Source organism: Empidonax traillii, unplaced genomic scaffold, assembly GCF_003031625.1.
Source record: "Empidonax traillii isolate 1590-97213 ecotype Southwest subspecies unplaced genomic scaffold, ASM303162v1 scaffold35:size4298261, whole genome shotgun sequence".
In the NCBI taxonomy this organism is placed as follows: Eukaryota; Metazoa; Chordata; class Aves; order Passeriformes; family Tyrannidae; genus Empidonax; species Empidonax traillii.
Genome location: NW_020955228.1, coordinates 260,917 through 405,095, shown reverse-complemented (window position 1 = coordinate 405,095; position 144,179 = coordinate 260,917). Strand labels below are relative to the sequence as shown.

At 39.7% G+C, this 144,179-nt stretch overlaps 2 protein-coding genes and 1 long non-coding RNA gene across 3 annotated transcripts; 1 reads left to right on the top strand and 2 right to left on the bottom strand.

The window, feature by feature from the left end:
* Positions 1-48,253: 48,253 nt before the first annotated feature.
* On the bottom strand, positions 48,254-49,381 carry ARL4A (ADP ribosylation factor like GTPase 4A). The gene is made up of 2 exons (XM_027877888.1): positions 49,333-49,381; positions 48,254-49,100 (listed from the first exon to the last, which is right to left on the bottom strand). Exon 2 carries the CDS (start codon positions 49,032-49,034, stop codon positions 48,432-48,434), a length of 603 nt encoding a protein of 200 aa, XP_027733689.1. The 5' UTR covers positions 49,035-49,100; positions 49,333-49,381; the 3' UTR covers positions 48,254-48,431.
* A 718-nt stretch (positions 49,382-50,099) lies between these two features.
* On the top strand, positions 50,100-56,908 carry LOC114054590. Its single transcript, XR_003570502.1, has 3 exons — positions 50,100-50,257; positions 51,354-51,448; positions 56,577-56,908. It is a non-coding gene; the product is annotated as an uncharacterized LOC114054590 (long non-coding RNA).
* Positions 56,909-66,024: 9,116 nt separating this feature from the next.
* Positions 66,025-116,324, bottom strand: SCIN (scinderin). Its single transcript, XM_027877887.1, has 16 exons — positions 116,104-116,324; positions 111,321-111,475; positions 109,624-109,785; positions 97,586-97,735; positions 83,646-83,738; positions 81,062-81,194; positions 79,679-79,767; positions 79,275-79,490; positions 77,987-78,108; positions 77,713-77,803; positions 75,130-75,300; positions 74,456-74,633; positions 73,487-73,608; positions 71,771-71,848; positions 70,387-70,447; positions 66,025-69,428 (listed from the first exon to the last, which is right to left on the bottom strand). The coding sequence occupies exons 1-16, from the start codon at positions 116,300-116,302 to the stop codon at positions 69,295-69,297; spliced, it is 2,154 nt and encodes a 717-aa protein (XP_027733688.1). The 5' UTR covers positions 116,303-116,324; the 3' UTR covers positions 66,025-69,294.
* Between the last annotated feature and the right edge of the window lie 27,855 nt (positions 116,325-144,179).

Below are 144,179 nucleotides of genomic sequence, written 5' to 3'. Positions count from 1 at the left end.
CAATAAAGCCTTCTACAAGTAAAAGACTGAAAATGGGTTTCAACAGGAACATGTACATGAGTAAGTCTCCATATACATTAACATCTGCTCTGCATCCAAAAGTTCTGGATAGATGTTTTCAATGCTAGATATAATGCCTCATTAACACTTTATTTCAAATCACTCAGCCTAATTTAATACTTCTTCTTCATTTGATATGCTGCATGTTATACATAACCAGGCTTCTGAAAGGCAAAAAAAGTAACACCTTGTCAATTAAGGAGATGAGGTACATACACCCTGAATGAACTAAAGTTCTTCAGAAAAACAACAATAGCAACAGATTATATCTTTGTGAAAATTAAAGCTACACTGGTATTTTTATTTGCGCAAATCATTCAATTTTTGTTCTGGCAAAGGGCTTTGAGTTAAAAGCTGAGTGTTATTTAACTGCAGGATCATTTGAACATTGATGGCAGAAATGCAAGTTTCTATGCAATTTCCTAAGTTGCTGTCTACTCTCTTTTGAAGAGACTGCCTCAGAAATCAGTTTTCCTTATTTCTAATTTGCTGCATGAGTTCATTTTAGAAATATCGTTACATTTTTTAATTAATATCACAGTTCCAAAATTCCTTTATTTAATCATCAAGAGGTATGACCAGTGAAAGCATGAGCTTCCTGTTGCTGGTCAGCAGTATCAGACCAGCCCTGTCAGCCTGGCACTGTTTTAGTTCCATCCTAGATGAAGTTGGCACATGCCAGTTTCTTTGAAGATCACCACTCCTTCTTTACTAGGGATAAATTGCACCCGCAGAATTCAAGCTTTCACTGCATAACCAAAACCCAAGAAACCTTAACATTATCATCTCCTATGATTATTAATCTCTGCAATCTTTTCATAGCATGTAAAATACTGAACGAAACAGGAACCACTTCCTCCAGTCACAAAGGAAGGCTGTGCTTTCTCCCAGAAGAAATCCTGTGTTGCACTGTCCCCTGCGTGTCTCTCAGCAGTCATACCCATCTCTTTTGGAAGAAACCACAGAGTCCTAGGAAGATCCTTGCACACAGCAGGTCTTTCCAATGAAAGAAAAAATGGTTATTCACCAGAGAAATGCAAAGCCTGAAATGTTCTGACTAGAATTAACTTTATTCAGCAATTTGGGTAGGTTTTGACAACTTAGGTAATGAAAAGGACCTGAATACTTTCAAAAACATACATCTGGTCTTGGACTATAAAATGGATGCACCAATTTTACCATAAACCCGAGGAATAGAAACCTCTAAAAAAGATTCGAGGTACGACCTACAGAGAAAAATCAGCGCCTACAAAATACCCACCACTCAATTTAGTTCCTTTAGGCTGTATAATTGAACCAGTAGATCTTTTTTTTCTTGTAGTCTTTGAGGATATAAACACCATTTTTTTCCACCAGGAAATAAATTAAATAATAATTAATAATTTTAAAAATCCATTAAGTTTTACCTTATTTTGTTAAAGTTCAGGAAAAAAACCATTCTCAAAGCAGAAAATCAAAAAGGTCCTTCATACTTTCCTATTGCCTTTTCATATCACCTAGGCATTATCTTCTAGATCGACATTAGACGATAAGAAGTAGAATATACACGAAACAGAAAAATTCTTCTTTTATTTATTCTTTTTAAATATCCTCATTTAAAAAGACAAACTATAGCAGGGTAAATTTTCAGTATTTTTAGAACAATATTGTCTTCTTTAAAGATGACCTGAAGAAAATGACTTATTGACTGTTAAAGAATATCAAGTTTTTACCATTCATTGCTTACTCCTTCTGTCTTGGACTGGTTTTTTTGTTTGTTTTTTTTTCCTTTTTACTACAAAATTTACAGTAAAAGAACTGTTTGATTGTTTACAAAATTATAAAGAATACGTCTACTCTCCCATTATTTTTCTCCATAAATATAAATCCTCAGAAGAATTTCAATAAGAATACTTCAAGGATTGAGTCCTGATTGTTGGAATACATTGTAAATTAATTCTAATTTTTATCAGCTACTTCTAGAATAAATAATTCTACACTTTGCTGTTCCCTGTTGGCTAAAAAAATATCTTCTAAGAATACAAACAAAGCGCACGCCTGAATTTGAGACATGAAGTTTACTGTTCTGAACATAGGGAAAGGGATGCTAATAGACAGAAGCTAACACCAGCATGTCTTCCTGTCCCCAGTAAGACAGAGCACATGTAGCCTAACCAGCACCCAGTTCTTTCATTTCCAAAAAGACTGTGGGGCTGAGCAGCAGGAAACGTGGAAGAGGATGGTGAAGTTGAAAATTTGTAGCATTCTTGAAATACATTGATTAGTGAAATCTGTTTGTTATTTCTTATGTGAATAGCAAGAGGGACTAACATCACTACAAACAACCTAAGTATAGGACAGTTTTAGTGTAGTTCACCCAAGAAAGATGTGGAATTTGTATCTTCCAAGAATTCAAAGAACAGCAACAATAACTATGCTTCTGCAAAGACTTGAAGAGATTTAAAGACTTAAAGATAGTAACAACCTGTGAAAGTTATTATCTTTGAAGTAAATGAGAATATTTGTAGGTGAAAGTTTTAAGGATCCTTAAGCCAATAGTTTCTATTCTCCCAAGCCATGCCCAGAGCAAGAAAAACAGAAAATCAGCAGCACAAACAATTTATTTAAACCATAGAAAAAACTCCTAAATTGTTACCACTTACTTACATGTGTGTGTTGTTATTTATTTTAGAGGGAAAAAAAAAAAAGGAGAGGTTAAAGAATCAGCAACTTTATTACTAATTCAATATTTTCCAATTATTTTACTTTACTTTTCACAAGTCCGACTTTTAGAAGAGCTGAACAGTTAGCCTCACATCTCAGTCACAATGGCAAAACAAACAAAAAAAAACCACAAACAAACAAAAAACAACACACAGGAAAAGAGTATTCTTTTACAAAAAAATTACAAGGCTTTTTTGTTGAAACCAAAGACATCAGTTAAACTTTTAAAAGAACACTTACAGAGACTAAGGTGGCACAATTAAGTTACCAAACGTCTCTCAAGTCACAGAAGCAAACTGTCTCTCTACAAGCAGGACAAGAACTCTAGAAAAGTCCATTTTGTTCCTAATAAGGTTAAAATTCTCTAAAAATGTTTTACACTAGATAGGTGAGCTAGGAGAAGAAGAGAAAAAAAGAAGAACAAAGAAAAAAACCACCAATTATATCAGTAGATAGATCTGACCAAAATTGTGTTATGAAAAAAAAAAAAAAAAAACCTCAGGAAAACTGAGCAGAAAAGAAGGCATCAGAAGAAAGAGGTCAACATCCAGAACAACTTTGTATCAGAAGCTGTAGTGAATGATATTAGGCTTCATAACCTCAAAGTTCAGAAGTCTGCCTTTTTCCCCCCCACCGTTCCGTAACTGTAAAGGTTCCTCCATGAGGAGATCAAGAGTACATATTTGTAGAAAAAAGTAAAACTGATCATTCAATCCCTCGTCTTTATGCATTGCATTATCATTGCACCCAGAAAACAGTGCTCTGGAACATCCTCTCACGATACTTCAAACAACACCAAGGATATACTCATGTGAACACTTTGAAAAATAATCTTTGTTGACTTTCACTGTGCATCTGGAAAACGACCAGGAGAACCTTACACTGACTAAGACTTCAAAGAACTCATGAACCCTATAATGATAATTGAAAAAAAATACAATTGTACAATTGCTACTGCTCCTAACTTATTATGTTATGTATTGGGTTGCATTGTACAATGTCTAGAAAGTTTGATTAGGGCAGTATATAAAACTATCAGCTCATACTTAGCTTCTTTGTTCCACGGGATGGAGCTGTCCTGCTGAGATAACATTACCCAATAAGCTTATATTTATGATATAACCACACATAAATGCTTCATCACAAGGAGAATAATAATTATTATTGCATGTTAATGAATCTGGAAACACTTTTCCAAACAGTATTTCCTACAACTGCTTTTTATGTTTCCCCACTCTTTATGTGAATGCCATTTTGCCTAACCTAGTGCCAAGCCATTCTAGTTGCCAGCAACAGCTGCACTCACAGCACCATCCTCTAAGCAAAAACAGCTTTACAAATGCCACGGTCCTGCTTTCCCATTGCTATCTGTGATGAAATGGTTACAACAGACTGAATGAAACTCCACTTCTGCAGAAATAAGAGCTTCAAATCCTTGACAGGTTTAGGATGACACTGCCTGATGCTACCCTTCCGAAACAAGAACCTTCCACACTACAATATGCTGTGCTTCTGACCTTCACAATAGATTTCTGCAGACAAACTTTAGCTTAGCTCTCAGGTGCTGTTATCCAATATCCCAGACTTAATAACACATCTAACTTAGTGGGAAGAGTGGACTCCATTAACCATTTGTGAATGCCAGCAGAGATACATGTTTGAAAGCAGGGTAATGCAGAGAAGTCTCCAGGGGAATAGACACTACGGACCCTTTCCTAACACAATTAATCCAGTCAATACCTTGAGTGCTTTAGTGGATGGTGTCTGCATGCCAGGAAGCTGGGACCAGTTTCATAGTTTTGTGTGATCTGCTCTGCACCAATGTGCTTATCTGAGCAGTTAACCCGGAAAATGAAGCCTCATCTGCCCTTTCCTTCAGTGTGCAGGTCATTTTCTTGCAGGCAGGCAAGATTATTTAGCTATTATGTGTGGCAAGATGATTGAAAGCCTAGGAGACCTACTTTTGGCAGGAAAGCCCCAGTGTTGCAAGAGGTGCCCATAGGAATTCACATGCAAATAACTTTAGAAATGACTGATGGGGATAAAGGGGGGAAGGGTGGAATTGCTGTTGACATGGCAAAGTCCCACATATCCATGAGAATAAAGACAGCATAAGAATTACACACATTTAGACCTTAGCATTATTCATACCCATCACCTCTCACTGTTGTAGGAAAGCAAACCACAATCAGTGATTCAGCAGCACTGGCCGTCCACGAACAGGCACTCCTGCTGAATGCAAATGCAACAAACAATGAGTAATTTCAGTTCAGCTTTGTGCTTATTCTCCTTGGGAGAGAAACTGGTTGTTCCACTCGCACAGCATAAGCAAAATCTTTTCTTCAGTTCAACACTTAATAGTGCAGCCAAAATTCTTAAATGAATCTGCTCTTGCTATGGCCACTGTTCACAGCTACAGGGACACAGGAGTGAACTAGTAAGGGATGCTGTTTTGAAGAGACAGACACTTAAGGAGCATAATTTCAATTAATTTCCTCTCCTTACAACAGACACTCCTTGGAATGTGTTGAGGTGTATTGTTCATTAAAAAATGTTAAGACTATTATGAACCTTGATCACTGATGTGGTAGGGGATTTCCTGGCCTTTGGGCTGATTTAAAAAATACCTGGGGTGGGAAAAAAACATGTTTGCTGCTGGATGTTCATAAAGAGCACAGTATGCTGGATTGAAAGAAGGTGCAAAGTAACTAAACAAAAGGCAAGGACTGATGGGGAATCCATCATTTACACTTTTTTCCACAGTAATATTGATCAAATAATCTACACAGATTACATGATGTTATCAATCATTTGAAGTCTTCAGAAAGAGACATCTGGCAAATATCTGGTAAAATATTCCTGCCCTATCTCAGCCAAGAGAACCAAGACGTCTATAGGAAACGCAGAGAGAAATTTTATAGACAATCATAATGGTCTGACTGGTGTTCACACTTCTGCCCCCGTCCTGCATCCCACCCGGAAATTCAGTGTACTTTTGTTAGTTTACCTTCATGCAAGAGTCAAAAAGCTGCTAAGGAATTTAGTTTCCCTTTAGCATTTAACAGACTCTCCCTCTGCCTCCTTCATTGAGTAGCTGTTCATGTTAAACCAGAGGCCTACTAAAGTAAAATTCACCCTTGAGAGGCACACAGGAAAACCAAGTGAGAAGTATGCAAGAGGGCTCTGGAAAGGAAAGAGTGTAATGAAACAGCACTTGGAAAAGTAAAATGGAAGGTGTAATTATACTATAATTATAAGTGTGTATGTCCAGTTTGCAAGTCTAATAAAACTTCAGCAAAGTCGACTTGATCTGTTAGACTACATTTCTACTACAACAAAATTTCAGGTAAGAAATCCAGAAGTCAGTGACAGAAATAGTAGAAAAATCAAACTACCACATTTGATTAGGAAAAAAAATCATGCCAGAGGCAGATATAATATCAGTTTTCAAATTAAAATAAGGCAGCAAGCTATTGTTTTGCATGGCCACTAGGAGCAGGGAAACAAGAACTTAAGCTTAATTTGTGATAACTAACACTTGCTTAAATACTAGAGTGAATTCTGAAGGCACTGAGGAAGTGACGAAACACTAAGTTAAGACTATTTAGGGAGACCGGAAAATCATCCCTGAAGGTTTTCAAGAGCAGACAGTAGTAGAACATGTATTAGGGAGGGCTGGGTCCACCCAACCTCACACCAGCACAGAGGCACAAATTAATTGGTCCCTGGCATTCCCCTCAGCACACAACTCTCCAGACTTTGTAGAAAAGACAGAGAACAGAAACTGTCTTATCTAAAGAACAAAGCAAGTTTCTGTTCTTCCTTTTTCTTCAAGGGAACACAATATGCCTGTCTCTGCTATCAAGATATCTTTTAAAGCAGTCAGCAAACTCCGACTACTTTCAACATTGTTGCTGAGGAAGAGAACGGAAACTTCTGCTATGATTTCAAGTCATTTTCTACCACACACTCCTCCTCATTAATCAAGAATGAGCTCCAGTGCACACTTATACCATAGATTTCAAATCTTTTGTGCAGGGAAATATTGCAAAACCATCAAGGAGTTTGTCTTAAATAAAGTCTGTCTCATTTACAAGTTCTGAAAAAAAAATCAATAAAATAAGAATCAGTAAATTTCAGTCTTTCTCCATTGTATACTAGCATTGGCACAAAAGATACTGCAGCTGCCCCAGGACTGGAGTTTTTCTCTGAGAATATATATATAAAAGCTAAACTGGGGGGGGGGGGGGGGGGGGGACCATACACACAAAAAATTAAGTCATTTCAGATTTTTTTCATGAAGTTAATCACAAACCTAAAGTTTGAAAAAAAAAGAAAAAACCCAACAACAATGTTTGTCTTGCCAACAGCAAGGAAGGAGAAACAGAAATAGTTTATACTATCTTGACTAACTGTAATTTGGAGGGAAGTGCTCAGGCCCACACTGAAGATAAACAGCTCTATTCTGAGTTCATTATTTGTAATCAGAAAAAGGTATTTAAGTCAGTCCCTTTCTGTCTCTTTTGCACACTTTACTTTGAAGTTACGTGCACCCTTTGGCCTATGTAGAGGTATCCTGTGGATCTCTTAGTACTTGCATAGCATTCCAAACCACTACTGCATTACAAAATTCATTTTCTATCTCATCCAGGCCAGACCTTTCAAGTTATTCTTCCAACAGGACTTAAGATCAAATATTCCTAAAGTAATTCAGCAGAACTTGCACATTCCTTGCCACTTATATCAGGATCACCAAGAACATTTGCTTTCCCTTTTTTCACTTTTGCTTCAAGCAGAGTTCCCAGCACTTTGCTGTGTTACCTGATGGTTTCATGCCTTTTCCTGCAGTTTTCCCTTTGCCCTGACCTCCTGCCCTGTCACCCACAACTAACATGCTTTTGGAGTTCTTTTGGAGTTTCAGCTCTGGGTCACCTCCTTTGCCCATGTCAGGAGCCAGCCCTTCCAAAAAGTTCTCCTGCCTTGCAGCTTCAGTTCAGCCCCACGCCTTTCCCACCACTGGCGCATAGCGTACGAAACGTGCAAGTACAAAAACCACAGCAACCCTCTTGCGCCTACACCTCTATAATAAATATGTGCTTTACATATATTACATAGGCAAGCGTTTATAATTTAACTTGTTTTTCTCGGTTTCTAGTAATTTTAAAAGTCCTAGAGTAATAGTTTTGTAGGATCTTCTTTGCAATGAGAAAGAAAATGCACATGAAAAAAACCACCTAACTCCAAGATTCCTAAATTCTAGTCTGTGTGTTTTAAGAACTTTATTAACACTGTAGATTTTTCATAGTTGAGTTAAATCACCTAAGCTTACTATAACACTAAAAAAATTGAGGTTTAGGTTTATATGGTAAAACACCTTCAAACCAGGCTTCTATTCTTATGTAAACATGGACCTGATAGGCAGAAGATCCACTCTGTGATTTGTTTTCAGTTCAGTAAGCATCAGGGAACAGCTCTATTCTGATCCAAATGGCATCAATCTGTTCTAGCCTTAAAAAGCAGAGAGGTCAGTGAACTGGTAGAAAGAGTGCTAAAACAAATGTCATGAATAATTAACTGATCAAGAAATTTACAGCAGGGTAATGAAGAATGTTGGCTATCCACTCAAATTATCCAATTTCCATGTGAAGGAGGACATGTAATATCTTAATTACAACCCTCCTTTTATAAAGGCAAGTTTTAGCATGAAGCATTCATATTTCTCACAAGTATTCTCAAACATTTGGTAGCTCAGTAAAATACAGAGGTATGGGCATTAAATTTATCCATTAGAAATAGAGAAAGAATTGCTTTATTTCTGCACACCTGTCTCTAGCCCATCTCTGTTTTCAACACACAGGATATGTAAGGTTTATATTTTTAACCATAAGCCTCAGGTGGCAAGTGATGGCTTTCAGAGTGATGGGCAAACAGCATTCCATTCCTAGGGGAGGGGCCACTTCTCCTAACAGGGCTCTGGATAATTCAGAACCTGGCCCTGTAATTAATGGGGGAAAGAGGTGAAAGAGTATCCCTTCCATTTGAGCCAGTCTAGGAACAGGTAACTCATGATGCCTGCACTGAGCAAGGGTTTCTGTTGACGGATATTAGCCAAGAACTCCTTGGCATGCAGGCATGACTGCCAGGAGCATGCCTGAACTTGAACAGAGGGTTGCCAACAGTAATTCAGGACTAATTTATTTACATCTACACCTCTCTGGAAACAAATAAAAGATTATCACTTCAGTGAATATTGCTTCATTGGAAATCAGCAGACCTTGTTTGTGCAAAGAGGCTTGCAAGGCTACACAGCAAAAATAAGGAAAAGAATGCACATTCCTTTACTCTGCCAGCAATGATTACAAATAAAGGCAAAAGCCCACCCCAAAACAGAATAACAGTTGGATGGCCTTCTGAGTTTGAACTACTGCCAGTTACTACATCTTGAATTAAATTGGCAGAGTTTCACCTCTGAAGAGTTTTGCTATGCAAACTATACACAATTTCACACATAGGTCTTATGGGAGTCCTCAGCTCCCTTCATGTTTAACACTTCTAGCAGTGACCCAGATGCGTGAACCAGCTAGTATGGCAAAAATATCACTCCTGATCATTTAAAAGAAATACCTTTTTAATGGAGCTGCCACCAAGAGCAAGGCTTGAACCTTGTTTCTAAAATGAAGCTCTATTGCCTTTCCAGCATGGGGTACAGCAAGAAGCTGTGGGCTTCTACTTTGGTCCCAGCTGGGCATTGCCGTGAGGCTGAGTGTGTGAGGCCACCGGCCCCCAGCACAACCTGCTGCACTTTGTGCAGGGCGTTTACACCCAGCACGCCAGCTCTGATAATTTTTCAGCAAGCTGAGGAACGTACAGTATTTTCCTTCAAGCCCCAGCTACCACATGTGGTGGGAGAAAAAAAAACCTACCAACCCTCTGACACTGTATTTCAGGTTTACTGCATCTTTCAAGTTAGGGAGGTGCACTGAAACAATGCAAAGCTCCCAGGTTTCCAACAGTACAATTACAAGACAAAGGCCAAGCCTTGTGCTAATTACATGTTCACCTGACTCAGGAAGTCAGAGCTCTAAGGACAAAACCCTAGCAGTCAGTGAGTCAGCAGGACAAGCATCTGCCTCCTACCCAGTGCTTCACTGATCAGACCACGAGAGCAGGTCTTCCTTAGCACCCTGTGCTTTAATTGGTCCTGTCCCTTCATATTAAACTGAAATGTTCTGCTCAGGGGAAAGCTTAACCTAAGCCAATGACTTACAAATGAAAAGGCATGTATGTTTGCCAGGTAAATGGTGTTTGTCCACTGCTAGGCTGTTCATTCATGGGCTTTACAGTATCTCATTCTTCACCTTGAAAAACATTATTCCTGTTAGCAGAGAACAGCATCTAGCCAGATTGATAACACTTCATGCAGGAGATAGTAGATCTTCTGACAGGCCAACTAACATGAAAACAAGTAATAAATTAGCTGCAAAATGAAGTCCCCCTGGATGCAGTGCCTTAGCACATTTGCTTTGTAATTTATTCTGCTAATACATGCAGAATTATTCAACCTTCGAGACTAAGAAGTGAGGTTATTTGTTTGCAACTCTCTTTTCATTATACCTGTCTTGACTTTCTTTTCATGAAACAAAATTCCTGAGGTCTTAATTCATTAATTCTTATTCAAGTATCTCATGGTAGCAATGTGGAGAGCGTGGTCAAGTACAGAATCAGTGTATCACATATCAGTGCTTAGGAAGAAAGAACAGGGCAGCTCAGACTTCACATTTTCATGAAATCCATAACTCGGTTTCTTTGGACACAAGGCAAAGGAAATTTATTTCTTTGGCCACAGTTCCTATATATATTCTCCCCTGTGTTCCTGAGCTGCAGAGAAGAAAGAAGGGGAATAAAATAAAAAAAAAAATGCTCCAAGCTACCACCCCAGCACCTTAATAAAATGGAATAAACCAATATAAGGCAAATAGAAAGTAAACACAATTCAATGAAGTCTGCAAAAACTTTTCAGTTTGAACCTTGGGGGTTTGTTTGTTTGCATTCATATTTTAAAAATAGTTGGCAGAGTAAGTTTGCCAAGGTGGACATTCGGAGTAAATTAAAAGCAAACATTGAAGATCAGTTATAAGAATCCAATTTTGACCCAGTAAACCCAATATGTATAGGATTTCTCATAGTTATCTAATCCAAAACTGAAGTCACAAACTACGTGAACAGCCCTGCTGAAAAGAACAATGAAAGCAAGTGATTTTGAGAAGTTTTATCTGTCTATACTGAACACTTTTGCCCAGCTACCCATGTGATTTATGTACCCGTTCATAACATCTCAGCTTTCAAATATCAAAGGTTTTCCGCTCAGTCCTAGTGAAGCAGCAGCAGCAGCAGACCAAGGCCTCTTCTATAAAGTCAGAGAAAAGATCTTTGGGAATAAATTACATTTCTCTGGAAAGCTGCTCAGGGAGCCATCCCAAATGGGGAGCCCCATACTGTGAGGCTTGCAGCCCAGGCTCCATGCAGCCAGAAGCAGATCAAAACCAGTAACACCAAAAGGACTCTCACAGCAAAGGTTACTGTTGTCTGGGATAAGACCACCCAAGGGAGAATTTTTAAGGACTAAGAGGGAAACATGAGAGACAGAAGTGGAAACACAGTGCTGCAGCACAGCCCTGCTCACGTGCCCCTGCCAGGATTTTCGTCTGTGTATTCCTTTCTACACCCTGTTCTCTTTCCCTGGGAAAGAAAGGAACAGGAGGATTAGGCAGGTGAACTCTCTCCTCACTGCAGGGATGGCTACCAGAAGTAGCATGCCATCAGACAGCTCCAGCACAGGGCAGAAAGAGGATGGGACACTGAGGCCCCATCAGGAAACTCATACAACTGCCTCATCCAAAAGTGTCATACATAAAGCCCGTCAGTCACACCAGCCCTTCTTACCACCACCAATTCACCATTAGGATGTTTGCCAAAACACAGGGAAAGACTTTCAGGAAAACCCTGCTGGAGTGGCACCATCAGCAGTGGCCTCACAAGGGTAGCATGTTGACCTCCAAACTTGAAGTACTGTCACCCTGACCCTAAGGTTAACAAACCACCGTCTTGACGTGGCTATGGAAAAAAAAAAAAAAAAAGTATTACTTGTGTGTGACTTTTTAAAAAATAAACAGCTTCCTATCAGTATTAAATTGAAAACAAGTTTCTATGGCAAGGGCTGCTCTGAAAAAAAAAAAAAAAAAACCACCACACCACAAATTCTTTATCAAAAGAAAACATTTTTCAGGCACACCCGAAGACATTGCAGAAACAACCCTACTTACCTCCACAAATATAGCAGGAGACCAGGCTCAGAAATAGGAAACACAGCTCTATGAAGAGAAAACTGTGGACTAGAGATACCCATAGCCCTTATAAATTGCAAGTAGGTAAGAATATTATTCAGCCTCTTGAGGTTTCCAGGTAGCAGAAAACAACTGAAGCTATGCAAATCATTTCGGTATAAATTAATCCTCATTGTAGCACTGCTATGTTTCAGCTTCTAATTCCATTCAGCTTTAATAATAAATTATTTTCAGAGACCTTGACTTTCGGTAGAAAACTAGCCAAAAATACCATATATTCAGATGCTTGGTGGCATGTGAAATAATGCAAAAAATGAGAACCAGTTTGGAAATAGACAGAAGGATCTCTATGGGTCTGTGCTGCAGTCAGTTTGAGACAAACTTAGAAGAAGGATAAAGAATTTGCTACAATATAATTTTATATACCCACTGAATTTGTGTGTTTGTTCATTTTACTCATAGAAATAGCCCCTAAATTTGATCTTTCAGAGGCTGTCAGCACTATCATTGACACTTATTGGGGAAAAAAAAAAAAAGGGGGGGGGAATAGCTCCCCCTCAAAAAAATAAAAAGCCAGAATCCTCCTCTACACCCCCCAGTCAGGCATGGTTTAACTACAGCTGGCAACTAAGCACCACACAGTTGCTCACTCACTCACCCACCCAGTGGAATGGAGGGAAGAGAATTGGAAGGCTCCAAATTAGAAAGCTCTCACTTTTAAGAACAGATTAATAACTGAAATAATAAAAATAAATTATTATAAATGGAAAATAACAAAAAGAGATAAACAACCCCCCCAAAATAAAAGAGATGCAAATAAAAACAAGCATTCACTACCAACCCACCAGTGTCTAGCCAGTCCCTGAACAGCAGCTCCCCAGCGAACCTTTCCCTAGTTTTATTGCCAAGCATGATGCCATATGGTGTGGGATATCCCTGTGGTCAGCTGGGGTCAGCTACCTTGGCTGTTCCCCCTCCTAGCTCCTTGTGCACCCCTAGCCTGTTCACTGTTGGGATGGGAATCAGAAGGAGCCTTGACTCAATGTAAGCACTGCATAGCAATAACTAAAAAGATCCCTGAATTATCGACGTTGTTTCCAGCACAAATAGCTCCATTCTAACCACCCCAGCCAAAGCCAGAACCAGCTATCCATATTAACAGCTGAGTCTCAAGGACAGTCTCTACACATCTCACCTCACAGACTCATTTTGGCATTTTTTCCTGAAACTGCCTTCCTCTACACACATATAAAGCTACAGAAGGGTAGTCAACATTCAAATTATATCAACTGACAAGAATTCAGCTATCTACACTTCCCTCAATTTTACTTTTCTAGTTACTATACCAAGGATACAGACACATAACCAAAAACAATCACAAAATCCCCTTTGACCTTCAAGCCATCCTTTGAACTTGACATTAAAGAACACATTCTAAAAGCAGGTGGGGAGTTTGGTTGACTCATGTTTACCCCAAATAGACCATCTTCAGTCATAAGGAACACCTGCCTCACACCTGCATTAAAGCGGGAGGCAGTGCCCTTAGCAAACCGGGCAACAGGGAAAGCAGAGGAAAGTGAAAATGAACCCATGAGCAGAGGTTTATACTAAAACAGTGATTTTTTTTTTTCCCCTCCAGAGCTACAAGAAGTATTAGCATAGTTTTTGTATTTTTCATGTGGTATCTACCATTGGCTAATGTCCATCTGGAAAATACATAGGAAAAAAGCAAGCAGATATATCCTAATAATAAATCCTCACCAAAACCAGAGAGTCATCTCAGGAGCAGGGTTCAAACAGAGAACAACAGATGGTGAGTGGGATGGAAAGGCTGCAAGTCACAGCTTCCAGAGAAGATAACTTGAAAAAAAGAAAGAAAATTGGAAGAAAGAAGAAAATACCTGATTGTTATTCAGCAGCACTAACAGCAGCCAACAGCTTGTGAAGGCATCCAAGTGATCAGGAGCTCTTCCCAAGGGAGCCATACTGCCCCAAAGCAGTAGACATGAAAGCAGATCAGGTACTTGCCACACTGATGGAGAAGCCTGGAGCCCCCTCCCTGCTTCCAAGCAATTAACAAAACAAAAGGGCTCAATGGCAACAGTCTGAATCTGGAATGCTTTGCCTAATCACCACCCTCAGCCTGTGGCACTGGGCCATACAGCACAGTCTGGGAGGCAAGCACGGATCACTCTCTTTATAAACACTCTGTCTGCTTCATGGAGGTAGACAACCATTTTCTTGGGTTCTATGCTTGCCTCTACTCTTTACTCCAGTGAAACTGATACAACTTTTATTATACCCATAACTCTATAGAAAACTTCTTTTGTAATACTCTAACCTGCCTTTTAGGTAGATTTCCCATCACTGGGCACCTATTACCCATTGCTATCAAAGAGTATGTTGTCACAATTGACAGATACCAAGTTTAACCCACCCTTCTTATCCACTAATTACTTCATTCTTTGGAATTAATCTCTTTTTTTAAAAAAGATGGATACCACACTCCTGTTGTTGCTTGATGCACTGTAAGTATAGTATAGTACAGTAAGTACAATACAGTATACAAGAAACTCATGTTGAATTAATGACAGTACAAAAAGCTGAAGCTACAATTTTGTAAGGATAAGTAACATAGCTATAACATCATAACAGCTGCAGGAGAGCAGGGTTACACTGACTAGGAACCATCCTTCTCAAATGAAATCCTGCTCATAGCCAACTGACTGCAAATAACTCTCTCTTGATACTGCTTTTAATGAAAAAAATGAAAGCTGCAAATACATAGAGTAAATCTCCACAATTTCATCTTTCAAAGACATAAGATTTTGCCAAGAGTGAATCCCACAGTCCTTCCTACCCACCTCCATTCTCCACATCTCCTCCTGGTAGGGATGGGTTTGAGTATCCATCTGCACAACTTCCCTGCATAATAGCTGGCAGGGCTGGGTCCAAGACAGAGCACGTGTGTGACCAAAGAGCCAAAACAGGGGGATATACTTCATTTTCTATGCCTACACCTCCCACAGATGCATTTTGCTATCATTGCAAGTCAGATGTATTCTTATTTTATTCAACATTATGAGATAACAGAAAGATCCTTTGTTGGTCATAAGCGATGCAGTTCTAAAGATAATCTTGAGTGCACTAACTGTCAGGCTAAGGCTGCTAAAAAAAAAACAAACAAACAAACAAACAAAAAAACCACCATAAAATAAGAGTAGATGCCTGGTCCAACCCCTCTTAAAGTCGGAGAATGTCCTTTGCTCATATCAGTAATTTTAGAAATAGCTCCTGCTGTGAAGACAGTAAGGAGACTAACCAGAGTATAGAGAGGGTTCAATTTTAGGATCTAAGTTCAAGCGATTTTGAACACAAGTTTAAATAAGTTTTCTTGTCATAAACACCACACATCAAAACAATTGTTAAAGAACATCTGCCTAGATTTGCAGTTCCATGATCCTGGAGCCCTGCTATGATCTGTGCAGCAGTGCAAGGCAGAAAAAAGCACAGCCTCGTGCTTTCAGCTACGTGCTCTCAGACAAGATTTCCCGAGCATGGCTTACTGCTGCTGTCTTGCATAATATACTCCTGGAAGAGAACCATGCTGCAACTTGATGTTGATTTTTATTAACACACAGATTTCAACTGAGAATTGAGTGACACAGAACTAACTAGTTTTATTACTAATTAGAATTCAGGAAAGAAATTATGAGATCAAAGTAAAGTATTAAAGAATAAAACCCCACAAAACCTGATATCACATCCTAGACAGAAACTGATGACCGGAGATGTTGAAAAGTATCTGGCATTGAACAAAAAAGAACCCCAAACCCCAACAAACAAACGAAATCCCAAACACACAAAAACAGAAAACAGATAAACCATTTCCCAACTTTGTAGTCATTATATTATTAATAAAGAGAATTTTTAGCTGCTTAAGCAAATAAGACGTTGGAGAAAGTTGTATATTAGGAAACTGAAAAGTTTTTATTCTACAATTTTTCCACAGTACTGTATTAAGGGAAGAAATAAGTTCCTGGATGCTTTATATATTTGTTGGTGTATCCAAGGCCTAAGGTTGCATATGTAATCAGACACTGTGGGACCTGTACCCTGCTGAAATTTCAGCTAGGCACAAAGCAGGAATCATTGAAGTACCCCATGCTCTTTGAATTGTCCTGTGTTATTAGGAAGATGAACTGAAGACTTTCTGTCAAGTTTATCTGAAGAGAGAAAAAAAATGCAAAAGAAGCAGAGTCTGGCAATTTCTTTCAGAAGGAGTTCCACAGCTGTCTGAAGTATATTCCCACAATATAGACTGTTTCTTTTTATATAGATTTTATTCTTACACAGCTGTTTCCAAGGATGTACGCAGGATTTCTAGGTTTATAGAGGCATTGCTCAAAAAACTGATGTGTACCAGAAGCAGGCTCCTCACGGTGAATTATTGGTACCTAAAGATTTTACCTCTCTGATTTTCATAGCCTTAGCTGTTTTTTCCTATGCTGCTAGAGCTAGCCTTCAGTTCAGCATTGGTGAGAAAACAATACACACCCTATGACAAACATGTAATAAATTAGTTAATATCATAACTATCAATACAAGACCTTGTCTGTGCCAGTATAAATGCTAGCTTTCAGACTATAAATATGGTAATCTGCTTCAAATTAAATTACTTAGCAAGTTTGCAAATTGCTGCTTATCAGGCATTAATACTTCCCTATTCTTGCTTTAACATCTGCGTCAGAGCTTAGAAAAGAGCCAGCTGAGCCAGTGAAAGTGAGAGTCACGTAGAGTTGCAAAAGTCCCCCGGGACTACCTCTTAAGATTTCAGCCTCCATCCCATTGCTCAGCTTCAAGAGATCCCTCAAACATTCGAAATACCACAGGGGTTTTCCTAATTAACCCTTGGTTATATTATTATGCATAATAAGCACCTGAAGGCCACATTTCTCTTAATTCAGACACCTTCAGGGAGACCCAAATTCCATTTTTTTCTTCCCGGAGCTGCTGGCAGATACTAGATAATGACTCCTCTCTCTCATCAGGCTCTTGTAGGACGTGCCAAGAGCAAACTGCTACTTTGCAATCCAAACAGGTCTCTCACAACAGCACAATGCTGCCACAGGGCCAGGGGAGAAAAGAAAAAAGAGCTAGAAGGGAACCAGATACGAAGTTTTTTGTCTAGGTTTTTTTGTTTCTTTGTTTAGGGGGTTTTATTTGTTTTTTTTCAGAAGAGGGTAACATCCCTCACTCCTTACCGCTCCCAAGACCTCTGACTTAACCATTCATACCTTTATGAGAAATCTCTAGAACTCTTTATTTCCTACGTATTCCTATCTGTGCTGCTGACTAAAGCCAGCTAATTAAACCTGATGGACCTGTTTAGAGTTGATGGACAGAAGCAAAAGTTACTTTTCTTGTCAGGATTAGGAAAAGCATTAGTACAATCAAGGTCAGTCACTAGGGTGGTAAAACAGCAGCAACGCCATGAACTTGAGGGTATCACTGCATGAAGAGCAGTTAAAAGTAGTCCTGTCTCACTGGAATAATGCCTGGGTGGAAGAGAATTGGGTTGCATGTCAGCAACATAAGCAGCTAGAAACGACGAGATACATTCCTAGCAGTAACACTTTACATCAATTCAACACCTTTCATCCAAAGCATCTTACAAAAAGATGAAAGAATTACCATCATTTTACAAAGAAGAACTATGGAATGCAGACTTGGTATATAACTCACTTGGATGTCAGGCAGGGATCTGTTTGCACTGCATACTGTAGGCTTTTGCCAAGCAGATGAAAGCTTTTGCAGTTCATGTGCCATGATGGAAAAGAAGAAGTGTCTGCATGAACGTGTTAGGACAGCACCAAACCCAACCTATCAGACAAAGCCTTTCACCATGACTTTGTAGCCTCAGGCATGGCACTACCTCAGCTAACGTGGTCACCTGGTTTAAAACAAAATGTATAAGTGGGTATGTGCTCATATCTGCCTCTGTGTCAGATGCTGGGGGAGTTAAAAAAAAAAAAAAAAAGGATATTTACAAGCCTGACTCTGTAGAAATGAATGAGAGCTTGGCTACTAACTCAGCAAAAGCCAGATGTTTACCACAGAGCTCTGACTCACATTAGCACTACCCAAAGTCAGTTTGTGCTAGAACATGCAATGGGCAGAGACAAATTTCCCAGTGCACAGCCTCAACCACACCAGAGCCTAAGAATAACTTAGGTGTCAGTCCTCTAAGCATAAAAAATTGGAAGTGGTAAGGGTCTATATCAGTTTTGTTCTGGACCCAACTAATATGCAGCTGCACTGTTATACCAGCAGGGCTATTTTCATTTAGAAAGTCAACTGGTGCTAAAATGAAATTACCTACTTAGCTTGCCAAGTGCAGATCGAGTTTATTGATAACATACTCTAAGAGTAGAGCTTTTTAAGAGAAACTCCTGGGTAATTATCAAGGGAGATAGATACTTTGCTGCTCAGGAATTTCAGCCCATTATAAAGAAAAAAAAAAAAGAGTCCATTAAACATAATAAAAGGCTATTGTTAAAAAGCTCTGTACAAAAATAAAATGAAAACATCAGGTCATGGGTTGAGAGGAGTGGCTCAACCACCTGGTCTCTACTAGGAATTCTATTTTCTAAGAATTTGCAACTACCTACTTTAACTGAAGAAGGTATTAAAACATTCTGATGAATTGAATTATTTGATGACATTCTGTTACAGACTGAATAATTCCAATTACTTTCTTCCTACAACTCCTTTCACATCATCAATGTGCTTTCTTTTTGTTACATTGAATGGTGTCACCAAAATATCCAATTAAAAAAAACCACAACAAAACCAAACAAAACCAAACAAAAACAAACAAACAAAAACACCAACAAAGAGTAGATGTGGGATTTTGGCATCAGTGCTCAACTTTGATTTGCACTGACCCCTGGAAAGAGCTCAAAGCTGCTCTAATGCAATCTACAAACAAGAACACAGTGCTGGTTAACTCACTGTGTGAACAGAGGCTGCTGTCATAAAAAAGAATAATGTTATCTGAGAGAGAAGTATAGTGACACATCTCAAAACTAGCACACACAGACAGACACTGTTAATTTTAAGAACTTTCAGCTAAACTGCAGCAATGTGACAAGTATGTCCCTATTGGGCCCACCCCACAATATTTTTGAGCCATACTTAGCTTCCCCCACTATGGATGTGAGCAAAAAGTATTTTTATCCCAACAAAGGGGGAAATTAGATTATTATTTACCCACTGAATTTTTCAAATCCCCAAATTAGCTACAGACCATAAAAGCAAGCCTACGTTTTCATGGGGGAAAAGACAATACACACTATTGCTGCTATGTAACCTTGCCAAGGAGAAGAGTGTTTATGATTCAGAGGGCAACTAAGCCTTTGTGTCTGCTTGCTGTGTGCACTTCATGTTTCAGAGCAGTTCAGAGATGCCACGGTCCATCATGTCACTCTGATTCACCTTGACATTTCTGAGATTATGCATCATTGAGATGATAGCCTCAGGGCTATAAACCTTCTTTTTAATACATTATTAATGATAATGGCTGTTGCAGACTGCATAGTCCCAACACCTTGTTTTGCTCTCAGAAATCTCACCAAGACTATTGTGCAAACATAACACAATAATATTCTGTAGGTCTAGGTTAGGTTTTTCAGGATCAGAGAAGACTTGCGAGAGACTCAAGTACCTCAGCAGCAGCTCCTGTCTGCACAGGAAAGTGCACTTAAGATTCCCAGTTCACTCCCTTGCTCTATGAACCAAAGGACAAGGGAACTACAAAGGCACAAGTAGTCTAAAATATCATCTAATACAGATCTTGGATGTAAGTTTGTTGCTTCAGTTAGCCCTGCAGTTAACCTAAGACACCTCTGACATGTGCAGCAAAAAAATCTAGGCAACACACCTATTCAACATTTGGAAACGTTTGTCTAGATCTCAAATTGTACACAGAACTGAAAAGTAACTTTAACAGAGTCTAAGGGAGACTACTGAACTCACCTTAGCTAGGTAAAAACAAACAAACAAAAAATTAAATCAAAGCAATCCTGTCCAAAAATTCCCACCAGAATCATGGATGGTTTCCAGGAGCAGAGACAGCCGACAGCATTAGAGATTCATGTTCTTTGCACCAACAGCAAGCTCTGAACATGTCTTCTGATTTTTACACAGCTATCCCATTAGCTTAAAATATGTTCTTCTCAAGGGCCGTATCCACACAAAGAGCACAAGGCTGTATAGTTTATCCTAAAAATTTAAATTACTGGTCCTACTCCCATCTGGCATTGTGCCCACACACTGTATTGATGAAAAAGCTTACAAATAACCTCTCCCTTGTAAGAAAATCAACAGTATTACTGTTAACTTTTCCAATGCTTTTTTAGCCCAAACCAGTTTCCCTGTTCATAAGGAAGAGCGCTAGCTCTAGTTCTGGTATTTGCATATGCTTTGCTTAGCTGTGGGCAGTGATACACATCTGTTTGATGTGGAACCTCCTCTTATTACCTGCCTAATTACATATAGAAGTACAGCTGGGTCTGAGTATTCTGTTGTTAACAGCTACACTAAATCAAGGTCAGAAACTTCATACACATCCCTTTTTCTCAGTGGGTTAGCCCAACCTATACGTTACAAGCAGAAGAGCCTGGCTGAAAGTCTGAAAGTCTTCCATTATCTCTTGAAAGTCAGTGCTATCTGAATATTAAGACAATTACATGGATATTCATCTCATGCTCCGATAACATTGTTATCTCCCGAGCTCTTGGCTGCAGAAACAGGCGACTCACTCTCCCGCTCAGCTTTGCACATCAAAAGAAAAGTGACAATAGCACAGCTTTGAAAAAACGCCACGAACTGGCCAAAGTACAGAACTCGTAAGCAGACAGAGTGTTCTGTTTATCTGGCAGCGGGTGCGGCTGTAAGAGCCCCGGTCATGAGGCAGCTGCCAGGAACAACCCTCCACCGCTCTGACTCAGCGTAACGCAGTGGGAAAGGAAACGTACTCTTCGATTTCAAAACCCCACCAAAACCACACTTGCCCTGTTTCATGCTGTCATAGCAGAAGAGGAAAGGGGCGCTGCCAGGATTAAAAAAAAAAAAAAAAAAAAAAAAAAAAAAAAAAAAAAAAAAAAAAAAAAAAAAAAAAAAAAAAAAAAAAAAAAAAAAAAAAAAAAAAAAAAAAAAAAAAAAAAAAAAAAAAAAAAAAAAAAAAAAAAAAAAAAAAAAGTAGACAAGATCAAGAAGGAGGAAGGAAAAAAAAAAGCCACTTGGAAAAAAACCACTATATGGCATCAATGCACTTGACTCTTTCTTTGACCTCATGCTGACGCTCATCTTGCACAATTCAGGAGGAGTGAGTGGAGCCACACACCTTCCTTTCCTTCCCCATCAGGGACCTCAGCAGTGCCACAGAAACCCAGCGCCGGCACCGGGAATCGCCCTGACTCGGTGCTCTCAGCAGCTGTAGGATGCAAAGTTCAAGGAGAGGGGAGGCGAGAGTCAACCACCTAACACAACAAATCCCTAAATACACGTGTGCGTATTTGCACGTGTATGTGTACATCCCATCATTTGAAAATTGCTTTTGAAGAGCTCTGAGCCACTAGCACCATGGGCTCGTTCCTGCAGTATGCTTGAAAGAGATGCCAGAGGCCAGGAATATGAACTTGAAAACTTCCACCTTCTCCTATGTTATTTCAGAAAGTCTCAACTCACTCTTAGATAGATTTTCAGATATTCAACTATGTTTTCTTTACACTACAGTACAGTATTTTTATATGTGTTATGCAAGCAGACACAGGCATGACTTTTCAGGGAGCAGAAAAAAATGGCAACATGAAAAAAGACGAACTTAAACACATTTCCTTCTATCTGCATTTGTTTTGGTCAGAACACTCCTTCTCAGGTCCAGCTAATCAGCATTCCTCAGGAAACAAGATATCAGGAAGCAGAGCGAGCCGTGGAGGAGGTTATCTTCCTCTTCTCTGAATCATGAAGCTTTTCATGGGGTATTTTCATAAGACAAGTGAATTGTTTATGAGTATCTTGTAGATCAGCAGTGTGACTTGGAAGCAACTGCTGAGAAGCAAAAAGGACAATAGAAATGCTGTCTCTCTCAGGAGTCTCTACCCTTTCCCTGTCTAATTCTAGATATTTGTGATATTTTTATTTTGTCCTTTGTCAAAAAGAATGGCCTGTTAATAGGTAACAAGAGAATCTGGAAAGATTTTTGTGATGCTATAAATAACCAGAGCACAGTTCTCTAGCCAGCAAAAGCAGTCCTGTGTTTATACCCAGAGAATGTAGACAGAGGAAGATAATGGTTTGTTTTGTTTAAGGTGGAATGACTTTGGCATAGAACAGTTGCATTGTTACTAATTTTATACAGTTAAATACAACAATAAAATCTTAAGTGTATTGTTTGAGACAGTTACAACACAGGACTAATGACATCTGAAATACAGCTTGTATATGCAATCATCAGCATGCATATGTAGATAGAGTCACAGTGACTAACCCTGAAAGGGTGCTTCTTTTATTTGCTTGGTTTTGCTGGGTCACATCACTGTAAGAGAAGGCTCTGAACCCTGTGTTCGTGGAAGAATCTTGCAGAGCCAGGTTGGAGAAGCATGTTGCACATATTTACAATGGAGTAACATTACCTACTTTGTAAGTCTGCTCCTGCACAATGCCCAGCTTCCTCTCCTCTAAACCTCTCTTGTTTTAATCCATTCACCCATCCATAACTGCTTGGCACAGTTCCAGTTCTCCTAGCCAATTTTTTTTAATAGACTTTGTCAAGTCTACTCCTAAATCTTCCTGTTCATTTTGTTTCAGGGTCATATTTGAAGTGGTTTAAACTAAACAAAAGAAAACCCAGAAGTTACAGGTCAGTTGCTTTAGGTAAGACTTACTCATGAACTCAGAACAAGAAGTTACAGCTCAGCTAACAGCACACTTCACCACATAAACTATGCCGTCTTCCTGAAAGGAAGGGGACACACAGTACTCTCACTGCAGCTCCAGCACTTCCTGCCATAGTCTCAGTTGTGAGATTCAACCTGTCCAGCTCTGCACCGTGCAACATGCTTAAGGCTTAAGAATGCTTATCATCGTACTGCAATACAATACTCTAAAGAAAGCATGGAAAACACCACAAGCCCCATCCCCACCAAAAAACACAGAATTCTGTGGCCAGAAACAGCTCATAATGAAATACAGTTCAATAATTTTCTTGCTGAACTGCTGGTGTTGGGAGACAGCATCTGCCCTCTGGTTCAGTGTCCTCCAGGGCATTAGGTAGATCCATGGGGCTGTGCAGGCCTCCTGCTTCCCAGCCCAATCTTAAGCACATACTATGGATCCAGTCTTGGAGATCAGGTACCCTCTATCCACTCCTCACCTACGAAGCCACACATCTTAATTTCCTATACAAGCAGAGTAAAGTGGTGCCTGACTAATAAATTTTGGGAGCTAATCTAAAGCATTGTTATAATTTATAACTTCACAGGAAGACAAGGCACATTAGTTGAGGGATATCATCAGGCTAATAAAGTTACTCTGTTTCTCCTTGAAGCTAACGTGACTTTCGTTGTGCAATGTGGACATATCAGCCACCACAAAGCCAAATAAGAACTCTGAGCTTCACTTCGAAGAGTGGATACACCCATGTGTTGGCAGATTGATGAGGGCAAAGTACACACAGATAAATTCTCCACAGAAAGGCTGTGGAGAAGGGCTGTAGACAGTACTTAACAAAATAAGTAAAATAAAGTCAAGTCATGAAAAAAATCTCTTACTTCATATGGATCAGTGTGCTTTAAATCTTAATCTGCAGCATTCATTATTTGTACGTACACAACCATTTATTCAAATCCATTTCCCACTACTCAGAAGTACAGTGGTCAGAAGTGCAATGATAGTCAAAACTATGTTTTACTTTTGTTAAATTGGTTTAGATGCCATTATGAAAATACAAAGGTAGAAAATTTAATTTAGGTTTCCAAATCTAAGGCGAGAATGTGACCTAGGCTTGAGAAAAAAAAAACAAACAAAAAAACCAAAAAAAAACAAGACAAAAACAAACAAACAAAACCCCAAACTAAACAAACCACACACCACCCTGCAAGCTTCTGGAAAAAGAATTTTCTGTTTAAGGAATCTTTAATTAAGCATTTTTCTTTGGTTTTGACAGGTGACATGATTGAGCCTTGAATTACTGCCTCCTTAAGTGTTACATCAACAGCAATTTGTACTCTTACTCTAAGGTTTCCAGTTTGTCATCCCTGCTAGGGATGATAAACCAGGTCACCAGCCATGACTAAAAGCAGCAGAGAGGATGGTAGGCATAAGATGCTCGTGGCTAGAACCTGCCATAAATTTAAGTAACAGACAAATACAGATGGGCACACACCAATGTTTAATAAAAGTGTTACTTCAACATTGGAAAGTACAAAGCTAAACAAACATGAGTTCCAAAACAATAAGCAAAGCTGTGCACTGCAAACACTACTACTGTAGCTCATATGACATGAGTAAAGTTCACATGAAAGTTTGCAGTGATTTCATACATTCCACATTGAACTAATATCTCTTCAAATGCAGGTTAATTATAGCAGGATTCGACAAGATAAAAAAAGGACAGAAGACAACAGTGTGAGCATAAAGCAATTTAAGCCAAGCACCACCCACCTACACATTGCAGAGAGACCAGTGTAGACAAGAACTAATGGAGCCAGACCTCTGATAGAAGTCCGGGAAAATATGCCAGTTTAGAACAAATCTGACTCCATCCCTTTGCTTTAGATCCAAACTAACAGGGTCACTCCATTGTGAGTGACCAGTTCATTACTGCATGCTGTTTATAGTTCACCGTTCTTCAGAATTAATGTGAAATGGAAAGATTCTCCCACAGGCCCAGTAGCCATCTGGTGCTATTGCTCTACTTCATGAAAAATTCATTGCCATTTTATCATAGTCAGCTATTTCAGAGATTGTAGTGATTTATGTTTTTAAGCAGAATATTTTATTCACTATTGATGTTTGCAAATCTGCTTCACCATCACAGTTCAACAGATTATGTTCTTTCTGGCTTCATCCTGGGGATTTCTTGCAGCCTTAAAGGCAGCAGAAGCTGAAAAAAAAAATCAGTTTTAGCAATAGATTTACAAAATGGACATTGTAGTGTAGTCTGTTTTCCCAAGCTAAATAAAGCAAAACTCAGTGCCAGTGAAATATGTTGAGGCATTAAGAGCCACATTACAGCTCCAAGCTCTCATTCAGCCATTCATCTCCAGCAGAGCTATCTGTCAAGTAGCACACAACTTAGTTTGATATTCATTCTAGCTCAGAGAAATTTTATATTGTTCCTTCATGCTCTACTCGCAGGAGATTCTGCACCCAGAAGTGTTTCAGCAGGCTGTACAGAGACCAAAATGAAGTTAGTGGGTTAAGGAGTGCACAGGCTAAACCCCTCCTCATGAGTGCTGAAAGAAGCACCAGCAGTGCAGTAAATAGCTCATTGGACTTGTAGCCAGTCATCAGGATGTTGGCTGTAACACCTAACTTGATGCTGCCCTGTACCACACCAGTATGAGCTGCCTCTGCTGTGGCTTTTTACTTAAAGATTTAAATTTTGTGCTTTTTCTTCCCTCCTCCTTCAGGCTAATATGAATAAGGCCAAAAGAATTCAGCCAGTATAACCCGGCAATTCCTTTAATCAGAACAAGAGTGCTGGTGAGAGTTGGCAACACCTGAAGAGTGGGTGTAGAATACATTCTCAACAATTCCATACACAACAGGCTGCAATAGGAAATGACTACTGAAACTGAGAAGGAAGTGAGTGAATATTCATAAGTTCTCATGAAAAAATAAGATCATCTTTAGCAGTCCGTTTACATACCTGCAAGTACTTTATCAGCCCACACACTACTTCTGTCTCAAGCACTGCGAGTTACCTCAGCCATGGGTATTCATATATGCTAGTAGGGTACTATTTTAGGGGTTTTAATCCTAACAATATTGCCTTTACCCAAGCAAAGTCCCAAGGCAGGTATTTTACATTGCCAGTTTACATCCCTGAATGAGTTGATAAGATGTCACAAAAGCTTTTAGAAAGTAGAAGGTTGAAGGAAACAGGAACAATGCCTGAGTGTACAGGGAGGGTCCTAGGGAGGCTGAAGCTCCCTTGGAGCCAAAATTAGTGAAAAAGTGCAAGAGGAAACAATAAGATCTTCTCCTGGTAAAGAGACAGAGACAACAATTTAAAAAAAAAAACATGGTTCTGTTGCTGAAGGGGATGAAGGACTTGGTGGTAACAGAAGCAGAAAAGGCCTTTACTGGTGAGATGTGCTCTCAGGCCTTTTTGGTTCATCTGCCTAATGAAAGCATCTGGGAGAGCAGATATCTGAATATCTGTCTGGTCCTATAGGCTCATGTGACAAATGAGGCCAGTGAGACTGGTGGTTGGCACCACTGGGACACCACTCTCCATTGCCTTTAAAAGGTCATGGCAGTTTCAGAAGGGCCCCGATTACTGTGGAAAGGTAAAAAGGTCAGATTCCTCTTCAAGAAGGATGATCTTGGGAAACACAGACTTAATCACAGTCCCTAGAAAGACTGTGGAGCAAGTCTTCAAAGCCATTTATAGGCACAGAAACATAAGAAGGTCATGGGGAACTGGCAACAGGGAGATACCAAAAGGAAATAGTGCTCAGCTGATACGATCTCCTTCTATGAAGAAAAAGGTGACTTTGTACAAAGAGCAGTGGATATCCTTTGCCTTGGCTATACCAAAGCTTTCAACAGTGTCCCTCAGTATCCAGACCATATCCAGTCATGGAGGTATGGAATGGATTGTTTGCATATACGGGAATTAGAGAACTGTAGGACCAATAATTAGGCTGAAAGGGGCAGTCATCTCAAGCTCTTGGCTCCCTCAGAGAATGCGAGTCAAAATAAGGACAACCAAATAGTAGCCCAGGCTGCCCATTGTATTATCTCAATCCTTTGAGATCACAGAGTAGTTAGGGTTGGAAGGGACATCTGGAGATCATTTAGTCCAACCCCCCTGCCAAGGCAGGGTCACCTAGAGTAGGTTACATAGGAACATGTCCAAGTGGGCTTTGAAAGTTTCTTGACAGAGAGACCCAATGACATCCCTGAGCAGCCTGTTCCGGTGCTCTACCACTCTCAACGTAAAGTAGTTCTTCCCCACGTTGAGGTGGAACTTTTTGTGTTTTAGAGATATACACAAGTTGGCTGGGTAAGGGTCTGAGCAGATGTACCCAACTTCAGAGCTGGTTGTGCTTTGAGCAGGGAGTTGGACCAGGCATCCTGCAAGAGTTTGATTCAATGATCATGAATGCCAAGGTCCAGGCTCTTCTTGTCCAAAGATCAAGGAGACACTCAAGCACAACCTCACATGAAGTTTATTTCACCTAAAAAAGGGAAGTAATAACTTGAAGTAAGATTTTCAGAGGCACTCTGTTCTCCCTATTTTCCAGTTATTTTTTAACATGAGAAACTCCAGTGTCTTGGAGATTCTAAGCAAAATCCACAAACATGCAGAAGAAACTATAAACTGCCAAGTTCAAAAAGAGTAAACTATGCAAACTGCAAAACAGCTTGAATTTATAGCTTTTCTGTATTACAGATGACTGCCTGGCCAGGCTCTAGTTGCTCTGTTGAGCTGGCTTTGCAGGAAGTACCTACACACCTAAACAAACAATAATAGCAGGAGAGGTAAGAGTTCTCCTGTGATATCATTTCAGTAAGATCACCTGAAGATGGTCTCAGAACCACATGCAATCCAGTCAGCCAAATAAATCATTAACTTTTTAAAGTTTCAAGGAGCATGGAAGTGACTTTCTGCTTTCAGCACAGTTCTTTCTTGATTGGGACAAGGAGAGACCATGGCCTCTCTACACCTATGGCATTCTTCACACAGCAACATTATTGCCAACTGCAGTGGCATAAAGCAGGTGGCTGTTTTAGCTATTTCTTTAAGCTGCTGATAAATCATTTCCCAAGGGAGGGATTGGAGCCACTGCACCTGCATGAATTCTCACAGACTACTAACACCTCTTCCCAAAGTCAGCAGCATTAGCCTTCAGCTCACAGAAGTGAATAAAATCCCCAGCTTCCTTCCTGTACATGTTCTCAAACTGTCTTACCCACTCCAGTCTCCAAGGGACAAAACCTATGAATAGAGAGGCTTCAGCATGGTTTTCTAAGGCGTTTTAAGTTCGTGGTTCAAAAAAAACACATTATAATATTCAAAACATAGTATTCCTATTGGAATGTGTCCAATTTAGATGACAGTACTAGGAAACCTCAGAAGGCAGAGTTGCCTCCACGTTTTGTTTCATTGCCACTATGCTTCAGTTGTATCCCAGTTCCGAAGGATTGTTGCCTTACATGAGGCCACACTGCACACCAGCATCTGCTCACTGCTCTCTTCTGTTCTTCCCACTTTCCATCATCCTGTATTCTTCTAATTCCTAGACATCTAATTTAAATTACAAGGCTGCGTATTTTGGTCTGTGTTTGCATAGTCCTTTGCACAATGATGTGCAGGTCCATAGTAGGTCTTAAGTACAATGTTCATACCAATTAGACCACTTAATCTACTAATTGGGAGAGCACTGGTCCTGTTACAAGTTCTAACACACTTTCTTCAGTCACTCTAATGTATTGTATAGCAAGGGTAATACAAATGTTGTCCCAATTCTAAGAACAAGTCACCAGTGACACATGAATTTGTAATAAAATCATATTCCCAAATTCTACAACTGAACTTCTCTCTCTAAAGAAAGTAAACAGTCTGGCTCGGAAAAATTAAACAAAATACAGTCAGTGGCCAACCAATGACAAGAGATTTCATAGTGAAAAATGCCTTCCAAGGAAAGCTAATCCTAGCCTTCAATAGCCTGAGAGTTCTTCTGTTTAACTGTCTCCATCAGTGTCAAGCGTGGTTGCTCATTAGTATTCCCAGTGCTCAACAAATTTAGTTAATAGCCTAAAGCTCCATCTGTGATAGGCAGCATTTACTTAGCAAGGAGATAGCCCAAAGGCTTCAGGGGAATTGCTTATTTCTTCCCATGCTTTAGGAGGACCCACAGACTTCGGGGAAGGGAAGAGATAGGATCTGGTCCTCCTTAGCTGAGAGGAGAGAGTCCTTCTGCTAAGAGGGAACAGAATAAGAATCTGAGTCAATACCTGCTGAAATCAATGGAAAGTCTCCCCTCCTTTTCTGCCCACTATTTTTCCCCTCATCCCCATTTCAAAATCAAGGCTTGATCCAAGCATATATAAGTGAGTAAAATACTGATTTTATTTTCGGCTCCATACATTAAATCAGATGCAGGACTTCAGTTTTGGCTTCTTCAGTCCAGTTTTTTTTGTTTTTTTGTTTTTTTTTTTCCACACTGTTCTGGTTGGGAAAATCAGTTTAATAGCTTTTATAGCTTGCTGCATTTAGATGTTTCAGGCATCTAGCTCATTTTCTAAAAAAAACCCCATTCTTCAAACAACACCCCCTCTACACACACACAATTCTTTCATAATATATTTCCAAGTTTGTTGCAAGAAAGCATCTTCCAGTGGAATAAATTTAAACTTTCACTTTGAAAGGATCTTAGCTAAACTGAGACTGTTCACAAAAAGATAAATATAGTTCTTAAGATAAACACATTCCTACTAGAACATTCAATTACAGCGTTACTGTAGTAACAGTCATACATACTTGTACCTCATCACAGCTAAGGAAAAATAAGAGATGGCTGACTGTCAGGCAAGGGCTGAAGCAAAGATCTCTGATCACATTGAAAAAGTGGTCACATCAGCTGAGGTGTCATCAGGCAGTGTGAATGATATACCAATAACTCACTTTGATTTTCATTAAACCAAGAATGCTGATTCACTTAATTCAGCTGCCAGGTTTACCAGCTAAGCTGCTTCAGAATCATTTCCTCAGTGCAGAACTGCCTGTGCACACAGTGCTGGACACCATTAGTAGTCATTTGCATCAGACAGAGCAAGTAAGAGCTCAAGGCTCCTGCTACAAGGAGTCCAGAGCCTACGAGACTTCGAGATGTGCTGAAAAGACAGATTACCTCAGAAGTCAATTTAACTTCAGGAACAAAGACCATATACCTGTTGTAATGGTTTTAGTCCCGTCACACCTGTCTATTGAAGGAGACTAACCAAAATTAACTATTTTAAGTGCACTAACCAAGGGAGAGTGAAAAGCCCACAGTTTTCCTAAAAATCCAGCTTCATTACTTAGTTTTGTTCAGGCTCCTAACAGGCCCCCTTGCCTCTGAAACATGCAGTGCTTGGCCTGTGTAGAGAAGACATGGGCTGTCTTCTATTACAGCTACCTGAGCCAGTCCTGTGATACTGCTGAAAGGACTTTGCCTCTGCTGTACCCTGGCATGTGCCATAAAGTATATGGTATGGGGGGAAAAATAGCCCATCCTTTCCTCCCGGGTGTGCCAGAGCTACCCCAAGCACATTCCAGAGGGTGATAACAGACTTGGTCAACAAATGAGGGTTGGAGATAAGCCCCCAGTCCCCTGTGCACAGCCAGGAAGGCACATAGTCATAGTGGAGCAGTAACATAAAGGCAGTAACAGCTCAAGAGAGCAACTCTTTGTAGTCACCATGGCAGATGACAGTTTAAGGATATTAGAAAGGAAAGAGGTAACTTCTTAGGCAGTTACAAAGACCTCTCCATACATGCAAGTGGCCATACCAGTGCTAACAACTTGCACTAGTCCCATATGCCTTCACAAACCATAGAAGGAAAGAGACTTCCAGATAAGCATTTTCGTTTCAAGCAAAAGTGACCATCTTTCCTTCAAAAATAATCTTTTTAAAATGTTTATCCCCTTTATCTTATATGACCAGATTCAGATTAGGTAGGATGAGAAAGACCCACTAAGACCACAGACATACCCAAGACAGACTAGTAAAACTGGAAGTTCCTTCCTTATCTGCAACTTCTCGTTATGAGTAAAGGTTTTTTATTGTGGTATGTTTTAACTTCACTTACCTCCCCAGCAAACTTATATCAGCACATGCATTTTTTTCTGTTGCGATCACACCTACAACACCAGTACACGTAACAATATTGCCAGGGTGTCATTCTGCATCAGTGCTTTGCCAGGCAAAGTTTCAAAGACGGAAGCACAAAGTGCAGCACATAAGAGATACAAGCACATCTTTGCTGGATATGCCTTTTTAATACCCCCTACCAGAGAATTATTGCAGCAGAAAAGATTACAAAGAGAACAGGTGTATGAAATACTAACAGTGCAAAGATAAGACTAACAGCTGGGGACAGCAAGCAGGCAAGTCTCCCACGAGAAGGAGTGAGGGAGATATTCCCAAAGGCACTACTGATCCCTTACGTTTGATCTTATCCCCCACATCACAATCTACACAGTGCTTTTTGGCAAGATGACAGGTAGATGGAGAACAAGTTAACTTCTCTGTCAGTGGGATGGTTTGGCATGGTACAAGAGGCAAGTATCCTTACAACTACAGTCAGATGCATTAGCAGAACCACCCTGTTTACTTAACAAAGTGACATAAGCCATACAACCACGCAAGCATAGCCTTTGTTCTTTCCTCCAGCTATCTCTGTTTTTCCTCAATGCTCTCCCACTAATTTCAAGTCTAGCAAAGTAGTCTGTAAACGCTAAAGCAGTTACTGCATCTTTTTGGTGTCCAAGTATGGTCTGAGCAGGCACCAAGGGTACCTAGTCATGATAAACCTGAATTCAATTCTTGGCAACTATATCTATATGTTTTAACATTAATAAATTCTGCTTTAGGAAGCTGAGTGTATTAAAGAAATGATCATGCTTCACAAAGTATATGTGAATATCTGCTTATACTAAGGAGTTACCAAACAATTAACAGATGGTGTTATACTATCACAAGTTAAATTCTTTATGAAGATGGCTGATACACAAAAATGGTGAAGCCTGCTATTGATGTGCTTAAGGCATGCTACTCACACTTGTAACAAGATTATGGCATCTATTAATCAAGAAAAAACAATTACCTAATACAATAGTGGACTAAACAGAACATAACTCAACAGATATTTGCTTGTACATCACAAGACAGACAATTAGGATGAAGAGAATCATACAAGTTCTTTTAATTATATTATATTTTATGTCTCAGTAGGCTTGTTTTCAGTAATTTCAAGATCTTTTGTCATTCTACCACCCAAAAAGACACAGAAATCATAATGTTGTCACATCCCTTAGCAAAAAATGTTTTCACTTTACATAATACAGCAGAATATCACTATATCTATTTTTTTGTTTAAATAAATATAGAAAAAGCAAGAATGAGCAAAAGGCAATGAGGGACCAAATATGAGTTGTGATTGTTTGTATTTATAAAGCAATCAATACATTACTAATATTTTCTACATATAAGCCCAGGTATACAGACAGATACAGGCAGCACCACAGAAGGCAAGGGGTGAGCCCCAGGCTGAGGTCTGGCTGGGTAGGGGGAACAGGGATGTTGTGTGTGGCAGGAAATTCGCCTGGCTGGCAGCACTGCCAGGGAAGCCAAGGAACATGCAGCATCCAACAGGGACAGCCCAAGCTCCTACTGCTGTTTCAACCAGATGTTAATTTAGAAGGGAGAAAAGAGGCAGAAACTTCCTTAAGTACACACCCACACATCTTTAAACCCTAATGAATCCACACACAGGAAGCTAGAGGATAGTTTACCATGAAAGAGGGAGCTTGTATACGTAAGTTCCAGTTTACATAGTCACCAGAGATAGAGAAGCCTCAACGGTGAGTCATCGGTTCCCATGGGTCAGATGTGACCAGCAAGATAGACAGATGATCTGCCAGAGCACTTCCTCATGCTGTAGTGAAGGCACCCAAACTGCTCAAGACACCTGGCAGTGGCACCTCACAGGCAGCTATTTGACCTGTCCAGGAGCCCAGATGCAGTAACCTTCGGGTACACAGGTATTTTCCCACCCTAGGAACAGCCACTGCTCCCTGCCAGCAGTGAAAGAGAAAGAACTGAGAGGCTCTTGTGCCAGGGGAGATCAATTGCATCCTCTTCCCCTGGATTAATAGGTAATCTAATTACTAATCAAATAATTTGACAGACTGACAATAGCCAAACACTGTCATTACTGTGTCTTTATAGATTTACATCCATCTCAAAAGAAGTTACAGCTCACCTCCTTCTGAAAGGAAAATAAATGCCAGCTGAGCCAACCAAATAATGTCTTACTTCAAGCATTCAATTCAAAAACTTAACAAGACACTGAAATTAAAAATGACGTTTTGATTTTGTTATCACCATAAGCTTTCATACATGTTTAAAATTTCCTAGCCAAGAACTGAGTTGACCAAGATGATTTGAGAAGCTGTCGGTACACAATACCCCTTCAGAAACAGGATATGAAATTTGAAGAAAAGGAATTTCACATCAGAATTTAAGTTGCAATATTGCTTAATACTGAAGTCAGGTATTCTGCACGTTGAACAACGCCACACTAATTGAAGACACAAAAGCTTTAAGAGAAGGTACCTTGAAATGATTTAAGTAAGCATGACATTTCTAAGATACCACATTTTTTCCCTAGATAACTGGTGGGGAAACAAGAAGAAGAAAAAGAAGAAGCAAAGGTACAATCAAGAACAAGGTTTACCTTCCTTATGCACACTGAGAAATAGTCAAGCTGGCTGATTAATGAATCAGAGACTAAATCACCGTAAGTACAGCAATTGCATACTTGCAGTTTTCAGAAACTTAGAATCATTGCTTTGAGACTGAAAAAATTGCTGTCAGTACACTGTACAGTGATATAACAGAAGAAAATACCAAAACAGCAATCATATGAAACCTCTGTAGATTAAGGCATACACAGTTAAGAACTAATTTTCAACTCTAACTTCTGCTTAAAATAATTTCAGCTCTTTATCTTGCTGATGGCAGCTGGTGTAACCAATGATATCTGTTGAGAAATGCTTTCAAGTCTGTAACTTTTTTCAGCTTTTTCAAACAAACAAACAAAAAAGTATCATTTTATTCAATTATATTTTGTGCATGTTGTTATTACTCAGCAAACATCAAGGCCGTGATCTCACAATCTAGAATTCTTCAGCAGCAAGAGCACTAGTTTAAAATACCCCCACCATTCAGCCCTATCTTTTGAATCTCTGGACGGCCTCCTCCAGTTGTGCTGGCATAGAGTCCAGCCAGCTGCAGTCTGAACTGATAATCTGGAAGACAACTCAGAAATTTTACCTGAAGCCAGATCAGCTCACTGTGACTACCATAATACAGCTGCATAGGCAACTGTGCCAGAACAGCTACAGGATGCAAAACAACATTTTTACCGAATACTTCATACAATAAAGATACAGCCAAAGAATGTAGCTGTTTACAGGTTTTTTTTAAAAATTAAACTCTTCTGCCTCATCCTAAACATATACAGAAGTCAGAGATTCCACTTGAAAAATAAAATAAAATCTAGCCTTAATAGAGCTTAATAAATAGATACACTATAATCCAAAGATTGAATAAACACCCCCAAGTTACTTTTAAAGATTAAAAAGCTGATAAGGAAATGCTAATACTGGAAATAACACTCTTAAAAGATTTCAAACTTTGGTTACATGAAAGCCCTTTTCCGTACAATATTCCCCTGGGAGAAGTAGCACTCCAACAGATTATATCCCTTTCATTTTATCACAGTGAAGAAATTTGGAAGTTGTTAATACTTGGAGGCCACAGAAATGTTTCTAAGAGGAGACACTGAAGGAGCTTGCCACAGTGCTCAGGCTGGGCTCTTCCTCCCATCCTGAGGTATGACCGTTCTACGGCAGCAGAGGACTTTGGACTGCAGGGCCACCTCCACAAGCTGCAGCTGCACGTGGCTGCACACCAAGGCTACATTCCAGGTATGTTGGAACAGGGACATTGGCACAGGACAGCCAGGAGACCTGAGGCGGTGCTAAGGAAAGGCAGGGCAATGGGGTGATGCCGGTGTTACTGGCATACACCCTGGGACAGGGCAGCACCCCCATCTGAGCCACTCAGATGCAGGGACTTCCTGAGGGTCTCTACTCCCCCCATTTTGTTCCCCTTTTCCCTGGATGAAAGTATACATCCGTCTGTAACCAAATCCTCTCTAAATACATATCAGCCCAAGAGTCACCAGTGAAAGTATCCAAATGGGAATCATAAGAAATATTCACTGTCTCTTTTTCCATGTCAGCTTCAGCAAAAAAATAGATCATTTCACCAAACCAGCACAAACTGAAACAGAACATCATGATGCACAGAACACTAACAATAGGTCCCAAACACCAGCCATCGCCAGTCCTTCAGAGGGACAAAAAACATTACCCAGTTCAACTCCTATCGTTATGCAATAGTTTGTCAGAGTAGTTTTAATAGCTTTCCCCAGGAGAGACTGTGAACAGCATGGCACATTTTGGAGCCCACAGAGGTCAGATGAATCTTCTGGCTGTTAGGCAAAGGAGAGCCGTGTGGGTGGCACTGCTCTACAGGTCAGAGACACCAACGCTGACAGCCTCTAGTCCTAGATGTCACTGACAGCCGACCAAAGAAATGCATCAAAAGGGTTCCTCCAAGAGAATAACAACAAACTGTTGTCCAGAGAAGAGCAACCAGGCTGGTGAAGGGGCTTGAACACAAGCCCTTTGAGGAGAGGCTGACGGAGCTGGGGTTGTTTAGTCTGGAGAAGAGGAGGCTCAGGGGTGACCTCATCACTCTCTACAATTACCTGAAAGGAGGTCATAGCCAAGTGGGGGTTGGTCTCTTCTCCCAGGCAGCTATCAGTAAGACAAGAGGGCATGGTCTAAAGTTCTGCCAGGGGAGGTTTAGGTTAGAACCTAGGGAAGAAATTCTCTATAGAGAGGGTAATCAGACATTAGAATGGGCTTCTCAAAAAGTGGTGGATTCTACATCCCTGGAGGTTTTTAAGATGCAACTGGATGTGGCACTCAGTGTCATAGTCTAGTAACTGTGGTGGTAGTGGATCAAAGGTTGGACTTGATGATCTCAAAAGTCCTTTCCAGCCCGTCTGATTCTATGACTCTATGAAATTAGTCATTACTCCTCCCATCAAAATATTCCTCAGAGATCCTATGCTGGTTTTCCTTTGAGTAGCAACACCCTCGGTGTCCTCTGTGAGATTCTTAAAGGCAAGACAGGGAGAAAATTCAGCAGTCTGCTTGGATACAAGATTATTTGATCTGCATCAAGATTTAAATCAAACTTTTCAGAATCACAGTACAGGATATGCATTAGAGTCCAACACCATCACTGCAAGAAACAGGAGTCTGAGATGTAAGGGGGAATACACAAGTCAGATCCTCGCTCATGGTGAACTGCTGTTGGCACTGTAAGAGCTTTTAATTGCACAGAACACACTGTTTGGGGGATTTCCACCACTGAGCTGGGTAAGGCAGACTCCCAGATTCAAGCAAGTCTAGAGTTTGTTGAAAGGTTCCTTCCAAGTGCGAGCACACAAGCCCTAGCTTTGCAACATAAGTAACCCAACACCTACATAGACTCAGCATGCTGAATAAAAGGAGCTCTCCTGTGCTTGCCGCCTGGCTCACCACCAGCCCTATTCCAGCGGGCACTCATGAAGCTTTACTGCTGAAGGCCACTGAACTGAACGGCTTGATGAAAGAGTACAACTGTAGTTCACTCAGCACACACAAACACAAAACCAATAAAAAAAAGCCCAAAAAACCAAATAACACCAAAAAACCCAATAACACCAAAAAACCCCCCAAAAACCCAAACAACAAAACCCCAACAACAAAACCAAACAAAACCCCCAACCAACCAAAAAAAAAACTGCCAAAAAATGCCCCACCAAAACCCACATGCTCCCACTCTATAAAGTATTACTATTACTAAAAAACACTTGGAGTCACTCACTAACTGCAGATTTTTGGGGGGCGTGGATTGGTGGTGGGGTTTTTTTATCAATAGCTCCCAAACATTGTCATATATTTTTGCAGACTGCATTTTTATGAGTGTTTTGTTTGTTTCAAGTCTTTGCTCCCACATGTCTACTTCGCAGTTTGTAATAATCAGTCAAAAAAAAAATCAATGGCCCAACAATCAACACAAAATGAGATGAATGCTTGCTGGATTCCAATCCTAGGAATAGGAAAAATCCTAACCAATCTACCCAAAACATCCAAGTGTAGCCTTATTGGTATCTAGTTCTCTGCAGGAGTATACCCCTGCACCATTTCAGGGCTGAAAACTTTCTGAATGCTAGTGTAAACACTTACTGAACCAGAATTTTCTGTTATGCGTTATTAATTCCTTGTCACAGGCCTGAGTAGCAACAGGTAAAGGCTTTCTAAGCACATCTGCAACGAAGAGAGAAAAGTGAACTAACAGGCACAATGCAGCTTTCCAGCAGGAGTCTCAGTTTCAGTTTCGACGTCTTCACAACTCAGTTTAATTCACACAACACACAGAGTGAACACACAAAAACAGAGTGAACAGGATGTTTAGGGAAGCAGATAATATCTGCTTTGGAGACTATGTGCAGTTATTTTCTCACTAGAGATAACCGGATAGGATGTCATAGCACCTGGTCTCACATCAGAGATAAGCCTCCAGGAGGTACACCCTCACTGAGTTTCACATGATGATATGGTGATTTAGGGGATGCAGATCTCCCAGTAAGCCTGCACAACAGCTTTCTTTTAAGATCAAGCAATTACCTCAGCAAAACAAAGTCTCACACTTTTCCCCAAGCCTATAGAAATACTCAACATGCTCAGTGTAATCATTTACTAAAAATCAAAGCTATACCCCAAAATCTCTACCTTCAAGGTATTTTCCTCTCTTTATCTCAGTTCCCAGCATTTCAGTTTGACTCCCTAAAGAGAGGAGTTATATGTAATTCCAGAGCATTGTCTGTATTGGTTTTTGAACCCTTTAAGCAACAAAAAATTTGACCATTATAGATACTTAAGAAAATATTAAACTACTACAATTTTTACAACACTGGGACAAGGAAGTCCCTTCTTCATATGCCCTCCAAAGTCAGGGGTTTGTCATCCGACAGGCTTTCAGTTACTGGTACCTTGTTAAACAGAAGGAAACTTGGAGACACCGCAACAGTTGATAATTTCCTCTGCTTACAAAGTTCCTTATTCCCATCTTGTTCCTCTGCTCAGGTCAGCCCTGAACGCCGGCTAGCAAACTTTCTTTCACCAAATCATTCTCACCCTCTAACAGTTTTGGGCTGATTGCCAGTAGCCTTTCTGGGGTCACACCAGAGCAATTGCAACTCCCATCACATGCAGAAGCAGGCACAGGTGCTGCTAGACTCAATTACAGTATCAATGAGTAGGTAGGGATTTACTTCCATTTTCAAAAAAAGAAACAAAATTTAATACCTAAAAGCTTTTCTAGATGACAGTTTTGTTGCACAGTTCCACAGCCTTATCTCACACCCACGGAATTCAATGGCAAAGCCACCTTTGCATGCACAAGTAGTTTTACTGAGCCATAAAACACTGTAAGAGGAAGTAATTTGGTTTACAATTTCTCTAACGAGAATATTTGGACTGTGAAATGTGGTCTTCATGGTAAATAAAATGTTTCATTGCACACTTTAAAATATATATTATTTAATACGCTGGTCTTTCTATTTTCCTTCTACAAGCAGCATTTTTATTGAGCAACACCCACAATCACTGGGGTGTGTTTGCTAAGGCAAAACATTGCATGAGGCTCTCAGCTGCCATACAGTGACACAGATTTCAAATGGCAGACACCTGCATTTTCCAACAGAGTAGCTGGCACAGATTTGGGGCTATCATTTCATATATAAATATAGACAGTTGGTGTAAAAGGCAGGTGTCTATATTTGAGTTAATCAGCTTATGCTTTCTTAGAACAGAGAGAGAAACAAGCCACAGCACAGGGCAATTTATCTGACCTGCCTTAGATATTACTCCTGAACTAAGATGAATCATAACCCAGATGAACACGTTTCTTTCCATGAACTGTAAAAAGACCTAGAGATGTCTAAACGGGACAAGAATACCTAATTTTTAGAAGTCTAATATTAAGTAAAATGAATACTGACTGCTGTGCCTTTATTATACTAAAAACACACCGCATTGCTCCTGCAAGGGTATTATAGGTGTGGTAAACTTCCCATAGGAAGGTAAATAAGAAAAGGAAGTCATGTTGAATGGAAGGGCACTATAAAATTGACCCAAAGCGCTTGAAGTGAGTCAATTTTCCAACACAAAATAGGTAATTATGGCCATCCCACTGAAAGTGCAATTTGAAAGGAAGTAGGAAGAAAAAGTGCCTTTTTTTGCTGGGCAAAGCAAGAGTAAAGATTATGTCTAGTCCTCTGAGCAGATCAATGCTCCCTTGTAAGGAAGTGCAAGAGTTGCTTGGTGCAGGCATATATGTGCACATGAAATGAATGCAAAGCAAGAATACAGTATTACAAATCCAAACAGCCAGATTCTATACCACCTGTGCAGAGGCTTAAGTGAATCCATAAGGAAAAAGCCAGAAGTGATTTAGGTCAGACTAAAGCCATCATTAATACAGGATCCCTGTGTTCTACCTTTAACAAAAAATGTGTGCATCTATGCAAGAAGATATTATGCCCAGGCAAGCTATGCCCTTAGTAACCCTCAGGATAATTTCAGGGTTATCTAGATAGGGAGAGCAAACATCAAAAGATTCAGCACTTCTACTGAGAAAGGAGCCTTTAGGAAATTTTACAAGCACGAGGTTTTTTTTTTTCACAAGATGGAGAAAATCCTGCATTAGATTTACTTTTACACATCACCACTGGTAAGGAAATGTACTTCATGAATGAGAGGACTTGAAATTATACACTAAAGAAACTAAGGAAAGGCATGGTCATGTTTCTGTTCTCTGTATATGTCCAGTTCTACAACTGACACTGATGAGAGAATTCCACTCACCGTGAATGAGCTCCAAGTTTGTGGGATGTGTATAGGCCTGACTTGCAAATGCTAACAATTGCAACATTTAACTTGAAAAAAAAAACAATTCAAACGTTTCCATTTGGAACTATGAGTTCACGCCATTTCATTTCAATAAACAAAATTAACTTTGAGATAGAAAAGGCAGCAAATCACAGTAAGCACTTTTTTTTGTTTACATTCCTCTCTAATATATATTTTTATTTAATGTGGTAAAAGGCAAAATTAATTCTCTGTGCCAAGTTTCAGACAAGTATGAAATTTCAAGGCTTATTATGTTATTAAGCTTGTGAAATAAGGATCTATATTTAAAAAAGAAGTGCTGACACAACCTGAACTCTGAGCGTTGGTAATGCCACCACAAGAGCATGGTTCACGTGCAGTGTGAACAGCCCAGATTACCTTATCCTAATAAAATGAAAGATTTAAAACAGAGGAAATAATTTCAAAGAATCATATTTCTAATGCAGTCACATTTGGGTTTAAAAGATGAGAAAACATGAATCTATTTATATATTCTCAAGTTACACCCACAAAACAGGATCTCAGAGAAATTCTCAGAAACAGGGTTTGCAAGAATAACACAGAAGTGTGTAGGTAGGTGTATGGGCCTGGATGGATTAGGTATGTAATCAACATGTAAAGCTCTATAATACCAAAAATAATAAATTGTTGTGAATGGGTAAGGGTGGAAAGTGCATTTTACATGGATTATCTGCCCTAGTTCCTGTTCTTATTTTTGGAAAGCAATCAGCTCTTCGTGAGAACTCAGCACCACGCTGAGCCACCCTGGGGCTTTTCATGGCCCAGCCCTTCACTTTGCATTATCATCTGTTAGCAGCCACATCCTGTGCAGACTGATTCATTACAGCCAAGAAAGGCTGCGAGAACAGGAGACCCTCTGAATCCTGAGGTCTGAAATCACTCTAACATACTTCTCTCACTGTACTTTATAAAATAAAGCTATCTTTTCAAAGGCATCTCCAGTCATTCTAGTAAATATTCCAAGTAAAAGCTTATTTTAAGACAATATGTTATTTAAATTTGAGATCTGTGTAAATCATCTTTACTTGAAAACTCTTATATGCCCAACTTGTAAAACTATATATTCATACCAATTTAATTTAGTCATAAACCCAAATAATTTTGAGTACTTTTGCTTAATAGCTATGATTAAGTGCAAACAAAAATCAGGTAATCATAAATCAATTCAGTTTATGAATATTCACTGATGCATACGAAATAAGTTATTATTTGCAAATATGGTGTTTTGGTTTTTTTTTCTGTGAAGCTGAAGCACATACAGTCAGAGATAACAGAGTACGTTGGAATTGTATTTTTAAGCTCTCAAGTGAATTATTTTTGAAATAGTATGATTTCCTGGTGCATAACTATTGAACACAAATATGCTGCAAGTCAAAAAAAAAATCCTAATTAGTGTTGTAGTCTTTCTATTACTTTCAATTTCACTGTATTACTATAATATCTTAATAGCTCTCAGCACTTTGAAGCACGAATTTAAATGTAAGAGCAACTATGAGATTCTTGTTTTACACACAGATGAAGAGACTTCAAGGATAAAATGACCAACACTCAGTGGCTGGGCTGGATGTACCAATCTTCCATTTTCCAGCATTAACTCTGGTATTTTAGCACTAATTTGCATGTTTTGATATACTTGTTTTAAAGTTGCAGTGTACAGCTGGGTGTTTGTACAGAATTTTTTCAGTCTCCTATCACAATTGCAGCAATAGCAGGACATAAGCAAACTGTATACAAGCAAGTTTCATGACAGAGTGGCAGAAACACAATTATTGAACCATACAGAAACACAGTTTGCTGGTACCAGTGCTACCACAGACATAGCGACGGATGTGTATCAATGTGACAATAGGAGAGCTGTCAGAAAGCATCATTGTGGGCTCAGTCCACGAATCCCATTTGTCTCCAGTGTAACATGACTGATTACAGCTAAATTACAATGACTTTAAACATACAAGTCAATTTCCTAAGCTAATTAATATGAGGGAGGGTAGTCTAAGGTTAGCAAAATTCAGCTCCTATACCAAATATTGTATAATTAAGAAAAATGGAATATATATATATATATATGATTAAAATAGAAATTCAATACCTGGAGTTCAAGGGAAACAGTGCTGTTAACAATTCATAGATTGCCATTTTACTGTATCACTTTCAACAGGAACCAAATAGGATATAAACTATGTTTGCTGAGACCTTTGATATATTGTGCTTCACAAAAAATCAAGGTTCTATGAGAAACCAAACTGACCCGCAAAAACACCTTAAGTAGATAGCTAAAAACATACATCATGGATTTATAAATTCAGAATTACCATGGAGACCTTACACATTGCCCATAAATGGCTGACGACATCTTAGAGGTCATCATGCAACTGGTGTCAAGAGAACAGCAGCAGCCCACAGCTTCAACAGCACAAAATAATTAGAAGACCAGTGAAGTTCAGCTAGTATTAGAAAAATGATATTTTTAGAAAGTTTCTCTCTTTTAGATCACCTTTGTCCATGTTAAGCCTGCTTTACAAAAGGACTGGTTTTAGGTAACCAAGTCACTGAAGCAAAGGTGAACATTTTCCTGACCTTCTTCATTCACAAACTCATACTTATGACACCCAACTCAATGATGTTCCAATATCAAAACAACCTCTTAAAGCTTTTAGGGCAAGTGATGCTGAAACAGGAAAGGGATGAAAATGCTATGCTCCAAAGGAAATTATCCTAAATTATAATTCTCAAAGTGTTAACAGAAAATAAGCAGTTACAGGGTTGGTGGTACCTCTGGACTGTGTGTAGTTAGTGTCTGAGGTATCAGGCTACACACCTTTATCTTGCTTGACCTAAATTCTACCATTCTGATATTTTTAGAAAGGACCTTGAAATACAGCAGCTTGAGAGCCAGCCAGGAGCCCTCAGCACATTTTACAAGACTCGACAGCCCTGCTAACCTCCTCTTTTGTCAATGGACTTGGAGATTAATGCAGCGATTAGGTGGCTTTCTTAAATAAGGTATTGTTTATTTCAGCAATAGGAAAACTGCAGTGCATAAAATAATAAAGATTTTGAACCAATTAAGCAGTTTAAAAGCACAACTCTTTCCCTAGGGCTCAATGTGTTTTGAAAAGCTAGGAAAAAAACAAGTTTCAAATCTTCTTTCCCTCCACACACTCCACAGTCAACAACTGTACTTGACCTTCTCCTTCCTAACTATTCTGTCATCTTTAGCTCTTAATTCTTGTGGAGCAGCTGTGTAAATATAGCTGGAACTAAGAAACCATAATCTTCAAAGCCCAGGGATTATTATCTCTTACTTTCTTGAGCCCTTTGCAAGCAGGTATTTAGCCTAGAAGTACTGTCTAGCCTCCCTGCCTACTTTTTCTCCTTAGATTTTGTGTTTGCCTTTGAATAAAATCAGTGGTTACTCGGCCCTGCAGTGAGCAGGCAGGCTGCAGGCAGTAACACCCACCCACTGGTCCCTCGGCTCACTCTCAGCCAGCACCAATAGAACAGGACACCAGTAGGGAGAAAATGAAAGTCTCTCATTTGCGGTGTGGGACGTTTTTCAGCTAGGTTTTTAAAACTGCATTTTTGCTTCTTTACAGCTAGTTTAAGGAGTCTGACTAATGCTTTAATGAAGGGCAAGGTACCAGCTATGTAGTGGCCCTTTAGTTTGTTCTCAAATAGGAAGGATGGCTGTGGGAGCCCACATGACAACCCCCGGCATCACCCTGCTGCGAAGCCAGCCTGTGTATTTCCCTTCAGTTTATTCACACAGCTCTGCAGTCTCATACTGCTCCTAAAAATAATCACAGCCTGCAGAGCAGCATGAGAGGCAGGCCTCCACATACCTATGTCAGTCAGGATTAAAAAAAAAAAAAAAAAAAAATGCTTTCCTCATCCCTCAGACTAAACAAACATCTACACATCCCTCCCAGCAGCAACAAGGGTTGTTTTGGCTTGGGGACACGAATCTATCAGAGCAGGCTGTAAACTGTGACCCTCTCAAAAGATGAGTCACCCACCAGTAAAGTGAAAACACTGATCCTAAAAGCACTGATTCATGCCTAGATTTCTCTCTCACAAGTTAGGCAGCACTATGAGCAAACATTTGCTAGCTTTCATGCACTGCGCTCTGACAGCTGACTCAAGACGGCATGTCAGGGCCAGTGCCCTATATATAGTGGATGAGATTGTCCACATTCTGCCTTACCAAGTTCTTTGTAGCATCAGTGCAGTATCTAAATCCTCTTGTCAAGAATGACACTCAGCTCTCAACAAAGTTTCAGCCAGACACTAATTAACACCCTGCTATTTGTAAAGAAATTATCCAAGATGCTGATAACCCCACCAAGAACACAGAACTGCCTTCACTCAGATCTGCAGGGGTCTTAATGCTTTCAGCATTATATCATTATATTCATTATATCATTACCCTGCTCTGAGTCCTGGGTAATGAACTCCTGTAGGACCAAAGTGCTGTGTAGAGTGGTACAGAAGCACCCAAGTCAGGCTGGGAACCATAAGTGGCTGCAAGTATTGCTTTCCACAAAAAGGATTAATCGTGTCTCAATAATACATGAAAATCTGAAGTGAGAAAGTCTTCACCTGTTACCTGGTGGAAAACACATTTTTTTTCAAATGTAAGTGCACATTCGGTGAAACACAAAAGTGATGTTAGAACCTGAAAGTCTCATCATCCTACAGCATTTTTCCTAGTTGATGCAGTCCTAAGCTAACACACAGCTAGGCAGTTAGAACAGAGACCAGACACTGAAGCCTGGTTAACTGTAAATGACTGCATCTTGAAGAACAGAGCATCATGGGTAGTCTTTTTAGCAAACAGTATTTTAAATTTTAAGGTGTGTAATTTCAGCATTGTAACAAAATGACATCTGCTTATTCAGCTCCTCTAAACATTTTCTAACACATACCAGTATTTAGGCCAGAACTGACGATTCATCATACAGAAGAAAATTACCCCAGGCTGGCAGGACTGTGCCAGCAGAAACTCAATGAGTTACGATACTGAATACTGTACTGCCATCCCTGTTTTGTTCATAGCTGAAGACTTTGCCATAGTAATACAAAACCCAGTTTCAGAGGTACAGCTACACTTGTGTATTGTATTCAGAATTGTTACTGTAAAATTCCAGCAAAACAGTTCTAGTACAGATAAGGTATAGCCTACAAGGTAAAACTCATCCTCCAGTCTTCTACTTCCAAGTCAGTATTAACACTAATAACCATAACAGTTTAGAAACACTACCCTCCACCTTCTCTTTTTCCTCCAGTGCTAGAGTACAGATCAATCACATCTTTTTAATAAAGTCATTCATTGCTGTTTTTATGTGTAGAAGAGTTTAGAGAGACAGCCACCAGATAAAACACTAGCATGTTTAATATGCAGTACAAAACAGGGTTTTTTTCAAGCAGTATGACTTTTCAACTATTCCCAATAGAAGCCTAATGAATACTGAAAATGAAGCAATTAGTATATGCTATCACAGTTTACTGGGTATAAAGAGCCAGCCTTCCACTTCACCTAATAGTACAGCATATCTGAAAGGAAGGAAAATATTAGCCAGATTATACCAATTACATGCCAAATTCACAGGTTCAGCATCACTCACATAGCTTTTTCCTCTAGATTAATAGTAACCTCCATTGTGATGTGCGAGCAGTTACACAAACAGAAAATATTCAGGTTTTGAGACACAGATTTGGATATTCTTGTTCAAACTTGGCCATTTTCATTTGCAGGCTAAACAAAGTTCATCTTGTCTCTGTTTTGGTCCTTAAACCAATTAGAAGCTTCCCATCTGGACACATGCTACTCACTGCTTTAAAATCCAAGGAGGCTTAAGTACACGTGAATCCCTCAGACAGCTTCAGATACACGAGCCTAAAGACACTAAATCAAGAACCACCTGTGAGTACATGTGATATATGCCCAATATTGCCTATTAAACATTTCACATAACAAAAGAGGTTTAGCTATATAAGAGACTTCTCAAATTATGCAAGATCTATCACTTCAGAAAGGAGCCACTGCAGCTAGTATTTTTCCTTTGAATATACAGACATGCCATTGGTCTTAACTTTTCAATTGGATACCTCCAATTTCTAACACCATGACATTTAGGAACCTCACCACATTTATATGACCTTGGTTTTCAACAGAAACACTAATTCTAATAACAGCAGAACTACGTGCACAGAGGTCAGTGAGAATGTACCACTGCAGTACAAGAAGTCAGACACTTTCTCTCTGCAGGCTTGTTTTGAATTGTTTATTGAGGTTTAAGAAGTCATCCACATTTCTATAAATATAGACATTACTTGAGTAAGTGACTTACAATGTCACCAGTGCAGGTACATATATAACCACCATACAAAAGCTCCACTGGAAGCTACTTCAGTTTATTCAAAAAGGACCAAGATATCATTAAAAAAACAAACAGCTGTCACTCTCAGTTATTGAAGACACTAAAGTGCATTTTTGGTTACCTCCTGGTCGAACAGCTGCTGGTTAAAAAGTTTGATTTCTTTTTTTAAACATAGCTAAATAACATAGATTGACATTCAGATTTGTAGCTGTCATCCTCCTCATACATGGCAGCAGGTAAGAAAAACATTACTTTGCTGGTCAAGAGGAGGAACTAGATTTTGCTAATTTTTTTTTTCTTTAATCTGGTATTTCCAACAAAAGTTTAAAGATAATCTAACATTCTGATGAATTTTTACAGCACCACTAAAGTTAGTCTTAAAAATCCAGGCTCTGTTTTAGCCCTTTTAATTGCTAACCAAGTATCTAGAGAGTCACTTGAAGCTCTGTACCAGTAAGAAAAACTACCCTCCCTTTTCTGTCAAGCACTATCCTGCCCAGTTAACACTGTTTGCACACTCTGTAAACAAGAACAGCTTAAAGCATAATTAAAGCAGAACACAGGCCCATCTTGAAAATCTTCTTCCCCCTTTCCCTCCCCCCACCCCCCGCCCCCGGTAGTGTCTAATGTTTGAGTGTACAAAGAATTATTACATTCCTAACCACAAAATACTGTAAGAGTCACAATAAAAAAAGCATATGTTGAAAGTGACGCAGCAATACCACTTTAATAAAACGGAGTATTTTGGGGAGATACAAGATGTGGTCTGCTAATTTTAACTCCACCTTTACTTCATTATGTTATATTGCCAGGAAGTCACCAGTACAGCAAAGAATGCTGCACTGGTTAGAACCACGGCGGCCAGAACTGTTCTCTATAGCTCCTTTACTGCAATTGGTTGACTTTTACTTTCATACTGGGAGGACATAATACTCACCATTCAGAAATAAATTACTAATTTTGAGTAACAGTTTAAACCTGATTAGCACTGTATAATGATGAATGGCTACTTCTAAAAAATAAAAACCTTACATATCAAAAACATGCTATATGTTGGGAAACCACTTTTTCATGCTCCAGTGTGTTCTTTACATTTTTTACTTGTCAAAGTCTTTCTTTTATGAGTTGAAGAATCCACAGCACTTAAAATTTCAAGTATTTGAACTGAACATGACTCAATTTCAAAATGTGCCAAATTAAAAAAAAAAAAAAAAAAAAAAAAAAAAAAACCAAAAAACAAAAAACCAAACCTACACGTGGCCAAGCTTTCATGGAAATCCCAAACAAGGTAAAAAACAGCCTCAATGGAATTATGGGTTACTAGCTTTATACATGTTTTTAAAGCTGTATAATGTTCACCTAAGCACTCCACTTACGAGCATTAGAAGTTTAAAAATACGAACACCTTCAACGCAATCTGCTTGCAGAGGGCACCCTCAAACATATGAGTACAACACTAAGCAGAAAACCCTCGTTTTATTTGGCTATTTAGACATCCATTTCCTGATAGCATTACATCATCTATTAGGGCTTCTGAAATAATACAGAGCCATAAAACTCAGAAGAGACTAGTTTAAAAATAAAATTAAAAAAAAAAAAAAAAAAAAAAAAAAAAAAAAAAAAAAAAAAAAAAAAAAAAAAAAAAAAAAAAAAAAAAGTTCCACAACTGCACAGCCTTCCTTCCACATAGCAAGGTTGTGCAACTGATTGTTTAACGTAACTAAGCTTAACGGCATCCAAACAGGCAGGCCTGGGTTTGGAAGCTGTCTTACGTCAAATTTTGACCATGTAACTACTCTAAAATAGAAAGGTCAAAACAGAACTCATCTCTTCTTTTTCTGCTGCCTCAGCATTTTCCTTCGCTTAATTATCATATCATGTAGTTTCTCCAGTCCCTCTTTGAGTCCGTCTCCAATGATTGCACAGGTAGGTTGCAAATGCCAGGGTGTTGAAGAACTCAGCTCACTCATTGCCAACATCTTCTCGATTTCAGAAAGGGAGAGGGAGTTCCTCAAGTCCTGCTTGTTAGCAATTATAAGGACAGGCACTCCTTGATTCTCAGATATCCTAGTAATCTTATGAAGTTCTGTTTTGGCCTCCTCCATCCTCTCAACGTCGACGGAGTCCACCACAAACACGATGCCATCGGTGCACCTTGTGTACGACTTCCACAGCGGCCTCAGCTTCTCCTGGCCGCCCACATCCCAGAAGTGGAAAGTGACCGTCTTCGAGTTGCCCAGTGTCACTTTGATTTTCTCAGTATTAAATCCTTTAGTGGGGACAGTGTTGACGAACTCATTGAACTGCAGTCTGTAGAGCACCGTCGTCTTCCCGGCGCAGTCCAGCCCCAGGATGACGATGTGAAAGCTCTGGAAGGAAGGCAGGCTGGAGAGGATCGGCGTCTGGTCCGAGAGTCCATTCCCCATTGCCAGCAGGGAAGGTGACAGCAGGCTGCCACCAGCAGAGGCGGCTCCCGCGGCTGCGCTCGGATCCTGACAACAACACGAACGTCGTTAGACCCCGCTCCGCCTGCGTCGCGCCGGCCACAGCGCCGCCGCCCCGACTGCGGGCGCGGCCGCGGGCAGCAGCGCGACGCGGAACAGCACACGTCCGTCCGTCCGTCCGTCCGTCCGTCCGTCCGTCCGTCCGTCCCTCCCTCCCGCCCGCCGCTGGCGCCCCTCCGGCCCCCGGGCTGCCCCTGCAGCCCCCCCGCCCCGCTCGTACCGCTGGTGCCTCAGCGCCGGGAGGCGCGCGCTGCCCGCGCCCCCATGCCCGCGCGCCGCTCCGCCGCACGCTCCGCCGCACGCGCCGCCGCTCGTGCTGCCACTACCACCGCCTGCACGACTCTCCCCCGCATCTGGTGGTGCGGGCGCCTCCCAGCGCGCGGCTAGCCCCGCGCGCCCCGCCCCGCCGCCTCCCATTGGTCCCGCCGCGCTCAGGGGTGGGAACGAAGGCGCGCTCCGCCTCGCCCATTGGCTGGCGGCGCCGGCCACTCACCGCACAGCCCGGGCCGTACCGCCCGAGCGCGGCCGGGAGCTCCCCGCCCACGCCCTGCCTTGAGCGGCCCCGCTCACTCCCTCTGCCCCCCCGCAGGGCGAAGCTGCCGCCTCACATGGGTCGCTCGGGGAATGCTGCGGCGGCCGCGCCCTCCGCCCACGGCAGCCCCTTCCCCCCGCGGCGGGCGGGGGCGCCCCTCCGCTGGCCTCAGCGCCCCGCCTCTCCACCGGAAGCGCGCACTCTCATTGGCTTTGGGTGCTGTCACTCCGACTCCCTCCCACCCGCCCAGGAGGCGGCCTGGCGGCGCTCCGCCTCTCCGCCCAGGGCGCGTGTGCTCATTGGCTGTCGGAGCTGTCACTCCGCCTCGCTTGCCCGGGGTGGTGCCTCCCGCGCACCTGCGGCACGGCCGGGCCGACCGCGCCCTGTGCGCTGAGCGACTCGGTGCGGCGCTATCGGCGGGGTTCTCTGCAGTGTTTGCCTGAATACAAGTGCCCCACGGCCCCAAGTCCGGCTCTGGCCGCTTATTGCACGTACTGTGCCTGCCTTTCGCCTGTCCCCGCGAAACGGGAGACACGGGAGGAGCCGGGAATAATGGAGTGGATCAGGAGGTCCTGGTAGACTCCTGGCACACAGAGATGGCAGCAGTGCTCGGGTCAGAGTGAACACTCAGCGGCACGTAGCTTAGTTACGAGGAAGGTTTCCCACAGCACAGGGATATGTTAAATAATCCTTTATTTTAATATCGCAGCCTGATTAGAGCAGTGTAGTCTTTCCCAGAAATAATTACTAATGTCTGATGACACATTTACTGTTTCCAGGGCATACAGGTTTTAGAGGAGGCCTGGGGAGTATACCTATGCTATCTTGCCATTGTTCTATTCCTTTCCACAGCTTTTTCCCTTAGTGCCTTTGCCACCGTAGTTTTTATACAGCTGTGGCAATGTAGATGGTTATTCCTGCTTGTGTTGGATGTACACCAGCTCAGTGTAAAATAACACCAAGAAGGATCAGACACACTAGCTTCAGAGCAGAGCATGCTACAGAAGTCTTCATCTTTGGATAAAAATTTAATCAATCTATCTTTTTGATAAAAGCATATGTTTAAATGCTAACTAAAACTAATGTGCTGCTCTACCAATTCAAGTTTCTCTACTTTGTACTGCAATCATAGTTTGCATAGAATAGTTTGGGTTGGAAGGGGCCTTCAAGATCATCTCGTTCAGGCCCCCTGCTGTGGGCAGGGACACCTTCCACTAGACCAGGTGGCTCAGAGCGCTATCCAACCTGGCCTTGAACACTTCCAGGGATGGGACACCTACAGCTTCTCTGGGCAACCATCCAAATCTGACCAGCTGGGCTCCAGTGAAAAAAAGAAGTGGTATTTTCAATAGTAGTCTTGGTTTCTTTTCTAGAAGAATTTAAGATGTCTTGGTGTGGCTGCTGAAAAGGGATGAAATTATAAGCATATTCAGGCAATCATATTTCTTGTTTTCCCCTTTGAAAGTGTTGTAGTCTGTATTTTAAATATCAGAGAATTTTATATAAAAGAGAAGTAACTTAATAGTGAAGGGACATATAATAGTAACAAAAATTCCACCATGTGCTGTAGGCAAGGTTTCATGTTATTGAAATTTTAAGATACACATTCTAGAACTACTAAAAAATAACAAAATTCTAATTTGCTTACATCTGAGATTAATGTTTCACTGCTTTAAACTTTGTTAGTTATTTACATCCTGATCTTGCAGATGATTCTCTGTGGAGGAAGTGGTCTATTCGTATAGGAAGGTGATTTTACTTCTGTGGAAAGGAGGGGTGAGTTACTACCCCTGAGGGACAACTGGTAAGGTTTCTGATTTGGCAATATTTTACACTACTTTTGAATAACATAAAGAACTGCACAGAATACAATGTAATAGAAAAATGTTTATCATAATGGTAAAAGTTGGCCTTTATTTCATGGATGGTTTTCAGTAATTTAAATTGGAAGAATCCAGCTAGAAATACCTTATAAAGGAATATTACTGGAGATAATAGATTTATTCATAAAACTTGACAGGCTGAAATAAATCAAATCTACCTTTATCTCCACCTACAAAATTAGGTATCCCCTATTTTTAATGGAAAAATAAGCCTATTAGATATTACACTTTTCTAAATCATAATGTCTGATTGTTACCAAGATCCGTTCAAACTTTACACAGCTTTATCATAACACATTTCACAATTAATTCCACAAGAAGGGGTACTGGCCAGCTTCTACCCTTACTGGAGGTATTTAAATTTTAAACATAAAATGCATAAAGCTTGACCTTATCTCTTGTTCTGCTGTACAGCAGTCAGTTCATAATATTTCAGTGCCCTTGAAAAGGGAGGAATACAGAACTGATGTTTTTCTAAGGTATAGCATATCCAGCACACCAGGTGTTAGAATCTGATAGATTATGCAGTTTTTTGGAAGAAGAGTTTTATGACATCGGGAAGGTCATTTTAAGAATAAATAGAAATTAACATCTTTGGGAACATAAGCATTTGTATATATTGTAAATATATACATGAAAACAATCCATGCTCTCCAGAAAATGCTTAGACACTCCCTACAGTTAATTTATTGCATCTGCCTGTTGTAACTTGCTATGAACTCTCCAGAACTGGGACTGTTTTTCACTGTGAGTCTTCCTAGTGTTTTGCACCTTGATCTTAATTAATGCCTGTAGGCATTTCTGCAAAACAACTATTAAATAACAATCCAAGTTGATCAACTCCTCCTATATACTTCTTGCTGCTTTAGAAGTCAAACATACAGACTGGGCAGGTGTTCCAGGTGTTATGGAGTAATGGTATCTAAATTAGTGGGAGTGTAGGAGAGTTGACACATTCAAACTTTGATAATTGAAGGTAAGGGTGAAGCAAGGCTTTGATTATCCTGTAGAAGTCTTGAATGAAGGAGGTGTACAGAAAGAAGTGTACTTATTTTCTTTTCAAGTGTGTAGCTAAATGGGGGGGGGCAGACTGATCTTAGATGACAGCTGAAAATAAGTGCAAGATACACATAAGAGGAAACAATGAAAAAAGGCTTGAGCCACATGCAGACTTTTTAATGCAAAATAAGGAGGTACCTAATTTCTATGTTGGGGTCATTTCATGTATTTATACTTTTCTCATTTCCTATCAAATGGCTACGAATCTGAGTTCTTTCTGTCTCAGCATTCCTCAGCTCATGAAAACAACTACAACTTCAGCTTCTCTGGGCTAAAAATCTTCTCCCCTTTCCTGAATTCCAATTTGCCAGGGTAAATAGTAATATATTATTTTCTACATATGTTTCATAGTCTGTAAATATTTTCCACACAGAAGAGAGCCTCGGACAAACCTTTGTGTTTCAAGAAAAAGAAGTAGTACTTGGTAAAGTGCAGCTTACCTCACTATGGTAAAGTAGATTTTTGTTTTGGTTTTTTGTTTGTTTGTTTTTTGTTTGTTTGTTTGTTTTAATTCCAGAATGGTCAAGGGATAATTTTGGTTCAGGGCAGGTTTGAAAGGATCCGGCTTCCAATGCTGCAGTGATTAACTGACTCTGTGAAACTCAGATAGTCCTTATTACGGATGCGGACCATGAAATTGGTTGAAATGTTGCCAAGAAAGAATCGGCATACAGTGGAAAGGTAAGATTCTTGGAAATTTAAATATTATTACTCGGCAGAGACTTAGGTTACCTTTTAATACACATCACCTAATGCACTGCAGGAGCTATCTCGCAGTGCCTGGATAATAACAAAAATGCAAAGGATCATCAAACATCTACTTGCAAGTCTTACATATTCTTCAGGAGAAACTGTCTTTCATATGGAAATAGCAATTCATGGAAATTAAAAGCTAGCAGTTCATGAGAGGTTCACTGTAGCAGGACATTAAATCAGAGCTTTCATTAGTGCTGGTCATTTTAAAGGTAAATTCCACTCAAGTAGATATGACTGTTTTATACAACCACATCTAGTGACAGAGCAGATGAGAAATTCCTTCCAAAGCAAAGTCAGTGGGGTTGAAATTCCCTGTCCAGATAAGCACAATATTCCTTTTGGTTTTATTAAATACCATAATTCTGTAGAATAGGTTAATGACATTCATTATCCATTTCAATAGCTGATCACCTTGGAGTTATTTTTTAATAGCACCATGTCTTCTGTGTAACAAATTTGATGCAAATCAAATGAAAAATTAAACTTTGGACAAAGGACCCGGAGCCCATACACTGCAGATGCAGGGGCATACGGCCAGAAGTACCGAAGAGTAAAGGACAGAAGCACACAGGAGCAAATGCTGAAGGAGGGAGAGGAAGGAACCAGCTGCATCATGGAGCTGAATTAGTTGTAAAACACAAAGGGATGAAGCCATAAGGAGGATGAAATTATTGCAAGGAAAATGCCCTACCAACTACAGAAACTGACATATAGCAATGGATCCCAACCCCCCGTCTTCATGAAACAGACAGGTCTAGCAGCCTCACACCACCAGTTCTTACTGTTCCATGTGGAAACAGAGCAGATTTCTCAATGTGTATGAAACAGAAAAAGCAACTGCATTTCAGTACAATGACATAGCAGACCTAGGCTAATGTAATATGTATTAATGAATGTGTAATAGTGAATGTGTAATGATAATTATTACAGTAACCAATGGTAGCTTCATTGTACATTCAAAAAGTGAAGTTACTTCTCTTCAACTATACCCTAGATCTAAGATTAGAACTAAAAAAGTATTGTTTTGAGTTGATATTATATGGTTCTAAAAGAATATCTAGTTCCTACATAAAATACTACAGCAGTTTAACCACAGACTTTGAGAACCTCCTTGAAAATGAGCAGTAAGAATGAAATAGCTGACAAATTGCAACGCATGAGGTTTTGCTCTTAAGACCATCTCTTAAACTGACATACAAAATGTTTTGCACAAAGAAGCCTTTTATCATCTTTGCTACATCTGCTGAATTCTTTTATGATAACTTATATGCTGCATGAATTATTTTGCTTTGATTATTAAAAAGGAGTTGGTGGTAGAAAATCTGATTTTTTTCCTCATAATAAATAACAAAACTTAGAGCATTAGGAGATGGAGTCACTGTGTGTTACAATTTAGTTACGACTCTGATTAGACCAGTTAATTAAACTTCTTCTCATTTCATACCTACTTTCACATGAAGTCTAACATTTACATTTTGCTGCTTTCATTTTCATAAATATACATAATGCCACATAGCAGGCTAACAAACAAAAAGCCTCCTTCTGTGATACTGACAGTCACACTTTGTTGCATCTTCAGTGCTGCTTAGGTGTGCTAGCTGAATGAAAGTGGTACTAGCTCATAAATGTTCTTAGTCACACTGAGCAAGTGTTGGCTCAGAGTGACTGAAATTGTAATCTCCACCTTCCATACTCTGAAATTGAGTTGCTTCATTCTCTAAAGGGATGGCTGTAGTGGCAATGACTCTGTGTTTGCAGAGAACAGTCTGACCACTTTGTGTACATGTGTTTGTGTGAGTAGAGCACCTTCTCCTTCCTGTGGCCAGGTGGGACAGCAAAAGGGCTTTCCCCAGCAGCATCTTTGTGTTAAGGACTAGTATAGCAAAATTCTCTGACTGTTCAAACTCTCTGATTGTTCATTTAATGGCAGAGTATAATTAATAAAGGTTAAGCACAGATCCTGTCTTCATACAATACAAAGTTAGTAGTCACAAAATCCAAACACAGACATATGACTAGTTATGGGGCAGTTTTAATAAGTAGGAAAAAGCATTATTGTTGCAGGTACCCCCGTTTTCCAGTCTCCTTAACCCCACTAAGTAGCTGACACTAAAAAAAACCCCAGCAAATACATTTCTTTAATAAGCGGACAAAATACCTCCTACCTTAATCCTTCAGTATATGAGAGAAGACTTCTGCATCATGAGTAATTCCAAAGTGTCCAACATGTGATACGACATAAGAGCAAGCCTTGGCTTGCATATTTTCTTCAACGGCTTTACACTGACCAAAGACTTATATTCACCTCAGCAACAGGTTCCCCACCCCCTGCCCGGAGTTTGTGACAGCTTTTTTGTTTTGTTTTGCTTTTTTTTCCTCTGGAACTACTGACTTGAGTCAGTCACACTCTTCTGCTGAGAATGCTGGGCTACTCGATGCTACTGTTTGAAAATCTTACCAGTTACAGAACTGGTTCCAAGATCTTCGTTTTTCCCCAGTACTTTTTTTTTTTCTTTTTTTTTTTTTTTTTCTCCAGAAAAGCCATGGACACTTTAGAGCTTTTTTCTCATATGCTAGAGTAATTCTAAATAGTTTAAAATTCTATCAAGCTGAGATTTCAGTATCAGCTGCCATCTCCTCACAGTGCTTCCTCTGAAAAGGGTTGCACAGTTTTAAATATAGCACTTTTCTTCAGTACAATGGGAGCAGTTTGCAAGCAGATTAAAAGTACTACAATTTCAAATACAAATACAAGAGCAGCATCTGTTTTATTTTGCTTCTGAATAGCTAGATTTAATATGTGAGAGTATATTCTCCGCTCCAGAATAATAATGGAAATATTAGTAATATGACAGATACTGCTGTTTCCTTTGTGATATAGCTAGCACAGAGTAACAAGGAAAGAAAGAAAAAAACTGCAATTAATTTTTTTCTTTTGTAAAGAACTTTATAAATATTTTAAAACTATTTAACATGCATAAGGGTGCTGAGATTTGCTGGAATTGTAAAAGAGAGGAAAAACAAACAGACCTTGAACATCAGAACTAAGAGGGCTTTTCTTTGGTTAACTTGTATCTCAGTTAATTTACTGTCATGGAAAAAAAAGATACAAGTTCTGACTGAGGCTTATTGCTAAGTATTTATGGGATGAAACATTTATTTAAATCAGTTATTTCCAAACAATCCATTTGCTTGCAACAGTTACTTATTTAAAAGCCATGCTTTGCTCTTCAGGTATTGTACATATCCAAAAGGAAGAGCCAGGACAGGAAGAAGCATACAACACTCAATTCACAGAGTAGGACTTGCCATACAGTTAATGAAATGCCTAAATGACAAATGCAGTGCCCTGAAACCTGTCACGAGAGACTTCCAAAGACAGTCACAAAAGACAAAGCGCTGAAGCTCCACTAATTTGCAGGGATTGGCCTGTCCCTGCCGCCGGCTAGAGCAGGGAGCCTGTGCCTATGAGGTGTGAGCACAGCTGGCTCTTGGATGTGTTCCAATCCTTTTGGCAACAGCTGAGAGATGATGCCCATCCAATAAATGGGGTCCACTCTAAAAACAAGCAGGCTGTTGATCTGTAATAACTTTCTGTAAATCAAGTTAAGTGCACACCTTGAAGATGAAATTCAGTTGCTCACCTCTCCTAAAAAAGGCATCACAGCAATAGAAACAGATTTTATAGAGATTGCAGTATATGGAAATAAAATTTTATGGGAGATATGCCTAAGCTCCCAGGAGGGCTGTGGAAAATCTAAAGTCTCTGCTTCAGTATATAATAATGTTGGTAGTACAGTGATAATATCACAGCTCCTTAAGCTTGGTGCTTAGAGGTAACAGCTGATAGAAGTCCCCACTGAGACAATGAAATAGAGCACAAACATTTTGTTTGATGTTCTCCAACCACTGCCGGGTGATTTATCAGTGCTTCTAATAATGGGAGCTTACAAGTGCTTCTTAAAACTTCTGGTCACATACAGAACAAACATGTACGGAATATAGCTATTCTCTGGCATCTCTTTCTTAGATGAGTAAAAAGAAAGACCGAGCTGTATCTGGCTCCCTAGATACAAGGGAAGTGTTTATTTTTTTAAAGAAAGAAACAACTTATTATTAATTTTAGTCAGATAACTGAGCTCAAGTGTAGTCATAATTTCTTTATTGAGGTAATTAATAGATTAATAATGTTCCTGGAGAAAAACAAATATATACTTTAGCAGATAAATGACCTTGGTGTTTTTAAACCACAGAAGACTGGTAAAGCCCACTGAACATATGTGCAGTCCACTGGCCTCGTCCTCTGTATTGCTTGCTTCACTTCCTGCAGAAGTGTTTCCCAGGCACTTTGTTTTAGCTCTATAGTTGTGAGGTATTTGTGAGGGGTTTTCAAAAACTGCATCACTGTCTTGAGTCAAGCACACAGGGGAAAATACTTAATCTAGCCCAGAAAAATAAAACATAAATTTGCACTCAGAATTATATATGACCCAATTCTTAGCTTGCAAAGAAGGTCAGTCTTCTGACTGGCTTTTCATTTGGAGCTTTACTGGATAGTAGGAGTTTTGAGCTATGACCTACATGCATTTAGCCCTCTTCCAACCCAACACCACTCCAAGGTGTAGCACATGCAAACCCATGATATAGCAGGTCTACAGCTTTGCCAGGTGTGTGGCAGCTGCATCCAGCCCCTGAACATGTTTGGATTTTGACCAATACATTAAATTATGTTTTGAAGCAGGAGGGTGTTAAAAATCATCTTTACGGGAGGGAATGGAAAGAGCAAATACTCCTTTGCTTTGATTTCTGGTATGAAAAGTAGACTTCAGTCTGCAGAATATGAGTGAGAGCTAAGCATTTTAGATGGATTTTTCTCAAGCCCAGAGTTGTTTGGCTGCAGGTGATAAGAACTTCAGAGTTTCAATGCCTCTGAAGGAGTTCTTTCCCCCAGGGCCATGGAAAGTTTCACTAGCTAGCCTAAACTGCTGCATGAAGGTTTCAGTTCTGCCACTGAGAAACGATGGCAGAACTTAAGTACTGCATATTTGTTGCAGTTTCTAAAACGTAAGAAAAAAAAAAAAAAAGGTAATTACTCTTTCAATTCTCAACACTTGAGAGTTTCAGTGTGAAATCTGAGCCTATTACAGTGCCTTATAGCAAAAGGAAAACCAACCCTTATCCTAGGGAGCTCCCAAGCTTGTATTTATGATTAGATGAAAAAGGGAAGAAGAAAAACACCAAAGAGAGGAGGATGAAAGAACAAGGTTTCAGGGAAGACAAACACTGTGTGGGTGGGGACCAGTAATTTCAGCTCCTTCCTCAGCTGTAGTCTAGAATTTTTAAATCTTATCAGCTCACCATGTCTTCTTTTTAAGCTAACAGTAAATCTCAAAACTACTGCAGTGAATGCAAGATTAAGCCTACTTTTTGCTAAATTTTAGAAGCTAAGTCACTTGAAAATTGATTTCAAGCTAATCATGGGGGTTCTAGGCAGAAAGCTTTCTTTCATGCTCCGAAGTTTCAATTCTTGGATGGAAACAACAGTAAACTCACTTTGAAGACCCTATAAAATCTGTCCCTGCAAAATCACTTTTGCTCTCCTCTCACAGGGAATATGATTCAAACAAACCACATCATACATTCCAGTTTCATAATATTGACCAAGAGCAGAAGCCTTTCAGAGAATCTGGCACCAAAAAGCTGCTGCCAGTAGAATTATAAACTCACATAAAAACCTGCCAAAATACTAATTTTAAAACACATTTTGAAGCCTTTTGATGAAATCACAGCATTTTATCAGAATATAGGTCTCCCCTGTTCTGGCTCTGTGGCCACACCACACTACTTAGCAGGCTTTAAACAAAGTAAGGAAGGCAGATAAACAAACCTGAGGAGGAACAGATTGTTTTAGCTGAGATTTTAATCGCGTTACTTAGCTCCACTGAATAGAGACAATACTGCAAGAGCCAGTAATTCCTACTGCTGCAAGAGTAAAAAACTCTGCAGTTTTCATCTCCTCTTTGAAGGCCTTCCTCTTCACCTCTACCACGACTGATCAGAGAAGATTAAGGAAGAATCCAGGCGGGACTCTAGGAAGCAGAAGCAGCAGTGAGATACTATAAACATAATCGATTTTTTTTCTAATTGAATTATTCCATTCAAGGCCTCTCTACTGCTAGGAAAGAAAAACAAAACAAATAATATCTCTTTATGTAAAGAAAAAAGTAAGCACGGACACACTGTTAACAGAAAGGATCTATTTAAGGAATTCTTCATGCTTTGAAGACTTTGTATGTCAGATGGCAAATGATATGATAAATATATGATGCATAGAGCTCACGAGTAGATGCAGCTGCAAACTGAATCTTCAAAGGAAGCATCAGAAAGCTTTAAAGAGGACAAATGGTTGCATCTCTTCCTCATAATTTAAGGATGGAAGGCCTCTGAAGCTATAGGTCATTCTGTGAAAGCCTGTTACTAAGTCTTAGGAGATCCTGCTGAGTTTCAATCTAAGAGCCCAGCCCTTTTGTTTAGGGACACTGACATCTGCAGGGTCTTTCATCTCAGCACAGTTGCAGATAGAGGGATTTTTAGGTTAGCACCACTGCACTCTCTGCAAACCACTCATCTTTGAGTCCTTGCAGAGGATTGATTGAAGGCACAGCTGTCTGGCACATAAGGCATGTATGTCTTTCTGTGTTTTTCAGACCTGTGATAATTCAGAGTTGAGATAAAACCATAGTCATTAGCAGTCACTACAGCGGCCCTAACTCCAAGCTTTCACTATGAGAGAACAGTGAAATTCTGTGAAACCAATAGCAGTAGCAGCCAGAAGACATTTGTTCGAGTGGAGATAACATTTAAATGCAAAACCAAAGCCTCAAAATGAACAAGATACTTGATAATCTTCATCCCTCCATTTGTAGTCAGTGAACACTTTCTGGTCCTCTCAGTTCATATTCTTGATGGTGGACAGGACCCCGTGTCAGTGGATGTCTGCTACCCAGTGTAACTCAGTAGTAAAAGAAGAAAGATCCAATAAATTACCAACAGCCACAGTCCTTGAGTCACTCAGAAAACACCACTTGCCAGAAACAAAACGAGCTGTACTGCAGAGAGGCCTCATGTCTTTAACAATAGTAGCAGAAAAATTTCAGGACATGGGAGATCAGAGAAGATGCCATACCTTTTAAAATCAAATATTCTCACTTTCCAGGTCAAAGTAAAGAGTTACCTGAAGATTTTGCTATTCCTTTGTAAATACAGCAGAGCCTTGTCTTTCCTTCACCTTTATAATCCCCAGAGCATCTGCTCCCAATCTGGAAAGGACCTGATGCATATGCATCCATGGTTACAGCTTTAAAGGAGTATCCTAACAAAGCAACCCCTGCACAGTTCTGCTGCAGAGGTGAGGTATCTATTTTTGCTCACATCATGTTATTACATAAAAGCTTTATTTCTCAGCTGAGCTGGCCCCTGCCCTTTCTCTGCTGCCCCAGTGTCACCTGTGCTTCAGCAGGTCTCCAAGGCATCACGCTCTCATCTCATCTACTCTTGCTCTGAGCAAGTCTGTGCAGCTTGGCACCAATAACCTGGGCAGCTGTCTGGATTATGAGCAGAACCTACAAGATGAGTGTTGAGAAGTGACTTCACTAGGTCAAGCATTGTACAAACACACAGTAAGAGATAGAGAAGCTTAAATAAACAGGGAAAGGATCAAAGAAATCCCCATTTAATAGGTATAGAGAATAGAAGCACTGAAATTCAGTGATTTACTTCTCACAGATCACAGGAAATACAGGTAGCAGAATCCTTGTTTGCTGCTTTTAATGGCAGACAAATTTCCATCACCTTTCTGTGCACAATCTTAAAAAAATCACTTTGAGTTTTGGGAATTCACACTTGGGATTATTTGGATGCTGAAGCGCATCTGCAAACACTGGGATGGGACAGAGTCTGGCAGCAGAAGGCACATGAGATAGCTAATGTTGACTGGGCCTATCTAACAAGAGAGCAGGGGATTGTTAGACTGGGTTTCTTGCCTGTTGTCTTTGGTTGAGACATTTACTGCCACTCCTGTCCATTCTCGCTGCTGCTACAACTAACTTCTCACCCAAATCCAGCAGGAGAGCAGCTGGTTAGTATTCAGGGCAGCAATCTTTGCCACCATGTAGAGAGATCTACAGCTCCATAATACTGTAATGGCCAGTCTTCGTGAACGAAGAGCCGGGGAAGGTCTTTACACCTTCCAGCCTGCGCATTGGATTTTTTAGGTGAGACACAGTGTGCACGGAACTGAGCCCACCCTTTAATCGTAAAGTTCATCTGCCGGGGCCAAGCGAGCTTGGACGGTGGCAGCGAGGTCCTCAGGACGTAGATGGATTGCCTTACAGGGCTAACGAGCTCCATCTGCTCAGGGAGTGGCCCTGACTGGGAATCTAACCTGGGCCTCGGCGGTGACAGCGCTGCGTCCTTAACCACTAGACCAGCAGGGGCTCCCTCTACAGCCCCACTCAGCTGGTTAAATGCAGACTCTGCTGTGCTGCCATGCCTGTTACAGGAAGCCTGTGACCTTTCAGAGCCACCTCTGTAAAGATCTAAGCCCAGAGGGAAATTTATCTTTCGTTCCTCCTACCAGTAATCTATTTTAATCAGGATTGTTTCTGTAGCTACTTCTTCTGTAAAAAGAGCATCAGACAACAAAAAACATGGTGAACTGTTGGGCAAGTGATAGTAAAATCACCTGATTGCATCCAGCCTTGATGTCAATACTGCCAACTGCTGTGAAATCATCCTGAGTCACCTCTTTGATATCTGTTAAAGAGCAGCAGAACAAACTGCGCTCTTTTAGCACTGGTCAAGAGGCTTTGTTAGCATAATCAAAGCTTTGTTGCTGCTAAAGCAAACGTGCCTATCTCTAGGCCTTTTGGTGGGATATCATTCAGATTGTCCCAACCTCACTGCTTGGATTCCTGATACATTCCCAAAGAAGTACTGCACATACCTTCACTGTCCCTGCATGCCTCCATCCAGATGATTTTCTGAGGAAATGATCTGCAGTTTAACAAACAATGAAAATCAGTGCTTTCACTTAATGCTTTCATTTCATGTGCATGGAGGCCCACATTTCACTGCTGACTGATTAAATGTGGTGGTAAAATATCCAATCATGTGGTTCTCAATATACTCATGTAATCTCTTTGAGGAGAGAGGAATAACTCCACTTGCTATTATTTAAAAGAAAAACATAAAAATCAGCTTATGTGTTCTGTTCTGTAGAGAATACTCTTTTTTTCCCTACAATTCAAATATGCTTTAATGTCAAGAGGAAAATGACTTGCTGGGGGAGAAGGGCCAGAACAATCATCCACTAATTTTCCCAGTTCCCCATTGGTCTGCCCTTCTCCCTCTTGCACGTTGGAAGCTTTATTTGAAGTCAGCGCATACTGATTTTTAGCATAAGGTTATGTGCTAATAGGCAGAGGAGGTCAAAGTAAATTTAGGTCAGTCAGGAGAGGATGTAATTAGACATTAAGGATGTATAGTAGATTAAAGATCTGATAATGTTTTCATAGAATCATAGAATCAACCGGGTTGGAAAAAACCTCTGGGATCATCAAGTCAAACCCTTGATCCAACACCACCATGGTTACTAGACCATGGCACTAAGTGCCACATCCAGTCTCATCTTAAAAACCTCAAGGGATGGTGAATCTACCACCTTTCTGGGCAGCCCATTCCAGTGTCTGATTATTCTCTCTGTAAAGAATTTCTTTCTAATATCCAACCCAAACCTCCCCTGCACAGCTTAAGACTGTGTCCTCTTGTCCTGCTGCTGGTTGCCTGAGAGAAGAGACTGATTCCCACCTGGCTACAACCTCCTTTACAGGTAGTTGTAGAGAGTGATGAGGTCATCTCTGAACCTCCTCTTCTCCAGGCTAAACAACCCCAGATCCCTCAGCCTCTCCTCCAGTCCCTTCACCAGCCTGGTTACTCTTCTCTGGACCTGCTCCAGCACCTCAATGTCCTTCCTGAACTGAGGGGCCAGAACTGGACACAGCACTCCAGGTGTGGCCTCACCAGTGCTGAGTACAGGGGAAGAATCACTTCCCTGCTCCTGCAGGACACATTGTTCCTGATACAGGCCAGGATGCCACTGGCCTTCTTGGCCACCAGGGCACACTGCTGGCTCACATTCAGCTTCTTGTCAGTCCAAACTCCCAGGTCCCTTTCTGCCTGGCTGCTCTCCAGCCACTCTTGTGCCCAGCCTGTAGCGCTGCAGGGGGTTGTTGTGGCCAAAGTGCAGGACCCGGCACTTGGCCTTGTTGAACCTCATCCCGCTGGAATCAGACCATCTCTCCAACTTGTCCAGGTCCCTCTGCAGAGCCCTCCTGCCTTCCAGCAGATTAACATGCCCCCCCAACTTGGTGTCACCTGCAAATTTGCTAATGGTAGACTCAATCCCCTCATCCAGATCATCAATAAAGATATTGAATAGAACTGGGCCCAACACTGATCCCACCATTGGGACAGTGGGGACACCACTGGTGACCGGCTGCTGGCTCTCTCTGGGCCCAGCCCTCCAGCCAGTTCCTAACCCAGCACAGAATGCCCCTGTCCAAGCTGTGGGCTGCCAGGTTTTTCAGGAGAATGCTATGGGAGATGGTGTCAAAGGCTTTGCTGAAGTCCAGATAGACACATCCACAGCCTTCCCCTCATCCACCTGATCATAAAAGGAGATCAGGTTGGTCAGACAGGACCTGCCCTTCCTAAACCCATGCTGGCTGGGTCTGATCCCTTGTATATCTTGTAGGTGTTGTGTGATGTCACCTAGAATGATCTGCTCCATAACCTTGCCAGGCACTAAGGTCAGGCTGACAAGCCTGTAGTTTCCTGAGTCCTCCTTGCAGCCCTTTTTGTGGATCGGCGTGACATTTGCAAACTTCCAGTCATCTGGGACTTTTTTCCATAGTCAGTAAGCTCTCTTTTTTTCCCCTAATTTCCTTCAAAATCTCCCAGTTCAGCCAGGCTGGCTGTCTTCCCACCAGCTCCCCTTTCAGCACACTGGGACAGCCTGCTCCTGTGTGTTCAAGACTTTTTCTTGAAGCGTGTCCATCCCTTCTGGACCCCTTTGTTTTCAAGGGCTGTTTCCCAAGGTACCCTCTGAACCAATTTTCTGAGTAGGCCGAAATCTGCCCTCTGGAACTCCATGGTAGAAGTTTTATTGATGGCCCTCTTTTCTTCCCTGAGTATTGAAAACTCTCTTATTTCATGGTCACTGTGCCATAAACAGTCTCTGACCACCACATCTCCCACCAGCCCCTCTCTGTTTGTAAACAGCAGATCTAATGGGGTCCCACCCCTGGTAGGTTCATTTACCAGCTGGAGCAGGAAATTATCCTCTATACACTCTAGGAATCTCCTAGACTGCCTCTTCTCTGCTGTGTTGAGTTTCCAGCAGACACTTGGCAGGTTAAAGTTACCCATAAGAACAAGAGCTGGTGATTTTCAAACATCTGCCAGCTGCTTTTAGAATAATTCATCACCCTCATCATCCTGATGGGGTGGTCTATAACAGACTCCCACCAGGATGTCAGCCTTGTTAACAGGTCTTCCCTCTGATTCTGACCCACAGGCACTCAACCTTCTTGACTGCCCTCTGCCTGACTCTCTGGGTCCAGGGCCTCATACCTGTTCTTTAAGGGCACCGTGGGAGGGGATTCTTTTACCTCTTTGATCAGGGACCTGTTTTCATTCCCCCCCATCTATTTGAATTGCTCCATCTGCTTGATGGCAGGAGGGGCAGGGCTTCATCGTCTCCTGCTGGACTTCTTTTGGGGTCAAAAGAAGTCTATTTCCCTTTCACTCTCCGTAATACTTCTTAGCCTCTCCACTTCTTCCTTGAGCTCTGCCACTAAGCACAGTAAGTCATTCACCTGCTCGGATCATATGCAGGCATCTCTCACACTGTCCTCTGGTACTGACACCAGGCTCAGACTTTCTGTGCAGCCAGAGACATGAAGAGCTGTGTCCTTCCCAGGGGGTTCTGTCTGGGTTAGCACACTCCCCCTGAGAGCAGCAGCAACAGCTTTTGCTCGTTTGGAAACCACTGCTGGGTCGAGTTGAGTTGCTGGGGAAAAAAAAAAAAACACAGTCACACACCAACCTCATGACCCAGCAGAGAGCCAGCAGGGTGGCTGTGCCCTTCCTGCTCGCTCTGCCTGTGTGAACTGCCACGCAAACTGCTTTGCCATGTCCTCACTGCTGTGCCACACCCTCATTGCCATGCCATTCAATTACATCAGAAGTTTCTTTGATTTTAGCGGCAGAAGTTCTAGCCATAAGAAGGGAAAAGTATACTATTTCTTTATCTAAAACCAAAATTATTGTCTTAAAAAAAAAAAAAAAGCGCAAGTATTTGTAAAGTCAGCACATCAAAATATTATCTAGCTCTGTTTTATTAGATTTTTTTTTTTTAATCTTATATACTTACATTTGGCTCAATTAAGTCATAAAGACAGAACTTAGCTGGGATGCTGAGGAAGTAGTTGTATCCTAAAGCAAAGTTTGAAGGCTTTTTCCCAAGCTTTCCTGCAAAGAACTGGACTCTGAAGAGCAATTTCAGTCCATGGAAAAGAAGAGATTTGCTTGGGCTGTTTTTGTTTTCTTTATTAGCCCTTTTAGATCCAGTAAAAATGAAGACTACAAGAAGATGAGAAAGTTCATAATAAGAATAGCTCATGTAGCCTATAGAGATGTCCAAGAGCATCTCCTGCTACAGTCCAGTGAGCAAAGTATTTTCTGCATAATACTTTAGTTCTCCTGTGAGGGATAATAGTGCAACCCCACTGTCTACCATCTCCCATCTCCCTTATTTTCTTATTGGTGCAGGTGAAGCCTGTGTGAATCTGCACTGGCAAGAAATCAAACTGTTCAATTGAATCTAGCTACATTTAACATAATCATTTACAGCAGATCTGGTGCTATATAGCACTATGTGCTATGGTCAAAATGGGTATTTAGAGCAGTGATTCCACAAATTGGTTCCTCTCCTGTGCACAATCTGTAGTTATATTCTAAGATTATAGTATTTTATGTAATATAAATACTATATAGTACTATGATGTTCTGTTGGTTCTAAGGATTCCCAACATCTTTCTGTTGCACTGAAATAAAGATGACGGTGTATTTGCAATCAATAGAACATGAATACTTTCTGTTTAGTAGCATAATAAAACTGCTAAATCAGGGTCTAATTTTGCCTTTATAAATAGAGTGAACATGCTATTACAGTTTGATAATAATGCAAGATGTAGCTTATTCTTGACTGAACTTGACTGTAGTGATCTACAGAATTTTTTTTATTAATTCTGAGATCAAGGTTTGCTATTTATAGTGTATTCATAGTTATGTACTTAAATATTTTCTTGAAAAAAGCTTAATCTTTAACACTTCCAAGCACTCGTAGTCCATCCTGTCCGTCCTCCTTCCCTCCCTCAAGAATGTGTACTGCATATATATGTATGAAAAATAAACTTCCCACTGGCAAGTAAACCCAAGAACAATGTTGCTAGCAGCTGTTGCCCTTAAAGCCCAGTTGAGAACACTATTCCCTTATGAGCTCTCAATGCTCTTCTCAACATCAGTAATCAACGTGCCAGGACAATGTATTACAAACTCAAACGCCCAGGCCAGGAGACCACAAAAGCTCCTCTGTTTTGTGTGGGGGGAACTGAAAAGAGGCTTTCACAGTGCTGGAGAATATGTTGCCAGACTGTGCCAGTTCAGAGCCCTCAATGTTCCGGAAGATATTTATGTACAAGAAGGGCAAATCTTGTCTAATCCTTGGTTCAGAAGCTACTATAACTGTTATTTTTTAAAAATGAGAAGAATCATATGAATGTGTTGAAGACGACAATCAGATAATTACAGGCTGTTCAGTGACTGAGAAACTGAAAAGGTCTTTGTGCTCCTTCCAGCAGGAGAAGGACATCTTATCTACTCTTACAAGTAAAAAGCTAGATTTATCCTTTAAAAACAAACATAAACTTGCTTCCTCCTATTTTAAAAAATAGCTATTTCTCTAGTCATTTGTGCAAATAAAAAGTTATAAAATCAAAGAGTTTGACAACAATGGTAGTTTTTCTCAAAGATGAAAATAACAAGCTAATAAGCACCCAGTTCTTTGATTTTCCCTTAGGTTTGTAACTTTCAAGTTGTTGGGAAGAATTAAGCCTCCACTGGGTAAAATGGCACCGGAGTAAAACCAAGTAACTTCTCATTACATTGTCCATCTAAAAAGGAAGGTTTCTACTTGTTTATTTTAGGAAGTTTTGCTAGATAGCAGTGGAAGCACTGACCAACAATATGTCAGAGAGAGGAAGATCAGCTTGGCATATAGAATACTGTTTTTTGTAATTTTATTTTAAATTGAATTACATTCATTGCAGCCCAGATACATTAGCAGAGATTTAAACAAATGTTTAAAGCTAACAAACTCATATAATTAATCTCTTAGTTTTGCAATTCTTTTATCACTGATATTTTCAGCTCAGACTAAACTTGCTCTTTTGCATTACCCAGATTCAAAATCAGTCATGTTAAAAAAAATACAAAAATGTCTAAAATTTCACTTTCCAACCTCACTTATAAGCATAATAAAACGGCTGAAATGCTGTCATTAAAAAGCCTCGTTGACATGATTTACAACTGTACAAATTGTTGTTTAAAACAAGCATTACAGAATAAGTGATCAAAGCCATGCTCAAGATTTTAAGAAGTTTGCCCACTGCCCATAAGTATACTTTTCTGGCTAAGTTACAAATAAAAGCCACTTTGAAAATGTACTCTTAAATTCATCAGAATAAAAAAAAAAAAGCCCAAGTTACTGTGCCTGAGAGAAAAGAGAAAGTGATATTCTATGGTGCATACTCATCCAGATTCCCAGAAATGCTACAGGTTTCCTTGTTTTTGATGTGCTTGATGTTTGTCTAAGACCTGCACAAAAAATTAGAAAGATATCCTGCACCTGACAAGGTGAACAATCTGCACGCTCAAAAAGCACTGAGTACTTCTGAGTAAGGCAACTGAGGCAAAGTATGGCTTAAGTGCAGTCTGGTTAAGGCAGAATATGTTTTTGAAGCTGTTGCTTCTTCTGTTTCCACTTTAAAGCACTAGTGCACTACAACATGTTTAAGAACTTTGGCTAAAAAAGTTGATGGAGCTGGTTCACAGAGACAAATCTAATGGAATTCCTAACAATAAGCTAGACAGTCCCTCAAAAAAACCTTTGTTGACTTAATTTTCGAACAGCATTCATTCCAAAGCTCCATATGTATGTATGTGGAGCAAGCAAACATGTTAAGCACAGCTTTCTCAAAATACCCATCCCTTATTTGCCCCCTGCAAGACACAGCTCACAGACATCATCTGAAATTTTAAGTGAGTATAACAATATACCGGCCTAGTAATTAAATCAGGTCCAGTCCTACCCTTGCAACAGATATAGAATTACTCCTTTATCAGGCCAAATTCTGCACAATATTATGCTGACCTTAATCTAAAGGAATTTCTGTGGTATTAGTTTGGTAATTACTTATTAAGTAAAGGCAGAATTTGGCCCATTTTAGTACATTAAAATAAACTGATCCACAGCTTATTTGAATAATCAATTGATTAAAGAAAGATTTCTTTCTTTAAATGTTAAAGATTGGTAGCACTTTCTGTATTTACTACTATAAAAGCCCCACTCATCCCACTTGGTCAGTTTACAATTAGCATTTATCTTTTCCAGTGCTAAGAATTTCTAGGTTATTCACAGAAATATATCAAAGCTTAAGAAAGTGTAACAACAGATGCATCACATTGTTTCATAAGCTTATGCTTAAAACTACTAGAAAGTAGCTGAGCTCTGATCATTCTTTGGCTTGAAGCTGGAGTCTCGTTGGAGAGATCAGTTCTTCCATTTGTTAGAGTCCCAAGCCAGGAACCAGCCCGTGAATGTTGGGGGTTCATGCCCCTGCTTCACGATTACAATGGGGGTCCCCTTATCTCTGCCAGAAGGATCTGTTTCAATATAGCGTTTGGCTGAAAGGAGAGAGGAAATAAAACATGTAATATATTAGTTCATTCCTTTGGTATAAAAAATACATTAAAAGCCATAGTGAAAGAGCCGAGGGCTACTATAATACAATGTTCAATTAATTATTTCAAAGGCAATGAAATGATCAGGTAATTGCTGATTTCTCCCAGCTGGCAGTGAAGGAATTTTCCATGAAGTTAAAAGAGGGGGATTGCTATTCTGATCAGTTCATTGCCATACAGCTAGGTTTTGACTCTTGAACACGAGAAAGAATTTGCTGGTGCTGTGAGGATACACAAGCTTCTCATTTCTCTCATGTGAAAGCCAGCATAGTTTCTCTTGACACCACAACGTGACAGTAGCACAGATCGGAAACACAGCCGGGTAACCCCAGCTGCTCCAGGGAAACAGATGCAAGCATTTTCAGCACAAACTACATCAGAATGGCTCAGCTATGTGAAGTCACACCAGAGGTGACGCACGATTTTGCAATCTCTTGATTACTTACAACTTACTCCATGTAAGTTGTCTTGATTTGTTCTGCAATTGGAATTTCCTCCTGCAAATTTAATTTAGTGGAGCATGGCAGTGTAAGGACTTGCTGGCATTGCTTTCTCTACATACATCAGCGAGGGTGGAGCTCAGTTGGGACCTCCTTTTAAATTCTTTCTCTTTTCAGTTCAGTTTCTTTTCATGGAGCTCTACTATATATTTTTAAGAAGCTCTGCAGCCTAGTAATGCTATATTGATTAATATTATCCTTCATAAACTTACAGAGTTTTAAAGCACATTTAAAGGCAAAAATAATAATTTTTGTATTAAATTCTAATAAGTTCAATAACACTTTTTTTAAACACTGTAAATGTAACTACATTTCTACATCATTTCTTCTACATCATATTTTTCTCTTCTTTAAGTAATATTGATGCTACCTCAGAATTCTGCCAAATTGATTTGATTTACCAGATTTAACGGATTCCTGTCGCTCAGTTTCATTAGCATCCTTCCCAATCCAGACAAAAACCTGCAAACAGAGGAAAGATACAGACCCAATGTTATTATAAGGAAGTTGTGTACAGCTGGTAAAGTACAAAAGAGTTGATTCCACTAGGAAAAAGAATATACACTATGAAAAGACTGCAGAGATACACAGCTCTCACAAACCACAGCTGACGTTTTCTTCTCCATTTGAGAGACCATACTCATGTCCTCTGAGATCTCACTGCTCTCTATGACACTGGAAGGCTGGACCTTTATGCATTCTGGTGAAAGGAAATCTAATTACCTTTTCCATGGACATCTTTTACAATTTGCCCAGGAAATTGCCCTTTGGTTGCAGGTATAAATACTGTCTCTGGTTTGAGCTCTGTGTGCGCACCAACATTTGTGCCCTGTGATCAGTGTTTCCCCAGGCAACTGCTAGATAATGCACTGAAAAACCCAACAATCATAGCCTTGATCTGCAATACCCCACACACACCCTTTTCTTTTTTTTTTTTTTTTCCTTTTCTGCCCAGGATCCTTTTGGAAACCTGTTATGTGCCCCAGACTTCTTTTCTTCTTACTTGAGTCAGTATGTCCCAGCTACTTTCCAACTAGATGTTCCCCCACCTTACCCATCACTCCTTCTCTCATGGGCCTTGGACATTCCTTCTCATTTCCAAAAACCTCAGCCTTTTGTTGCTTCAGGGTTAGGCTGAAGAACACAAATAAAGCATGGGATCTGTGGCCTCCTCCCCTTTCTCCCCAAGAGGAGGGGAAGGGTAGAGAGAACACACTGTGAGAAACAGATTGTGCTCTCTGCACCCACAGTGAGTTTGTCTGTCATTCAAAAAGCTCTCCACATTTTCAGTTTTCAGTGAACCTGGGAAAGGATGGAGATTGTTTCTGTCATCCTCCACCCAGTTTCTAGCATGAAGAAATTTGTGTAAGGGTCTAGTGTTTGCCCCTTTCTCTTCGAGGACTTTTTGTAGGTGCTGCTGTTACATGTGTTTTGTGGCTTCTAAATACCTTTAATGCAATAACATTTTTAAAAAAATTAATAAATTTTAGTGATGCACTATTGAGAGCCCTTCCAGAACACTGCTGGGGCTTATACTCTTGCATGCTCTATTGGTTTAAATAGGAACTACCGGACATGGTTTTACATCATGCTTGGAAATTTAAACATGCGTGTTCACACTAGCACATCATATAGCTCAAAAAATATAGTATATGGTATAAATTAAAGAAAACAAAACTGCTTCCATGCTCACAATATGGTTTTTCCTCCCACCTCATGAACTAAGTCATTAAGAATAAATTATTCTTGTTCTCACAAAAAGCAGTGGTCAAGTACACAGCTCACCTGATCCCAAACATCCAGCAACATGACATCATCTTCAGCCAAATCATCCTGAGTGAATTCTCCAGGGACCTCCTCAATCTAAAAAGGATATTATGTTTTGAGGGTTTTTTTTGTTTTAATGATTTATCAAGGTATACAATTTTGCACAGACCAAAGTTATTTTCAAAAGGATAAGTGCAAAGGCTACTGAGCCATTCTTTTTGCTCCTAAAGGATCAAACCCAAATCATATAATGGCATGTCCTACAAAAGCAGCTCTCCGTTTTGTAGAATTGGTAAGATTTACATTGTAATTGTTGACTAATGTCAAGTTGGGACAGAGATCTGCCAGAAAGAGGAACCAGGGATGTTTCCATAGAGCATCTTGAACCAACCAACCAAGCTGACATCAGCTGATATGTTCATGCATCTTGCATTCATTAATAAGAAAAAGAAACTGCTTTGGTTTGCAGTGGGTGAGCTCAGTGATCAAATGCACACACAACCAAGCTTCCCAGTCACTAGACAATGGGACATCACAGCTGACTAAGCCACTGAGGATTAGCGCCCAAAGGAAAGGCAGACTGCTTGCTTCTTCCAAGAATGAAGAGGATAGGAGGGCAGTTTAATATTATTCTGTATGAGAAGGGGAGATAATAATGTAACTGGTGTTTCCTGCTTTTAAAGGATTGCCAAGGCTTTGGCTATGCATGGTCGTGTAGGAGTGCTAAAGGAATGATAAGCAAATGGTGCAAAAGACCTTCCTTTTCCCCACCCTGTGTTACAGCGGCCAGAAGGTCAGAATGGTCTGACCTTCCTCTTATGGGACCTCTAATGGTGGTGACTCAGTTACTAGAGAAATGCTACAAGAAAGAGGGGATTTCTCAGAATTTGGAGGGAATTTAAAATAAAAAGCAAGTCCATAGCTCCCAGCAGACTATTGAAGAGAAGTTGGTTCCTATTACTGTATTTCACAGGAGTATTTTAGAAGCTTGTTAGAAGAATACACTTTACTACTCTCACAAGATTTTAAAGTCCTTATTAAAGGATCCTGTTTGTTTTATCCCTTTCCAAATGACTGGGCCATGCTTTAAGGAGACTGCAGATGATAGGCAACTACATCCCCTGCCCAAAAATAAGTGCATCCTTGCCAAACAGTGACACAGTGTTGCCCTCCCAAAATACGGTAAGTAATTAAGCCTGAATCACAGACTTAATACCCACTGAATAGCTAGCTCTGGGTATTTCTGCCAAGGAAATAGGTCTTCCTACCTCCTTGGGCACAGGCCAACACCTTAAAGGCATAATTACACATCTTAAATCTCTATGGAAAATTTCAGACTGGTAGGGATTTTTGGCAAGCAACATTTCTTTCCCTTACCACCGCTACCAAACACTTAAGAGGCAAGGCACTGACCTGCACTTTCTCAGCAAATTGATAGCAATCTGGCAATGCTCTGCAAGAATTAAATTGCTCTTGACTGGGCAAGCACCTTATATTTTTGCATCTGCAAGCCTGTAGTTCCAGGCCAGAGCAGGCTCTGCATGCAAACTTCTGCAGTATTAATTATTCTGTCCATCCATTGCATTTGAATTGTTTAAAGAACAAAATGTCAGCTCTCTAGCTCTTGCCAAACACAGCTAACTAAGCTAGATCCCCAAATTAATTTAATGTCCACTGAGGCAAAATATATCAGAAACTACAAAACATTGAGGGAAGTATCCTTCAGATACTTACAATAAATCTACCTGTCTTATTAGAACAACCATACAAGCGAGGGGGATGATCTTCAGCCTTTGTCAAGAGTTGGGATGAAGTCTGATATTTCTTTTTACCTCCAAGTACTTTCCAGAATTCCTCTGAAATGAACAATATATAATTTATTCACCACTGGATTTAACATTTTTTGGTTTTCCTTGTTAGATATTGTTTCAGGAATCCTCAAACAATCTTTTTGCTGTCTCAAAGATGAAAGCATTTTCTTACAGTGTTCCCTGCAGTTTGTAAAAATAACAATATAACTTGCAAATCCAGCAAGAATCATAGAACCATAAAATGTCCTGGGCTGGAAGTTCCAGCACCCCTTGGGGCAAGGACACCTTCCACACTAGACCAGGTTGCTCAGAGGTCCATCCAGCCTGGCCTTGAACACTTCCAGGGATAGGGAATCCACTAATTCTTTGGGCAACCTGTTCCAATGCCTCACCACCCTCACAGTAAAGAATTTTTTCCTAATATCTAATCTAAACCTACTGTCTTTCAGTTTGAAGCCATTTCCCCTTCTCCTGTCACTTCATGCTCTTGTAAATAGTCTCTCTTCATCTTTCGTGTAGGCTCCCTTCAGGTACTGGAAGGTTGCAATTAGGTCACCCCAAAGCCTCCTCTTTTCCACATTGAACAATCCCAATTCTCTTAGCCTTAGCAATGTGCTATCTTTCTCTCCTCTTAGACACTCAGGGTAAAGAAAGGACCCCATTCCTCTGCAGCTCCAGCCACTGTCCTACAGATTTCCAAGGCATTGCATTGCTTGTGCATCAGCCAGTTCTGGATGGATCCCCACGGTAAATGTCAGGTTGGATTCTCAAAGGCAGAGTGTGAGCATATGCTTCTGCCCACAAAATAGAGGACTGCAAAAACCATTTAGACTGTATCACCATGCTGTGTATTCTCAGCTGTCTATTAGCAGCCATGTGGCCTCATACTAACCTGGTTCCTGGCCTTCATTAATCTTAGCAGTTTGGCATTTAAGAATGCTGGCAATGTACTGAGCTCCTTGTTCCTCTTCTGTGTTTGCTCCTTTTCCTATCCAGGTGTAGCCAGAGTTGTTTGGCAGTTTGAGAACAAAGACATCATTGGAGTTCAGTGACGTTGCATCAACATCAACCTAGATAAAAAAAGAAATTCTTTTATTCTTCAAATTTTCAAATAATGTAATCACTATTTTGCATGTTCACATAAAACGTTTAGAAGTGTTAATCAGCTATGCATTTGGTCTTCATTTTTTCCCTAGTTTTATACTGACAAAAATTAGAGAAGAACTTAAGACGGAGAACTGACTGGCAGGGAAAACTTAGGACTGTTTGCAGTAGGAAAGACTATCTCATAAAATAGGACAAAGACTGTCTCCTAGGGGCTGCTGACTTCTTGTCTATTCCTTGTCAACTGACTGTCAACTGTGTGTATTCTTACAGTTTCCTCTGAATGATGCAGCTTGGTTGCAGCCGGTTACAGCATATTCTCTTTGCCTTATTAGATGGGTTGGTCACAAAGAGCAGTGGATTGGATTTGGAGCTCTGTATTCTTACCAGTTGTGACTACCCAAAAAGATTAGTCAGTGAGGCTCATGGGGAATTGTTGGTTTAATTAGCAGGTGATTTTACCTCTGCAATCCTAGTAATGGCTGCCAGGTTCCTGCGGATTTGGAAGAGTCGTGTGGGTGGAGCAGGTTTCTGACCTTCCTTCTTGGATGTCCCATCCTTGTAGACAATAAGTGGTTTGTTTTTGAACAAGCTCAGTAAATGTGGAGGCTCTTTGCCTTGACTGACTCGGATCTGTACATATGTAAAGAAATGCAATAAAAGAAACAAAAGGACACAGGTAGTTATTTTTGGTCTTTGTTGAATAGCATAGGGGATGTTAGCCAATAATGCCACGCATGCCAGCACAAATGAGAAGCGGCAAGCTGAGAAGTTCTAAAAATATAGTTCCAGACATATAGAGTTAGAGCATTTGTGAGATTTTTTTGTCAATCATGCTGACACAAAGAGAAGATTCAAACTTCTAACATAACATTCAGCTAATTAAAATGGCTGCTAAGAAGAAAATCACTCTTTTTCAGAGGAACTGTCATTTCATAGTGTTTTATACAATGACTTAATTTCCCTGAAAAACTGTCTTGGAAGCTTAGGTACCCTGTATTTAAGCAGAAAAAAATGGTTATTCAACTTATTCATTATTTTCACATGTACTTTATCTGCAAGAGGATGAAAAAGATGATCATAAATCTATCTTCCAGAGGATAAAATGGATGACAAAAATGGACTTCTATTACAGATGCACAAGATGCTACTGCCATATAAAAAACCACACTGCACTATGAAGAACAACTGGTTTTAGGTCAATATATGATAAAAGTTATTTGTACAAAACCATTAATTCTTCCTTTAACAGTACCACCCGCCAAAGTAGCAGGCTGCAACTCCTTGTCTTTCACTCCCAGAAAGAAAGAAAAAAAAGAGAATGAGACACGCTGTGTAGCCAGCAGAGTAGGAGAAGTGGAGAGCCCCTGTTGAGGCCTGGGGCATCTGGAAGCCAGGGTGCCCAGAGGAGCAGCTGCAGCTGGGCAGGAGCAGGTGCTTTTACTTATTTCCCAGGTGGATAGACTGTCTGATAAGGGTAACAGAGGACACATACACTTGTAGATGACAAAGTGTAGCAGGATTTTAAAAACAGGAAGAAAAAAACAAACCACAAAGAAACCCCCCAGTAACAACCCAAACAAACCCAAACGAAATCCCAAATTCCAAACACTGCTTGGTGAAACATATTCCTGCAAGCCTGACTTTTTAATAGTCATTTGTACTGTCGTGCCATCTAGTGACCATACAAAATAGCACACCTAAACCTTTCAAATAATGCTTATACAGACATTAAGCACAGATAATATATTCTATTTATTTCCATAGCAATGCACACATACATAAATACATATGTGTGTATATATGCACTTACGTATACGTACACATATACATACATATATATATATTCCTAAAATTACTGCAGGCTAAAAGTGCTTTTATGTATCACGTCTATTGCACTTTTTAGGCACCTTACTCTTGCAGCTGTTAGTAGCAATATTGTTATTACTTTAGTGTTAATATTAGTCATAGGTATGAGGCAGGACCATGTTGTGCTGGACTCTGTCCAAATATAGAATACATGGTAGGAATATTTCAAATAGTAATTACCTAGAAGTGTTCTAATCCTTCCTTAATATAATTTCATTCATAAATCATAACTGATTAATGGTTAAAAGTATGGTCTGCCATCTGAATTAAGTGTACTTCGGTGAGCAGGGGAAGCCCTTTACTTTTGTATATAAGAAATGGGAATCACAGAATTATTTCCTACTGCCTATAAAGTCTCTGCTTTTCCCTTGCCATCTTACAGCTCTAACTTTTCTGTGAAAAGAGGAGACCTCGCATGTCTTCACCTATCCACCACTTCTCACGAGTGATGTAAGGAGAACACACGGTAGTCAAGCTAGGGACTAGCTTATGTCCTCACGCCTTTTAGTTGTCAGTGTCCTGTGCTTTGCCTTGCACATCCCATTTCTGCACATAAGGAAGTGTATTTCATGGAGCTGCAAGCACTATGGGATGGGAAAACCCAAGTTATGTTCCTCACTGAGGCAAGGAGAAATCACACCCTGTTGCACAGTTCCAGCAGGCTTTCCTGTTCTGGTGGTCATGTAGCTTTCATGTCTCCTAGTTTTGGCCCTCTAAAAGCCAGGTGTCTTGTCTGTGCTAAATATCACAACTTCCACCATAATCAAAAGGAGACGGGAGCTCTCATAAGGCTATTGATTTATCAGACACCTGCTTCAAAGCAAGTTGCCCAGGAGGATCTTATTATTCAGTCTTCATTAGTCATGCATAGAGTCTGCAAATCTAGGCAGGATTGAAACCTAATTTTTAAACAGTGAAAGTCAAAGGAAGGAAAAGGCAGTTTTAGGTTTCAGTATATCTGTGTTCTTTTGGACACCCGCATACAGAAAGGATGATTTAAATGGGAAAACTTAATTGACTTTAAAAGGAGCCAATGGTGCTGGCCTTGATATAGACCACAAGCAATTGACATTTATATTTAAGTCTTTAAATGCAACCTCTTCCTTTCAATTCTCATTGAAATTTGCATATATCACATGCTCTGTTGATGTTGAATTTTATCCAAAAGACACTAACCTGCACGGCCTGATCATTCAATAACCGATCCAGCTGAACAGTCAGAAATGCAGATGCAGTCAGTTCATCTTTTGTAGCATGTGCTCCTTGCCTGAGGAAGACAAGGAGAAAGGCAATGGTTAAGTTCAGTTTCAACATCACCCAGAGTTTATACTGCATGACCAAGCACAGTGAAAAATCTTGCACTTACACATGGTTCTACTCAAAAGGACAAAAAGTCAGTATAAAATAATATCCATGTGCTGGAGGTCTGTGCAAAGGCAACCAAACATACCACGTGTAGATGATCTGCCCTCTGGGGTAAGTGTAGAGGATAATGTAACAGTCACCCCCATAGAACTGTCCATATGTCTCAGGTCCCACAGGAACTCTGCCACTGCTTTCCACACGCCAGATCTGGGGAAACAGGGAAGTCACTAGAGAATGCTGAACTTCATCCTGAAAGTCTTCATGAAGCAATTTATTGTCTCATCCCTTGAGTGACCTTTGTTTATATTCCAAGTGTTATAGAATAAAACCAGGAAGGATGGTTCATGAAGTAGACAGACACACCCTGTGCCCACCGAATGAATGAATAATGACCATCAACAGTGGATTGCAATATACTTTCCTCTGTCATGATGCTTTACTGGCACACAATCACCTCATAATGCTATGCTGAACCTACTTTCTTAACACCTCAAGGTGACAATATGACACGAACGGCTCAACATTATTATTATTCATCATAAAACTATCATATCATTTTGAAGAGGCATGCTACAGTCAGATAACACACTGTTAGGCAGATTTCTACAGCCCAGTTCAGTTAACAACTGCTCTCCAAAATCATACTGCTAAAATTGTACAGAAAAGAATGCTTCAGATCTAAGCTGCTTTGGCTCAAACCTATGAACCAACACAAGTGTGAGGTCAGAAACTCAGAAAATAGACCAGTGAGTAAGTATTCATATCTCCTTCCAGAAACCTAACATGCAATCTGCATTCGAAAGGCCATGCTGATACAATGCCATGCCAGCCCTGTGTAGTCCAAAGACAGTCCTGAAGTGGGATATGGACAGATCTAGAAAGGCTGTACAGTCACCTTTTTTTCTCCAAATCCAGGTTACCTGAGAGACACAGTAGGGACAAAGAAGGTTCCTCTGGAAACCAGACTGGATATATACATAAAGACATGTGAATTTCTGACTCCAAGGGCAAGTCTTCCCACTCCAGATTTCAAGCTGATATGAGCTAGTAGTTTTTCTCTAGGCTAAGGATCATGTTTAAAGTACATATTTATAAGGTACTGTGTAGAAGGGGGAATATTTAATATTCTGCTGTTTGATTTCTATCGATGACTGCTATGTCCTTCATAAGCACAAAAACATAATCCAGCATACAGTTGAAAGAGATTCTACTTCAAAGCAACTTTTTTGATGGTAGAAGTAACATTGTCACTAATGCAGTGCTACTCTAAACAACAGGATAAAAATTAAAACACAGAGTAGCAGCTTATCCCAGTAGTAGTAGCAGAACACATTAAGTAGATAGGATACAATTTAATACAACACAAAAATTACCTCTACTTTCCCTGAACCGTCATCTACCATGTTATGCTGGGCAGCCATTTGTGGAGACTCATGTAACTTGGTAGCATCAAATTCAATCTGCTCAATTTTAGCCACTCTCTCTGTGACATATACTTTGCCAAACCCATCACTTTGGTCTTTATCCTTCCAGTCTTTGAAAAATTGTTTGAAAATTGGCGTTTCACCTCCTTCAGGAAGGACTTGAATCTGAAATGAAGGGAGACACATGAAATGGAAGGAAAGTTACTCAAACAGAAACTTTTCTGAATTATATGTTAGTGAAATATTGCTCTTATGTCTTTTATTCCCATAGCTTTTATTTTTTTTCTGACTTAAAAACAAAGTCTTTAACAGAGCACATGCTGTCCCGGTATCACCTCATAAATAGATCACACCTGTGTGTTGGCAGGATAATTCATCTGCTGTATGAATTGTTCAGCATTCTTCATGGCAGCTTTTCTCTCTTGAGGGTTAGCATCTCTGCCTGATTAAAACAGAAGGATAACAACACATGGAAAGGGCAATGAGCTCACAAAACTTGAAAAACAAGATGTCCTTGAGCCAGATTCTCTTTGACATTGCTCTTTCCTCAGTCTTGAACAAACACAAATGCTGGACACATCATGAGCAAGAAGATTCACACGAAGTTGAATGGCTGAATGAGTACCTCAGTAGCTTTGAAAACAGTTAAATTGTGTGTGTGTGTGTGTGTGTATGTGTGTGTACATTTTCTAACTCTTCCTTTGCTGGGCTCTAATATGGTAAATAAAGCTGCCATCCAGAACTGCCTTCACTTCTCCAGGCAGTGCCACAGTCCAAGTACTAGAAAATTTCATTTTGTCTGGATGGGCTGTGCAATTTAACACCACCGTTCCCTATCCATTGCTCCTTGCTCAGCCTTGTTCAGTGTTAGACATCTCTGAAAGTCCCAGTGGGATGGGTCTGCATCCTAGCTGGCTGCCAGTGACCATATTCCAAAAAACTCTTAATCTGATCAGATGCTCTGATAAACTATACATTGTATCCCATATTGAATGAGACTGTTACTGAAGTAATTCACACTTCTCAGCAGAGTGGTCTGAAGATGTCCAGCAGAGATGAGAACTGCAGTCTCCCGTGCAACGGTGAGACTCATCATCTAATCAGGGTTTATCACACATTATTGTTACTGGCAGTAGCAAAGTGAGGATACACACGGGAGCACAAAGGGCCACAGTCAAAGAGACTAAATTATATTTTAATTATTTTATGCCTGATTCTGTTGGCTTGGTTCTCCTAGGAGCTGTAGTACGGAGCAAAAATCAGGAATCAGGGATTCAGACAGACCTTAGGCCATCTGAGCATAACACTCCCAAAATATTTTCTTTTTAAGGATGTTTCCCTAACTACAAATGAAGTTTTCAAGCAAAATGCAAACAATGCTTCCTGGACTGACTCAAGAGTCTTGACAAGGGCATCAATAAATTATATGCTATTGCATGTGGTAAAACAAAATGCAAATGCCAAAGAATAATTAATACACTACCTCAGACAAAAAAACCCAAAACAAAAAAACAAACAAAAACCAAACAAACAAGCAAAACAAACAAACAAAAGACAGATATTCAGCACTGGATTTAATGGCAGTACTACAACAGACCTAATTCCCCAGTAGTAGTATTCTTCTCCAGGGAAACATTCAGACAAAACCATTGTAGACATTACTATATACACCGATGAGACCTCAGAGAAATATTTACTAAAAAGAAAGAAGCATCAAACTCTTGGAAAGCTCTTACCTTTCCACACAAAGATCTTCCTGGCAGCACCATTGTCCAAAATGAAGCACTCCTCAGACAAAAGCATAGCCATGGAGAAGGGGTTTTCCTCTGCTATCACAGAAACCTTCATGGATCCACTTGCATCTGACACCTAAGAAAGCAATAATTTGAAATTTAGATCAACCCTGACTTTTATAACCAAATTAATTTCTGCTCCAAAAACTACCATAAAAATGAGTTGCCAACCCTATATATATGGCTATATGAACTCTATGTACTGCTGGAAAGTACAGTAGGCCAACGATTATTATTTTTTGTTTCATTTCATTTTACATCCAACAGAGGGAGATGTAGTGCTAATTTTAGGGAGTTTGCTGAGTCCCTATCACACAACTTCTTCAACTTCGTTTCTCTTTGACTTTAATTCAACTGCTCAAAGCTAAAAAATCTGTGTTTTCTTCAGTTCCTTCTATGTGCTTGGCTGAATTGGTGGAGTCCCTGCTACCAAACCACACACACTGAAGCCAAAGAGGCATGTACATGCTGAAAAACAGCATTTGAAATAATAATAAAATAGTCCTACACTGACACTAACAAGTGAAATACCTACATTTATAACCTACTGTTCTTTAATTGAAAACTGTTACATAAAATCTGTTGCAGAATCTGCTTTGTAACCCCTTCCACCACTTTAAGTTCATGCAGACCTTTAAAACCTTTTAAAAGTCCCTCTTGTATAGCTGAAAAGACCAGTTATTGCTAGTGAAAATAAATTATTACTATTGTAATAACTTTTCTAGCAGTCTTTACTTCCTTTTGTAATTAAATATTAATTTTAAATACACCATTATATCTTACATTACAACGTAAGATACATATTATGATAAGATATATATAAGATACATATTACAGAAGCATAAGAAGGCATGTACCACTGCACTCAACAAATAAAAATCAACTATTATACCTACTCTGAGGGCTCACCACAGACCCGTCTCCTGCCTTTGGCACTCACTGTTATATTGCAGCACATTTAAATCTAGCTAATAGAGGTCTGTTAGCAGGACTGTGTACTTAGATGAATTTATTACATAGCCACAAAAATTCCAGAGAGTTCTTAGGATTTTAAAATTCATTCAAGCCTTTTCTTTTCTCTATTTACATCTTACTACAATGGTCCTGATCATACAGGCAGGCAATCTTTTTCATTAAATTTTTCTCGCCTAGAACCCTGCTATAAAGATGCAACAGATTTTTTTGGCATGAAAGGAATGATTAATGTGAACTAAATAAAACACATAGACAACTGGGACTAAAAATGGCCTGGTGACATTGATCACCTCACACAGGCTTCTTGTAAACTCCAGCCACAATTATGGGTAGTGGAAAAATCAGGTAAGAGGCAGGGAGAGAGGTGGCTCCATCCTGCTGTGGTCTGTGGGATGCAGGAACCACGGAGGGAGTGACTCATCCTCTCTCACACTTCACGGCAGCTTTGAGGCTACTGTAGATGGCACCTAAAAGGTCACACACATGGAGATCCAGCAGTACTATGTGCTTTCAGTGTTGCCACTTGTTGGGCAAATCCTCCTTGTTGAGTGATAACGGGAAAGAGAATAAAGCACATTTTATACCAGTGAGATTCTTTGCTGTCACACTGGGTAATCTCATTGCATGAGCCAGAGAACAAAGCACTGAAGAGAAAGGTCCAGATCTCAGTGAGATCTGCTTGTAAAAAACATTTTCTTGCAGTCTTCCAGAGAAAATATTTATTCTTTTTATTTGGCAGAGAGGGGGGGGTGGGGAGGGAGGGAGGGAGGAGGATAAAGTATTTTCAAGATTTCATTAGAAACATCCCCTTTTCCAAATATTTTCTCATATGGGAGAATATGAATGAAAGGGGAGCTTTGGCAAAAATATAAAAGATGGAAAATAGAGGGCCTGGAAATTGTTTGTTTTTCAGAAATAGTTCCATGGTGTTATATATAGATCAGATACTGTTTTGATAGGTCCAAGAATAAATTCCATGTCTCTTCTAGGAAACAGCAGTATGCCTATCATAACTTTACTGAATGTAACAAAAAACCCTCCCACTGATTTAAATGGAGCATATATTTATCCATTTTGTTTGTAAGCAATTTTTCTGGCAGTGGCACTGTTCCAGTCGGTCTTAAACCACTGCAGGTGAGAAAGGAGAAATAAAGCATTGTAAAAAAAAAAGGAATTTGGCATGCAAATCCCTTTGATTTTATCCATATAAAATATAACATAACCGTCTATCTATTGAACTCTGCTAAGAATAACTAAATCATATATGACTACTAAAACTCTGACTATTTAAATTAAGAAGACAGGATGATTTAAGACCAGTTAATTCTTCTTCGGTGGTTTATAGGCCCTGTTCCTGAGTAAACAGAAATGTAATTAATTTTTTTCCTTTAAATTACCTGGGCAGTCTTGATTGACATGCTTTGAGAAACTTGTCGATTGGCTGCAAATCAACAGCAGTTCTGTAAATGAAGCTCAAACTCCACATACATGGAATGAATGAATGCATGGTGTTGAGAGTACCTAACTATAAACAAACAAACAAACAGCTTACCATATATAGTTTAGCGCTTCTCCTGTTTGTAATATCAGCCAGCTCATCATCGTCATCACTGCACTCAGGAAGCTGTGGCTTGCTCCCTAAGACCTGTACAGAAGAATAACAAATTTAATGCAGACCCCATACATTAAAAATTGGGCTTTAAAATTGGGCCCAGCACAGTTTAGATCACTGGCCTGATCTGTTCATATCTTAAAACTGCATGGAGAAATGTTTTTTCTGAGCTAGGTAGAGAATTATTGTCAGACTCAAGAAGTCTAATCTTAGGAAATCTGAGTTCATTGGCACAGAGAGAGGGGTCAGAACCTGCTTTGTGCAGGTGCAGTTACAGGTGTGAGATTGTTCCAGGGAAATCCATTCATGATTCACTACACAGCACAGTAGCTTCTCTGGCCAAAGGTAGCCCTGTGCTTCAGCAGGGCAGCAAAAAACATAGATTACTCATTTTTGCAATTCTTTTGCAGTTTGTCAGAGGAGCCCAAAAATAAATGGAGCAGGGCCTTGAGGGTGCCCCTTTCTCCTTCATTTGAAGTCTCAGTTGCTTGTAGATCCTGGCTTTCTGGTGACCCTTGTTAAGAAGGAACACGATGTGCTGCTCCTCCCACCAGGTGAGAAAATTCAGGACTTGTGAGAAGAGCTGTGCAGCCTACATGGCCATCAGAAAAAAGTTTTGAGCTGAATTGCTAGTGGGTACCCTCACGTGTTGGTATCAAAACCCAAGATGATAGAAGATAAATTACTTAAGGCCTGTGAAGACACCAATTTGTGAAGATATTCAGCATGCACTATATATACTCAACATATGAAGTGATGTTGTAGGAAATATAGTCAGTAAACATCAGTATTGCCTGAAACAACTTTGGTACAGCGTGCATTTGTTGCCAGTTTATCTTAGAGACTAGAAGATAAGAGATCATGGAAGGAAAAATTCTGCGCTTAAACAGAAAGAAGTTTATGCTGAAAAAAAATTTAAGCTCTTTCCCAAAGAAATGCCTTCTAGAGAAGTGATCTTTTTTCCTTCTAAGCCAGACTCCCTTGCTATGGCTGAGTCCACAGGCATATGCCTGGATATTATGAAAACTGATAATTTTATCAAGATTGCAACACTATTTAAACAACACCTACCTAGTATATTGGAATTGGGTTGTATCATTATGCAAGCATACAGCTGGCTGAGCTGCAGCTCTCCAGGGCACCTCCCTTTGTATAGATAATTCTCATGTGATGGATCAAAAACAAAACAAATCATGCCAGCTGAGACTGCAGTGATAGGCTCCAAAAGCTTTTCAGCAAGGTACCCCAATACAATGACTTCTATCAACAGATCATTTAAAGGACATTTGGTCTTCTGATCCCTATCTACATACACTTCTAGTTTCACTGGAATCCTGTGGTAGCTTATCTACACAGGACTTTGCTCATATAATTCTGTACAGTCAGGCTGCTCCACTGGGTCTTGACACCTTATGAACCAGTGTACTGACAGCCCTAGGCTGGCTCTCCTGGGTGCTCTGAGGTTTGAGACCCAAATTTACAAATACGCCAAGAATTCAGACCCACAAATCCCACCTACACACCTGGAAATAGCCATGCTCTTTTCGGGAAGCAAGACAGACTAGCCACACTTTTCCCCAGGCGTCCAACCATAGTGGCAAACTTCAAACCTTACCTCGCATAAATACACAGGTGTACTCATAGGTCTTGAAATGGTTTTTAATAAGAACATCATTATATTATTATGATTATTATTATTCACTACTAAGTAAAAATAACCTATTATTATTATTATTATTCACTACTAAGTAAAAATAACCTAAAGAGTAACCAGAGACCCTGAAAGCAGACCCATGATGCCCCAGCTTCTTCATTCTTTGGTCTTAGCATCCTTCCTTGCAGCTTATTTCCAAACCACAGAGACTCTTCATATCACTTCATCTTATCTGCCCTTGACAGTTTAAAGAGTCAAACCACTCCTTGCTCTCTGTTATCCATCACAGAGTATTTATCCTCTCCCCACCATTGCTTCCTGCATACAGTTTATCAAGAGAAAAGCATTAGCAACACTGGCCCCAGCAAAGGTGCCCGCAGGAGCAGTGCCTCTATTCTGCAGTGACTGCCACTGTGTACACTCTACCCTCACCGTATATCTGAGGGGTTTTGACCACTCAAGGCTTCATCTCTTTCACAGTTGTTTCAGAGTAAGACATGCCCACAGCTGGCTACAGCAGAGCCTGCCTTGCTTTCCACAGCTACAGCCTAATGCCAGCTGCCGAGGTAGTGTTGTTTTAGCAAAAGTATTCATTAACTCCACAACTTTAGACCTTGTCTAGGGGGATATAACAGGAAGTCAATCTGCATTAATTTTAAAATTTTTGGCTAAATTTTGTTAGACCTTTGTGTTGGAACTCTAAGGTTAGCACAAGAATATCATAATGCAAACCAGTGGATGATCTACAACAACTGCTCAAGTTCACTCTTGTGGTAAATGCAATGTAGCTTAACCTGCCTGCAAAACCTGCTTCATAATTGCATGTACATGAGCTCTTCTCTGTCAATATCTGCACCCCCTCAGAGAAGTGCAAAACACAGAATCAATGTTTTTACTCACAAGTGAAATTCCACCCTTAAAAAAAGAAGAGAAGAAATCAATGACAAAAGGTTTCTAATCTGAAGGAATGTGAGAAGGTAAATAGCAAATATTGTCTTCAGAACTGGAGAAGCCAGCTCTGCATTATAAAATAGTTGATATTGATTTAATGGGAGCAAAAAGTTTAAGGAGTTCAGTGAGGCTGAAAATCCAAGCAGGAAAACAATACTTGAAGAACATGTCAGGTGAAGGTTAATTAAGAGAGAAAACCAGTTTTATACAGTTTAAGTTGTGTACACTAGCACTATATTTGAGTTTCTTCTTAATATAAACAGTTTGTATTAGGTTTCTGAGTCTGAAAGTGAACTATTTGTTGTGGCTGTGATTCCAAGTGTCAGATCACAAAACCACTCAAATTGCACTCTTTATATCCTAAGAGCAACAAAAAGAAAAGCAAGAAATTTAACGAGCTTAAAGTTGTCTAGATGGCCTGACATTTTATTACTTAATACTTCTGGAAAACAATCAGGGTTAGTAGCTCATCATTTACTTTCTTGCATGCTCTGATATAAGCAAGTATATCCTGCTCCACAAATTCAAGGTATACATGTGGGCTGTAGCAGAATAAATCCTCCATGCAGGACAACACATCTGAATGAAAGGCACAGTGTGAACTCATTGGCAGATAAAAGCTTAGATTTTTATTAACCTTCAAAGCAGAGAGAAGTATTACAAGGAATGTTTCTCTGAAGTAAATATTGTTTCAAGTATCTACTGCAGCAGCCAGTAAAAGGAAAAAAATCCATCACAGAGAGGAAGGGATGAAAACGATGCAGACTAGTAACTACCTGGCTGACCCTGGGTACCTATGTAGAAGATCATCAGGCAAAGGTGGCTTTAGGGCTTCATTGCTAAACTGGCAAAAGTTTAATTTCTAATTACTTTAAGTTACTGGTTCCTCTGCCAGAGCACAACCACTGCTGAGGATAATTCTGTGCTAGTCAAAAATGCCTTTTGGCATTGGTCACATTATGAATAGCCAAATATGCTTATTTTACTGGTTATTGTAACCTGGAACTCAATCTGAGCAAACATTCATAGTCTTACAAAAAAATTACACTCCCTACAGGAGAAACAATTTATCCTTTCACTGAACTGCTCCCAGGGTTTCTGCCTGAAATTGCCTCTCACTAGCTATTCCAGCAACAAAAGATGTCATTACATGCTCACCTTGAGCAGATGACCTCCCAGCCATCTGAACACAGATTGAAAATAAGAGGGAAACAGCCATAATGCACGGAGAAGTGGACAAAAGGATGGTTTATGTTAACAAATAGTTCTGGCATGCTGTTGGTTTCTAGAGGTTTATCACCTAATCTATCCATAGGACTTTCTGACTTAAAGGTCCAAACCTGATCTGTATGAATTCAGATTGCTACAAAACAGCAAAACACATCAGTTACTCACAGCACTTTTGATGCATAAATTGTGGCCTACATTTTTAGCCAGTTTCTGTTATCTCCGGAATTTCAAATGCAAATCATAATTTTATTCAAAGCTCTATGCTTAGCTTCCTAAAAATAGGGCATTAGGCTTTGGCAGCTTTTCATACAATATTTGCAACTTTGCATATCTGTCTGGGATAATTTGAATATAAAACCTTTACTCACATGATAACAATATTCTGACATTAATTTTCTGCTCTGTGAAAATGGCCATGGATAACATGTTCACAAAAGTAGTATCTAGATCAGTCGTGAGAATACAAATTCGATTTTTTCAATAGTTCGTCTCTGAAGTAAAACAAGCTACCTTCTGCCCTGCCGGGACTGCACAGCCGGCAGTATCTATTTACTCTGAGACTGGCTGTGCATGAAATGAGATGAGGAAATCCCCAGCCTACACTATCATCAAATATCCGGTTTTCAGGATGCCTCCAAGATGAACAGTGATCCCACACTAGAGAGACCAGGGGGGTGAATGGCAATGACTATGCAAACACAGCAGCCTTTTTGTAGCCATTACTGCTGTTGAATGAACATGGAAAATTGAGCTGCTCAGTGACCTGCCTACATGCAGCAGAATTAAAAATGCACTAAGCAATCACCTCACCTCTACATCTTTTTGCATTTATATTAATGCTTTCTACCTAAATTTTTAATCTTACTCCTTTGCTCCTTCTCTGAAACCAGCAGTAGTATTAAATATGGGACCCAAATTCTGCAGAGACTTGTACATGTGCTTGAGAGGCCCATTTTTTCTGCTTTATTGGGACATAAATTTGGGCACTGAAGTCTTTGTAGCTTTGTAGATCTCTGTCTGAAAGCCTTGTGAACAAAATATCTTAAGTCATAAAGCATGACAGTGCATGCTTATGTGTTGGATAATAATGAAATAAATAAGTAACTAATGCCAATAGGGCACCTCAGACACAAAGAACATTTATCTGATAAAATCCACAAAACTCTCAGCTTTTCACTCCTTAAGTGCCTCCAGTTGGGTATTTGTAGAGCCACCAGACAGGCTGGTCCCAAGGCTGCGTCAGGCTGGACAACAGCAATATTGGAGTAAAAAGAGGAGTACGGCAAACACTCCATGGTTCCTGAGCTGAAGAAAATCAGTGCTCCCAGGGGATGCACAGCAGCTGGAAAAGCAGCAGGCAGCTGCTGGGTGACAAATAGCAGCAGCAGGGTGAACAGAAGGAGCTGCAGCAAGGTGTTTCAGCACTCGGTCAACGAGATAGAAAGGTGAAAAAAGCTACCCACGGCACTGGAAAAATTTTCCCAGTGCACCACTGGCTGTATCTACAAGCTCAGCGTTTCTAGTCCCATACAGCAAATAGACCAGGTATGACAGAGGATCTTCTCCAGTATGATACTCAAACTCTTGCATCCAAGACAGAGCACAGATTTGGACCTTAATGTTTAAAAAGGTAAATCGGAGAGTATTTTGACAGATTTTCCTCCAATGTCTCCTGCAGATGCTTGAAATAAATGAAATATTTATTAGGACAGAAAAAAAGAGAGAGCATCTGGCTCTTCTAGCAGATACATTCCTGCTTGGGTCTCTGAAAATAATTTCTTCCTGCTAGTTTAGGTGCCTTCCACTAACTGATTTCTGTCTAAAAGTTTCCCCACCCCCTCAAATTTTGTGTAAAGGAGCCAAAACGTTCAACAAAGTGGCTATGATTTACAGGTCTCAAGAGTTCGAATTTGCAGCACTGCTTACTGCAGTATTTTAATCCATCTTAATTTACCTACCTCTTAGTTTTTACAGGTAAATCCAGATAGTATCAAAGTTATAGGGAGTTATGTAAGCAGAAAAGCTGGCCCTAACAACCTGCTTTGCAGTAAATACAATAATTATATTTACAGATTCCTTCAGCATTACACACACACTGAACTGATCCTACAACACACAGAAAGCTTTCTTCTATATAGCTGTTCTTCACTCTTACCCAGATGTGAGAGGACTTTTACTCCGGTCTTATATGGCCTGGACAGAACAACAGTCTGTGCATATGCAGACTCCTCTGAAAAAAACCCCAAACTACAAAATTTTCCTCCCTGAGCCCTTCCTTACACTACAGAACTTTCACTTAAGAAACTTGAAAGGCAACCTTGTGCACAGATCCCAGTTGCTCTTCACAGGGGCTGGGATGAGAGAGACCTGCAGGAAAATAGGGAAAAAAACCCATATTCCTTCAAGGTGCATTTGTCTTGGGGAGATGCAGGATTCCAGGAGGATCATAGCTCTGAGATTTTTATGCAGCAAGGAAAATCTATCCTTTCAGATCTTCTCCAAGAAATTCCCCTGTTGTGAGGAAGTATGTTTAAATAAGTTCAAACAACTCCACGTGGAGATAACTCCTAACAGCTCTTGTCTTTTTCCTGGTCTTCTTAATTATGCTCATTTAATAACTGAAAATTATGGTACTTTTTCATCAATAGATTTCTTGGTAGTCTAGCACAGAAAAGAAAAAAGACATTACAAACTCCCTTAATATTCTAACATGTAATTATAGGATTATAATTGACTAACGTGGTAACCTTGCAAGTGCTACAGCTGCTGAAGAAGGAAACATAATAAAGATGAGTGGTTTTCTAACTCACAAGAACGCAAATGACAAGCTATAATTTGATCTCAAGCACTTCCAGAAAATCATTAGGATCTTAGAAATTCACTAAAATACCTAGTACAGAAGCAACTTCCCTAACATAAGAAACGAGATTTTCAGCCATAGTAGAGCTGTTCATAAGAGATTTTGCTCATGCCATGCAGTATGATACACCTGAACATTTTATTTTCTGAAGTTAAATTTCCAATGAGGCACTGAAATTTGTATTTAAAGACTTTAATAGAAACCTGGCTTTCAGAGGTATTTGCCACCTGCAGTTTCTATTCAGTTCCCTGTCATTTAAGTCCCTGTCTTCAAGCAGCCAACAGTGAAAACTTCAGCTTGAAGAACATCATGGGTAACTCTCAACATTGCTGAAGAGTGCTCCTTAACAGCCTCTGCCACTCTCGGACAAAACTCCTGATTTTCTACCTGGGTGTGGGGAAAACACTGGGCCAAATGCTCAGCTGGGGTAAGGCAGCAAAGCTGTACCAGAATCCAGGTCATGAATGTTTTGTCCAAGTACAGGCTGTGTAACTGATTCCTTTAAATGCAGATTTCCATCAAGAAAAAGGACTGTCCTTAATGAAGGAGATATGCTCAGTAAATAGAAAGATTGCCTGGTTTTGACAGCTTGAAACTGGTATCCTGAAGGACAAGGGGGTTGTACTTTGTATGCACATTCATAGCCCATCATAAATTTTAATCAAACAGTGTAATGATTAATAAACTGCCACTCCACAAACTAGACAGGTGTTACTGTGAAAGGTGCATAAGCACGTGTAGGATTTTTGCCCCTGGACTACTACTGAGTTTGTATCCTACAAACTCTTACTGCTCAAAATGACCCAAATTCTTGCTGGCACCTGCATATTTCCAAAACCATGCCAGTGAAGAAGCCTATTAGTCTTCCTGAGGAGTAAATCTGATCCATAGTTTCAAAGCAGCCAGAGAAAGCTATTCATCTGAGCAGCCAATGCAATTAACAATAGAAACTACAGCTAGCAGTTCTGCTATTTTCTGAGCATTAGTTTGCTTAAGTCTTTGCATTCTCATGAAAATGTAGTTAACTTCTCTGAGTGCCTGTATTACTGAGTCTGCACTGGGAGCAAGTACAAATTCCATTGTCCTCACCTCTCTCTCAATGTATTCATTTTCTTTTTTTGCATACTGTTCACGACTGCCTCTGTCCTGGGACTGAAATTCATTTCTACTATTCATTTCACAAAATTCCCTGAAATCGTGTCCAATTTTTTTCCAGATGCCTTAGACAATAAATACTTTGGTTTACTTACTTCCAAAGCCATATTTAGGACTTCATTAATGTATTTTTTCATATTGAATATATTCTTGGCTGTGAACAGGTCAGGCTGGACCCTAATAGTTACATGCAATTCAAAGCTTATGAACATGTTGCATTTGAGTAAAACTCTGTACAAGTTACGTGATTAAGCATTTGTTTAACCCCTAACAAACACATGGAGTTTGTATTCCACAAAAGATTAGAACAGACTGTTATTCTAAGAAGTTACCCCTCCTCCTCCTGCATCACCCTCACTCCCACTGTCTTTCTACTCCTCTGGATATAAACCAAACAAACCTTAGCATGATGAGCTCATAATACAACCAAAAGTAAGGGAACAAGAAGAAGTGCAAATGTTATGAGAGCAGCAAGAGCAGTTTTTGTTTTTGCAGAGTTGTGATGACAGACCCTGCTCTTGCTGGCTCTGGGAAAGTAGCAGGTACCAAACCGATACCTCCACCTATGGGGCACACGCTGCTCATTGAGCCTTATGTAATGATCCATGTGACCAGAGACTGCAGGAACCTGCTCAGCTCCTTCAGAGAGCTGTCCTTGCACTCCCACACCCACCTCTGCAAGCTGCAAGTCAAAGCAAGACTTACTTTTTCTGAGCTACCTCACTGTGCTCCATGCTGCCCTTGGAAATTACCTTTGGTTTGTAACAAATGATTTTTAAGGGTTTGAATTTAATAAGAAAGAAAGAAGTGATCTTGCTCTTCTGTCCTTATGGGCAGACATCTATCAAGGTAATTTAAGGTTTACTGGAGCTCGACATTTTCAACTTTTGCATTATTGGGGTCTCTACAGAAACAGCCTCTGTAACTTGCATTTGCAGTGGGATCTCTTTATTGCCGGTGCTCTTGGGATTTTATCCTCAGAGCTGAACTAGCATTGTCTGGTTCTACCAGTCCCTTTTCAGTGACGAAGGTAGAAAGGTGTGACTGGTTGTAATGTGATCGAACCATTCATGCATGGTATTTATTCACACCATAGGCAAAAACAATCATCACTGAACACAATGGCATTCAAGAATTCTCATGATTAAGCATTGCTTAGGGGCCTTAAAGAAAAAGGAAGGAGGAGAAAGGCTGTGTTATCAGAAAGGAGGAAGAGGCTCCCCCTGTTGCTCAATATTTACAATAACTGAATATTTACACAAGTATTTTATGAGAGGTCACGACCCACCTGTTTTAAGGCCACTAGAAAGCTAACAAAACCAGGCACACGACAACTGCAATTGCTGAGTAAACAGAAGTCGTGGCACTTTCTGTTTAAAGGCAGAGGAGTAATTTCAAAGATGAGTACTGACATGATGCTTCTTTTTCTTGTGGTTTTACACCTCAGCCAACACATTTCTCAGGTTTCATTGTTTCAAACATGTACATCAAGAATTACAGAAATAAAACAAAAGCCAAAACCCTCAGCAGTAAAACCTGCAGCAATCACATGGTATAAAGAGCTGCAGTTTTAAGGGAGTAATTTGCAGGGGAATGATAAAGCAGTTCTATGAATCAGACATATTTGACTGCAGAGAGAACAGAACTATCTTGAAAAGTGTTAGCTTGAACCTGTCATAATTAAGTAGAAGGCACAGATGCAGGCTCAACACTTAGTTTAGGTAAAACTCAGTCTATCCTACTTTTTAATTGGTTTTTATACCATACAGACAGACTGTCACTGCTGCCTGAGATGCATAAAATGTATGGCAAAGAGATGAGTATGTAGACAGAACAGTATTATCAATCTAAAAATCTTTCAGGGTGTCTAATATTTCGAGCTGCACAAATACAGAAAACAAATATACTAAGACTTTCTCTTCCACTCTACCTCATCATGATAACAGATCAAGGGGTTTTCTCAGTATGCATGGAGGACTGGATGCTTTGTATCTTTCCCTTGGGTGACTCAGAACTGAATTTCTGTCTCCTGAATTACTGCAAGCACCTTCTGCTTGCTGTCCAACTCCAGAACTTCACAGATAAAAGATACTTCTGATTCCTTGTTTCTCCATCAGAGTGATAACAGAAGCACAGGTCACACATCCACTGGTCAAACAGTGGGCAATAACTCCACTGGAGAAAGGAAGTAGGGTGCAATGAGTCACTGACTCATCCTGCTTACCACTCCCACGATGCTAAATAACGAGATCACGGGAAACTGTTTTTAGCTTCTCCAGTTTTGTCCTCTCCTTCAAAATTACAGCAGAGATTCCAACTACAGTTAGAAAGTTGTCTGTCCTAAGCCTGGCTACCTGCTACTTTGGCTGCTCTCTCAGGTCTCAGTGATCTCTTGGGTGTCCAAAAACAGTGCTCTGCTTACCACTGCAAGCAGTCAGATGGATGAGCATCAGTGTCAGCACAGTGGGCCCAAGGCTAGCAATGGACCCTAGAGGATTTTGGTCGTAGGCTATCTTCGAAACCACATATTTAGTCTTCCTTTAGTTTAAAAAATAAAAAAAAAAAAAGTGTAGCTAGCTCTAACCCTAACATAGTCAATTGTGAGCTCCCAAACTGACTCAAGCATTGCTAGACCAGTTTTTGGATTGGTCCCATGCAGGCAAAAAATTTCCTGTAACACAATTAGAACATTCAGGCCTCAGATTCGGCAGAATGGGGAACTATTCAGCTGTTTACACGTGAAAATCAGAGCTGAGTTGACATTTTATTATGGTTTGCCGTGACTGGGGAGACCAGTCAGAGCAACAGCAGCAATTTGTCCAAGGTGGTCTGCTTAGTTTCTAAATTTCCAAGGCAGCAACCCTATACAACACTGCTTATTTAAACCTGTAAGTCAGTACCTCACCTAAAGTGCAAACACAGAAGTGAAACTAGGCAGATTTAAATACCTTCAGTGTGCTTGCACAGAAAGCTTTTGCCTCATCTTCACAGTCAGAGTTCTAGTGATTCCTGAAGCATCTTATGAGAACTTCTGTGCACCCACTGCAGGTCTAAGCTTTCCAGACACGCTGTGTTTCCTAAGGGTAAGCACAGGATGATTGCTGTGTGTTCCCAAGTGGCCCCTGGTCACTACAGCAGCTGAAAAAATATCTTGCTGCTGTCAAGACTACTCACATACCCAGCTTCCAGTCACTCTCCCTTCCCAGGGCAAGTGAGCTGCATCTTGTTGGCCGGCCACAGCAACACGCATAGTCCTACAGCATGTTCCAGACAGCCCTCTCCCATGGGCAAATTGTTCAAGCAGTGCCAGCCTGTTCCCAGTTCTTGCTAAAAATGGTTGTTGGAAGCAGGCAACTTGTCAGACTAGTTTACCTCCCCTGCAGTGCCACAGCTCCCAACAGGAAAGGAGACTGGCAAGGAAACACCACCTCATCACAGCCATGGCTGCCTCTGCTCATCCTGTAGCAAGACAGATGTGTGGCAGGGTTATTTCAATCAGCCTGTGTCTTGCCCCTGTGGTGCAGTGTAGGCATAGAAGTCTTGCTTTTCTGGTTGGGAATCACAACTCTGTGCTTATGGAGTAGGAATAAGACCACTATCAGCTCTTTACGTGAGTACTCATGGTGGGTATGTCAGCCCCTGCCTGAGCATGTTAACACACTTCTACTTGTGCTGCATGAGCAAGTTCAGCCACTGATACAGAAGCAGTTTTCTAGCTAACAGGAAGGGGAACAATTCCTGACATTTTTCAGAGGAGACAATTTTACAAAATCTCATTCTGATTTCAGTGGCATACTGGATGACAAAATGAATATTTAAAGTACATAATTATTTTCCCTAGAAAATAAATCAATCTTTTACAAGAAAGATGGAGATGCCAAGAATTCATCCTTCCTGATGTGGAGGGAAGAAACAAACCCAATGTTAACTTCAGAGTAGTTAGCCCAGGAACGTGTTGCAGCAGTTAAGAGACAATTTTGTGGGAGCAAGGAAAAATCCAAAAAAAAAAAAGAGCACCAGGAACTGGATACAATTTGAGCAGGAATAGTGTTTAAGAGATTTTGTATGTTTGTGAGGTTAACTATCCTTGTGGCTTATTAGCAGCACATTTCAGAGTCTATATTGGGACAGCCACAGCTGAGCTGCAGACCTCGCTATGCAAGCAGCACTTAAAAATTAAGGCTACTAAGCGTGATGCAGACTAGAAGGTAAACCTTTACTGCAGACATACTCAGTCAAATTGGGCTCATTACAGTGGTGACAATAAAAGCAATGAACCTAGTTACATTGAACTACCTATTTTTGTTCCCTCTATATTCACAATCCAAAAGGAAAAGCAGAAACTTCTTCACGTACTGCTGTTCAAGTGAAGAAAAGATTTACTCCCTGATACAATAACAATGCACTACAGGATCAAAACCCAACCTTGGTGTTCTTCCTGCTCTTAATCATGTGTCAAGGTTGCTACAAAACAACAGTTGCACACAGATGAAAGTCTGGCAAACAGATGCAGGAGCGAGTCCAGCACATCCCTGCTGCTCAGAGCCTGTGAGGAGAGAGGCAGTTGGGCTCCCAATGGCCATCCCTGCAGCTGGCTTGTGTCCTTGATGTGGTGGCATAGAAGTCTGACTTATCTGCATTGCACCTTAGCCAGATTAGAGGTGCAAAGTGTAGCTGCTCTGATCAATGCTCCCAACGCACACATAAGCTTATCAGAAGCCTGGTGCAGAGCCTCCAGCAGTAACCCCAGGATAGGCTTGGCAGTAGGAGCTGGGGCCAAGGGACCATGCCAGCAGGCTCCCACAGTGCCACCCTTGCAGCAGGCTACAACCCAATGCCATGATTCCAGTCAGGAGCAGAAGGTTGGGCTCTAATTGTCAACCTGTGCTCTTTTCATAAAAGTTATAGGTGTAAAACATGCCACATCAGAGCCAATGTGAAAAGTCTGTAAAAGGAAGTAAAAAGTCAGATGGAGGGTTGTTTACTAGTTTGGTTTTTGTTTTTTTCCCCTTCAAAAATCTCCAGTGCATTGGGTGCCACCTCCCCTTCTGAGCACAGCCACATCTGTACTCACAACCACAGGGGAAAAAAGTCTTTGCAAGCAGATGGACAGACCATTCAAAGGGGTCACCACAGCCAGCACGGCCACAGGCTGGTGGCTCAGCATCTGGAATGTTTTGCTGCCTAGGCAATAAGTAGTTATACTGCATGTGACAATACTGAATGTAAGCACCACCAAAAATAATGTTACATCTGCATGCACCGCTAGCATTACTTCTTGAAGTTAATCTGAAGTGCAAGATGACATTCTAACATACTCCGTTTTATTGAAGGACTCCTTTATGACCCTGTTTCCCTCTTCTTTCTTTTTAGAGAACAAAGGGCAAAAGCTTAATTTAGGGCACAAATGCCACGTGACGATGCTTTTATTAGCATGTGGCTTGCAAAAAACTCAGTGTTTTAATTTCTCAATATTTGAAAAATCCATAAATTGGGGATTTTTTTTTCCACTCTACTTTGATCAGCTCAGTTACAAAATCTAAGATCTATTTTTAAAGTAAATGGTTAAACTTTCTAAACATACAAGGAAGGGGCTTACTAGGGTTTTAGAGGCTAGGTGCACACAATCTTGGAATAGGAGTGGGTATGCAAAGCAGTGTGCTTGCCCCCCCTGCACCAACACGCAATTTGCAACATTTTTTTTTACATTCTAGATACAGTAATTCTGTTTTTCCTCGTTTGGTGCCATCCCAGCTCCAAGTTCACTCCTCATATACAGTAGATAGTGTCAGTCACCCTACAGCTAACTCAAAAAAACATTAAGTTCTTGAAAAAGTACTCTCAGACGATTAACTATCTCAGACTGTAATGTCCAATGAACGCTGCTTGGATAAGGAAGGAAAAGCTATAAATTGACCTACTGCAGCCTTTGTCTGTCTTCCTGTAATCAGCCCAAACCAATTTAGTTCCTGAGGTGTAAAAATTTTTCATTCATAGCTATGTCAGCAACTGGTTTGCATATTACAATACCTCTATGAGCCGGTCTGGTTCACTCCCTTCTTCCACAGTAATTAATTTAGACCTTCCATTTCGTTCATTGTCCCGAATGCCAATAGCAACCTGAGTAGCCTTCAGCCTCTCGTATTTATTGCATGATGAGCCACACCACTGATAGATTTCCTAAAATAATGAAAAGAAGACACATGTTAGCAATAGGATTCAACACAACAAAATTATGAAACTTATTTAATTAATAATTATCTTACTGGATCTAAAGCACCAGAACATCAGTGAAGCTACATCTTTCAGAAATACTTTCTAGAAGAGACTTGCATTAAGTCACATAAATACTTGTAGAATCTATGACATAGTCTCAAACTGCACCAGGGGAGATTTAGGTTGGACATTAGGAGAAAATTCTTCACAGAGAAGGAGATTAAATATTGTAATGGGCTGCCCAGGGAGGTGGAGTCATCACTGTTCCTGGAGGTGTTTAAGGAAAGACTGGACATGGCACTTTGTGCTGTGGTCTAGCTGATGTGGTGGTGTTTGGTCAAAGGCTGGACTTGATGATCTCAGAGGTAATTTCAAACCTAATTGATTCTGTGATTCCATAATATGCAAGTAAGTTGCTGGCTCAGGGACTTTGTCAGCATCTTTGCCAGCTTTACAAGGAGCATCTCAGACACCACAGCAGCAGCTCTTCATGCTCTGGTAGCAGTAGCCCCACCAGATATCATCCTGTGGGCCTTTGAGGCCTTCCTCTCATCTGACTGAACAGGTAAGACTTGCACATGACAAGAGAAGTGCAATTCAGCCAAAATGGAGCATAATCCCAAGGCACCTCTCAGGAAGGAGAGCTACTAGAATCAGCCTAAGACAAGTCACCTGATTCAGTCACACCAGTGACATCAGTTCCCTTCAGACCAAAGACCTCCAATTTTGGCAATTCCCATTACTCATCGTGAACTCAAAATCATTTCAGAACAAAGAATTTAGACCTCAGTCTTGATGAAAAATATTACCAAGAGGCAAAACATAAGCTGCAGAACTACTGAAGGTTGAGCTGCAAGGAATTAGTCAAATTAAATTACTGATCTTGGATTGTTGCTTCTCCTGGAGGAAAGCAATTTGATTCTTCACATGACTCTTATCAAATAGCCCAGTTAGTAGAAATTTCACAGTAATTTTTACCTTTAAAAAAAAGTTGAACTGGTTTGTGAAATGCAAATAAAGATTGAATCAGAGCCCTCACTAAGTTACTGGAGATTAGTTTTACAATGCATATAAAACTGCATAAAACCTAAATCTAAGACGAAAACATGTTTCATTCAAAAAAAGCTTTTTAAGCTATTTCTGCTAACCACCACTGTTCTTTAATAGTATTTGAAATGATGGCTTGAGACAAGCAAGAGATGAAGTACAGCTTCCCAGTACTAGCAGATGCAAATTTTTAGGAGACAGCTCACATTGAAGCAATTTGCAAGCAAAACCAATGCTAGTTACTTCCGTTATTTATTCTTGACAAGCTTAGACACAAAAAAAATCCCTACAAACTCAGTGATGTCACTGTTCCCTGCCAACTTCCTTTCCCTTCAGAAGCATCTTCAAAGACACCACCAGATTCCCAGAAATGTATCCCTTTCAACTAGTTTCATTCTCATCCTGGCTTACCTCTTACTAATTGAGCTTATTTGCAATTACATGAGAAAACAGGAGTCACTAGAGATAGTGCAGCAATAAACAGGAATTCTTTATTTCCTACAATCTATAGAAGCAATAAGGAAGAAAAAGAAGTCATAACAGAGAACTAGCTGAAGAGGTCAGGCAGCTATTGCCTTATCTCACTGTGGGTGCTGCAATTCACGGAGATTACTCATTCAGCAAGGTTAAAAGTTCAACTTCAGCTGTGCCCATCACCCTTCTGTAGGTCTTTTGGTAAACGGCCATGCAACCTCAAACAAGCAGTCACATCTACAAAAATGAATTGTGAATGATGTACTGACAACACAGGATATTGTGAAATTACAAAGACCTTTACTTCTTGGGCAATAAATTCACATTTTCTTTTCTTAGCATCTACATGGTGCACTGCACCCAAGCTACCCCACATTCATAGTTTATTTGCCCAGTTTGCCTTCAGTCATCAAGTGACTAAACTGAGCTCTTCTACAATCTACTAGCTCTAGGCTTCAAATCAGCCTGCGGAAGGAGAAAAAAGAAAAATCTACACTAATGGACTTCAGATTTTCAGATTTCATTATTTTCCTTAGGAGTCCACAATCCCAAAAAATAAAGTAGCCTGGATACTTTTGTCATAAACTAAAATAAATACGAATTTTTTTATTAGCTGGAACTTTCAGAAACATTATTCATAAGACTTTCTTCTGCTCCACAAAACCCCCTTAAAACAAGCAGTGTCTGAAAACATCCTTGATCTGGATTTCACAAGCTCCATCTTTCCTCGTTATTTAAAAAAAATACTGATTTTAAAAGCTAGAGAAAAAAGAATCTGATTCTCTTCAGCACTAGAGAATAAAGACAGTATTCTTTATTAAAAATCCTGAAAGCTAAACTTTACGTACTGTATGATCTAATAAAAGGAAATGAGCAGCCACAAGTCATGAAAGTGTCCCCAATTACATAATAGTTTACTATTCAATGAACACTAAACAAATCTCTTAAGCACTCAGTGCTACAAGCTTTCATGAGCTTAGATTTCATTAATTTTGTCTTCTGAAGTAAAATTGTCTCATTTTATAATATATCTAATTTTGAGGCCTCATGGTAGAGAAGCTCTGCTGGATATTTATAAGTTTGTCTTCCTGATGCAACTTATCCATTTCAACTTCTAGACGGATTGGATTTTTCAACAATTTCAAGCCAGAAAATGATTTTTAAAAGTTACAGCCACTTCTTGACAAGGTTAATATTTAGATCTGGATTTACCTGAAATACAGTCAGCTAGTTATCTAACCATGTTCAACAGACTACTGAGCTTTTGGGTTGTATTTTATTATTTCTGTATTTATTTTTAGACATATAAAGGGCTCAACTACAGCCAAAATATTAGCTTTAGCTCACTCAGTGCTTTCACAATTTCTTAGCTGTATGACACCTTCACTATTTTTAGGCTTGTTTTGCTGACTTTATTTTGAATTGGTGGGCTGCCAAAAGCTGTTTCCATGCAAATGAAAACAGACTTCAAGTGTTCACTCACCTCAAAATAAAAGGACCTTCATTCATCAGTAACTCCTGTGCCAATCCCAGTTTATTTTCAGAAGTTTGTACTTGCAGTACTTGTTTTTTTAAAATTTCTTTAACAGAGTTTGAGAGAGATGCTATGGAAGAAAGCTATTCTGCTACTTTTATTAACAGTTATTGATATAATTATGCTTGTCAGACCGCAGTGGGACAATTAACAGCTGAGAGTGAGGAAATGTTACAGTGAATAATCACAATGACCACCCTAGAGCTGCTTGAGGGAGGTTGGGAAGCTCTGGGCCATGACCACTGTTGTCATAGCAAGGTCTCTCCTCATCTGCACATTTTGGGGACACAGTTTGGTCTTCTAGTCAGAGCATCAGGATTCACGGCTCCTACTCACAGAATCACAGAATATGAGGAGTTGGAAGGGACCCTCAAGAATCATCAAGTCCAACTCTTAGCTAGCCTTGCACAGGACCATCCCCAAGAGTCACACCATGTAGTTTCTGGCCCACAAAGTGACCTTGAGGAAGTCACATGATATTTCTACAGCTCATTAAAAATGACCCAACATTTAGCTTCTATATAGAAGTGTGCAGCAGGATGATTATGCATGGCTCATGTAACTCTGAGCAAGAGCACCTTGGCACTTTTCCCTGTATGGAGGGGATGGTGAAAGTACACCTCCTGCTTCCTGGTCCAGCCCCAAACGGCATGTAGAGCAAGAGAAAGAAAAACAAAATCACTCGTTTCAAAAGTGACATAAAAACCAATTTTCCCCTTCTAAAGACATAGTCACCTCTGTATTCAACTGGCACTCTGCTCAGTTTGGAGGCAAATGAAAATAAACTCTGCATCCCGATGTCTTTTCTGATGTCTTTTCTGTGGACATCAGCCAGGACAATGACAGCAAAACTCAAGAAGCTTAAATCCATGAAGAACTCATTTTTGCTCTGGTTAAACATGTCCTAGACATGCAAGTGTTTTAGACTTACATGTTTTTTGAAATACCTACTCATTTCCAGACTCCTACTGTAATTGCTGATTTGCATTCTCTTAAATTAAGAGACATTACAAAGCTAAACAAATTAAGCCGGTTTCAAAACTCTAACTTGAAACAAGATTGTGGCGAAACTTCAAATTTCATAGAAAACAATGAAATGTTTAAGAGATTTGGCCTCATTAATCTTAAAATATTAAAACAAAAATTCAGTCTTTCATTGAGGGAAGCACATAAACTGGTGTGCCTCCATTCACTGTTTGCAGGCCCTGATACACCCTAACCTGTCTACCTTTGACCACATCTACACCAGAATGTGCTCCCAGACTGTAACTGCACCTCAACTGAAAAAAAAAAAAGAATAAAATTTACCACTCCTAGTTCAGAGACAGCTAAATCTATAGTGTGGATTCTGTCACATCAACATAACATAATTTATGCTGAATTTATGTCAGTCAGGATGCTGCCTTCTGTTCCTGTAAACCACAGCATTAGGAGCATGAGAGGCTCAGCTATAAAGCAGAAGGACTTAGTACAAAAGGGTTCAGCTAAATCTGCTCACTCCTGTGAAACACCTCACTACACTAGCTTCACCCATAACAAAAGAGCTAAAAGCAAGAAAAGAAGGTTTGTAACATTATAACTGCCTTAGTTCCTCTCTTCTCTTTGGCTCAGCTGCATGTGTTCAGAAGCAGATGAGAGTCCAGATAAATAACCACATAATACAGAAAGCCACTGTAGTGGTTTCACAGCAGGTGAGGCCAATGAGGTTTGTAAAGAAAGGTGGGTCAGAGAGAAGTTGTGATGGTGGAGTGCCCGAAGGACCCAGCACTCCTAATGCTCACCTCCTGAGGGAAGCAGAAAAAAACCATGGAACATGCATAAATACTGGCAAAGATTATATATATATGATTCTACTATCAAAATAATTGGGATGCACTTAACTGAGACTCCGTTTTCTTCAGTCATTGATGAACAGCTGTTCAGATAAGGCATGAGTTAATTTTAGCTGAAACTGTTCTTTGTTAAAGTCTAGTCCCTTAATTAAAGTCAAGAGGTTTAAAGGAATAAAAGGCCAATACAAAACACAAACTTGGAAAAAAAAAGTTTGCAAATAAACTGCAAGCAACAGAAAGGCTTTCAATGCCCTCAATTCCAGGTATTTGTAAGACAATTGCATATTACCTTGGTGTTCATATTTCAAACGCCAAAGTTTTGGAAATAAAACAGAGTCCTAAAGCAAGAGAGTAGAGCTTTTTTTTTTAAGTACAAAAAAGTAAATCAAGAAAACTAAGTCCACACAGTGGGGAAAGTAACTCTACTGTAAAACTGAATAAAAATTACTAGGATACAGCACTTTTTGTCAGTTCATTGACATTCATTTTTTTTTCTAGGAACGGATGATACATATTAAGAAGAATATTTGAATTCAACCCAGTTAACATAGCCTTCTGAAAGCATTAGTCTTCTTAAATTATTCAATTTTTTTCCTGTCTTGATTGTTGAATTGTTGATACAGGCAGGGAGAAGAAAAACCCTCATTTCACATATCCATCAAATCTGCCTTTGACATGTGTTGAAACTGTAATACAGTGAACCATTGAAAGTTGTGGAGTTTTGATAATCCAAAACAAACTCTGAATTCATTCAGCCAGAATGCTGCTGAAGCCACCATGAGCTGGTCCTAGTATAATTACAATAGTGACTTTGTAACCAGTCCTGGAGTCTCCCATTTGACTCAAATGGAACAAATTTTCAGACTAAAAATAAACCAGATATAGCAGTGATGCAGTTAGTACATTCATTTTTCCTCTCACAACTCTTTTGCTAGTATGTACTACGAATACCACAGTGCAATAAAGAGTGAATGCCAGAAGGATTTTAATGCTAGGTAACAGCAGCTCAATCAGCAAAATATCTGGATTTCCTAAAACATCAGGAAGTAAACTAACTGAACTAAACACCCATGCATGCATGTATGTCCAGTCCACCTGAAGCTTAAAGGATGGTCTCAGTCCAACCATTTTTTTGTGTACAAGTGGGGGTGAGGGGAATCTTTCCAGTCCATAGAGTATGAAGGAAAAATCCATATTCTGAATACTCTAACTGAAGTGTGGGGGTGGAAAAGGGCTTAATTTTTTTTTTCCATCTTATGACTTTGAGACTATGGCAATTTCCAGAATGCTGGAGTTAACACTACTAGAGTTGTAAAAGTAATTGGTTCACAGAATTACAGAAAAATTAGGTGCTTGCTTACCAAGATACACATTGTACAGATATGACCACAGTTTAATGCTGTTAATAAGTCTATTAAGTTAATAAAGAATGAAATCAGTTTAGTTCTTCAAGCTCTGCTACTTGTTTGGCAGCTCCCTGCTACAGTATGAGCAATAGTTTAACTCTCAGCTGGGGTAAACTGGGGAAGAGGTTAGTTGTAGGAGAAATATGTGAATTGAAAAACACGGAAAAATTACCTGAGTCAGTTGTTAGTGCTGGGGAAAGCAACTAGAAACCTGAAGTGATGAACTGCAAAATGCAAGAGTCACTAAAGTGACTTTACTAAATGAGTTAATACACTGATTGTGAATTGTTTTCTTTAATGGAAGAGAAGCAAAGCCACCTAAAACAGATAATGCAGGGAAGAAGGCAAGGAGATTAGAGGCAGGCAAAACAATGGTGCTTAAGGTTGACATGTGATGCTGAATCACACCCCACAGTCCTAAAACTGAAGCAAGTATCTGTTCTATTGGTCCTTTACTGTTAAAAAGCAGAAGTTACTTTTTTTTCTCTAAACATAATTTAATCTACACAAAGTTAACAGCTTTCATGAAAAGCAGCTGTTGTAAAAAGCCAGCCTTTTTACTTAATGTATTTTTTCTAGTATCTGTGCAAGGCAGCAATTTTGTCTTCTTTTGACATACCTATTATGTCAATAATAATTCAAATAAGAAGATACTGACAGATACATGATCACAACAGCTCTATTCAGTTTCATACTTTTGAGTTCTAACATCATCATTTTAACTTGGATTCATGGAGGCCTTAAAAAGTACATGCATTGATTGCTAGATAGCACAAATAGTTTATAAGAACACTGCAGGCTCTTAAATTTCAAACCAGCAACCTCTTGGGTGTTTATAGATCAGTTTATAAGCACCACTATAGGAATGGGAAGAATGGACAACTGAGTACAGGTTACCTTTAGTCTTCACTTAGTTTGAGCTAGAGTTACCACCTCACTATCTGCATTCTTCCTGTGGCAGAAGGGTGATGTCTCATCCACAGAACTTTTATTGCACTGACAAAATTTTCAACTGCAATCAGGCCCAAGCTCACAACTGATTGGGAGTTATCACACATCCCTCCTCACACCCTTATTTTAGCAACTGCCTCTTAATTCCTTCAAGGAGGCTGAGCAGTGCATAGCCCTCTCCCTGCCCTCTGCAGTCACTTAGCTCATGGCACTGCTGCTGCCTCCCATCAAGAGGTCAGTCAGACAGAGAGAATGAAGTCTCACATTTTACAAAGCTCTATCCAAACAAATGCATGGAGGATATTTTGCTGGTCATTAAGGATACAATTTTAGACAGCCTTAATACAGCAGAGCTTCCCAAACTGAGTTGGGGAGCTTTCAATATAATCAGCTGATCACTTCATGTTGTTTTATTGTATTGTTACTCCCATTACGTCCGCTCCATGTTTTCATAACTACACAAATTATCATTCCAATCTCAGCATTCCAGTTTTGTAAGTCACCAGCATACACCAATGTACATAGGGTGAACTTCACAATACTGACAACTTTCCTTCCCACTTTAAACTAAGAAAATTTACAAAAGATGAAAATCTTTAGCACGTCTTATTAGAAATAAAAACATATAGAGTAATTTACATATGCATCTAGATAAATACTAAAATAGCCTGTGAAATTGTGTGTATGTTATTCACTAAATGTCACAATGATTCAGCTTTTTCCTCACCTTCTGTGGTCATTTTCCATGCTCTCTCATGCTCCTTGCTGTTTTGAGAATTGTCTTGGAGATGAAGGAGGTAAAATGGATGTGGCCAAGAGAAGGTGGCTGGAGGATGGTGTTATAGAAGGAGAGTTGCATCTGGAGGTAAAGGGGAAGTACAGAGCCAGGCCAGACGGTTTATGGGGGCCAACAACTGTCAGACCCATCCTGGTGCCTCTCAGATATCCGGAATAGTTCAGGACAGGATGGGAAGTGTGGCAGAAGATAACAGCTCCTAGGAGGACTTGAGCAGATCTCTGCCAGGACAGGATACACTAACGAGCACCTGACAAAGTAAGGTGTGCTCTACTCCAAGCCTTCTCAGGAACTGCCCTGCACTTGTCTTTCCTGCCCTATCCCAAAGGCTCCCTTTGGGGAATCCCTGGGTTAATTAAAGAGGTATCATGGAAAACCCTTGAGAAAAAAAAGTAAATCTTAAATCAGGGTCTGGCACTCCAGGCACTCTCCTGGATCATGCACTGTACAGGAACATCAGTGTATTGGCCAATACTCTCAGAAGACTGCTTGAATAAAAGGCTTCGCACATTACCCACAGCTAATGACTCCCCTCACATCACAGACAGAGTTTTCTCTGCTTTCTGCAGATGTTTTCTGTTCCAGGCAAGAGAACTCAGAGGCAAGATCAAACCTGGGCAGGGTATTTGAAGAGCTGTAAATGTGGTTTGGTAACACATCAACCAAGGGTGCTGTGTGGGTTGGGCACATGCAAGACAGGCCCATGGGATCCCAACCACATTTAAGAGCAGGGTCAGATTCAGAAAAGAGGTTTCTCAGGTCTGTGGAAGGGCTGCAGCTTTTTGATTTCCCAGTGGATGGGAAGTCTACATTGCATTCAAGTGAATGGCACTAAATATGGCAAGATCAATCCTTGTTCAAGAAAAAAAACCAACCACCACAAAACAAACAAACAAACAAACACACAAAAACAAAAACAAAAAACCCCAAACAACAAAAAAACAAACAACAAAAAACCAAAAAAAAAAAAAAAACCAACAAAAAAAGAGAAAGACAGTTACAACACTATTTTTTAATCTTATTTCCAGCCAAGGTTTGACTCTGATATCAAGCTTAGAACTCTGGATCAAGGCAAAATAACTTGCACAGCAACATTCGAGGTCAGGTTGAACAGGGCTCTGAGCAACCTGATCTAGTTAAAGATGTCCCTGCTCATTGCAGGGAGAATTGGACTAGATGACCTTTAAAGATCCCTTCCAACCCAAACTATTCTATGATTTAGGTATGAGGTAACCATCAGAACATGAACTGTAAATATGTAAACGTAGCTAGAAATGCACACAAATACTTTTTACTTAAAGCATTCTCCCATGAGGGAAACCTTAGTGACCAGTAATGATTTCATTCAAAATCATTATTACCTTTCATGATTTTCCCTCATCTGTTCAAAACCATGGGTTTAAAATACTGCAGTAATTGAGCTCAAAGGGAAAACTGAAATGATTTTTCATTATATTAGATAAGTGGTTTGATAAAATCTAACAGCAAATGGACTGCACAAGCAATTTTGCAGTGCCATGGAGGCCATCATTCTGGTTAGTTAAGAGAATGGGGAAAGTATATCTTGGAACTTCATCTTATTTGACATACAATAATTTGATATTAAAAGCACTGATCATAAGCTCATTATTTTATGCAATTACTGCCCACTATTCTCAGATAATGAGTCAGTAGTGCCCTGCAATAAATCCCAAGACTCAAGAGCAATCCTATTTAAGATTACTTATTTCAATTATTAAATAAAGGAATCTACTTCAGCCAAAAACCTTTTCTTTTTTAAATGACCCTTAAATTCAATTAAGAGGTCCTGTAAAAAGTCACCTGATTACAATGGACCCATAGTCATGGAAAATTTCAATCTGAAATACAGTTATTTCAGCTTGAAATATAGTTCATATAAAACTTGCTCAAGATTTCCCCTGTGACAATGTATTTTCTACCACACACATTTATCTACAGGCACTTCATCTTGAACTATGTTACATGCTGCCTTTTCATCTCCCACATGCATAGTCCAGTTTACATAATAACCTATGATGAAGTAACTACAAATGTCTGGATGCTGAAACACCCTTTACCTTAACTTGTTAATACATCTAAGAAAACCCATCTTTCTTACACAATTGACATGACAAGACCAAGAACTGTTATTAGTCACATGATTTGACTGACATTTCCCATAGAGTAGTTAAAAAAACCCAGAAGATTCACATCTTAAGTTTCTTCCTATGAAGGCACAGAGTTGCATTGCTGCTGGACCTCTGTCTTGTCAAACAGGAAGTTAGAAACCAGTGATGTTATACTAAAAATAATAATAAAAAAGCTTCTAGTGTACGATCAGCATTAGATAAAGACTCTAAAGCCATATTACATTTAAATTGTTTAGTCACAGCACCCTCAAATCTCACCAAAAGTGATGAATCCCCAGCTATACAGGTAACACTGCAATATACCCACAGTGCACTTCATCAGTATCATTGCCATGTCTCCAGTGTGACCTGAGTAGCTATTAGTCTAGGTGAACTAAGTAACTGTGGCACAAGAAGGGCCAGGACACGTTGAATTCATTAAGTACACCCAGTTTCACAGGGTGTTCATGGGAGGTTAACTCCAGAAAACTCATACAGCCTGAATTCAAAAGCATCATTTTCTAGCAATATTTAGTTCCAACTCTGCCATCTCACATGTGTTAACTCTGGAAGGGAATAGATGATTTGAGTCTTTTTTGCAAAGTGACATAGAGAGATAACTTTGGATACTGTTCATCTCACTGTTTCAGATGATTAGACCATATTGATATAGGAGGAATAGGATAATGTTCAAAAAACACTGGCTGGTGTTCCATCTGAAGGCTGTGAATCATAATAAAAATCAAAGTCATATTGGTATCAAGTAACTATACTGATTATCTTCAACTGTCACACCAGGGGATGCTTTTCAGAGGAAAAAGCCAAGTGTGCAACATGAGTTCAGAAGAACTCATCTCATTTTTCAAAAGGTCAGGGGAACTCTGAAATCTAGAAGCAGCTCACCACTTCCTTGACAAACACTACAACTAAAAACAACTGCAGATACTATTTTCTTTCACATGCTTTCCATTTTATACATATGACATATCAGGTGTGGGAATAATTTCAAATGGGTAACTAGCATCTAGTGTGGACTACATCCCAGATGCTACTTTTAGTATCAAAAAGTCTTAACATGTATTCTGTGGTGACAGTACTACAGTTCAAGTCATCTAAAGCAAGCAAAATTATCTTCTCATCTCTGTCCATATTCTTCTGTGCTGTCTCTATTTGCTTTCAGCAGAAAGTCTTGAAGCAAATGATTGTTCCTCAAGTGAACTCTTGAAATACTCAAGTAGTTTCATAACCACTTTTGCAGTTATTTCTTTAGGGTGAATTGCCATGATCAAAGTTTTACACCTATGGAGAAATGCTCTTAAGTGAAGGTTGAATTTCTATTTTGCTCTGAACACCGGCACTGATCCCACTGAGCCAGTAGATCGTGCCAAAGTCAGACTGGACTTACTATGAACAGCTTAAGCTGTTCAAACACCAGTAATGAAAAACCCCCAATGCCGTGAATGGAAAAGAGACCTATTACTTGAAGGATAATCTGTGCATACTTCAGGAGGCATTTAGGGCAGTTTCAAACCTTTCAAGTTGTGTGACAAACTGATTTTCTAAAGCAGATTCTTTCTGTCAGTTCACAAGTGACTAAAATGCACAACTGATTTTTGGGGATAATTCAGACCTTATCAAGGATGCTGCATCTCTTCAGTGTATTTTGCTCTAGGAAACACTTACAGTTCCAAGGTCAATAATGAAACAATCTCCTTTGTTGAAGCTGGTCCAAGCCAGGGGGACTTCTGTGGCTCTTACAACTCTCCGGCCCTTGATGTGGAGCAGCCTCTGGGCACTCAGATCATTAGTAACAACATGATTAAATCCAGAGGCAACACCACCTGCCTGAATAAAAACAAAACAAAGTAGACAGCTTTATTTCAGCTTGATTTCTGCAAACTTACCCTTTTTTTTTGCTACAGATGAGGAGCTAGCAGAGGAAAAAAGTTTATGCAGCAAGAAGGAAGCCAAAATAATCTACTGTTGATAATAATCTAGTATTGACCACAGACCCGATAGAAACTGCTGCTGAAGCTGAACTCTCAGGTGGGAACCTTTAGCCAAGGGAGCAGATGTCACCCTGCTTCAAAGGGTTTTCAGATAAACAGGGAAAGGGAAAACAGAATTTACAGTAGTCTCTTGCATCCTGCAGAGGATGAGGTAACACTGAACTGCACTGTTAGGACAAAAAGCAGTAGCTTATCGAATAAGGACTGAGTAAAAGCAGAGAAATATGCAGCTTCTTTTTAAGTTTTCCATACTCGAGTCTCAGAGGTCCAGGTGGTTTTAGTCCATGGTTATGTGTAGAAGGATGGGTAATTGCACAGTGGCTCTGTAATTTTACGAAAGCAATATTTGTAACTTAGGAGACAACCTAGCAAGGAGTACCAAACTGGGAAACCAAGGAGACCAAACTGGTGATTTATAATCAACAAGCATAAATATAAACATAATCCTGTAAACTAGCTTGGCCATCTGCCTCTGTGAGGCAGTATTCTCCACTCCTCCAGGAGACCCAGACCTCCTGCAACAGGAACTGGCTCTTGAAATTACAAATAAAAATAAAATGTAAGAGACTGGTCAAGTCACTCACTCCTCTATGCAAGCAGAGTTAAAAGCTTCAAATTGGTTGTGAAGACTGTGAGAAGTTACAAACCTCCATAATGGGGGAAAAAAGGCTGACTGAGCCATATTTCCTGGAGCTCCTACTATGGGGAGATTCTCAGGAGAAACATTAATTTATTCTTAAAAAAAAACCACAGATGCTGCAAAAAAAAAAAATTCCTTTCAAATATTCAGCTTCTGGAAGTGACACAAGAATATTAACACTACCTTTTCAAAATATAAAATTTTTGTGAGAAGTATTTGGGAGGTTTTTTTTATCTACCTTAAAAAAGAAACTGCTGTAGGACTGCAAAAGCACCATTTTTAGACTCAAGTGAGGTTTTGGGGTTTTTTTTTTTTACACTCTATTCATGTTTCTAACCACTTGAGCACACTGAGTTCTGCATTTGAACAAAATGATTCAGTCTACAACACAGAAGTGATTTCCACAAGATTTAATACCTCCCAGACACAAGAGTCCCTACTCTGAGCTCCTTAGACACACTACCATGAAATCTCAGGACAGCTGTTTTTTTGGAGAAAAAAATAATTGGGAAAGGTTTTCACATATCATAAGAGGCACTGGCAAACTAGCTGCTTCTTTCTATAGAAGCACTGGGACTCCCACAGTTTAAGATGGGTATTTCAGATCTAAGCCCATTGAGCATTAACTAACAATTGTTAAACTCTCCATTTACAGCGGAAAAAAAATTATTTTTTATGTGGGGGACAATTTTATGTACAATTTTAGAATACATTTTGACAGGAGTCTTTACCTTGTATTTAATTCCTCCTTTGAAGTAACCCACAAACTCAGTAGATTCATATCCTTGAATTTCTCTACTCTGCACAGGCTTTCCTCCTAAATAGTCATCCATTTGAACAGCAAAGATAGCTGCAGCTGTGCTTTCATCCTGGGTGCATTCTTTCCCTGAAATAAGAGGAAATATTATGTCTATAAAGCATTACTATAACTTGGAATTCTACTGGAGAAATTGTTTCCGTAACAATCAGGCATTGCCTTCAGCAGGTTGTACAGCCAGTGTTTATGTGGTAACAAAGCACTACATCATAACCTTGTTCACCACCAAACACATGATCTTCCAGATCATTTCTTGACTACTTGTAGAACTGCATTTATACCCGTGGGGAGGGAGGGGGGGGGGAAGTGAAAAATAGCAAAGTTTGTCTTCTCTGAGCCTCATTAAACAAAAGAATATTTCAATGGAGTTTAGCATGGCAACTGTCAGCCATAATGACTTGGAGACCTCGAGCTGAAGTGCAAAGACAAACAAAGGTCATGTCAAAGGACTGTCTGGATGGCAAACTGGATATTTATGCTAAGAACAACTCACTAAGCTATAAAGCCAAAGTAACTCAAAAGCAGTCCTCTTCATGCAATAATATAAGCAAGATAGTTTGCCTGGTAGAGCTGGGAGAAAGAAAAGCGTCTGTGGGGCTCAGATATTTGCTTCATGAGGTCACACTTTGTTTTGTACCTTTCAGAGATTAGCCTCTTCCCAGGACTTTGGCAAAATAGCCTCTACCTAATGTGCTGATGGCTTAATCATGCTGCAAATCAGGCTTTATACTAAACCAAAGCTTTTAACATGTGCTTATACATTTTTGATTAACATTTTCAGTAGTTTTGATTGTGTCAAGGAAAACACAAATAGGTTCAACTCTTAAAATACCAGGCTTCTCAAAAACTTTAGAAAAATAAGGATCAGTGAGGTCTTCCATTTAGATTTATTTTTCTTCCTAAATAAGAGGGAAAAGCTGGTATACAAGTAGCAGTTCTCAAGAGCAGTTTTTCACTTAGATTAACCATTTCTCTGCTTCTAGGTAACTAAATGGAAAACCAGCATAGAGCACAGACAGCCTGGACAGACATACCTCTCACAGGTTGCAGAAGGATGGGAAGTGTGTAGTGAGGTGTTGGTGCCAAGAGATTTGTCAGTAAGGTATTGGGAATGAATAAAGCATGGGAGAGAAGGGATGCGAATGCCTAAGGGCACGACCCTCTACTGGGGAGAATGATTGCCCTATTCATGGTCCAGCAGTGCAAATGCCACAAGTCCCCCACCACCCACCAACAGCCATGCTTCTCCCAGGAGCAATGCCACAACTGCCATCATTACAGCTTCTGTGGAGACACAGGTGATATGGAAGCCTCTAGAAAGCACCAAAGATGAAACAGGGAAGGGATCCAAAGAATAGGGAAGCAAAGACCAGTAGGCCTACCCAAAAAAGGTAAAAAAAAAATAAATTACTGAAAGCAGGATGTAAGACAAACTGGAAAAAAATGCCCATCACTCAATGACAGAAAAACTTGCTATTTGGCAACATGATTTCTCAGACCTGGCTACCACCTTAAAGCTGGTGGCAAAGTTTTGTGGGTTTCGGGGATGTTTTCTTTGTTTGTTTTTTTAACAGGGTTATTAATATCCATTAGGACTAGATCCTTCTGATTTATTGCTTGCAAACACACAACAGGGTTCAGGGTTGAAGAAAAACCATTTTTGAACAGTTTTAGAGATAAGAATTACTATCAGGTTTGGTCTCACTGCTGCTGTGCAATTAAATACTCAGAGAAACTCCATTAAAAAAAAATTAAGTGGGCATCAGTACAAGAGTGAATTATTCAAGTTTGTATGAAAAACAGATTCACCTTACAGTCTGCCTTATTTATGGCTGTTTGTGCATCAGAGTACATAGGAAAAAGAACATATTTTTACCAGACTAAATCCCAGGTCACATGGACAGATCTTATGACTTCATCTCTGGGGCAAGGGTTAAAAAAATAGTTAAAAAACACTATGCATGATTTTATTAAAGATACTAAGTGCGGTATAGCCGCACTCCCACAAGTAGCTTCATATTGGCACAGTACATGCTGCTTCCACTAGTGATAGTTTCAAGTCCAAACAGCTCCCTTAGATTTAGTAGTTTAGCTACTAAGGCATCTCTCAAGTGCCAGTACAGACAACTGAGCCAGGATGTCTGAACCAAGTTAAAATGGATACAGCTACCATGACAGATTGGCCTTGATTGCTCAGCCATGCCAACACTGCTGCAGCACCTGAGTTAGCTTGTTCAGAAATGATCCAACCTCAACAGCATTTCACTGTATGTGAGATATTTGGTAAAACAGTGGCTTTCCCTTAGGAAGCTTCAGGATGACAGAACAACTGTTGGGTTACTTTAACCCTAGGGTGCCAACCACAGCTCAAGACTGTCAGCACATCAAGGTCACAGACCATCCTCCCATGGTCTAGACCTCATTCTAACCCCTTAGCAAGGTATTAGGAGGATATCTGTCACTATATTATAGGAAAATGGGATGCTGTGCTTTTATTCTGAATTTGGGTGTGGGTTTTTTTGCTGAAATCAGAATCCATTCACACCCAAAGCTACCATATGTGGCCCCCACAATAACACACACCACAGATAACAGGCAGGAGTAGGACTGTGTCACCAAATGGAAGAGCCCTTATAAGTATCTAAGCCCAAAATCTGCAGGGTTTCCACCTATCTGATTTCATGAGAGTTCACCTTATCACTCTCTACAACTGCCTGAAAGGAGGCTGTAACCAGGTGAGGCTCAGTCTCTTCTCCCAGGCAACCAGCAGTGTGAAAGAGGGCACAGTCTTAGGCTACACCAGGGGAGGTTTAGGTTGGACATTAGGAAGAAGTTGTTTACAGAGAATGTTACTGGGCCTTGGAATGGGCTCCCCAGGGAAGTGGAAGAGTCACCATCCCCAGAGGTGTTTAAGAAAAGACTGGATGTGGCACTTAGTTGACATATTGGTGTTTGGCCATAGGTTGGACTCAATCTCAGAGGTCTTTTCCAACCTAGTTGATTCTGTGATTCTTTCTTTACATCCCAAAATCTGATAGTGACTGCTGCAGCTGTCCAGAGACAGCTTGTGGGAAGTCTTCATAAAAACCCTACTGCAGTCTTCCTGCCCACAGGTTATGCAGTCTTTGCTCATGAGGGAAAGGTCTGGTGTACATACCAGCAGTGCAAGTCAGTTAAAAATACCAAAATGATTCTGTGGCTGTTGCCCTGCGTGTGACTGGCTCACCCCATACATCTTGTCTGAAGTTCTGACCTCCTGTTACTATTATGAGTGCCGCAGTGTTTGAGATTCTCCACCCTGCTACTGAAATGCGAAGAGATTTCCCAGCAGTGAGCTGCCCTATTGCCACCCTGCCAGCTGCACAACAACAATGGGTACCCCATCACCTGATGCCATTTATAGTATCTGGATATCACATCAGTATGAAATGTGCACCAGCATGTACAGCTAAAGCTCTTTAGCCAACAACAGAGAGGTTTTAATTCCTGTGAATGTCAGTCACTGTTTTTCTTCAGTTCCAAAGAATTGCAAGGAGTCCTTACATCATTCCCTGGGAAATGTCTACTAGATCTGAACTACAACATAAGCAGTTCTAGACTCATTTATGAAGGTCTGAACAGCCAAACTCCACTATTAACTAGAAGCATCCCTGACAGAAGAACTACCAGAAACTCATTTACATTGCCATCTATGATTATACTCTCACCAGAGACAGACACAATCCTGGTTGCCATCTGAAAAACTCACATGCAAAACTAAACACACTTCAAGCATTTATACAGAAACAAACCCAGCTTTATATGCTATTCTTTTTTTTCAATGCATGCAAAAGTACAATGACAATCACTGCAACTCAAACACATTAATGTTAATACACATTAACCTTTTTTTATGTGCATTCACTGAGATGATTGCCTATAAAAGCAAACTTGATGGTGAAACAAGAACAAAGTAATTGGTTTCAGGCAGCTACACAGCAACCACTGTGACTGGATCACTCGGTGGCCAGACAGAGAAGTCATAAGATACCTCCAGGAAATGAGGAAGTCACAGAAAATGCATCCTTATGTCAGATTTCTATTTTGATGTAAAGTGTGCTAATCAAGGTGGAAAGCAAAGGACAGACATTAGCCCAGTTCTGTGCTCCCAGTAGGCTGGCAGACTGATACTAAAGAGGTTTTACAAAAGACCTGGTGACTTTGCCTCAGATCTCTGTACCTACAGAAAGCAGAATTTGTCTAGCTGAAAAAGGCAACACCCAGACACAAACCAGGGCAACAACACCACAGGGAGACAGCCAAGAGAGAATTTTCATCCAAGTGGAAGCAAAGGCAAGAAAACTCTTGACGTGAGTGAAAGCAGGATTTGACTAGTAAATCTCTGTTGGGTGCACCCAGGATTCGACTTTAACCCTTTAGCACCTCCAAACTAACATCACCAAGCAAGCGTTCACTTTTCTGCCGTACCCCACTGTCCCACCACCCTCACCATCAGAAGGGGTGAGACTTGGCATCACCTTGAACCTTGGTGGCAGCCCTACTACTCCTGCCTTCATCCAGAGGCTTCGCATCCGCTGCCCTTCTCAGAAGGGCAGGAAAAATCCAATTCCCAACCCCCCGGAACCCCGCAAGAACCTACGGCGGCAGGAGCGGGCACGACGAGCCTCACCCACAGCCCCGTCCCCGACCGCTCCTACCGAGCCAGTAGTGCAGGCGGTAGGCGACGCCGGAGCCGCGGCGCTCGGTGTGCAGCACCAGGTACGCGTCCCCCACGAAGAAGTCGCCGTGGAGCCCGGGGGGCACCGCAACCAGCTCCAGCTTCTCGACGCGCCACACCTGCAGCCCGCTCTGGCGCCCGGCCTCGGCGAAGACCTGCGGGGGCCGCTCGGGAGCCATGGCAGGGCACGGAGAACCAGCGCAGCAGGATAACCTACAGTGCCTTTACTGCGTGGGGTGCGGCCACTTGTATAGTGCCCAGCCGGGGCGGGGCCGGGCCGGCCCCGGGACGGGCGCGGAGCGTGGAGTGGGTGGTGGGATGTGTCTGTCCCACCCCTCTCCAGCGGCTCCCGGGACCGGCGCAGTTTTGTTTAATTATTAATTTTTTTTACACCCCTGCAAAACTCACCCGGCGTCCTTTTTTTCCTTCAGTGCCCGATGCCGTAGCGGGGGTGTTATAAAAGGAAAAAAAAAAAAAAAATCAGCCTCTCTCACTGCAAGCAGAGAATCTTTCTCTATTCTCAAGTAATAGGAGAAAAACCCATAAAACTCAAGAAGGCAAAGTACAAGCGGGCTAACTCAGCACCTACGGGTGTTACAGTGCCGTGCGGTGTGTTTCTATAATTATCACATCTGCCTTGTTTCTGTAAGCTGCTCATACCGGAATACAAAGAGTTTCTGTAGCTTGTGCTTGCGGTTGGGCTCTTTTTCACTCCGTGCTGGAACGGCAGAGCACAGCTCTCTTTTACCCAGTAATCCCATTTCATTTGTCCGGTATTGCTAGCAGTCTTTTTCTAGGGGGAAAAATATTTTTGAAGATTTCAGATGAAGCCCAGAATTTATATAAATGTCCTTTTTCTTTCCTTTTTTTCCAACGCTATGCAACAAACCAAAAGCTTTAAACCCACTTCCTACTTGTCTTTCTCTTTTATAAATGGTTGGTATATCAACATGGCAATTGCAGTTTTCAACAACTCTTTTCGTCTGATATTGATAGAAGGATCAGTCTGGGTTCAATACAGGTAGATGCAGCTCAAGCTGTAAATATATCAAAAGATACATTTAAGAAAGGATTTTGTTTAGTTTCATCATCTTATCCACCTGGATGAGTGTTGAAGCTCATGTTTTCCCCACTGGGTTGTTTTATCAAGTTAATACCAGAAGAGTGCAGAACTGGGCTGCCTTAGTAACTGGGAGAGGCACTGCTAAATGCAGCAAATGAGCTGGAGAGCATCTTCTCTGGAAAAAAGAGAGGAAAAAAAAAAAAGAAAAAAGAAAAAAAAGAAGTTAAGAAAAGCACACCACAACTAAGAAATTTGCTTTACTATCTTCCCTCCTTCATTTTATACTGCCTTGAGGAGAAAGATGCTATTACACAATGTGTACCTTACTCTTGTCTCCCATTTTTATGAACACCCTCTCCTCAGTTTCCAGACTGAGGTGTACAGGCACCCTAAGCTTTATGCTCACTGTTTAAAAAAAGGAATTGTGAGTGTTCTATTTTGTCTAAGGTTTGGCTGAACGTGTTAAAGCCCACCTTCACAACTTCACAGCCAAGGATTGTATCCCTCATTCTACCAGGGCTGCAGTAAGCCTGCTTCACAAAGCACGATGCCTTCCAAATGAAATACCTTTCTCTAGGTGTTCACCATGTGAAGAAGAAAAAAACTCAGGGAAGAGTAGCCAAAAAATTGCAGCAGTTCCAGTTTCAATATTGTATTCTGTTCACTTTTACTCACTTAATTACACAATCAGGGTTTTGGGGGATTTTTGTTTGTTTGTTTGGGTTTTTTTCTATTTGCATGCCTTTTTGCCTTTTTGTACATTAGTTTGCCTTAGTCAGTGAGGACAGAATTTCCCACATACTCTATAAATGTTTGGATTTACTATTTCTTCTGAAGTTGGCAGGATGCATTCACTTTGGAATTGCGCGGAGTTTTGCCCATACAGGAGCTCAAACCAGCTCAGTGTTATGCAGCCTCATTTCTGCTGCCTGTTCTGCCTGTCTTGCCAAGCTGAAATTGTTTGTGCTCAGATTGCACAGGATAGGTTTTTTAAATTTGTATCTCCTTATTCTAGGTTTAAATTTTCAGTCTGCAGACTAAATACTACTGTAAGCAGAATCCCCATTGCTGGCATGAGACTCATGCTAAAGCTATTTGTTTAGCATTGACCATTCCCAGTAGCACACACCAATGGGCAAAGGTTAAAGACACAAGAAGAGTTTAACTGTTTTGTCTCAGTGTCTGTGGCACCACTCAGACACAAAGGATGTTAGTACTGACAGCAGAGTTTTCTCATGCCTGAGTTTGTCTTACTAGGATTATGTAATCATTTGGCTCCTAGCAAAGAAAACCTTGGATTGAAGTTTGTGTCCTAAGTGCCAGGATACTTGTTTGTACTCTTCAAAATTAATTTTTGACTGTTTGCAAATCTTGCTTTTGCAATCTCACTCCTAATGAAAATTGTGCTCTCTTTTTCCTTTTCTATCTGTTTTTTTGGGTAGCAAAATTAAGCTAGCATTGTTAATATTACACAAGTTTTCATAATTTTTTTAATAAACAAAATCTTTCTAATAAGGTTATTCATAAGTGAAATTTTAAAGAAAAAGATGAGAAGTATATTAAGGATTTGCACATTTCGAAACAATATTTAAAATTACTTTTTGTGTGTTTTTGCATGTCCTTTAATATAGTAATTGCAGTGGAAAGGTCTGAAAAGAGCATTGTTTTCATGACTCAGAAGTCTGGGGTCAAATAGTAATTGCTATTTTCATTAGAAATTGCTCTGTAATGGAATTTCAGACTTCTTTCAGACTACTTAATTTAATAAAGATTATGTCTTGCTCATAATCTATGGCTTTCTCAGAGGGATAGCAAAGGTCTAGCACTGTTTCAGCTGTTCAGTAACAAGGGGAAATAATTTTGCATCACATCCTTTCCATAAGGGAAGGCTGGATATATCAATTGGCTGCTGTCATGGCCCAGAAACACAGTTGTGGAGTAAAAGGTGTAGATTTCTGCCTGCTTCACTGCACTGTGGGAATTATGGCCATCTTTAAATGCCCTGTCTTTTTCCCAAGTCATGATAGATCACCCAGGACTGCCAGAAGGTGTTCCTGCTCCTCATCTAATCCTTAAAACAGCAGATTCAAATGTATTGAGTTCAAAGCTTTGGCATGACTCAAGGAGTTCAAGGATTTATGAAAAACTTTGCCATTTAATGTGGCCCGTTTATTTCCAAAGTATTTTGTTATATTGAGTAAGGGATCTTTTGTCCTCAAAGTACTGTCGTCATATACTGTATATATGCAGGGAGTGTGTCTATAGACATTAAAAGAAATAGAATGCAATGTCCTGAGTTCTGATTTTTGTCCCAGTTAAGAATAAGTTTTGCAAAAACCCATGGTGGTTTTTTCCAGGTGATATATACAAGGAACCCAAAAGGGTTCCCAGAATTTAAGCCTCAGAATCTTTCCCAACAGGAATAAGTTTCAGCATAGATTGTTAAAGTCTAAGGTTTAAGTTCTACAAGGCTTGAATTGCAGTATCAGGAACTAACAATGAAAGGAATGAAAAGGAATGTAAGGAGAGCATATTTTCAAGTGTCACAAATGTTTCCTTCTTCAAAGCTTATTTCTTCTTCACCACACATGCCAAATATCCTCCTGAACTCTATGACCCTACCTCAACAATGGGATTACAGATGTTTAGTTTTGCCTCCAGTTTCACATGACAAAGTTTGCTGTATGCAGAGCATGTGTGTCAAAAGCACACTCTTGTCCAAACAGTCACAGAAGCCAACCCATGTTCTCATCTGTTCTGTTGCTGAATTAAAAATCAACAGTTACTTCAGATTTAAGTCAGTTCAGAGATCTGAGCTAAATTCTTATTTACAATATACATCTAAAAAAATTAATTATCACTGATAGCGTATGAGTTGAAGGAGAATTAGACCATACAGCTCTGAAAGCCATGCTATCAAAACCAAGCTATAGAGTTATGCTACCACTTGCTAATTCTCTCCATTCTCTCATCATGACCCTGAGATTAGCTCAGTTGGTTAGAGCATGAGGCTAAGGTCATGGGGCTGTTCCCTGTACAGGCCATTTACTTAAGAGTTGGCCTTGATGATCCTTGTGGGTCCCTTCCAAGTCAGAATATTCTATGATAATCGTACTTCAAATCATCCTGCTTAGCAGCCCAGCTTCAACTGGAGAGGTTTTAGCAAAGCCAGAACATTCTGAAGAAAAACTGAAACCTAGATTTCCTCCTTATTGCCAAAGTTTCAGTCACGAGGCTAACAGATGAGACATATGCACAACCTGACATAAAAATGTGAAGTCCTCCTTTACCTTCAAGAGAGGAGTCTGGTTTTAATTCCTCAAGTCCAGAGCAAATAAAGGGCCCTAGTGTGTAGCTTTGAGGAAGGTGTCTAAGGCACAGAGAGGGCAGGATCACAGCTACATTGTGAGCTCCACTTGTCAACTGGCTGGCTCCTACTTACATCCTGCTCTGCTTGCATGGGCACTCTCACTCCCTAATGCCATCTCCATGCTTCCTGTACAGGAAATGAAGGATTCTTCAGTGACACCCACCACTCTCATCTGTGCATTTAAAGACAGCACACACCCAGCAGATGAGAAGCTCTCGTTCTTCAAATTCATTCTTCAGCAATGGGGCTAAGCAGGGGATGCAGAGAAAGTGGTCTGAATGTTTGCTTCAGAGAAAGAATCTAGGCAAACATTTTTAACACTGGGATAGTGAGAAGTGGAGTGTTAATTATTAAGTATGTTATAGCTCCCTGCATTTTTCTTATGTTCTTCCTCTGAAACATTCAATGAGCAGCATAAATGTTTAATGAAGAAATTCTTATTATTTATGTTCATCTCAAGCCATAGTATATTATATCTCAAGGAGTCAGAGAAAATTGAAGCACTCCTTCAACAATCACCTATCTTCCAAAAGAGAGAAGGTCTCCTCTGTGTTCATATGACACGACATTTAATTTCATTTCGTGGTCATGGGAGTAGATGAGATTTAGAAAAATACATTCTCAGACTCATCACTTTACCCACCTTGTCTACCTATGTAGAAAAAGGTTGCCATTATTCTCATCAATGATCATTCAGCCTGTCCACATTTCCTGCTCTGGAAAAGCAAGGAATAAATACCAAAATAATAAATCATGCTGTTGTCTATGTGGATCAGTAAGTTTCACCGAGACCATACCACTAATCCTTACTTTTGCTTCCTTATATTTAGATCCAGTGGTCTCAAGTTTGATGGGGAAAATCTCCAGCTCTTTTCAAAGAGTTAAAGTTTTGAATGAATCAGTGTCTGTTCACTGAAACTTGAAAAACTGAAACCATTCTTTGTTAAGAAAGATTCAGAGGTAATGGCCAAAAATTGTTACTCAGAAAGTTTAATTAGCACAAGACTATTTTATATCAGGTAATAACTTTGATTATTGCTACAAAGCCTCTTTCACTCGCTTTTATCAATTTCCACAGTATTACTGGGATTCAGTAGTCTGAACTACTTTGTGAAATAAACATTACAAAGGATGGAAGGCAATTAAACCCTGATTTATATACATATTTATTTATTTATTTATGGGGTAAAGTTCAAATACATATCCTAAAAAGGCTACTATAAAGCAGTTACAGAATGTTTCTGCATGGACTGACATTCTGTAAGTGTCAGAGTGATGTTTATCCATTCTGCATTTGAAAATGCTCCAAGTTTGGTCTGAATGTAATTTCAGGATGATCTTTTGATTGCTAAGAAGTTATAATTGAAGGAGGTTTTTTGTATGTTGCAGCTAAAAGTTTTGATGATGTTTTAAGTTATTTTTGAATTCTTGATAATAAGGGACAAGCAAATTGCTACGCTCCCATTTACCATCAGTGCAGTAATTAAATTTAAAAGCATCTAAGTAAAACTGAGGAAGAGAGTGTTACCCAGAAACAAGAAATCAAGAACAATCTGAAGAAAGCATAATCATCTTCTGGACCCATTAATTAAATATGCAATATCCATTAAGCTCATAGATCAGCTCTCCAACAAGAGATCCTAAAATATTGGGTATGGCAATATGGGGAGCGCAGAGTATCCAGGGAAAACAGCCTTCTCCATCTGCATAAACCAGTGGTTCTTCAGACATCTCACAAAGAGAGAAGGGGGAAAATCAAATCTCTAGAAAAATGGTAATAAGAAAAACTGCTAGTGGTTATCTAAACTGAGGTAGGATTTTTGATTTAATTTATTTCATTGTGTTATTAAATAGTAAATACTGACTTCATTATTTCCTTGATACTAATCTGTCTGAGAAGGTTACTGAATTTAATATAAAAAGAATAGTCTATGTGTGACACTAAACTAAGATCCTAAGGAAATCTTTTTTGTAAAATTCTAATTGCAGGTGAAATAAAGTTATTCTAAGAAATAAAGTTATTTTTTTCTCTTGAATGAAGATATCTTTATGTATTTAAAGGCTCTGTGTGTGAAAAGCAGAGTACTCAAAGCATGTGCGTCTTCTACCCTCGTTGAGTAAGTAGTGCCTCTGAATTCTCTTGAGAAGGAATAAACTCATTCATTGTATCTGATTTCAGTGGTAGATATGCATGGAATAGGTCAGATTCTCTATTCCAGTCAAAGCAGTTGTAAGATTAATTTGATTATGAATAAAAATAGGATTTCAGCTTATTTAGATTTTCAGAATAACACAGTTCAGTGCAGTAGTATGGTTGTTTTTCAAATACAGAGTATTTCCTCATAAATAGATATCTGCAAGTACTAAGCTGAACACTAAAAGTTACATTTTTCATCAAATCTCACATATGAATTATGTATTGAAAATAATTATTAAAAAACTTTCATTGACCTTCAGACAGAATTTCTGTCAGTTTTTAATTCACTGGGCATGAGGCCTTACCTAAGTCACTCAAAAATCTGAAACAGAAAGTAAGGGAAGGGAAAGAAGAAGAAGACCTTCTGTTTTCTGACTTTCTGAAAAAAGTCTACTTGAAGGTTTCTTGAATTTGGTACACCAACCTGGGAAAAATAAGTATTTTCTAGATTGTTCAAAACATCCATTTGCTACCAAGATCATATAGGAAAGTGTTTATGCTTCACACTGGTTTTCTTACAGCACAAAGTGTATTGTTATACTTTCACTAATAAAATGTGGTTTTAAACTCTCCAAGAATAAGATATTTGAGAATCATGAACTTTGTTATTGTGTGTCAACCTTTATGTATTAGCCAAGTTGCCAGCACTAAACACTAAGGTCACTAACAAAGATCCCATCACAACATTTTAAAGTTAATAGTCTCAGCATTGCTTGTTTGAAGAGGGCAGGAACCCTTGCTTTCATCAACCTTGCCCAATTAAGTGAATAGTTTCTAACATCACTGATGGTTATTGGGAATCAGCTACTGAATTTAGGAGATCTAAATGTAAAGCTGTCTAAACAAAGGCATTCATACATTTGTTTCTACATAAAGATCACCAGATTTATAAAATTAACTTCTTCCTTTTATCTGAATTGTTGAAAGTATACTAATTTGATAAAAAGTTGCTGACATCTGCAAACCTGCTGGAGGCAGCTTCTAAAACAGTCATCTTTTGGTAGCATATGTTCAAGATGAGATCCTGATATTGCTCAAGAGATCTACAGAAAGATCTATTTTAAATCAAAGCTTGGGTTTGATTCCTGTTTCAAGATTATGAGGCATAGTTACTGGAAAAGGACCCAGCTCCTGGTTTCTGTTTACCACTATACCAGGAAAGCATGTAGGTGCCTTGACATTAAATGTTGTGCTGTTAACATTTATTTCAAAGTTGATTTCATAAGTGTAAGTCACAAGGAAAGACCAGGAGTACTATATTGTTAGGCTTTCTTGCCAGTCATTAGGAACAAGATTTTTTCATGAGAAAGTTTGAAGAACACACATTTCGTATCAACTGAAGTCTGATCAGTAACTCATAACTCCCTCAGTCCCTCAGTCCACTTTCTTACTGTTATAAGTAAAACGAAACTGAGTTGAAATATAGGAATAAAAATTTATTAGAAGATTTATAGGAAAGTAAATAAGCAAATCAGCATGCTGGGCTGCCGGGGAGTCCCCTGCTCCACTCACCGCATGCAAGTGCAGTGAACAAAAACAGTAACTTTTATTCTCTTATCCGTTTCCCTCCCATAGTCACTTGTTGTTTTTCTGTTGGATCTGAGCTTTGCAGGTCTGATTCTGGTTGGCTTCTCTGCATTCTCGCTTCAGTTCCCAGGTGCTTTCTCCTCCCATAGTTTCACTCAGTCCCTAGACCTTGAGGCCTTGTGTGCAGGCATCTCCAGATGTCCATCTTGGATATTCTGTATTGTTTCAGTTCCTGACTTTTCAATCCTTGTCCTTTCTTTTGTTACTTTATGCGTGCTGTGAGACAATAAGCTTTTCAGAAAAATAAGATAAAAAATATTTACTTAGCAAGGCACAATGTTTTGTCTTTCTAGCTTTAGAACTGCAAACTTCATGCTTTTCAGCTTACAATGCTGATAGATTAATGAACCATTCTACAACTTAGTTTCTTACCCATGACAGAACAGTGATTGTAATGACATAAGAATATAACATGCACTACAGTTTAATGAGTAAACTACTATTACTAATTTGATGAGTAAATTAAACCACTACTACTCATTACATTACTGTCTTGTTTTAAGGTGCATGTTATCCTAGAGAGGGCATGTCCTCAGGGACACCATGCATTACCTTTGCAAACCCTGTTCTCCTGATTCCTCTTCCAATTTGATTGTCCACTTACAAAGGGAATATACCAGGTAAAGTAAAATGTGAGAGAAAATGCATAACTGATGAGACAGTAAAATGGATGGTTTATTTACACACCCTCAATCCTAGCTAGCATTAGGCATAGTTCCCAGAATGAATGAATGCTCTAATTAAAATTTAAAAAGAGCTAATATTTCCAATATTTTTCATCCCCTTATTTCCTTCATGTCAATTACACTGTATATACTTATTCTCCCAAATAGAATTACAGCATTCACTCCTTACAGAATAAAACTGTTTAACAGGCGCAAAGCAAGCTTCAGCTTCTCTCTCAGATCAGTAGTTTAGGTGCCTCTTTTCCCTCGGTGTTCAGTTTATCCTGCTAACTTAAATCCCATCCTCCCATCTTCATGCAATACTCTGGGGTCTCTGGCATTCTCCTGTCCCATGTTTCCAAGCTTAGCTCCAGGCCTTCATGACTAGATCTGCTAGAAGCCAAACATAAATGTTATCTTTATCTCAACCATTCCCACCTCCTATATGACTTCTGAGAATATATTTATCAAATTTCTATTTCTAAAAATAAAGTCATGAACAGTACCATAAAAGAATGGATGGTGCCCAGTCTTACAGGACCTATAATGTTGTGGAACTGTGATATGTTGTGTGGTGCTAGGAAAAAACCCAACCCAAACCAAACCAAATCACACCAAAACAAACAGTCAAAACTCCCAAATGCTTGCACAATACAATCAATAAATAAATTTACAAATGTTGTGCTCCTTTTTCTTCTATGACACAGAGTTATAGGCATGGACTGTGTGCTTGAAACTGCAGATCTGGACACCACTTAAGACTTTGTCCTTTTTAAATTCAAGAGAAGTATTTTCCTTGTTCAGTCCAAGGTAGCCAACATTAGATTACACAACCCCTTTGTGCTAAGGTTTATGTTTTTATGCCAACGAGCTTTTAAAGATGTGATCAGAGGGAAGGGTGCATACTGAAGCATTCGTTTAAAATACACTAGGCCATTATATTCCCTTTCCTTCCTTGTCTTGTCCACAAGGTCAGAAAATTTCCTCTGTTGGGAACAGAAAAATCCCTTTTCTATCCTCTGACTTTCTCTGTTTCTAGTTATTTTCGCTAGTAACACTGTTTTTTGTTTACTTTCAAAGGTACATGACCATCAACAAGAACAATTATCCTCACAGGAAAACACGTACGGGAACACAGCTGTTTATGGCTCCATGTTTTGAAGTTTCACTGGCTGCCAGGCAATTGCTGTTTTCCCATCCATCTCTCGAGAAGAACATAGAAGGAATACCATCACTGCTTGGCTGTCTTCTTCAAATATGGAGGAAGCAAGTGAAAATAAACTGTTTCCCTTTACAAAGTAAAAGATGATAGGTAAAGAGTCAGTTGAAGAATACATTGTTACAGGTAAGTTTATTGTGTGAAGCATAATTTTAGTACAACCTGCATGGCAGGTGCCTTCTGGTTTTGTTTTTTTTCCAACTAAGAAAAGGCCTCTGCACAGGAAAAGCAGCACTTCAGTGTTATAAAGCACACTGTAGTGTTTTAAACGGTTACAGAATAGAGTTACAGTGTTTCATGTGCTGCCTGTTGGTTTGTAATGTGAGGAAAACCCATGGTACTAAAACTTAATTGGTCTTTATGGAAAGAACCACGTACAGGCATCCTGCAGCCACAGATGCTGTGCACAACCCACTGCCCCCTCCAAAGCCCTCTCCCCACGACTCCACCACTCCCCCTTCTCCCCAGTCTTATCCCTGCTTGTTGTCCTTCCCAACCATGTGCACAAAATTCAGCCTGGACAGTTCCAGCACTCACTGAACTATTCCAGTGGTTGGTGTTGAAGGAAAAGAAGGTATAGTTTTAGCTAAATGAAAAGAGGCATCCCACAACATTTTTCATTCTGCTTCACTCCTTTATTTAACATTGCACAGCTCTCTTATGTGTCCTTTTGGATGCAGTTAGTGCCTTTTTAAAAGCAGTCCCTTACTTAAAAGAAATTAATATTTTTCTTCCTTATATGAATTAAATTGTGTGGTGTTAGCTAACTGCAGTTGTGTTATTAAGGTAATAAAATTACCCTACTGCTATCAGTGCAATGAGATAAGGTATAATGCAATGCTCAAAGCAATGTTCAATGGAGCAAGGAAGTAGCAGAAAATTATTCTTTAAATTTTTTCCAGTATATTAAATTTGATTGTGGCCAATAGCAGATATTTTTTATTGCAAACCAGTTTGCTGTCTTTACCAGCTTTTATAAATCAGGTCTCAGAAAGATCTTAATAAATGAATAATAACTCTTAAGACATTAGACTGTTAGTCTGTTGTTAGGTTGATTGTTTTATGTCTTCTTATGATTTTGTTCCAAAGGAAAGGTATAAAATTTGGTATTTCAAAGGTTTAGTGTGACAAGAATGTTAGCACTTTCAGCATGACCAGTATGATTCTAGAACTATTTAAAGTACTCGAAATTTGTTGACCACCTAAATACTCCATGTGTGTGCTTAATTTCTGTGATGGGGGAAGGATATAGAAAAGTGACTTTTTTTTGAACTTGGGCATAAATTCATGGGAAAAATATAAACAAAGTTACAGAACTATTGTCAAGTCTTAGATTTAGAACTAGGAGTCTTGTGTATAATTCAAATACTGAATCTGCATGGTAATTATTCATGAGTAGGCTCTCAGTTCCAGAAATCACAGGGGACATGGCTAGATCTAGCCCAAACTACAACAGTTTTAGATATAACATTGAATTCCAAGTATACGGAGGAGTGGAAGGGCCTTGAAATTTTTCTGTCTGTTTTATAATAAATATATTAAGGGTAAGTTATATATGTATGGAAAATACTAATATTAGTAACGTAGAGAATCTACTTATTTGTCTTTATAGGATCAGTGTATGTGGCTGACAGATCTGAACACATTTTTCTGTAACACTTGTTTCTTGGGGTCATTTATGAGATCACAGTATTTACAGTTAACCTGTAAACCTGCTTCTTCCTTTTAGGATTTCAGAAAGTATCCACATTCACTCTCTGCATCTATATAAGCTGTAGAGGTTTTCATAAAGCAATTATAAAGGAACAATCCAATAGTGCTGCCTAAAACAAAAGAATTCACCTCCATTAAGCCCATTTCAAAGTACACTGAAGTCAATGGAAAAATACCAGCTGACAGGAACAGATTTGAGGTCAGTGAAATTTTTGGTAATGGATACTGTTCGTTCCTTGTAAGCTGGGCTAAGAGGTGTCCACACTGCATTTGACTGTGTCCGCAAATGCTGGCATAGCTGTCAGCGGGATTTATGGTGCATTTTCACCCCCACAATGAGAAAGCAAAAGTAAGAAGGATGAAGAGCTTTTACAAGTATCTCCAACTGCTGAGGCATGAGAACACCACTTTAGCCAGCCCTTGATACAAAAACCACACTCTGCTTCCTTTGAAGAGCTTTGTGAAAGGTGTCAGAGGAGATGGAGATCAGCGTGAATGGCAAATATCTCTGCAGGGCAGTCACAGGCTCCGTTGGGCTCCAGAACAACTTGAGTGTGCAACAGAGGGACAAGGAGATGCTACTCTGGGGCTGACATGAAGAGTTGCCACAGCACTCTGCTTGGGAGCTGAGCTTTTTCATGTGCACCTGTAAACAGTGCAATGGTACAGAAACAGTGGTACAGTGGGCAATGGTACAGAAACACAGCAAAAGGTCAGTGACACTGCACTCCTGCTGGGCTCTGCTGGATGCTGGCATTCACCAAGCCAACATTGCAGTGGAAACAGAACTGCTCTCTGGAGAGCATCTAAATCTCCACGTTGTATCACCAGCATCTTAAGATCAAGCCACTGTACTGGTAAGCCTGGGAGGGTAATGGGGGCTTCTAGCTGCACAGCTGGATGGCAGCTTGTAGTGGGTTTCTGTGGCTGGATTTTGATGGCAGGGGGAGTATACAGGAGTAGCTTCTGTTAGAAGCTGCTAGAAGCTTCCCCTGTCCCACGGAGCCAATGCCAGCCCGCTCCAGGATGCACTTCCTGCTGCTGGCCAAGGCCAAGGCAATCAGGAGTGATAGTAACATCTCTGTGATAACATGCTTAAGAGCAGAAAGCGCCTTTCACTTGGCTGGGTTTGTCTGGCATTAGGAAAATGGGTAATTTACAGGAAGACAGGGGACTTCATTCTTTCCAACCCACATTTGGGGAACTGCAAACTTCAAATGATGCCTGTAGATACAATGGACAGGAAGTTCTCTTTAACAAAAAGCATATCAGTTTTGTTCTCAACATCTTAGACAATTTTCTTTCCACAGAGTGTTGCATCTGGGAAATCCTGGAGAAACACTGAACTCCATATCAGTGCAGACAGAGCTAGAAGATCATTGCTTAAGGGATTCTTACTAGTGTCCCAAGCTTTCCAAGGTGGTATATAAGTCACAGTCTTTTGGAATGGGCACAATGATCCAATATCCAATTTTTTATGCTAAATCACTATCTGGGTGTGCATTTACCATGTAGCTTGCCTACAGTTTCAGTCTAGAGATTTGAGTCCAAATCCAGCTCTGGGTATACCTCCAGAGCCCTCCACAATGCAGACTATTACAAAAAATGCTTCCCCCTGTGTACACTCAACAATTACCCACACACTCTCAATTACTAGTAATTAGAGTCAAGAGCAAAGCAGCTATTTCTGTTGAAGGAAGAGGGAGTATGTGAGGGTTTATTTTGGAACAGTCTGCTGATCACCAGCTCTTGGGTGCAGAGGACAGGGAGTGTCCAAAGTAAGCTCATGATGGCAGTCAGCACCTCTAGTTACTTGGTGTGACTGGCTGTGCCATTTCTTTTACTTCCAGATGACTGAGGGACTGGTTAGAAAAAAAAAAAATTAATTAGTTGAAAGCATTGGTAAGTAATTTGTAACAATACAGAGAAATCTATATAGAGAGGAATTTGTTAAGTAGAAAGAGATAATAATGTTAATTTCCATGTTATTTCAAAAATCAGGACCTAAGGAAAAGAGGTCAAATACTAATAAACCAGATAAAGTGTATTTAGTATGTTTTTGTACGGTGCTGGTATGTACAGTTAGAAACAGATATTTGCTAAAACATTTGAACATCACTGATAAGGCTGTTACCCTCTATGCCAGGTTTTGTACTGTTTGAAGGACCTAGGCCTCCTTTGTTACAAGTGTGTCAGCTCTCTCAGAGAGCTCATTTCTGACCTCACAGAATAGACACAAGACTGCTCAGGACCACTAGTGTCTCCTGTAGCATGTTCAGATTTCTTGGGACTGTAGCATGAACATATTTCTTGGGACCAAGAAACTGGTAGGTTAGTGTGGATAATGGTTTGGAGTCCATATCACATTGCTTTATTCTTAGCACCATGCTGCTCAGGTTGGAGTTCCTGTGAAAGGAAAGACATTGGCATTTAAATACAGTCACCATCCTGTAAGGTCACATCAGGCTAGAATCCAACATGATGGGAGAAAACTGGTTTAATCAGTGAAAAGATCAAGATTTCCTCATGAGAAGTTAGGTTTAGACAAGATGGAAGCAGAAAATTCTGTTTTTCATGGATATTTTTCTCTTTCTCCCAGGACTTTGGCTGCCAGTCATGGAGACTGTGTTGGGGGGCACTGTTAATTGTCAGCCGCTCAGGAACACTGAAGGAGAGGTGTGTTGGAAGGTAAAAAAGTGTCTCCTAACACATTAAAAAGCAGTCTTACTTTCTACCTGCCTTAGAAAGCCACCCACCATGACCCTACTTTGAGTGGCCGTTACTTCCCAAGATGATCTCTGCCAAGAGATTTGACAATCAGCAATATAGATCCTGGCTATAGCAGAAGAGGACTCTGATTAGACAAGAGTATTTTTCCAAGAAGGACAAGTTATTCCAGCTAAGGTCGGTGCTGTGACCAGCACATTTTCATTTCTTCATCTTGTGCAGATTACCAGCACTGCAACTCACATTCTGAGACAATGCTGCATTGTCTACATGGATACACTGAGCCCATGTAAGCCAGGATCACCCTGGATGCTGCAAGGATCTCACTTGATAGTAACCCTTCAGTAGTGCAAGGCAACCCAGCTATCTCCATTTTTAGCTCTCAAATGAAGGCTTGGGTCTATTTAGTTTAATTGAACATCAGTGTCCTCCTAACCCTCCTGAAAAACAGAGTTATGGATTCTGGCAGCACCCATCAATCAATTCTAAGCTTGCCCTCTGGATGAGGCTAGATCCAGTGTCCCTAACATAGCAGAATGAGCACTTGCATCTCTGCCTGCCTTCCCCTGATGCAGCTGGCAAATCTTTTCCTCCACATGACCCAGGAATGCAGAGTGAGCACAACGCTGCCATCTGTGCCCCTGGGGGCAAAGTACAGATACTCAGATCTACAAAATGAAACAGGAGTGGCTGTCATAAGGATGATCTTCAACAAGTTCTTCAAAGAATTCATTCTCAGACATGTTTCAGTCTTGACTCAGAGCACAATATGTTGAAATGCCTAGAGACATTTCTGTTCAACCAATTCATGTGTTTTACAAATGTGCCTATTGACTTGCTGCTGTTCAGCAGAGTTACATTCACAACTCAGAATCTATCACTATCTACAGTGGTTCCCCAAACATTTTAATTTCGTATGCAAATGAGAGCTGTTTTATAATAAAAATAAAGGTATTCTGCTTTTGGAGATCTCTACATTTAGGTGTTTGGTATACCTATATAAACAATTAAAGCACACACTGAGTACCTGCATGTTCTGAAATAGTCTGTGTCTTTGAACAGTCTAATATGGACATCTTAATTCCTACCCATGAATTACCACATACAATGCTGTATAATCTTCTGCTAAAGGCTGAAATAAGAAAATGTTCCCCAAGAGATTATCTCTCCATCTCCACTAAAGTCACCAAGAGCTGGAAACTGAATTACATTCTTGAAAAGCTAAAGGAAATTAATGGTCCATGTTTAGATCTCCAGTAAAATGACATTTCCCTTAGGATATGCCAGTTGCCCTCTCAAGATTGCATGATCCAAAATGTTAGGAAAGAAATATAATTAAGAATTGCTATTATTATTATTTCAAAATAATTTTGAAAAGCTAGAAGTTGTCTCTTAATGTCATTAACCATGAATGAAGCAGATTTAGGTGGCCAGGGACTCTTTAGCAGTAGTAGCTGTGGATCCCGTTTGCTTCCACAAGGCTTGTATGTAAGAACTCTCCTATCTCCAGAGTGCTTTTGCTTTCCTTTCAGTGAATCAAGTCCAGGATCTGAAAATATTAAGCATACAGTATTTATAAGCTATAGGAAAAACTGTCTGCACTCTAGGATTTGAAAAGCTATGCTTATTGTTAATCAGATAGAATCTAGAAAAAGGAACACCAAGACATATACAGTAAACATCATAAGCAAAAAGATATTCTGTGGCCTTTGCTGTGAATGTGCAAAGAAAATAGTGTTTTATGCTACATGGTATGTATGTGTGTGTATTGTAACTAGGGTGTAGTTAATAATTTTTAAAAAAACTATCCTTGCAAGAGGTGGAGCTATAGAAACTACACTGAAGGGCAGACATCCCACTGGGAACTATCCAGCACAGTAGGAATGCAGATATGGACTGTTACATCTGCCATGATGGCAGCAGACACTGGACTTGAATCAGTTGCCTGGGAATAAACTTCCATTACAAGACTGAAATTGAAGTTCTATCAGAAAAATTGACGTTAACAAAAAGTTTTCAGCTAGTAATCCTTCTTGTATCAGATATCCTTACATCTAAGTGTCTTAGTAAACTAGTATATTTTCTGTGATCTGAGTCTGTTATTTAAAGTTAGGAAGCAGACTTTCTCTGATATTGAAACTCACAGGGAAAACCTGATGTTTGGTCCGTAAGTTTCACCTCAGGCACTTAAGCCAGTTTTGTGGGTTCAGTGCTCTTATTCCTGCTCTCTACTGTTCAAGCACAGGTTCCTAATTTCTTTAACACAATGAATATGCATGTTGCCAAGGACTTACCTTTGTGATTTCTTCTGAGATACAAGATGGAAAATCAATAACCGTCATGTTCTGGAGGTCTCAGCATCATCTGCATGAATAGGAAGATATATTTCCTTGATTAATTGAACAAGATAAAATCAAAATGGTGAGGTTTGGCAGCCAGATGAATGCCCTGTGAAACCAGGGAGGGAACAAAAATAGTGTGTGAAGTTACATGTTGAAAACTTGATTGTAATGAATATTTAACTGTGGGTTGATGGATGTGATACACATCAGAACTGCATAGGAGAGAATGCCACAAGGTTTTGCAAATTTATATTTTTGGTCAAGATTTGAGAAAAAAAAAAGACATATTTTTGTTTGGCAGGTTTTAAGAGAAATTAGCATCTAATTGCTATTATGAAAATTTGATAATCTTGAAATAAAGCAAATTTTCATTGAGATAATGTTGGACAAATATCTTTTGACTGTGACAGCTAACTAGAGGTTTGCTTTTAATTACCTTAAGTAAACTCAGAACAAGGAAGTAAAATTCCTGCTATAGTAGATGGCAAATAAATTAAGATATGATTTATAGATTTATATTCTTATGGAGACAGAATGAGGAAGAAAATACTGTTTTCCATGGAAATGTAACTTTATCTATATGCCACTTATGTAGTTCTTCAATAAACTACATATCCAGGTATAAATGTTTGCTTTAGAGGACAGAAAGGGTTTTGTTTACTGTCTCAATTTTCTTTCCTATTTTAGAAATAGTAAGTTTATTGAATTGCCCTTTGGGTAAGATTCTTTGAAGGGCTCAGAGCAGAGGAGATAGGAACATTTGTAATGAAAAGTTAACTGAATATGGATAGAATAATGAATCTGATTTTAAAACATATTACAGAAACAAATAAACCAAAGAACTACTATTAAAAAAATCACGATTTAGATTGAATATTTCTCTTCCTTAGCAGATTTAAATTTAAATTCACTGATTATGAGGGAATGCACTGATTCAAATTGTATCTTGGACTTTTAAATTTCCTTTCAAATTTTTTGTACACAGTTTGTACACAATCTTTATTGTGAAGAAAGAACAGTTTCTTGTCTCATATTATGAACATGAAAGCTAGCAGAATGAGATGCTGGTCTCAGTTAAGGCTGCTAAATGGAAATATTACTGTGCAATACTTCCATCCAGCATGTCGAGCAATTCATCTGCTAGCTATTTATACAAGGAAAACAGAAAGTACAGGCAGATACGTCACAGTGAGCAAGGTAAAGGTGAACGGATTAGCCTTATTTCAGTCTGCTTTACCCAAATAAAAACTACAAAGCACATTAAACTGTTGCCTAAAAGACCGAGGAGAAAAAGACTCTGGGCCAGTTTAGGTTGGAAATAAGATAAGGAGAGCAGAAGCTTTAATGGGCCTCCAGCCCCAGGAATATAAACTGCTGCACGCACCCTTGGGCACAGGTTCTATGATTTTATAATGATGTCCATTCAATCCCTGCTCATCCAGCCCCCAGTTCTGCCCTGTTCCGCCCCTCAGCACACATCCTCAGGAATTGAGTCTGGGGGAGTTTGGGATCCCTCTTTCATCATCTTCATCCTCCTCTCATCACTTTGAGTCCGTGGAGGCCTTCCAAAGTTCCAAGCTTGAAAGTCGTTGTGCCCATGTTTACATCTTCTGGTGCAGACATTAAGGTGTTTTTCTGCAATTCTACCTTGATAAGAAGACTAAACTGCTAATGGAATTTTGAGGGATTGATATGGGACAGGGTTTGGTATGTGGACATTACTTTTACTGGAAAATACTGGTAAAAGATATAATACTGTGAGAAATATAATAAAGCTACATTGAAAATCTGCATTCACTACATAACTACTTCTAAAGTCTATAAAAATTAAAAAGTCGAAAACTCCAAGGCATCAGTCCCCCCCATAGAGTTCCAAGGCTGCATTCTTCAGCATTCCCTATGGAAATCTTTTGGCAAATAATCTGTGCCTACAACACAGTTAACTAAGTTAGTTATTATAGTATTAACTGCAGTTAATACTATAATAATAGTAGTTAATAACATTAATAATAATAGTTAATACCATTAACTATAATAACTGTTAGTTATTATAGTATTAACTGCAGTGTTCGGGTTTTTTTTTTTGCTGATGAGACTGACATCTAGTGGCTTCATTTACTGATCTCCAAGCATCACATCTATTTCAGTGTATTTGCTTTGTAAGAGTCTGGGAGCCAGACACTTTACCTGCCTATAACTGTGTGGTTTGAGGTCTTCATACACACCAGTCTTGTATTTGGTATTCTTCACAAAGGGTATTTTGGCCTCATAAGAGTTGTTCCGTGGAAAGCGAGTGACAAGCTGGTGAGAGTCCCTTCTCTTTTCTGGAAGAGGAAGGAGCAGCCTGGACCTAAGCCAGAAAGCTCTTGCATGGCTATGGTCTCCGAGGTACTTTTTGGTTTCAGTTCCTCTTTCCTCCCTCCTTGTGACTTCTGAGAAGTATTGGATGATCTATAGAGCTGGAAGCTGAAATCAGGAGGCTGCTTTAGCCATATGTCTGTATTGGCTTTGGGTTGCTGCGCTGAAGTTTGTTGTTGCGAGAAAGGCTAGTCAGGGCTTGAAGAAAGTTTGCTTTGAACTTCAAATAAAATTTTTCTTTCTTCTTGGTGGAGGATGAACACACATATACAACAGAGCAATTATTATTGTTGGTACTTTCAGTAGCTAGTCCTGCCTGCATAACCTAGTACATTCATGAAAGATAAATGTGTAACTGTACTTTAATATTATATTGTACCTCTGCTTCAATGAAGTATAGCTTCTTAATACCTTCTTTCAGTTCTGCAAAGTAACCCGAAGAAGATGATTCCTAACCCTAGAGAAACCCCATCTGAAGCCAAAAGCATGGGTGTTCAGGAATTTACACATTCGTACCAGCCTGTAAGAACTGAAGCTCTGATTCTTGTTTTGCATGAAATACCCATCACAAAGTAACAACACAAATACACCCTCTCCACATTTTTACTCTTGCCTCATTAAACACCTTGACAGGATACTAAGCCTGTGCACATGCAGGGCAGCACAACAGGGGGGTTGGGATTAGTGGGGCAGCACTGGGCGCACACTAGTCTCACATTGCACAAGTAGAAATGACCAAATGAACCTTAAATCAGAGAAATGTTGAAACCCTGGTCTCTATGCTTTCTGATGCACTTTCATCTTTCTCTGCATTCCTGGGCACACCCAGGCCACAATGTTCATTAGAGCTGCCCCATTGCTATCCTGATATAGAACAAGGTGTTATATCCTGCCATGGGTTATCTCATCAGCAGTGCCACTCAAGCTTCACCTTTTTGCCCAGAGGTACAGAGGGGCCCTTTCCTTCACCCAAGGATACCTCTGGGCAGGGTGAAAGATCACTGGAGCAGCATTAACACTCTAAACAGGCAGTAAAGTATTTAACTCTGTGCACAACCTAGATAGTGTGTTATCTCTATTTTGTCACTGTAATCTAAAAGTCATTCCCATACTCTCTTACCTTTCTTACACAAGAGCTCCTTGTATGCCATGAAAATCTGCAAGAAATATGTAGACCATAAGGGTATTGCAACAGGCTCCAACACAATACAAACAATTTTTTCCTGCTTTGTTTAGTACTCAATGCTCAGGAAACCTGAAGGAAAGTTATAACATTACAACTTTCTCTACTTTGTGCTTATTCATTCTGAGGATAGAATGTTTTGGGGTTTTTTTCTGGAAGAAGCCTGTGGTCCACTGAAGGATAGGGGCATATGGAAATGTATCCCTACCAAAAAAACTGTTTGTGAACAAGGATTTGGGTAGGCGGCTCACTGGAGATAAATTAAGTTCCCACAAACTCTTTTCATCCACTGGGTAACATACAACACTAACTTATGAGTTACATGAATACCTATTCCTCCCTCTCAATCCTCCACCTATTTTCTCCAGCCCTAATTTTCTTCCTAAACCCAAGGTTTTGCATCCAGAAGAAGTTTCTAAAGCTATTCTATGATTCTGCATTAATTTCACCAAAGCAAAAGGTCTGTATTTTCACACATCCCACCTCTGCCCCCTTTGTTACCACTGATATTCCATGCATACATTTGTATCCTAGGAACTGAAACTCACTGATCAAAAATACCTGCAGATCCATAGGCACATTGTTGAATAAGGACACGAAAGAGGTGCTAAGAACAGAAAAGACAGAGATTGACTCATCACTCTGCAAAAACTTCATTTGCTCTAGCACAGGAGGGTTCTCTTTTCTCTCTTCTAAGGGAAGTGAAGGGGCAAACTTGCAGCACATCCGTACTCTGGGAATTGTTTATTCTTCCATTGTAAAAAAGAGCTGGAATAAACAATCTACCCATCTGTGTTGCTAAGAAACAGGACACTGTTGCCTTGGGACTTGATTCAGAATTCAAAAATGAGAATAGTGTCTCATAGGACTGCATAAATGCAGCTTGAAGCCTAGCAACAAGACTACAAGTTCATTGTGCTGCTCTCATGTTAGAAAACAAGGGTATTAGAAAGAAAATATATGACTGAGACAAAAAAAGCAGTAGTTTGAAAACAAAATAGCAGTGGTGTATCATCAATTTTCCTAAGGGGTGGGGTGGAACTATGTATTACTAAACATACTTTTATGACCTGTAAGATCGGATGATGCCCTGTGTTTTGAAAAGGTTTATATTTACTATAACAAGTGAATATAAAGCAGCATCAGCATTTACACTAGTATTTCGTAAATATTCAACTTGTTCAGTATAAGAGACAACACAAGAGTCAGGATAGCAGAATTAATTTCCATTTGTATTTCAGTTTTCGAGCACTCTGCCAAAAGAGCAGTTTAATATTTGCTACACACACTCTGAAATGGTCACTCAAAATGACACAGATTTGATAACTGGGAGCAGTTACTTAACCACATGTACATAGACTGTTTCCTACATTTGCTTATGTGCAAGTGAAGTATAAATTATAAATACCTTGTATACCCTTTCACCTTACAAATGCTTGTTATGTGCTGTTGGAAATTACATTGGTTCAATCATTGTAAAACCTGTTCCCTGTGGTTGCAGAATGTCACTACAGCACTGAAACTGGCTAGCATTCCAGATAGGTAGGCCAAGTTTGAACAAACTTGTAGTTCTCAGCTAAGAAAACAGGTTGTTTTTTCTTTCTTTTTTGGTGTTCCATCATGAAATCATGAAGAGATATTCTTCAGCTGTGTGATATGACAATGTACATAGTGGATTTAACTGGGGATGAAGAAGGAAATAAAATTCAGTGGTGCAAATGATCTAGAGCCATCTGAACAGTTACCACATTTATTTCTTTGTTTTTCTTCTTAAAAATATACTATTTTGAAAGAAAAGAAAAGAAAAAAAAAAGCTCTCTTCCTCAAATGTTTCTAAGTTTGCAGCACCTCCATATAGTTCCTTCAACATTTATGTTGTTCCAGTTGCTCAGAGTCAGGATCAAAAGACTATCTGGGAAAATACTTTTGCCTTTTTTTTTGGTTGGTTTTGAAGGACATTGAAAACCCTTTGAGAGGGTACACTGTTACAATACCTTTTTCTCTGTCTTTAAAGAAATTTATGTTTCTTCAGGTCTTTAGCTGAAAAGGAATTTGGAGATTGTAGTTGAGCTTCGTGGTAGGACTTTGTATCAGTTCAAACAAGAAATATCTCACAGTGATCCTAAAGTAAATAAGATATAATTGGATGTTCCTTTGAAAATTTATACTGTTCAGATACCTGTAGTTTTACTAAAGAGAAAATAGCATCTAAAAAAATTCCTCTTTGCCAACAGATGGCAGCATGTTACTTACTTTATAAGGTAAGGGAGTTTTAAAACCAAGGAAAGCTGAGGAGCAAGTCTTTTTGCTCTACCGTAGCATGAGATGAGGGCTTGACATTTTCCTACACAAAACCATCTCATGTTTTCAGCTGAATGTAAGCTGGTTGTAGACTTAAATAAGATTAAGGAGACCTTAAGAGTACAAGCTGGAAAAGCAGTAAAGCTAGTCAGGATTCTAGTCTGAGCTGCAGAATCGTCTTAGGGACAAGCAAGCACAGATGGAATATCATACTCAGATTTAACCTTGAAAACTGTAGCCAACAGTATCTATACTTTCTACCTTGATAGAAGGTATTTCAGGGGAAAAAAAAAGAAAAAAAAGAGAGAGAGAGAGAGAGAGAGAGAGAAAAAACGAGGAAAAATGGGGGGGAAAAAAGCAAATAAAATCTCCCCATTCATTATTTATAAACGGTAAAAGAAAAAAGGATGAAAAACCTTTTGTTCAATCACCATTAGTAGTCAAATATAAAAACACATCACTTGACAGGAGCATTATCTTGACCCTTTGAGCAGGTTGTACTCTTCAGTAATTTTCAGGGTTTTTTAAACTTGAATTCTCTCTGCTATATTGATTTCAAGAGTCAAAAAGAAAGCAAAACTAAAACAAACAAAAAAAATAGAAGAAAGAAAAAAGGAAATTTACTTCTAATTTTGAAGACAGACAATGCTTATCACCACTTTCCAGCCTATGTTAGAAACAGAATCTTTCCTCAGGCTCTCAGCTTTTTGGGATAGTGACCTAATTTCTTCTTGTATTTCTGTGTCAGCTAGGACAAAAATGTTCAGGGCCCACGTTTGGGATATATCATAGCAATACTCCAGCAATAACTCAAAAAAATCAGGAAGATGTCACTAGGTGTTAGTAGTTCTGATTTAGTCCTTGCACTCATGAAGAATCTGAGTATGTCCACTGAAGTCAGCACAAAGGCAGTGTGAATCAGAATTAATTATTGAAAACCACTGCTGGAGCACCAGAATGAAAAATTACATAACAGAAGTTTACATTACTGGGTAAAATGCTGATCAGTATGTAATAACAGGGTAATATTTCATTATTCCTCAACTAAGATATAGAACAGTGTTTGAGGGCAAATGGCAGCTTAGTGTTTCTCTGCCATAACTCATTTCAGTAAGGAACAAGCCTACAGATTTCATAAATCCACTTCTTACTTCTCAAATCCTATTAGAGACCGAGTAGAACAAATCCTGGTTTACACTAAAATAACTGTTTCATTTCTCTCACTCTGAGCAGTTGTTCATCGAACCAGGGAATAAGAAGCATGTCTGCCCCATGGAAACTCTGAAATAACCCAGCTAACTCCAGGATCAATGCCTATGGACCCAGGTGAAGGTGACACATCCATTGCCACTAATGAGTCCTCATACTCAGTGCCATGCAAACTTAATTCTGTTGCACTGAAGTGCTGGATTTGAGAAATGGAAGCCAGCTCAGAGCTATTTTAGGCTTCTATGCACTACACAAGGAGCTGTGAGAATAATTCCTTATCATCACTACTTCCACAGAGATGAAGGAAAAAGAGAACAGTCTCAAAGGCTAGGAAGGGGCAATTCCTATTTATTAAAAATGCAATAGACAGGAAAAACAGCTAGGATACCTAGAGTAACAAACCAAACAATAATGAAAACCAAAACCTGAAAACCAGCACCAACACTTGTCAAATTTGAGTCCTTACAGATTTCCTCTTTAATCTGGCTATGCCTTCAAACATCTAGACTCCAGTTTAAGATATTTTATGATACAAAACAAAATGCCTCATCTGGTTTTGCTGTGGGAATTACAATAAAATTATTTTTAATGGAAAATTTAGAAAGTGGCTGATCAAAAATAAAATCATAAGAAAAATTATTTTTTCTTTTCTAATTCATTCGAATAGGGATTTTTCATTCTGCTGTTTCCAAATGACATAGAAATGAGAACATAAATACACAACAAAGAGCAGGCAGCAGTAGAAATGATAGCGCAAAACTCTCTTGTGATTTGCAATGTCCTTCTAAAACTAAATTAAACCAGACCGCAATTTTCTCCGCCTCATACTTCTCCTTTCCAGTAAGAACCAAAAATATAAGTGTGTGTATGTGTATGAAATTGGCTTGTATATATTTGGCATTCCTACACTTTAAACAATTATCACCTGTATATATTTACTATTCCTACCTTAAAATGATTAACACCCCATAATCTCAGCCTAAGCCAAGTTATGGCCTTAGCCTTTATCACCAAATTCTAAATCCCTCAAGAATAGGATTTAATTTAAAATTACTCTCAAAACTAAAACAGGGAACCTACATTGCTGTGGATTTGAGTCATTACTGCTGAACTAACGGTGTTCCCTTTTCTGAGTTGGAGTCCAGTGAGATTGGATTCTCTGAATTTTGAATAATAAAAATCTAGACACTATAACAGATAGGCACAGTGATTCAACATATATATATTTAAAATATTTATTTGGTTAAATAATTAAACATTTTTCTTTTGAGCTAGCTAACTTTATCATCATACATTTGGCTTTTATTTGCTTGGTCTCACTCTTTAAGGTTCTAATTCTGATTTTTCTGAAATCAGACAGCCTTTTTCAAACATTTCCATGATCTCCATGAGGCTAGAAACCATCCACCTGAGAGGATGAAAATAGGGTCTTTACCTCCAGACAATGTATGAGGAATAAAGTATCTCCATTGAAGGCACTGACACATTCAATCTCTGTTAAGGGGAAAAGAAAAGGAGATTCACAAAATGGAAATGACACCTCAAAATAAACATTAACCCTTAGCTGTTAATTGCTGCCTTGTTTAAAGTATCTCAGTCTTCCGGCTGGGGTGCATAAATTCTCCCCAAAAGGCCATGCCTTTTTATTCTGTACTTGTACAGTTCCTACCAACAAAATCCCGCTTTCAGGACTCTGCTACATTTCAGGTAAATACCTACTTTACGCTAGCAGGGAAGTAGGAAACTGAAATGTTTGAAGTTACCCATCTGGAGTTATCAAGCCAGATTATTCAATCAGTGGAAACCCTCTGGACAAAAGGTGTGTTTCTCTTTAAAGAAGTGCTGAAAAGAGTTCACTGACAATAAGGTCGTGACTGAGGTAGAAGGTTTCACAGATATAAGAAGAAAATGACTAGTCTGCAACAGGACTAGAAGTAGAATATTCCAATTTGTTCTTAATATTGTGCCCTAAGAAAATCATACTGCAGTGTCTCACTTTTCTCCCCTCATATAATACAGTAATATCTGTAAACAGACAGGAAGACAAGGGTTTAACCTCTTCTTACAGACCTTGGCTTCTTTAAACCTCACAGAAGTGTATACTTGTATCAGATCTTTATGACTCACACCAAATTCTACAAATCAAGAGCAATACAAAACAAATTAATAATCTCATGGAAATTTATCCAAGAATACTATGTATTTTTAAAATATGAAACAACACACCGGAGGAAATAGCTCATTTCATTTCTTGATTTAGGTATTCATACAGACCACTGGGTTGCTGCAAATTGAATCCTAGAAATCAAACTGTCCCTATTCAATATGCTCTATCTCAGTCTTGTAAATCATTTTTATATCTAGGTACCTCACCTGGAGGCATCAGAGAGTTATGCAATATGGTTTCTAAAACATTCTACTGGATGCATCCTGGGAACTTTTCAACACAATAGTGTCCTTATTAGTACCTTTAACAGGCTGCAAACTGAGGAGAGGACAGAGTGAATTGCAAGACAAGGGAGAGGGAGTGACCGTGTCCCAGCGAGCATCATAGGTATAGACATATGATATGGAAGGAGGAACTGAGACCAACTTTGATTAGCACTACCTTCAGACTTGCAGACTGTGAACATGAGAACCCTACTAGTTCTGTCCTCTTTGAATAAGTAGGGACCTAATAAATGTTCTGAGCAGATTGTCTTTGAAAGACAGTTTTAGTTATTACTTCATTGTCATTTGACAAATACAGATGAGTCATTTTCTGCAGGATGCTTTTCCTAGTAGGAAACTAATTTCTTAAACAGCAGACAAAATTTACTAGAATTCAATAATTTTTTAATAAAGATAATTTTCTTATTATATAATAAGTCCTTTCCTCTTAAAAATTAATTTTCCAGTAATACCTATATTTCTGTAAGATATGAGAATAATCATATTGACTCTACTGAATACACTTTAGTAATTAAATTCCTTTAGCTAACCATAGTGTCATGAAACAGCCAAATGATCACTGTTTTTGTAATGAAGATCTGCAATCCTGAATGCGTTTCAGTATAAATACAAAATTCTACCACTAGAGGCTGGGTATTATTTCAATTAGCCGGGACTATTTCAGGTAAATTGACTAATCATTTCCTAACACTCTAGATTGTAAAATGCACAATAAAGAGTTAAATAAAAGTCTGAATTCACAAGATTCTTTGTTCAGTGTTTCAGAAGCCAAATCAAATATAATTTGCATTACTACGAAGGTGCTAATAAATATACACTGTTTCCAAAGGCTGAATATCAACTCAAATAGATTGTGTATATGTGCAGCTCTAAATCATAGATTCATTTATAAATGAAAATCATTAATTCAACCACTATATTACAATAATATGTCACATTGTGGGACCTGAAATATATTCAGGTGGATGGAGTTCGCTCTCATTATTCAATATGCTTAGCCCCAAAAAATAAATAGAAAACAATAATGAGTCAGAGTGATGTGGGTAAATCAGTGCATGAAGAATCTTGGTTTTTATTTATTTAGCCATAAAATAAATTGAAAAAAAAAGAAAATAGTTATCTAACAACACCTAGCTGTTATTTTTCTTCTCTTAAATATCTCTCTGCCTTATTTTCAAATTCTTTTTTCTTGCTTTTCTGGTGAAAGCACCCTCACACTTATGAACTAGACCTTTATGTAGCCTCACTACCCTTTGCTGAAATACAAATTTTGACATGTACAGCTCAAAAAAATCAAGATTCTTTTGTAACAAGAAGGTTTAGATCTTATACAGCTGACTGACAGACAAACTCCCTTTAGCAAGGGTTGATGCAGAGAGGTAGATATTAAAAGCCATGGCAGTGAAGCAGAGTTCAGTGAAAGCTTAGGAGTAAAACCACAAGAAAGTAACTCGTAAATCCAGATTGGGATGTGTCATCTGGCAGGCAAGGCTTATCCGGGTGTATCCCTCACTAGACATAATTTGAGCTGCTGTTCTTTAAGCAAGAGATCAGCTCCAGATATCCCTTACTTTAAAAGACAAGGAATTCCTCTTCTGGGAGGCTTCAGATGTGTCCCCCAGTTGGCAGATATACTGGAATACTTCCCAGTGCTGCATATTATAAAAATAG

Coding starts and splice junctions, on each gene's coding strand:
- ARL4A (XM_027877888.1), bottom strand. CDS start 49,034: ATGGGGAATGGACTCTCGGACCAGACGCCGATCCTCTCCAGCCTGCCT.
- SCIN (XM_027877887.1), bottom strand. CDS start 116,302: ATGGCTCCCGAGCGGCCCCCGCAGGTCTTCGCCGAGGCCGGGCGCCAG. Junction 75,301..77,712: donor TGAATGATCAGGCCGTGCAG/GTTAGTGTCTTT, acceptor ACATATGTACAG/ATCCGAGTCAGTCAAGGCAA. Junction 73,609..74,455: donor TAATGAAGGCCAGGAACCAG/GTTAGTATGAGG, acceptor TGTTCATTTCAG/AGGAATTCTGGAAAGTACTT.